We start from the raw sequence: 144,179 nt of genomic DNA, 5'->3' as shown, positions 1-144,179 counted from the left end.
TAACATCTAACATGAAGAGATCCAAAGAGTCAAGACATTCGTGAAAATCATCCAAGCACCCAATCATGGAAAAATAGTTAATCAGCTCAAGAATGAAAAGTGATAAAGCCTCATAAGATATACACTTTATCTCTCAAGTGTCTAGGCTACTGTTTACTCTCGAAGCACCCATGAAAACAAGCACCACATAGACTTGGCAAAATTCTAAAATTGACAACTTGACAAACACATGCACATGAGGATCAAAAGGTCTTTAAAGGTTGTAATGGGGCCAAGGACAAGGTAGGGAAGAAAAATATGGAACAAGTAGCTAAATCCCAAAGGAATAGAGGAGCAATGGGGAATAAGTGGAAATTAAGCACAAGTAGTAAACCCAAACCCTTTAATATTAACAAAATCAACCAAGGCTCTCAAATCAAGTCCTCATAACAAGACCTCATTTATTCAACTTCACTTCTTTTCTTCTTCTCTTTTTTTTTTGAACAATACAAATTTGCAGAATCTGCAGCAATTGATTTTTTTTTTTCATTTTTTTTGCAGCAATTGAAGACTAAAGCAAGAACTAGGCAATATATATACATAAAGCATGGCCAAAATAAAACATTAAGCATGGCCAAAAATCATATCTTCCAATGAAACATACCCCCCCACACTTATTCCCAACTTATTACCAAAACAATTCCAAAGCTCCAAAATTCCTTAAGGGTAATGGGATATCATGGTTTTTCACTTAAGGCTTGTAATGAGCTTCAAAACAAAGAAAGGGGAACATAGGCTCAAAGGGGCTATCAAAGGAATTAATTCAAGGTAAGTTCATTTGGCTAGAAGTTTATAAGAATAAAATTGCCTAAATCATTTCCAAATATGCATGTGAATTAGGAAGCATCAACAAGAATCAAGCCAAGGCTATTGTGCAAGCAATCAATGGGGCGAAACACACCAAAAGATTATGATGATGGATGGCTCAAATTCTCATAGAGGTAAACTTATCAATTTCAAATTGAGCTTTCAAAATTATCATGATATGTAGAGGAAAAACAAGGATATTAAATCACAAAATGTCAAGAGACTTTTATTTTCAGAACAATTACCCATTTCTTGAACATATCCTATAATTCAAAGAAAAATATGCAAAGTTGTACATGCAAACAGAATTGACCTAAAATATTAAACTAGAAACCCAACAAAACTAACAAATTTAACACAAACTAACTAAAAAAATTACTAAACCAAAACCAAAGAACACTCCCCCCCACACTTAAACAACACATTGTCCTCAATGTAGCACAAGTAAAAGATTAAAAGCAATTAAACCATCAAATAGAATCGGACAAATGTAATAAAAGTAAAGGAGGAGATAGGAAAAGAAAAACTCCCTAAGTCATGGTGGAAAAGAAGTAAGCTGAAGTAAGGAGATCTTTTGAGCAAGGACAACCCCCAATGTGTAATTGGATGCATCGCATATTAGCTCAAATGGGGTTGTCCAATCAGGTGCCTGAATGATAAGGGTGGTAGTTAGTGCTCTTTTGAGGCAATGAAAGGCCTCTTTGCATTTATCATTAAATTCAAACTCCACCTCCTTTTGCAACAAGTTGGATAGTGGAAGGGCTACCTTGCTTAAATCTCTTATAAAGCGCCTGTAGAATCCTGCATGACCAAGAAAATATCGCACCTCTCGCACGCAAGAGGGGTAAGAAAATCATGAAATAACATAAATTTTTGCAGGATCTACTTCAATGCCATCAAGGAAACAGTAGTGAGATTTACCTGCCAGGCGTTCAAGCACCTGGACGGGACTCACCCATTGGTTGTCGGAGATAGAATAAATGATTCTAGCTTGCAAAAGCTTGGTTACCTCCTTCTTCACTACATCAAGAATCACCGGGTTGAGTCTTCTCTATGACTGTCTTACTGGTTTAGCTACATCTTCTAAATTTATTCGATGCATACATGTGGATGGGCTAATACCAGGAATGTCTGCCAGGGTCCAGCCTATAGCCTTCTTATGCTTCTTGAGAACTGATAACAACTTCTCCTCTTGCTCATCAGCAAGGAAGGCAAATATAATTACTGGAAAACTTTTGCTATCATCCAAGTAAGCATATTTTAAATTTGATGGCAGAGGCTTCAATTCTGGTGTGGGCGGCTGGATAATGGTAGAAAGAGATGGTTTCTCAGCCTGTACCTCATAAAGAAAGTCAGATGTATATGTACTTCTTGAAACATGGTTAGTTCTATCTAACTCTATAAAATCAATCTCAAGAGGTAAAACATCACCAGACATGTAATCAATATCAAATTCAGATTCACTCTCAGCATCAAATTTAGATATATGATCAAGTACAAATTCAGATGCAATGCATGAAGAGTGACAGACATGCAGATTAGAATGAAGATCAGTCATGTATTCATCAACAATATGGTCAATTATTTCAGCATGAAATACAGAAAGATCTTCAGATGGGTGTTTCATAGCATCAAAAATATTAAAATGAACAGTTATATCACCAAACTCCATAGATAGTGTGCCTGCATATACATCTATCTTAGTTCTAGCAGTTTTTATAAAAGGTCTGCCTAGAATGATGGGAACTGATCATTTAGAAAATCCCTCCTCCATATTCAAAATATAAAAATCAACAGGAAAAATCAGTTCACCAACTCTAACCAAGACATCCTCTATGAAACCAGCAGGATAGGCAATACTTCTATTAGCTAAATGAATTACCACATCAGTTGACTGCAAGGGACCAAGAGATAGAGAATTAAAAATAGATAGAGGCATAACACTAACAGAAGCTCCTAAATCTAGCATGGCATTGTCAAACTTACTGTTCCCTATAGTACAAGGTATGCTGAATGTACCTGGATCTTTACATTTTTTAGGGATTTGGGGAACAGATTTACCAATCAATGTAGAGACATTTCTGCCCATACTAATTCTTTCACTTCCTTTAAGCTTCCGCTTATTAGTCCACAACTGCTTCAAGAATTTAGCATATCTTGGAATTTGCTTTATTGCATCCAGCAGAGGTATGTTTACCTTTACTTTTCTAAATGTTTCCAATATCTCCTTCTCTGTCTCTTCCATTTTTTTGTTGGAAATTGCTCTTGGAGGGAATGGAAGAGAGATATGCTGCTTCTCTTTAGATTCACTTGCATAGAAATTGTTAGGTAACTTACTCTTTAAATTTTTGTCATCATCTTTTTCTGGAGTAGAGTGAAGTTGGGCAGGTTCATTTGCGGATGAGGAAGATGTTGCTGGTTGAGGTTCTTGACACTGCTTTCCTGACCTCAATGAAATGGCACTCACATTTTTGGGATTCTGGACAGATTGAGAAGGCAATCTGTCAGAATTCTAGGACTGTTGTTGATTTAACTGTGTAGTCAATTGTCCCATCTGATTAGTTAAGCTTTGAATGGAGGCTCTGGTCTCTTGTTGAAACTGCACGTTTTGCATAGTCATTTGCCTCACAAGTTCTTCAAGGGAAGGTTGCGGATGAGCCTCAACTGTTTGCTATTTCTGGGGCTATTTCTGTTGTTGCTGCTGGATTGGTGGAGGAACGTATGGTTTGCTTGGGCCAACAACATTTTGAAAATAAGGTTGTTGTTGCTGCTGTTGTGAAGAATTCGACCATCTAAGGTTGAGATGATTCCTCCACCCGGGATTGTACCTGTTGCTGGAGAGGTCATAATTGTTCTGTTGTGGCTAATTTTGTTCCTGAGGTTGAGGAGGTTTGTTGTAGATGTTTGCAGCATAAGCTTCAGGCTGTTCAATTGCTTCAGATTGTTGCACAGAAGGGCAAAGGTCTGTGTGGTGGTCGGCAGAGAAGCATAAACCACAGAGTCTGGCGACAGGTGCAGATTTTTTATTCATGGCCAGTTGGGTTACCAGGTTAACCAAGGTATCTAGTTTACCTTCAAGCTTCTTAGTCTCACCTGATGAATATGAATTCGTGGTTACTTCATGCACTCCTCTAATGACAATAGCATCACTTCTGGCACTAAATTGTTGGGAGTTTGAAGTCATCTTCTTAATTAAATTTCTGGCTTCAGCAGGGGTCATGTCTCCAAGGGCTCCACCACTGGCAGCATCTATCATACTTCTCTCCATGTTACCGAGTCCTTCATAAAAATATTGGAGAAGAAGCTGCTCAGAAATCTGGTGGTGAGGACAACTGGCACATAGTTTCTTAAATCTCTCTCAATATTCATATAAGCTCTCTCCATTGAGTTGCCTAATTCTTGAAATATCTTTTCTGATGGTCGTGGTCCTGGAAGCAGGGAAATTTTTTTCTAAGAATACTGTCTTGAGGTCATCCCAGCTCGTGATAGACCTTGGAGCAAGGTAATGAAACCAGTCCTTTGCCACTCCTTCTAAAGAATGAGGAAAGACCTTCAAAAATATGTGATCCTCCTAGACATCTGGGGGTTTCATGGTGGAGCAGACAATATGAAATTCTTTCAGATGTTTGTGCGGGTCTTCACCTGCAAGGCCATGAAACTTTGGAAGCAAATGGATCAGTCTAGTTTTAAGAACATATGGGACATCCTCATCAGGGTATTGGATGCACAAGCTTTCGCAGGTGAAATCAGGTGCAGCCATTTCCCTTAGAGTCCTCTCACGGGGTGGAGGTTGTGCCATGTTCTCAAAATGTTCAAAATCATAATGTTCAAAACAATAATGCTCAAAATCACCAATAACAAAATGCTCAGGATCAAAGGGTTGTAAGTCAGATGGATTGCCTCTAGTCATACACTATATTCAGCATGCACAATTAGTTGCCTTCTTATGCAAGTAACTGTGTAGGTTTGAACTACAACTACCTTCAAATGATATCCAAATGACTTGAAATTTTTGAGCAACCTTATAAAATGATGAGAAGGTAGCACAAAAAATTTCAAAAAAAAAATTCAAAGTCTAACTATAGAAGCTAAAAATGACAAGTTAAGAAAAATAAGAGAATAATACTTGGAAAATAAAAAACTTTTGACAGAATTGCGATTTTGGAAGAAGGAGACCTCAGCCGGCCTATGGCCCGCTGCCATGGCAAGGGAATTTTTTTTCTACCCCAAATACATATATAATAATTGTGATTCTGATAATCGGAGCAAAAGTTATGGCCGTTTGAAGTTTTGACAAAAATCAAATTTCCTACTTTTTTGGAACTTTCAAATCTGACCAAACTAAGGGCTCCAGCTATTTTTCCCACATAATATGGATCAAAAGAAGTGATCACAAAAAAATTCAGCCAAAAATAACAACTATAGCTACCAAAACAAAAAATCCAAATTAATTCAGCAAGGGTGGTCTCTAAAATCTGTCGCTAAGGGATTTCCACTACTACCCTGTTTTCCAGTAAGTGTTCTATTCAGCAAAAGTGGTCGTTAAATCCGTCGCAAAACACTATTCACAGCAAAACACCAAAACTAAAATAGGGGAAGCACTGAATGGAAAAAAAAACTAAAACAGAACGCACAATAAACAAAATAACAAGGTACTAAACAATACTAACACAACACGAAAGAATTAAACACTAACACAACACTAGCTATTATGAACCTTTGGACACTGCTCCCCGGCAATGGTGCCAAATTTGATTGAGGTCGTACCCGAATCAAATAAAAATTAAAATTAAAATGTAGTAACTAGGAAGTGATCCTAGGTCGTTCCCAACGAGCAATGATAAACCAAATGTTCATAACATATAGTAGGAAATAGTAACAAATTGGGGGGGGGGGGGTTGTTTGCTTTTGTAAATTAAACAGCGAGTAAAATTGAATTAGAAAATATCAGAATTAAAATACGTTGCTTCCCCTTGATTCACAAACAAGTCTCTTATCCTAGGTTGCGAGAATTTATCCTTTATCAATTTAACCACTTAATCCAACCCTAAATTAAATTACTAAACGGAATTTAACATAAGGCATTCATTATGTGATTAAGCAACACATACACCAATTACTCATAAACAATCATTAAGCATGAACGTAAATTAAGCGCAGAGACAATTAATCAAGCACTAAGCATGCATGAATTAATAGCAACAAATTCAGAGTAATTAGTGAAGAGGAAAAACTGAACAAAATTTAACAGTAATAATAGAACCTCAAAGAGAACTATACTTGATCCTCAAGAGAAAACAACGCTGGGGACTTAGCCTTCCATTAATCAATAGAGAACGAAATTATAGATTGAAGAACAAAATTTTATTGATAAAACTAAAAGTCAGAACTAAAATTGCCAAAAACGAACAAAAAGGAGAAAGAGAAGAGAGAGAGGACTAAACTAGAACCTTGGTGCTGTTATATAGTTTTCCAACCCTAAGGCTTACAAATCTGTTTTAAATCCAAGCCCATAAATAAAATCAAATCAAATCTAGATAAGATAAGATCTAGATGAAATAATATCTAGATGAGATCAAATCTAAATAATATCTAGATAAGATAAGATAAGATCTAATTTTGTAGAATAAAATAGTCCGCCCTCTTCAAGTCCAAGCCCAATTCTGGATTCAAGCCCAATGCTTCATTAATTCCTGAAATTAGATTAAAAACATCAAATTAGCTGAATGGGCCCAAATAATAAAGCTGCCTAATTAATTTGAGAATTAAGACTAATCAATACTAAAAATGGTGCAAAAAAGGGTTAAGAAATAAGAGAAAATAATGGCACATCACCCTCCCTCTTCACCCCAATTTAAATCACATTAACTTTCTTATTATTAAAGCGCATAAATGTGACACCAAAGTCAGCGATTGATGAACTTAAAATCAATTGAAGACAATGGGAGGAAAGATGATTTTTGTGATGTGGAAGAGAACATTGTATATATTTGCAAACTATATACTTACCAAAATATGGAGGGAATTGACGTAGTCGGGATCGGTTCTACAATCTCCCACAAATTTACAGATGTCCTCCACCCCTGGGGAACACGAGGGGGACCTGCAAAGGGCTTCGACGCTCAAGTAAGTAACTGAATTAATTGAGAATGAATCCAAAGGGGGAGATATACCCTAGTATTTATAGTGTTGGATGAAAGCGTCATGTTCTTGATTGTAGGGACTGTTATAGTAGCATAATTAACAACTCTTAGATAATTCATTACTTATTGACTTATAGATAATTCATTGCTAGTATATAAGTATGTACCTACAACTTGATAAGAGAATAACAACATTATCATTAGAATTCAAATATATAGATATATATTAACAATTTATCGGTCCAATAGCCTGGGTGCTAAGGACGTTCTGTGCGTGCTCCTGTACAAAGATTGATGAGGAGCGTTGACATGCATATTTTAACGCCAATTTTGTAGACCCCAATACACGAAGAAATTAAGATTGGTGCAAGGAGAGTACTGCAGAGTACACAGAACATGTAAGTCAAGGTTCTTTTGTTTTGATATGAACTTTGCCTTCCATCTTATTTAACTAAAGTAGACAAAATTGAAATTAAATAAATGAAAAGTAATAAAAGTAAAAGAAACTAAAATGAAATAAAAGTAAATTCAAAAGATTAGAAAAAGAAATTAAATGATGCAAAAAAAAAACTATAGTAACTAAAAGTGAAGAATAAATAACAAGTTTTTATCCAAGCAATATTACCTTGTGAAGAGAATATGCATGGTTTTTTTTTAAAAAAAAATTAAAACTAAAGTAACATGAAAGATTTCTTGAAAATATCCAAATTTTTAAACAACTTTTGTTTTCATCACAAAGAATAAGACTAGCTAACACACGAAGCTAACACAAAGAACTAGCATAAAGTTTTAAAACAAAATTGCATCTGAATGCAACACTGAAAACCCAATCCTAAATCATAACTTAGTCATCTAATAATTACTTAACTTTCTACCCCACTTTGAGGCATGGGTTTTATTTGTCAAGATGTAGGTATAGTATAACAAAGAATTAAATGTTAAATGACGAATAGAAGTCGCATAAGCTGTAGTTCTCATGGTTATCAAACATAGATTTCCCCCAAATCAAAACAAACCCCAAAATGCTAAAGCAAAGTGACAAAGGAGAGAAGAGGACATGGAAGCATACGATTATGGAGTGGGGGGCTTTTCTCACACTAAGATTATGACGAATTCAGGCATAGAAGAAACAAAATACAGAGAGTAGAGAGAGGGTTTCAAAGACAAATGAAAAGGTGTAGCTGAAACGTCGAGAGCAGAGAGTCGAGGGTTTTGAAGTTATGCTTGACGACGGAGACGCAAATGTCATCGCGATGAGGGTCTTGCGTCGGAGTTTAGAGTGGGGGTGTGCAACGTATGGTGTGCAATGTGGGGAGGGTTTTCTGAAGAGGCGTGCGCTATTGTTTTAGGTTTTGTTTGAGAGCATAGTTTTTAGATAAGATCGGTTTTGAGCTAATCTAAATACAACTTTCTAAATCAAGTTAAACTAAATATGACTTAAAAATCATACCAATGTATAAATTGGTTTAAAAAGTATTTTTTACATTAGATACACTACATCTGATCTAAAAAAGACATTTTATTTTCAAAAATGTTACCATATTTTTATTACAATAGTTATTTTTGAACTAATGTAAAAGGCTACACAAAATTCTATTTTTTGTAGTTGTGTAATAACAATAGTCCATAAATATAATTTCTTTTGTTGGTTGCAGGATTTCCTGGAAGAGCAGTCTGCACAGGGTAGCTTTGTTTCTCATGGACGTCAGAATGTATTGATTACTGTCATTGGGTGACCAGAGCAACATGGTTGTGTCCATGCTGCTGGAGTCGATGTCACCATCAGACAATGCTTTGGACCACCATCACATTGCTCCTACACATGTACATTGAGAGACCCAAAAGAGTTGGATCGACTGAAACAAAATCTTAAAGAGGAGTTGACATAGAATATTAGAGATGAGTTGGAACAATCGATCACCGAAAAGTGATGAAACAACTAATGTTATCATTTAGTCAGATGCAATCCTAGCAACCACATCTAGTTGAGTCAGATGTAGCTCTTTCTGATGCCCATGTGAGTTCAAAGGAAAGTTGTGTTGATATTAATGTTGATCCCTCAAGGCAGGACCCTGACACTAATATCTCAGATAGGTATGGGTTGTATGTTGATGGCATTCCTCTCCGCTTGCTTGCCCTTGGGAGAGTTTATGAGGGGTCATCAATCATACACCACGTTCGTTTGGCCAATGATATGGTGAATGTGGGTGTTGAAGAAGTTCGAGATGCTGATGTTCATGTCCCTATACCTATTGAAGAGGTTAATTCGGTGGGGAAGGCCTTGAATACCTTTATTGCATGGCCAAAAAAACTTGTAAACCCTTTTAAAAAAATATATTTCCTTTTTGTTGTGTTTATTGTTATTAAAAAAGGGTTTGACCAAAATAAAGTTTTGACTATCATTAACTTATGTTTATTAACTGTGTAGGATAAGCAAGTATCAAAGAAATCGAAAAAGCCTGTTGATAGGCTGGAACCTGATGATGATCCCATATAGTAAATGACTTTGATGATCCCAAAACTTTTTCTCAAGCCTATGCAAGTGTCATGGAATGCAATTATGTTTGGGGTGTACAATGATAATATTCCCTTGTACATAAAGCAGGAAGATATTGGAGAAATAACACATGATGGTCAATGTCAAACATCGCTCTTATGCAATTATGGATTATGTGAGTACATTTTAATTATAGTCCATTACCTAATTGATTGTATTAAATTGTTAATAATTTGCATTATTTCAACAAAAATAGGCATATGAATGAGCTAAGTATGCAATCGGGGAATGGTTCTGTGTATGGATTCCTTGAGCCATAGTTCATATAGAAATCAAGGCAATCATAGTTTGAATGTGAGAATTATATTAAAAGATGGATGTAGAAATCATAGAGAGAGAGTCTTTTTGAATAAGTAAGTAAAACTTAACAAATACATTTAAATAATGTAGGCATTATAATAACTCAATATTCTCCGATGCATTGGACATTGGCAGCTGGTGATTATATGTCCTAAGGAAAATGTTGTCGCTTGGTTTTGTTCCTTGCACAATAAGCCTGACAACTACTTTAAAGGAATAGTTAACAGACTAGTTTTAATTTGTAACACATTTACTTTATTCTTAGTATTATACATACATATTTTAATTGTACAATATACATGCATGTTTCTCTTAACAAGTGCTTTGAAGGGGTTTGATGGTAAACATGGAAGCAAATCCAAGGCAAATACTAAATGCATTTTAGTTAAAGTAAGTAATTTAAAAAATGCTTGATCTCTTCAAAATGACATTTTATTAGTTTGTACAGCAATTTGGGGATAAAATTGAATTTCTTATTGAATATAGTGTAATAAGCAAAAAGGAAACACTGAGTGTGACTATGACATTATGCATTGGATGTCAACCATAGTCCAAGGAAGTTTCAAGGATAACTGAAAAATGATAATTGTTTACTTTATAGTAGATTTTATCTATTATAGTTGTAATTATTTTGACTGATTAAGTTATGCTTTATTATATGATGCAAAATTTTACTAATCCAAGAGCATTGGAATCACAGAGAATAAAGACAATTTGCATTGAGTGGACAAAATATTTATTAAGAGTTAGAATTAATGAAGCATTAAGTGTTTAAGAAATTTTAGAATTGTTAAACTTATGTTTAGCATAACTTATAGATGACATTTATGCATTGAGGTCATTGTTTCTTTGAGTTTGGTATACTTGTTTTATGTACTTTTTAAACTTATGTTTAGTATATTTTATGTTTGCATTTTAAGTGTTTCTTTATTTAGTAGTTTTTATTCAATAATGATTTGAATATATACATATACATATATATATATATATATATATATATATACATATACACACACACACATATATATATATATACCATTAATATTGCTTGGACTAGTTCTGATTTTAATTTACAAGTTTGGTTTCATTTAACAAACAAACAAAATATAAAAAAAAAATTGCAAAACAACAATGGTTTTAACCAAAACGATGTGGTATAGTACATTTCAACTTCGATTTTGACAACCGATGTTGTATAGCACATTCAACATATGTTTTCCTAAAACCGATGTTGTATACGACTTTCAACATCAATTTTGTCATAATCGATGTAGAAAACACTTTAGATATTACACAATTTTGACCACATATCTACATCAATTTTGGGAAGAATCGATGTAAATAATGATTTCTAATATCAGTTAAATTACCGATGCCAAAAATGACATACTTTTAACGACTACATTGGTTCAAAATCGATGTTGAATGTCCTCTAGAATCAATGTTAATAACCTATTATATAGTAGTGTTATTTATAACTATTCAACTTCTAGTTAACTTTTTAGCTTTTAAATAGTTTTTTTTGGATCAAAGATAAAAATATATTTCCAAAAAACAAATAAAGTACAAACCGATCATAACGATCCAGGTCTCACAACGACAACAGCGGACTACAAGACAAAGAAAAGGAAACAACGACTGCTATATATTACAGAATCAATTTAAATTCCTGTTGCTAGTAGCTCTCAATAGGATAATATCAATCACATCCCTGCTACGAATTGTCCCACCCGGATTTGGTTGGAAAATAATCTTGTTACGACAAGTCCAAATTGCATATACAACCTCAGCTAAAGCAATTTTCTAGAGACTAATTTTTCTACCTTTACCATTCGTCAATTGACAAATCCACTACAATTCTGAATGCCAGCCCCCAGGAATACGCATAATGCTAATCCACCTAAGGATATCCGCCCAAACTTTTTTAGTGGTAGCACACTCAAAGAAGAGGTGATCACATGTCTCAATTAACCCGCAAAAAACACATTTACTGTCAGTGACCACACCAAAGCGATGGAGGCGATCTTTGGTGGGAAGCTTATCCAAACAAGTCATCCATAAAATAAACTTAGCTCTCAGCCTAACCAAATTCCCATAGAAGATTTTTCTCCATGTCACTTTAGGCTTATCCCCTCTCAACATATGGTAAATTTTTCTCGTAACATACTTTCCTGTATTTTGGAACCCCTTCCAAACATCAGATTGCAAGAGATCATCCCGATGTTTGAACATAGCTTTTAGGATCCAAGAGCATTGGATATCAGGACAGCTTTTAAATAGTTGCTAAACTATTTTTGTCAAATAATAATAACAATAATAATAAATCGTGTGCATTTTTGTAAGTTTTATTTGATTCATACAATGTACGACAAAAAGTATTTAATAATATATTTTAATAAATGAAATGAAAATTAGATGTGGACATATTCAAATTCAATAACTTTTCATGAAGGCCGAAAGTTTTTTTAGAAAAATAAAATGAAATACTGCATCACAGACAAAAGGTTCAATTGTTATGATGAAAAATAAATAAAATATAAATAATAAAACGGGTTTGAGACAGTGAGGGGTTAAATCAAAGGTTATATAATGATTTAATGGCCCAAACAATGATTCAATAAACCAATCCAGGAGAATTCTATTAGTTACTAGTTAGTACAAAGTTTTGGTGAAAGTCCTAACTTTAAAAATGGTCTCTTGGATATATATCCCTCTCTTATCTCAATTGTGAACCAATTCTATATCAGAGAGAAATTAATAGCAGTAATCTCAAATTCTTATTTACACAAATTACACACAATGACCACAAACACAATTGTTACTCAGCAACCTCAACATTCAAGACTCGAGAAATACAAAAGATGGTTGCGAGTGTCCCTTTATACAATCCTTCTTCTTGCAGGCCAATGTTCAGGCACTCTCTTGGTAAGGTTTTACTTTGTCAAAGGTGGTAAAAGCATATGGATTCAAACATCTGTTCAGTCAGCTGGATTCCCTATACTAATTCCACTCCTATTTCACTCTAAAAAACATGACAAAACAAATGTGCCCAATAATGATACCTCCAAAACCAAACCAAAACTTCCCATCACATTTTTCTTGTACCTAGTTTTCGGCTTAATGATAGCAGCTATGGACCTTACGTATGCATGTGCACTTTTATATCTTCCTCTTTCCACTTTTGCACTAGTATGTGCATCCCAATTAATCTTCAATGCAGTGCTCACTTTCTTCATCAATTCCCAAAAGTTCACTGCATTGATCTTAAACTCTATAATCGTCCTTACCATATCAGTTACCCTGATTGCACTCAATACTGAATCTGAGGAAACAAAGAACCTTTCCAAACAGAAGCAAATAATTGGGTTCTTCTGTGCCCTAGGTGCATCTGCCATATTTGCATTGCATCACTCTCTTATGCAATTTTATTTTGAGAAAATTATAAAGACTGAAACTTTTTCTACTGTATTAAGCATGATTTTTTACCCAATGATCGTGGGTACAATTGGTGGCCTTGTGGGATTGCTTGTAAGTGGAGATTGGAGAACTATGGGAATGGAGATGAAGGAATTCGAAAACGGTAGTGTGTCATATGTAATGACTCTGGTTTGTACTTCTGTGACATGGCAGATAGGTTGTGTTGGTATGTTGGGGTTGATTTTTGAGGTATCTTCATTATTCTCAGTTGTAATAAGTAATCTGGAATTGACCATAGCTCCTATCCTTGCTGTTATGGTCTTTCATGACAAGATTTATGGGGTTAAGGTTATAGCCTTCTTGTTAGCTATGTGGGGATTTCTGTCTTATATTTATCAACATTATCTAGATGATCAAAAGGCCAAGGAAGATAAAAGTGATTGCCTTGAGATTTTAAAAGGAAATGGAGAAATTTGAAGATGGAATTTATAATAATGGACCTCTAATTTAGATATTGAGCTTATAGTAGAGTTTAGGGTCTTTGGTCATGTTGCTGTTGAAGCGTATGCAATGTATATTAGTTGCTAGAATTGGTATCCCAAGCATAACTTGGTTTTTGTTTATGTTGCAGAGGTGAAGTTTATATTTACAGAATAAAGGCCTCTGTAATTCTATTTTTTATTTATCTTAACTATAATATACTAACATAAAAGCTTTTTTATACGTACTGATATTTAATCCCACACAATATATATATATATATATATATATATATATATATATATATATATATATATAATACTTTGTTTACATTTATAATTGATAGATAAATATAAAAATATTTAGAATGAAAGTATATAAAAGATAACTAGTATTTCTTGGTTTCATATATAATTATAAAAAATTATATCGCTACTATTTTATTATTATGTGCATTACACAAAATAAATATTTATATTTTGATATACTGTTGTTTTAATTATAGATAATTTCTTTTTTAAAATATTTAAAATTTCAAGTTAAAATTAAAACTGTTAAATATGACATATTAAAAGAGATATATTGTTCGGCCAACTCGAAACCTTACTTAAAAAGAATGAGTTTAATATCGCTCAAACTAATAACTTATTTATTGATAATTGTTCAATTGATATTAAAAATATAAAATAATATATCAGATACATATTAAAAACATATTTGAATTTCAAACATTTTATATATATGTTTTTCATGGGGCTTTCTGTCCTATATGTATCAACATTATCTAGAGGACAAAAAGGCCAAGCAAGATAAAAGTGATGACGGCCTTGAGGTTTCAAAGGGAGAGCTATAAATTCGATGATCGAATTAATGGACCACAAGTAAAGTTACACAGGAATATCTATATTAGGAATTGAGTTTAGACTAGAGGTTGGATAGTTAAAGGACTCTAACTCTATTGGGTAAGTATGAATGTGAGTTTTGAATAGATAATTATTATAAATTCCTGATATCAATTTTTTATTACTTTAGATAAAAAAAATTAGAGGTTGAACAAGGGTGTGTTGCTCTTGGAATTCATGCAACGAATATTTCTTAGTATTCAACCACCATAATATAGTTTTTGTTCTTTGTTGTAAAGCGTAAAGTTTAAATTGAAAGAATAAAGCCTTCTGTAATTTGAAAAAATATATTTTTTATTTTGAATTTAATTAGAATATATTGACATGAAAGCTTTTATATTGTTATTTAATTACATAAAATTATATATGATAAGTTTGTTAATTTTTATAATAGTTATTTTAAAAGTTTAGACTTTTAATTGATCAATAATGTAAAAAAAATAATAATACTGAATTTGAATGATAATTAAACTCTAACTTGTTTTTGGTTTATATAATTTTAAATATATTATCTTATTTTATTTTGTTTTGATTTCAAAACTTAAATAAAAAAACTATAGAAAAAATATGTTTTTAGTGATTCCTGTGCAAGTTTTGAAATAAGAAACTAAATAAAAATCAGGTTTAATTGTAGATTTTACCATTCAATTATCATTATTTCTCAAAATTTACCGTCCAAGCTTTTTTCCCCACATTTTACAATCATATTTTTTAATTTTTACATATTTTCCCATCATGTTACTAACAAAATACTGATGATGTTCTTTAGAGTCATATCAACACTTCATTACACATTTGACATATAGGTAAAATGCACTAATAAAATTTAAATGATAAATGTGTAATTAAGTCTAAAAAATTAAGTCACATGTTTTGTAATTATCCTTGTCTAGTTTTAAATTTGATAATAAATATTTAGTTACCAACATTTTATTGTTCATCGGTTAAATCAAATATGTAGCTAAAAAATTGCAGTAATAAAAAATTATGAAGACATATATTTTGAAAATTTTATTTTATCTACACAATGGACGCTAAAGAAACTAAAAAAGTATACGTATATGAATATTTAATAAAAAAAAATTAAAAATATATATCTACAGATTCAAATTCAACAACTTTTCAAGAAGGCCAAGCGTGTTTTGTTCTTTGATAAAAAGATGTGAAATACTGCATCGGAACGAAGAGTCGATGGCTATGGTGAAAAATAATATAAAAAACCGGGTGAAAGAGTAAAAGGTTAAATCAAAGATTATGTAACGATTTAATGGCTCAAACAATGATTGAATAAACCAATTCAGGCAAATTCTATTGGTTAGTACAGAGGATTGGTGAAAATCTAAAGTTAAAGATTGTCTCCTCCACCCCGCAACTCTTCTCAGTTGTACACCAATATTTTTATAAGAAAATATTTGATAAACACTAAATGTGTTATTTAATATCTAGACAAGTTAAAAAAGAAAAAGAATATAAAATTCGTATTATTATTTATGATAGAAAGAGATTTATGATGTAATTGAGAAAGATTCATAAAGAAAAACAATAGATATTGATGAGATCTTTAAAATAAAGATTGATTTATGCATTATTATTTTTTTATTTCAGAAAGAAATTAATAAAAATTCTTATTTGTAATCCTCAGGAGATTACAAAGTGCACAACTTGCACACAATGTCCACAAACATAACTCTTACTCAGCAGCCTCAACATTCAAGGCCCGAGAAATACAAAAGGTGGTTGTGTGTCCCTTTATACTATCCTTCTTTTTGCAGGCCAATGTTTAGCCACTCCTCTGGGAAGCTTTTTCTTTGACAAAGATGGTAAAAGCAAATGGATTGCAGCATCTGTTCACCCAGCTGGATTTCCTACACGAATTCCACTGCTATTTAATTTGACTCTCCAAAACATGCAAAATCAACAAATAAGTTCACAAATGATATTCCTCCAAAACCAAACCAAAACATTTCATCATAGTTTCCTTGTACCTAGCTTTTGGCTTAACGATTATAGTGATGGATTTAGTGTATGTCTATGGACTTTCATGTCTTCCTCTTTCCACTTTTGCTCTAGTATGTGCATCCCAATTAGGCTTCAATGCAGAATTCACTTTCTTCCTCAATTCCCAAAAGTTCACTGCATCGATATTAAACTCCATATATAGTTGTGCTTACCAGGTCAGTTACCCTTATTGCACTCAATACTGAATCTGAGGACACAACACACCTTCCCAAAGAAAATTATTCATTTATTCTATATGTATGTACTTGTTAATTATCCATTTTTATATTGAATTTTACATATCGTATCTACAAGTATGCTTTTTTTTTTTTACATCCCTAATAAGAATTAATTTCTTCCATCTGAAGACCAGATAATTAATATAGATCATTTAAATGTATTGTTAGAAATATTACAAATTTAATTTTTATAGGAAGATTTAATATTTTAGAAAAGTATTTCATATATACTTTACAAAATTATATGCTAAATTATTTGTCTAAACTTAAGAATTTAAAATTAAATCTTACAAGCAAATTTTAAATTATTAAGTTTGGACAACCTAATCCAAACAAAATCACCAGAAAAAAGAATAATATTATATCTTCCTAAAAAATTTCTTACTATTGTAAAATAAAAGCAAAAGCTTGATAACTTAAAAGCAAGAAAGATAGAGAAATAATAAAATAGAGAGAGCAAGAGAATATGAATCATAAAATAATAATATATATGATTTAGTGTACGCACTAATACAAAAGTTATCTTCCACGAGAAGACCGTTGTTATTATAATCACGGTGGCATTTTCTTAATTAATTGAAAATGTTCAAGGACGGTTTTCGTAAGACCACTCTCTCTTTGCAGCTCTCTCCTCAGAAGACTATAAAATGCACACAATGTCCACAAACATATCTGTTACTCAACAACCTCAATGCCAGACACTAAAAAACTACAAACGGTGGTTGCGTGTCTCTTTATACCATCTTTCTTCTGGCAGGCCAATATACGGCCACTGTTTTGGGTAGATTTTACTTTGACAAAGGTTGTAGAAGCAAATGGGTTGCAGCATTTGTTCAATCAGCTGGATTCTCTATACTACTCCCTCTCCTATTTTACTTCCCAACACATGTCAAATTAACAAATGATCCCAACAATGATTCCTCCAAAACCAAATCAAAACCTTCTACCTTATTTCCCTTGTATCTAGCTTTTGGCTTATGTTGACAGCGTTGGACTTTATGTATGCCTATGGACTTTTATATCTTCCTCTTTCCACTTTTGCTATGTGCATCCCAATTAGCCTTCAATGTAGTATTCACTTTCTTCCTCAATTCTCAAAAGTTCACTGCATTGATATGTAGTCCTTCTTACTATATCAGTTTTCGTGCTTTCAATCAATGCTAAATCTGAGGACTCAGAGGATCTTCAACTTCCCAAAGAAAAGCAAATAATTGGGTTCTTCTCCGCCCTTGCTGCATCTGCCACATTTTCTTTACACCATTCTCTTGTGCAGCTTTGTTCTGACAAAGATATAAAGAGAGAAACCTTTTCTACTTTGTTGGGCATGCTAGTGTACCCAATGATCATTGTCTCCTGTGGTGGCATTGTGGGATTGTTTGCAAGTGGAGACGGGAGAACTTTAGGAATGGAGATGAAGGAATTTGAAAATGGTAGGGTGTCATATGTAATCACCCTGCTTTGGAATGTTGTGAGATGGCAATTAGCCGACATTGGTATGTTGGGGTTGATTTTTTAGGTATCTTTTTTATTCTCGGTGTTAGGAATTTTATAATTTTCAATTAATTAATTAATGTGGACTACATTTTATATTATAATATTTATATTAGTTATTTATATTTTTTATGCGCTTAATATAAGCGATCTAATTTGGTGAACCTATTAGACTATCAACAGAAAATTGATATGAGCTTAATGAACGGAAATCAGTTTAATCCATTAGGAGATAATGAGAACCTTAATAGGTTTAAAACCTGAGGTATGATTATAGTCCCTAATATACCAAATCAAAAAACCGTTTCTCCTCTCCTCATTTGAAGAGAAAACGACAATCTTATAAGGAATAAGGTGATTTGGTTGAAGAATGTCATTAAATCAATTGTTCATGATTGTTCTCCAGATTTCATTGCGCTTATTTGATCAATCACTATGGATCCAGATATTCTTAAAATTCTTTTTGATAATCTAACATAATGTATTCTTGATGATTATTGATATTTTATAAGAATCCCCTAAGATTCTAGCACTAAGTTGTAATAGGTAACATGGAATTGACCATAGCTCCTATCCTTGGCATCATAGTCTTTCATGACAAGTTCAATTGGGTGAAGGCTATAGCCTTCTTCTTAGCTCTATGAGGCTTTTTGTCCTATATGTATCAACATTATCTAGATGACCAAAAAGCCAAGGAACTTGAGTTTTCAAAGGGAGAGGTAGAAATTTGATTACGCAATTAATGAACCACAAATAAAGTTATGTGGAAAATCTATATTTAGGAATTGATTGAGTTTGGATCAGAGCTTGGACAAGGGCATGATGCTGTTGAAATTTATACCATGTATATTTTTCATGCTATTCCATAATAACCTACTTTTCCTTTTTATTTTTCTTTGTTGAAAATGGTGAAGTTTAGATTGAATTATCGAAAGAATAAGGGCCTTTAAAATTTTTAGGTAAAAGGCCCGTATAATTTGAAAAAACAATTATTGTTTTGAATTTAATTTAAATGGATAAATAAATTTTTATTTTTTATACTTTTAATCAAATGTGGTAAGGGTTCTTATACTTCCATATCAAAGAATTTGGTTCTCAAACCTTAAAATATAAGCTTTATTGCACTTTTGGTCTTTTAGATATCACAATTGTGTAATTTTTAGTCTTCTAAGCTTCAATTGTGCCAATTAGATCCTTGAGGTATCACAAGTTTGCAATTTTAGTCCCTTTGTCAATTGGAATATGTTGACATGACATTGATTGATGGCAAGCCTAAGAGACTAAAATCGTAATATTTGTGATGCCAGGGAGATACAATTGGCCTAATTGGAGCTCAGAGACTAAAATCGAATATTTACAATAAGTGGATGACTCAATTGACAAAATTGAAATCTGAGAGACTAAAATTGCACAATGGAAATACCTAAAAGACCAAAATTGCAATTAAAACCTAAAAGCTATGTGGACTAGTCTAACCTCTCTAAGAATTCATTATGATTTTTAAAGTTAAGATGGACTAAATGTTTATGTTTTTTTTTATATAGTTTGAAGACCAAATTCATCAATGTCAAAATAATGGGGCCATAACCATGTCTAACAAAAAATATAGAGACTAAAAATACATTTATTCCAAACTTAAGTATATTGGTAATACTTATAAACACTACTACATATATTGTAATTTACGACACAATAATTACGACGGTTATTGAGAAAACGTCGTTGAAGGATACGCAATGACAGTATTGTAATTTTAATGACTACATACAACGACGATTATTGAATAACCGTCTTAGAAAGTGAGTTTAAATTTTATAAATGTTTACAACGATAGGTTGAGAAAGATCATCATAGTTGTATGAATTTACAAAGACGGGCTTAACCTTTTAACCATCTTTGAATAATCTACTTTTTAATTATTATTTCCTGCAAATATTTGTTGCAGCAGACAAGCATCCAGCGCAACATCCACCACGTCCGCAAAAATCACACACCGCAATCCTAGGGTTGCAGTGACGATGCTCCCCTACGCTTCCATCCCAGAGGCCGCGGCGGCGCTAGGCCGCAACCTCACCTTCGCGGAGACCCTCTGGTTCAACTACTCCGCCGCCAAGTCCAATTACTTCCTCTACTGCCACAACATTTTGTTCCTCTTCCTCTTCCTCGTCTTTTCCCTTGTCCCCCTCCCCCTCGTCTTCCTCGAATTCAAGCGCTTCTCCTTCGTCTCTTCCCACAAGATCCAACCAAAAGTCCACTTGTCCCTCACCGAAACCTTCAAGTGCTACAAAGACATCATGCACATGTTCTTCCTCGTCGTCGGCCCCTTCCAACTCATCTCTTACCCTTCCATCCAAGTACGTTCCCCTCACCGTCACCATCACCGTGCTCATCGAGGGAAGAGATTTATTTATTGATTTATTAATCACTATCTTTTTTCTCGTAGAGGATTACACCAATTACTGGATCCATAGGTTTCTGCACAACGATTGGGGGTACGAGAAGATTCACCGCGTCCACCATGAGTACCATGCACCCATTGGATTCGTCGCGCCCTATGCTCACTGGGTTGAGATCTTGATCCTCGGGATTCCCTCCTTTCTTGGACCTGCCATGGTTCCTGGCCACATGATCACCTTTTGGCTCTGGAAAGCCTTGCGCCAGATTGAAGCCATTAACACACACAGCGGGTAACTAAAATATACTTTCGATCTCTAATAGTGCCTTCCTTGTTTTATTTTTCTTTGATTGTGAACCCCCCATGGGTCCTAGCATTAAATTATGTCCCTAAAACACGCATTTAAAATTGCACTTCCAACAGTTATACAGTAACTATCTAGATGTGTGCTAATTTGACTGCCCTGAATACTGTTTCCATCTTCCTGCTTTGCACATGGACACTCTGTTCTGTTTTGTTCTCCTTTGTTTCTTCCGTTTAGACGAGAAAGCGGGGTGTGATTTTTGCTACCCTTCCTCATGAAATACTGGACATGACAAACAAATTCATGACAGATCCAGTAAGGATCCTTGTAAAACGTGATGAATTGACATTGGAGGTAAGCAAATGTTTTCATATTCTTATTGATGTTTGATTTTTAAATGGATATGCAATTTTAATATTCTTATTGATGTTTGATATTTAAATTGATATTGATGCAATTGTCTCACCCCACAATGACATGGCATCAAACAATTTTTTGTTGCCGTTGAAAGGGAGGAATGGAAGTTTGATACCCTCTTTGATCTTTATGATACCCTCACTATCACTCAAGCTGTTATATTCTGTAACACTAAGCGAAAGGTAAACGAAAACTATCAAATATTCCTAGGATAGATTTTATACTATCTGTCTATGTTTGCTCATTATGATCATTTCTGTCACGTTAATATTTATATCCTCTTGGTACAGGTGGACTGGTTAACTGAAAAAATGCGTAACAATAATTTCACTGTCTCATCAATGCATGGTGACATGCCTCAGAAAGAAAGAGATGCTATTATGGGAGAATTTCATGCTGGAACAACCCGTGTACTAATAACAACTGATGTTTGGGCCCGTGCTCTTGATGTACAGCAGGCAAGTTTGTGGTTCCTGTCTTTCTTTGGGTCTTTTACTTTCCTATTTTTTTTTTTTTTTTTTACAGTAAGATGAATTCATATCATTAATGTCGCATACAATTTTTAGAGTATGTGATAATAAGTCATGACTCAAAACTCTATTCTTTGTTGCTTATAATGGCAATTTGTTTATTGGTCTGAAGAAACACAATCGAATGGAATTTTTTGATAACTGAGTATCTATTAAAATTTATTGAGAAATTCTTTTCTTAATTCCTATTGAATTGTACATGGAGGAATTAATTGCTGATATTGATCATTCATATGCTTTTGTTATCAGGTTTCTCTAGTTATCAATTATGACCTTCCAAATAATCGTGAGCTTTACTACATTCATCGAATTGGCCATTCTGGACGTTTTGGAAGAAAGGTATTATGATTGTCTGAACAAGTTCAATTTATGTTTATTAAATTGAGTAGTCACTTAGTCTAATTTTCATATGGGAAACTGTCTTGCACTTTAGGACAATTCTTAGAGAACCTCAGCTTTAATTCATCACCATCATTATCTAGTACGCATATCAATAGGACTTCAACCAAAAATGAAAACGTATACAATTAATAAATGAAGTGCAAAGTGATTTCTAAATCCATAATTAATGTTCAAGAAAAATATGAAACTATTAATTCAACCTATTTTATAAAGTCAAACCCCCTAGTAATAGATACCTAATCCTAAGAAAATCTAATAGTGTTCCTATTTATAAGATTTAAATTTAAAATAATATTTATGTCTTTTTTATAAAACACAATATATAATGCTCCTTACATTAATTATTTTTATACTAAAAATATATCTTATTAAAAAAGAAAAAAAATGTATTAATAAATCATTAGAAGAAAAAGTGCTAATAACAAAGATATTTTAAGTAAAAATTTATAAATTAAGATTAATTTATAATTTTCAACTAAATAATCACTTAATATTCATAAATTAAATAATTGAGTCTAGTAAATTTAAAACAGAAACCATTTGTTATGTATGAACACAATTGTTGCTTATGAATGGAAATATTTTTGGTTTTTAAAAAATTAAGCAAATTCCATTCAAAATTGTTGCTTATGATTTTTTACTGAGCTTAATTTGTTTTTAATTGGATTACATATATGAACGATATTTTGTTAAATTTCGTTACTAAATCGCAACAAAATATAATGACAAAAAGTTTACGGCTTACAAATTTCACCGCTAGTTATTTTATAGCATGAATTTCAAAATATTAGAGACAGAGGAATTATTTTTAATTGGATCACTTACGTATATATGCACGATATTTTGTTGAAATTTATAAAATGTTTTTTTTAGAATATACACGCCCCGGGCCCAGCGAGAGAAAGTATATATCAGTCTTAATAAATGTCATGATATATCCGGAACAAAGTCGATTTCACATGCGGCATAGCATATTTTTCAATTGAAATTGATAACATGTGTTTGTATGTTGCTATCTGTTATGGCCGAATTTCTAAACTACAATTCCTAGAGTTCGAGAGCTAGGACTCTCCGAAAGCAATAGAGGAGAAGATAAGTTTTATTTATTCTGCCCTTTTCATTACATAGTGATAGTTTTATAGAGTTTTGTGAATTGATACTAACAGAATTATCAATTCTGATAATAGGGCCTAACAGAAAAGTTTAAAAAAGATTCAAGAAGATTCTATCATAACGGAATTGCAAAGCTAGCAGACAAGATAATTCTATAATGGGCTAGTCCTTGCACCACATCAGCTTTCTTTTTTAGCCAACAAAGTCTTTAAGGTATTGTGGTTTGGTCATTCTTCTCTTCTGCCTTTGGTTCATCTCTGCTGATAACTGCTCTGTTTGTGTTTCTGTCGATAACAATTGTGTAGTTTCTTTGCCTTTCATAACACTATCTCTTTTCCTTGTCTCTTTTAAGACGGTCTCAGTTAAAAATCGTCTTAAAATATGTCATTTCTAAAACGGTAATTGTTAGCAAATAATTGTTTTAGAAAGTTTGACTTTTCTATTATGATTGTTTTATAATCGTCGTTAAAGATATTAACTTTCGACGACACTAGATATAAAAACGGTTTATAACTGTCGTTGAATGTTTTTATTAACTGTCGTTAAATGCCTCTTTTGCAGTAGTGAAATATTATCGCCCAATTACACATTATGGTAATGTCTGATAAGATATTGTAACTAACTTCAAACCTTTTTTGCTAATTAAAATGTTTGTTTCATTGTAAGGTAAACAAGTTTTTTTTAGTAACTTCTAGTATTTTTTTGAAAAGTTAAAATAGCATTTTTTTAAGATATTAGTTTCTAGCTTCTTATTTTTTATTTCCTTGTTGTCCTTGAATGTTTATTCGATTTCTTTTTTATCTTTTTCTATTTAAGGTAAGATTTTTTTTCTCTTCTATCACTCATATAGTGTAGGATTTGATTATTTTTTAATCTTTTTTTATATAAAATGAGTTTTTTCATATTACCTTTTTATTATATAAGATATATTCATAATGATATATAATAAGTTTTTTAATATTTTCATATTACATTATTTATTGTAAATATTCATTATACTATTCACAATATTTATTTTATTATTCCAACTTATACATCAAGATATTAAATTAATTGTAATATTAAATTATTTATTTTAACCATTACTCTATTCACAATATTTTTTGGCAAAATTACATTTTTGGTCCCTATAGTTGTTTTCAATTTTGATTTTGGTCTCCCTTTAAAATCATTGACGAATTTTGTCCTCCTATTTTATCCAATCACGCAATCTTGGTCTCCCAATTCAGAATTGGACATTGACTGTGACAAAGAAATGTTAACGGTCACGTGTCACGTTTTTACTGGATGATGACTACCACGTGTCATGTTCTAATTGAATGTCAATTCCATGGAAATGTATTATTGTTGTCATTGGTCAATTAGAACATGACACAAATTATTATCCAATAAGAACGTGACACGCGGCAGTCAACATTCCTTTGTCACAATTAACATCTAATTCTAGACTGGGGGACCAAGATTGCGTGATTGAATAAAATAGGAGAACAAAATTCGTTAATAATTTTAAGGGAGACCAAAATCGAAATGGGAGACAAATTTACAATTTTGCCATATTTTTTTATTATTTTTAATAATATATGTTAAGATACTCTCATGATATGTCAACTGTTAGACTCATGAACCCATAAGATTAATGTAATAATGTAAGATTTCATTGAGTTTAGATGTGAGAAAATAATCCAATTTGTGATAGAATGTATGTTCTATTTTTTTCATAAGTAAAATTTTCTTAAACACAAGCCAAGTATTGTAGACAGGATCTAATCTAACAAATAGAAGAGCACTCCTTACTATTAAAAAATATGTTTTCTACATCAATCTTTAATCGATGTTGAAAGTGTCAATGTTGAATGTATTATCGTTAACATCGATTTTAAAAAAACCGATGTTAACTACAACATCGGTTATTTAAATAACCGATGTTGATAATAAGAATTACACCCAAAAAAATGTATTAATGTTGATAGTTAACATCGATTTTTTAAAAAAATCGATGTTAACGTAACTTAACATTGGTTTTTTTTTTTTTTATAAAAAACTGATGTTAACGTATGTGTTAATGTTGATAATTAATATCAGTTTTTTGAAAGAAAAAAAAGCCTCATTTGGATAGATCGTGTGCCGCATAAGATCCTTAAACCAACGAATGTTAATACTCTAAAAATATATTTTTAATGACAGTAGAAATTTTCTAAGAGCTGAGAGAGAGCTATATATGTACGTCTATGCTTGTATCCTTTTTTGTGTGTTTTGTGAGCACGAAGCTAAATATTTGTAGGCAACGTGCATAAACAAATCAGCTACGTGCAGCAACTAGTAACGTTAAAAAAAAAAAAAAAATAGTACGTATAACTCAACGTGTGGAACAACTTTGAACTGATAATTAAAAAGCCAAAACTTTCCCATCGTGCAAGAGCTAATAATGTTTCCAATAATTAACTTAATGAAAAAGTGATGTCTACTTCAAATTAAGCATGTTATTTAATTTTATTTTAAATTTGATTAAAAATACTTTAGGACATAGTATAAAATGAGTAGTAAAAAACACAACATGTAAAAAGTGTAACAGTTGAAAGTAAAAACTATCATTAAAATAATTGAATTATAAATAAAAAAACTACAACCGTTTAAAATTAATAAAAACTAAAATTATAAATATTCCAAAATATACATTTATAAAAGCATTACATAAACATGTACATTTATGTTATTTTATATTTTTCAATTATTTTAATAGATAATTATGATTCACTAAAATAAATAAAAAATGATATTAAAAAAAACTTTAAATGAATAAAATAAAACTCCTTATTATTTTATAGGGATCGAAAGTTATTTAGGCCAAATAAAATAAAATAGATTTAAATTTTTTGCCTTGTATGTAAAGATGCAAAAAATATTTTGAAATCTCTTTGAAAATACAATTGTATATCTTCTTTTCGTAGCAATTCTATTTGAAGCACTATCAAACACTAAATTAATACTAAATATGTGAGGATTTTTTTTAACAAAAATTAGAACTTTCATTGGCCACGTTAATTCATTTGTGTATTTTTAATTTTATTGAATAAATCAATAAATTATAAAAATTATACAGTTGAATACTATTGAAAAAATTATTTGATTTGACCAATACAGTTTACATTTAGCTTTTCATGTGGCCAAAATTAAAACAGATAAAAAGGGTGAAACAATGTACAGCCGTACCTAGAAGAGCCAATGGGTGTGATGAAAAATAATATAAAATGGGTGAAGGTAAATAAAATATTTAAAAATTACACAATCCAAGCTGACTGTTAAGTTCTAATTCAAAAGATTAAATAAAATATTTGTCAAATAAAAAGTATGTTGAAGAAACATTTAACGGTCGAGATTTAAAAAGAAAATAACCTGAAATAGTGCACGAGGAGTCGAAGAGTTCATGCGGGTGATGAAAATAATATAAAATGGGTGAAGGTTTAAACAATTAAAATATTTTATTATTTAAAAATTACACAATCTAGCTGTCTCGTAAGTAGGGGTGGGTAAGCGGCTGGCCCGTCCCGTGTAAGGTCTACCTGTCCCGCGTAAGGCCCGCCCGCATAAGTTCGTATTGGTAGCGGACCGGTCCAATCCGCCCCGCTTCTTACACGGACCAAATAAATTGGTTCGCCCCCGCCCGCGGAACCCGCAGGTTAAACGGGCTGATCTGCCGGCCTAGTTTTAAGAGAATTTTAATTTTAATAAAAATATAATATAATCAAATTAAGTTCAATACAAATGTAAATAAAATTTCAATAATTAGTCAATTACATCAATAAAATAAATAATGTCTTAACAAAATAAAATCCAAACAATAAATATAAAATATGAAATTTAAACATCTCCAACAACAAATGATTTCATATTTGAAGTAGCTTGAGCATTTTCCATCTCCATATCTTCATCTTCTTTTCCTAAATCTCGAAATAATAATAAATATTAGAATAAAATCAAGTTAAGTGATTAAAAGACAATAATTATTACATATTATTTACCCGACATATCAAATACTAGTAACCAATTTTTAGTACATATTGTCAACAAGAAGCCTAATTCGATATTTCTTAAGCACACGTGAGGAGAAAAAAATGTTCTTAGCCTGTTACAACTACTAAATATGATATGAGCTATTTTTTATAATAAAAATATATTGAAATATCTTTAAAAATATTTATTTAACAATTATTTTTGGCTTAAATGATAAGAATTGATATTTTTATTATTTATGACTTTCAGATATGAAAATGATAGATTAAAAGAGAAAAAAATCGAGAAAATATCAAAAAAGAAGATTTTTAGCATGTCATCACTTATCTTTTTATCTTAATCTTTTATTTTTGTTATCTTTTATTTTTCTTATCTTATCCTTTTTTATCTTTATCATCTTTTAATTTAAATCTTTTATTTTTATCTTTATATCTTTATATTATCTAATATATTTCTTTATGTGTTATTTTAAAAAACAAGTTTAAAGTGAAAAAGAGAAAATCAAACCTAATATAATTGGGTCAGGATCACACAAATTAAACCTAATGTAAGCTGCAGGCAACCCGCGGACCTGTGGGCCAAACCCGCATAATCCGCGGGTTAAGCAGGGCGGGTCCAAAAATATGACATAACCATGGACCGTTTAAAAAAATTGGTTCGTAACCTGTGCGGACCGTAGGCCCCACGGGTCAGTCCAAGGACCTGAGCACGTTTACCTACCCCTACTCGTAAGTTCTATTTGAAACATTAAATAAAAGATTTCACAAATAAAATATTTTAGAAAAGTATGTTGAAGAAACTTTAGGAAAAAAAAAACTTTAAGAAGAAACTTTAATTTTGATTCATGAAGACAATGCTTAAGTATTTCTTTTAGAAAAATATTTTCAATTATATATTAGCAATTACTTTATGTGTTGTATATTTTTAATCCAAAATTAAAAATATAAAGTAATAGACACAATTCATTTCAATGGAAAATATCAATAAGTGAGACTTAAGTTTCACCTTTGTTTAAAAAAAATAAAAATAAAGCGTCAATATGAGTAGGGATTTAGAGTGACTTTTTTATGTAGTGATATCTCAACCCATAATTAAAAATAAGATAAAAAATTTAAATAATAAAAAATAAGGACTCTAAGTTTGGAGTTTTGATAGTGGAGATTTCCATGAAAAAACATCCAAATCAAAATCTCACTTGAGATGGTTCATTGCCCTCTAACTTACCGTCTAACTTACATAAAAGATAATTAAATTATTTATATGTATATTATATCGATTTTAATTTATATGAACATAATTTTATATTACTATGAATTTTGCATATATAATCTATGTGAAATGAATTTTTAATCCAAAACTAAGTTTTTTAAAATATATTATTAAGTTAAAAGTTATAAAATAATATAATAATTATCAACAAAATTTACATGAACAATTACACAAGGAAACACTACTAGAAAAATGTTTTCCACATCGGTTTTTTAGCACATTCCACAACGGTTTTAAAATCATCTTTGGAGCCGTAGTCGTGGAAAATGTCAATTCTAAGACAATTTTTTAGAAAAACATCTTAGAAACTTCATATTCTAAGATGGTTTTCCAAAAAAATCATCTTAGAATACAAGATTCTAAGACGGTTTTCATTGAAAATCAATGTTGTTTTTTTTGCATTTTTTTTAATTTTTTTTCTTTTTACATCAAACCAAACCTACAATTTTAGTAATCTAGACCCATTGTAATAAAATATTACTAATTTTTTTGTTATAATAATTATCAATAAATTATTAACTAATTATAATGTTTACAATAAACTTGTCATCTTCAATTAATCTAATTGTACCACTTTTGTTCCTCTACAATTGACTCAAGGAAATAATGAATTCATGAGGTAATAATATTCCTTACTAGTTACTACAAGAAAATATAATAGCAAATTATGCTAAACAAGTTCTAGCTAGTAAATATGTTGAAATGAAGCCGAATGGGACAATAATTAACTAAAAAAGGAAAAGAAAATAAAAAAATATATACTACATCAGTCAGATTGTATATAGAATGGTCACATTCACTGGCCAAGAGAACGGGAAGTTATTCAAAGGTTGAAACCTTTCCATGTCATATTTTCTCACACCACAATCGTTATTGAAAGCAATAATATGAGTTGCACTACTGCAAAAGTTTCCATGTCAACCAATGTTCATGTTCCAAATTGAGACAAATTAAATATACCATGCTCCATTCATTCTTCAAACCTCCACTGACTATGTTGTACATCCAATGCATGACATAATAGTCACACTCATAGCCTCCGCTTTGAACATGACTGTAAATTCAATATGAAATATATTTAAATCCCATAATTACAAAGTTACAAAATATCACTAGTTGGATTAAAAGCATTGATTAAATAACTAATCTTTACTTCAATCCAGTGAGGTGCAACTTGATCAGATTTAGCATCCATACTAGTCTTTAATCCCTTCATTGCACTGGTTGAAAAAAACATCAATGTATATATGAGGATAATTTTTTTTTACCTATTGATGCTAAGAATAGAGTAAATGAGTTATAATTTTAAACTTAATTTGTTAATTGTGGCTTTGATGTGAATATCAGGCTTCTTACTTAAGGAACAAAGCTAGACAACAAAATAATTCCTAAGACACACAATGACAAGCTGCCAATGACCCCTAAATTTGAGAATAATTAGCTACTTATACTGTAAACATTCTTTTAATGCATTTGTTAAATTTTACTTATTTTTTCAAGTAAGGTCTTAGGTAGACCTCTATTTTATGTTCCTTCACCCATGTTTCAATGTAATATTGACATTCATCGTGTCTATCCTTTGCATTATGTATGGACTGAAACTCAAGGAATCCATACACGAAACCATGACCCAACCTTATACTCGACTCATTCATAAACCTATTTATAATATTAGAAATGAAAATTGTTAATCATATATATCATAAGGAATATTAATTATTAGTTAATGAAAATAAACCTCGAAATAGAATTTACTTATATCATCCATAACTGTAGTATAAATATGTTCAAACATTTGTCACTTGATATTATTTCATTTACATTAAAATATGTTATGAAGAAGGATGTTTCTACATTCGGAATCCCAAATTTAGTCTCATCCCACAACAACTCAAGAGGCTCCTCGTAAAGATCATACAAATTTTGAATCAAATAAACTAAGGGATCAATTCCACCAATGGGAGTTGACCTATGAAGAGGTTCAACCTATTTCTTTGGATGAGTTTGTGAATCCTATTTAGTTAATAAACATAATAATTATCCTAATGTCAGTAAAGAGTTTTTAACAATATAAGAATGTCTTAATACTATTAAACATAAATAAATATCTCATGTGAAATAGGCTTTATAAGATGTGCCGGCCATACAATGAATGTGTCAAAGTTCTGTCTCACATACTGAATCTCTAATGTGGGAAAAAGGACTTGGGTGTTACCTTTGTAAACTTTTCCAACACTCACCTTAATCACATCATCTACATAAGGCAAGTTGTGTATGGTGGACACTCCCTCATATACTTTTCCCAAGGCCACCAAGCAGGTAGAATGATCATCTTGAACATACAACCCCATAGTAGGCATCACATCAGCGACATGTTCTTCCCTTGATGGATTGATGGCAGTATCAACACAACTTCCCTTTGTGATGACACATGAACCAAATACTTGTATATCTGCCTCAATGGGGGGTGAGTGTTGGGATGCCATTTGGCTAAACTCCTTCTTTATGGCCTCCTTTAACTCTACTTTCATTTTCTCTATACTACATTTGTTAACGGTTTGGCAAGTGTACCAAATGTCCAAGTAGTAAAGACTCGGAAGTCTGAGTGTCAATTTCCACTCTGACTTTGTTTTGTTCTTGCGTTGGAAAATTTTCAATTTATAGGAGGAAAAAATAAGATGAGGTAAAAGATGAGTAAAAAGAATAGTAACTAAGTAATAGATATCAATAGACAAAGGAAATAATAGAAGACAAAAGAATTAATAGGGAATTCAATGAGATGAGAATGTTAGGACCTAACATGCATTATTTGTCTAAGATATATTATTTTTTATTTCTCTTTATCAATAAGGTGAATTTATTCTATCCACATCTATTAGATTATTTGCCCCTGATATCTCACGATGACAAGCCTATTTTACCTATCTATCTCCCAAATGTCTTTGCAAAGATTTAATAGATAAAATGCATGAAGTTCTAATTCTAGATGGTTGCTTTGATGCATGTGCATAATGCAATCACTCTATGTCTAGCAATGATTTTATTAAGATACCCATTCCTTTTAGTTCTATTAAAAATTACCCTCTATCGAGAGACTAATTCCTAAGACTGATGCATGCAAAACCTTCCTTGTATTCCTATTAAGGATTATCCTTTGTCGAGCACCTAACCCCCGAAGATGATGCATGGATGAATGATGCATGAAATTAAAAGTAAGAAAGGATAATAGGAAAGAAAATACCTGTTTGCATTAATAAATATGAAGTGTACAATATATCTTTTGGCTTTTTAGGCCTGTCAGACCCTAACTAAGGGTTTAGCCTCTAATAGCCATAAGGGACCTTACACTAGAAAAATGGTATAGGAACTGATGAAAGAGAATGGATGGAAAAAGGGAATAGAAAATTATGAGAGAGAAAAAAGAATTCCCTAAGGAAGAGTTCTCAGGCTTTAGGTGTGTATTAGAGTGCTTTGAGACTTGGTGTGTCTTTTCTCCTTGGCTTGACTCCCTTTTTATAGTTGCAGGAGTGGACTTGGGCCTCATGCCAAAACTCTTACTTATTCATATTTTTGATATTTTCTGCATGTTTTTGGCTTTTAATCCTTCCTCTTTATATCTGCAAGCCATAAATAAGAAAAATATAAATTCCTAACATTTAAGACAAAAATAATTGCTAAATACATATTTTTAAAGATATTTCCATTATATTTTCATTATAAAAAATAACTCATATTTAATCGTTATCAAAATCCCCCAAATTAAAAACTTTGCTTGTCCTCAAGCAAAAACAAAAATGAGAGCAGGCTCTGAATGCTCCAACACTTTCAATAGCTGCAAATTTTCAAATTCCCTTAGTTGGACCTTCTTGCATTTGACATGTTCTTGCAATGGAAGCACAAATAACCATTGAGATAGAATTAGTTAGTAGTAGAAATCAATCAGGTCGACTTGCCTCACTTTTCCTCACAAGGCTTTAGTGTTTCTCTCTGCGCACAAGTGTCTTGGATGAGTGTTTAAAATCTCTACAACCTATAATTAATGTTCCTAATTTTGCATTTCATCTTAGTTAAAGTTATCCAACTTACATTTGGTGGATCACTAAGGACTTTTATTGGCTTGTAATGTGGCCTAGCTAATAAAAAAATTATGGTTTTTTCGGGATTTAAAAAATTAGGGTTATAAGAGAACTCTTATCCTAGAAAAACTTCCACTTATTCAGCGTAGACTTATTTGTTTTACAGCCTTAATTCATTGTTTTTTTTAATAGGACTTATGACACCTATTTATTTTCTGTCTTTTTTTTAATTTTTTTATAGAAACTTTGGGCTTACAAGCTTTTTTAGGGTGCCTTATTGTGTGCTGTTTTACCTTCCTGAGACAATTTTTTACCTTACCGCTCCCCCAAATTAGGGGCATATCATGACTAAAACCCTTATGCTCTCTTAAACCCTAAAACAAGGTAAGAGATAATTAAAGTAGGCTTAGGGGTTTTACAAAAAACATGATTATAATTTTTGACTCAAATAAGGTGCAAGTGATAAATTTTTGTCAAAGGTTGGCTTTTAGGCTAAGTGGTTGAAAATAAGAAGAAATAGAAACATGGCCTTCATCACTTCCACCTCATGTAATTAATCTAATAGTCTAAGAATGATGCAAAATCAGGAAATTAAAAACAGACGTTCTCTTATAAGTAGGTTTCGCATAACTCACTGGGATAAGACAAAGTTATTGGCTTACCGTACCATAATTTCTTCCAGACAGACTAACCTTTTCTCTATTTGTTGTGATTCATACTCCACTACTTAAACTAATGCTTGCCTTCATGGAATCAACATTTTCACAAAAATGGTATGCAACATTCCAAGTGTTTGAGTCCTTCAGAAAAAGATTTAGCAATGACTTCATAAATATCATGTAATTATTTGAGAGAAATAAAAAATAAAAACTAAATAAAATCTTGCTTTCTTCAACCTAAGTCTGGCCATGGATCCCAATCAACTGCCAAATCTGCAATGATGTCATCCCTAGCTCCGGCTTCAGTGGTATCTTTGACCTCAGAGGGCCCATCCCCCCCATCAGTAGAGGGTTGGACCCCTGGCCAAGCAACCTGCTAGATGAAGGCCTCTAGGGTGATCAATGGTGGATCCATCCACAGGTGGATTGAGGGTTTGTGAAGACTCTAAACAAAATCCTGCTTTTTTTATATAATTGAAGAACAAAAATTAACAAAAATATTGTGTTGCCTCCCAGTAAGCGCTTAATTTATCGTCTTTAGCTAGACGTTGTTCTTCATTTTATGGATATTCAAGTAGACAACACTTGTTAATCTTTCAAACTGGCCTCTATTGTAAATTTTTAAGTGTTGTTCATTGATGATCCATCTTTTCTCAGGAGTGCCTGCTGTAGGGTCCCCCAATTCCATAGCTCCATGGGGTCTTACTTCTTTGATCACAAACGGCCCTGACAACTTTGACTTCAGCTTTCCTGGAAATAAACCGGAGTCTGGAGTTGAAGAGCAAGACTTGTTGTCCTGGCTGGAAGTTTTGTCTTTGTAACTTCTTGTCATGATACGCCTTCATCTTTTGCTTATAAATCTTGGATGATTCATATGCGTTCATCCTTATTTCTTCTAACTCTAGCAACTGTAACTTCATCTTCTCTCTAGATGTAGCTTAATCAAAGTTAAGCAGTTTGAGGGCCCATTAGGCTTTATGCTCCAACTCCACCATATCTGCAAAAATGGCCAACATGCACATCTGAAATATGGCAGGTGCATTACATAATCCAAACAACATCTGTCTGTAGGCAAAGACACCAAAAGGGCATGTGAAGGTCGTCTTCTCCTGATCCTTGGGGTCCACTGTAATCTAATTGTATCCAGAGTATCCATCCAAGAAGCAGTAATAAGCTTGTCCCACAAACCTCTCTAACATCTGGTCCATGAAGGGCAAAGGAAAATGGTCTTTTCTTGTGGCTTTGTTGGCCTTGCGGTAGTCGATGTACATTCTTCAGCCAATGAAAATCCTTGTTGGGATTAGGTCATTCTTTTCAATCCGAATGACTGCCATGCCCCCTTTCTTTGGTACCACCTGGACTAGGCTTACCCAAACACTGTTGGAAATGGGGTAGATAAGCCCAGCCTCTAGAAGCTTGAGCACCTCTTTCCGCACCTCTTCCTTCATTGATGGGTTGATCCTTCTCTGGGGTTGTCTTACTGGTCTATAGTCTTCTTCCATGATTATCTTGTGCATACAGTAAGCAGGGTTGATTCCTTTTAGATTTGATATGTGCCACCCTATTGCCTCCTTGTGTCTCTTGAGGACCTCCACCAACCTATTCTCTTCCTCTTTTGTTAGCTCATTGTTGATCACCACAAGCTTGCTCATGTTCTCCTCCAAGAACACATATTTCAATTGGTTGGGTAGGATCTTCAGCTCTACCTTGGTCTTCTCGGATGGACCACCATTTTTCAATTCTTCAAAGCTGGTCCCCCTTGCAGGAATATTTTCTTCACGATCTAAGTCTTCAAAGTAAGCCCTCAGATCCTTCTCCTCTTCACTGGTTAGACAATCCATAACATTGATCAAAGCTTTCTCCAGTGAACTCTATGTGGTTTGAAGAGCACCGATGTCTTCTTTATCGATTTTCTCCACCTTGAAGCACCTTCTATCTTCCTCTGGGTATTTAATTGCTTCGAAAAGGTTGAAGGTTACCTTTTGGTCGTCGACGCACATTTCCAGATTGCCATTCCCCATATCCACCACGTAGTTGGCAATCGGCATGAAGGGTCTGCCTAAGATAAGAGGAATATTTGTATCTTCTTCTATATCCATGATGACAAAATCTACCGGAAAAGTAAAATGGCGGACTTTGACCAGGGCATCTTCCACTACCCTGTACGGTCTTGTGATTGATTGGTTTGCGAGCTGGAGCGTCATCTTGGTAGAGTCTATCTTCAAATTTCCAATTTTTCTACACATTGACAGGGGCATCAATTTGATGTTTGCCCCTAAGTCAATGAGAGCCTTCCCTACTGACTCATTCCCTATGGTGCAAGGGATTGTCATGCTCCCGTGGTCATTAAATTTCTTGGGTAGCTTCCTCTTTATCACTGCACTGCAATTGCCTCCCACCACAATGCTCTCTTTGCCAATGTACTTCCCCTTCTTGGTGAGGATGTCCTTCATGAATTTGGTGTAGAGCAACATCTACTACAAGGCTTCCCCAAATGGCATGGTTATCTCCAGCCCCTTGAATATCTCCAAGAAACGCTTAAAGTAGTGCTCCTTATTCTTCTTTGACAGTACTAAAGGATATGGGGGCTCCTTTAGAGGGGTTAGTGGCTCTTCTTTCCTAACCTCTTGGGCTAGCTGGCTTTTGGTCTTAGAGGTTAAGAACTTCTTCTCTTCTTTTCTCTCTTCTTCATTCTTCTTTTCTTCCTCTTTCTCTCCTTCTTTGTCTGCCATTCCTTCCTCAGACTGGTCTCCTTTAGCTTCCTCTCCTTCTCCTTGTGCTCTCCTCTGCCTTCTAGTCAACACTACCTTGCATTCCTCCTTCGAGTTCTTCTTTGTGTTGGCTCTAAAGCTGCTAGTGGGTCTTTCAACCATTTGTTTGGCTAATTGTCCCACTTGTATCTCTAGGTTCTTGATGGATGACTCTGTGCTCCTATAGTTGGACATGGATATCTGTATGAATTGATTCAGTGTATCCTCAAGCTTGCTGGTTTTCTCATAAAGATCAACCCCTTGGTTGGAATTTTGGACAAGTTGACTTCTTTGCTGCTTGTTGAATTGGTTCCCTAAATGATTCCTCCAGTTTGAGCCCTGTGTGAAATTCCTCCCTTGGTTGAATCCCAGTGGTCTTCCTTGGTTCCCCGAATGATTCCGTCAGGGCCTCTATCTGTTGGGTCAATAGCTTGTTTTGGGCTAGTGTTGCATCTTGGGTTATGAGTTCCAAAAGGTTTCTCTTTGTTGGCGTGTATGCTCGATCACGAAGGATGGCATGATCACTGGCCGCCATGTTCTCTGTCAGCTCCATTGCCTCCTCCAGTGTCATCAACTTGATTTTTCCCCCTACGGATGCATCAAGGAGTTGCTTTGACTGTGGTCGCAGACCATTTATGAAGATGTTTAATTGCACTGGCTCACTGTACCTATGTGTAGGCGTCTTTCTAAGTAGTCCTTCAAAGGAAATGGTCGAGCGCTTCAACTTGATGGAATGAAGATATTTCCATCTTTGACTCTAGGAAGTATTTCTTTAAGAATTTTTTGACAACTTCTTCCTAGGTCCTCAAGATATTGCCTTTGAAGGAGTGTAACCACCTTTTTGCTTCCCCTGCCAAAAGAAAAAGAGAAAGATTAAGGCCTATGTCATTCTCGGGAACATCAACTATCTTTACCATGTTACAAATTTCTATATAGGTGGTGAGATGAGCATAAGGATCCTCATTTGGTAGACCGTGGAAGAGGTTTCCTTGTATCAACTGTATGAAAGAGTGAAGATAAGATATGTTGGTCGCTTGAACCTCCGGCTTTGCAATACTGGTAAAGAATTATGGGGTAGTTGTACTAGAGTAGCCCTCTAGTGTCACTCGTCATGCATGCTCCTCTTCCATTTGATAGTAGCTTTGTGGAGAGGGTGGAGGTGAGGGTTGACTGCTCCCTTGTATTTCTTGCTCTCCTCTTTGTCTCGCAGCATTGTTACACTTGCAAGTGGCTTCAATTTCTGGATTTAGGGGAGATAAATCTTCAGTTGCAATTCTACCTCGCATACACAAAAACAAGCACTACCGTACAAATTATAGAAGAAAAATAATGGAGAAGAAAAATAATGGATAGAATAAAAATTGTAAAATAAAAAAAGAATAAAAGAATTAATACTTAAAAATTGAAAATGTATGGCAACCAAGTACTAAGAACAAAGTCCCCAGCAACGACGCCAAAAACTTATTAACGGTTTGACAATTGTACCAAATGTCCAAGTAGTAAAGACTCGGAAGTCCAAGTGTTGATTTCCACAGGGACTTTGTTTTGTACTTGCATTGGATAATTTCAAATTTATAAGAGGAAAAGATAAGATGAGGTAAAAGATGAGTAAAAAGAATAGTAACTAAATAATAGATATCAATAGACAAAGGAAATAATAGAAAACAAAAGAATTAATAGGGAATTCAATGAGATGAGAATGTTAGAACCTAACATGCCTTATTTGCTTAAGATGTATTATTTTTTATTTTTCTTTATCAATCAGGTGAATTTATCCTACCTACATCTATTAGATTACTTGCCACTGATGTCTCACGATGATAAGCCTATTTTACTTATCTATCTCCCAAATGTCTTTGCAAAAATTCAATAGATAAAATGCACGAAGTTCTAATTCTAGATGTTTGCTTTGATGCATGGGCATAATGCAATCATTCTATGTCTAGCAATGATTTATTAAGATACCCCTTCCTTTTAGTTCTATTAGAAATTACCCTCTATTGAGCGACTAATTCCTAAAATTGATGTATGCAAAACCTTCCTTGTATTGCTATTAAGGATTACCCTCTGTCGAACATCTAACCCTCGAAGATGATGCACGGATGAATGATGCATGAAATTAAAAGTAACAAAGGATAACAGGAAACAAAACACAAGTTTGCATTCATAAATATGAAGTGTACAATACATCTTTTGGCTTTTTAGCCTTGTTAGGCCCTAACTAAGGGTTTAGCCTCTCATAGCCATAAGGGACTTTACACTAGAAAAGGAGTATAAGAACTTATGGAAGAGAAAGGATGGAAAAAGGGAATAGAAAATGATGAGAGAGGAGAAAGAATTCCCCAAGGGAGAGTTCTTAGGCTTTATGTGTGTATTAGAGTGCTCTGAGACTCGGTGTGTTTTTTCTCCTTGGCTTGACTCCCTTTTTATAGTTGCTGGAATGGATTTGGGCCTCATGCCAAAAAAATTTCCTTATTCATATTTTTGATATTTTCTGCATCTTTTTGGCTTTTGATCCCTCATTTTCATATTTGCAAGCCATAAATAAGAAAAATATTAATTCCTACCATTTACGTAAAAAATAATTACTAAATAAATATTTTTAAAGATATATCCATTATATTTTTATTATAAAAAACAACTCACATTTAGCAGTTATCAGCATTTGTTATCCTCTTCTAGTTCTCTCTTCACTCTTCTTTAAGGTTTCCTATTATCTCAACCAATTGTTGTGGGTTGATCAATGTAGAGGAACTGTTGGAGGCAGGTCATGCCTATCCAAAGTATTGGTTGATTGTCACACCACCTCCCGCAGCATAAACACGACCTGGGTGCTCTAATCGTCCAATGCCAATATTAAGTATATCCTCACGACCATGGGGAACAAAGTGGTCTTGTGTCATCTGCTCTTGTAATGAGTCCTCTAACAACCACGACATGTACATAGATCAAATGCGGTTATTATTATACAAAAAGAACACATGAGACTGATATGAACTCATAATTTTATCAAAAAATTCTTGTGTCACCTTAGATGTCATCTGCCGATATAGCTTTCTGCGGGTCAACTTCAACTTCACATGTCTTTCAATGGGAGATGAAGGGTCAACAATCATTGTTGAATCCTCAATCAAAATTACTTCCTCTTTTCTTTTCTTCCTTTTCTCCTCCATGAGGTTCTTGTCAAGCAAATCATAACCCCTGTGAGACATTTAGTATGGACAGTCATTGTATTTTTGAATTTCCTAAGTCTTCTTTCTGATTCCTGTGGTAAATTACATAGAATTTTAGCAAGTTATTAAAATCAAATTATAAATTTCAATTCAAATTTAAAGAAAAACACATTCACATCTAACTTGCCAATTAGGGGTTTTGCGGCTTGTAGCAAATTCCTCCCAAGTTTATGGATCCAGACCATACTTAAAACAAGGAGCTTGATCATTTTGACCCTCATTGTCTGCATATACATATTTAGTGGCTACTAATGGCATCACCTTTTCTTGGCATTGGATGCTTCTGAGATATCAATTTTTCCCTGCATAAGAAATTGTTATGTAATAGTTAATGAATCACAACCCTTTCAACTTAAATGAAAGAAATTCAAAAACATAGATAAGTAAGTGCACATACCAAAATGTCATCCTACACTCAATTCTTTAGAGATTTCAATACAACTTTCCATTTGGAATGGACAATAGGAATCTTTTCTCTACCTACCACCCCCAAATAGCTATGGAATTTCTCTTTATGTGGGCTTAAACCTCTCCCAGTGGTAGGATTGACGTTAACGATTGGCCTGGGCTGAACCAAGTCTCTTACAGTCAAGCTTCCCAGTCATGTGAATTGTCTACTACTCATAAACATACACTTTGAAGGATCTGATGAATGGGGAGGGGACCTTGGGGGTGTTGCCATGACTCTATGCAAATAAAACAAATTTAAAATTAACATCAATTGAAAAGATACAAAAGTAATAAATTTTAAATATGAAAATTAAATAAATTGATTACATATCATGTAATATCATAAAATTTATTATCCACACACCAATTTAATATTTTCATTTTCTGAATATAGACTTAGATTGTCTAGATGGGCGACCACCTTTAAGGCATGGCTCTGCATCATTACCTTTTCTTCATATGGCCATGGCACAGAAAGTCCTTGGTAGGTTGAAATTGAATACTATAATTTATGTCTATTGTCTAATTCTTGTTTCATGATAACATCATCATTCATAATGAAGGACATGTTTGATTTACAAAATTTAGAGTATACTAGTTTTGGAAATACTTCACAAATGTCTCATAATCATTAAATAACATGAATGTATTAATCATTGTAATTAAAAACATAATCCTTTGCTCATTATGCAAAACAAGTATTTTAAGATTGGCCGTGCAAATGTGCATTTACCCAACGACTTTGAACCAAAAGCTACAATTCACAGTTACAAAAAAAGCTTTAATGGAAAACGACACTATTAAAACTTTGGTATTGTAACAGAAATGGATAGTGTTGTCTATATTTTCCCAAATAGGAAGAGTTATTTCTAGACGACTAGACCATGGGACTTCATAGGAATTTTGCAGCAAATCCAAAGAACTGGTTTAGAGAGTGACATAATTGTTGGAGTAATAGACTCAAGAGTTTGGCCAGAGTCTAAGAGCTTCAGTGTCATTATTTTCTCCTATTTCTTAATCTTTTTTGTCACCATTTTAATTACTGATTAGCCTTATTTGTCAAATTAATTATGCAGTTTATCATTTAGGCCTACTTGACTAATTTTGTATTTTTAATTTAATTTCAGGAGAATTATAAGCAATTGGGCTTGGATCCGGAATTGGGCTGAACCGGCTTGGACTTGAAGAGAGCAGACAATTTTATTTTATTTTGTTTTTGGGCTTGGACTTAAAACAGATTTGTAAGCTTTAGGGATGAGGACCTATATAACAGCACCAGGGTTTTAGTAGAAGGAGACTGTTGACATAGGAGAAAAATTTTAGGGTTTTGCATTTTCAGTTTCGTGTTACGTTCACGCGCACTGTTCACGTAGCAATCAAATTTCATTTTCTACTTCAAATTGCAATTTTGTTTTCTGCTTCTGCCTTTGAATTCGTTTTCGTTTCTGCTGATTAATGGAAGGCTGAGTCTCCAGTGTTGTTTTCTCTTGAGGATCAAGCACAAATCTCTGAGGTTTTGTTATTACTATTGAATTATGATCAGTTTTTCCCTTCACCTATTGCTCTGTATTTGTTGCTATATTAATTGTCTCTATGCTTAATTTGCGTTCATGCTTAATGGACATATGAGAGGGATTAATTGGTGTATGTGTTGCTTAATCACATAATGACAGCCTTATGTTAATTTTCGCTTAGTAAATTAATTTCGGGTTGGATTAAGTGGTTGAACTGATTAGGGATAAATTCTCGTAACCTAGGATAAGAGACTTGCTTTTGAATCAAGGGGAACAACATGTTTTAGTTTTGTTATTTTCTTATTCAAGTTTGCTTGCTGTTTAATTTGCAAAAACAAACAACCCCCCCCCAATTCGTTACTGTTTTATTGTTATATGTTATGAATGTTTGGTTGATCATTGCTCACTGGGAGATGACCTAGGATCACTTCCTAGATACTGCATTTTTAATGTTTATTTAATTCGGGTACGACCTCAATCAAATTTGGCGCCGTTGCCAGAGAGTAGTGGTCCAAAGGTTCATAATAGCATTTAGTTGTTTTGTGTGTAGCTCTGCTGTTTAGTGTTGTGAGTGTGTGTTGTTTTGTTTTGTGTAGTGTTCTGTTTTGCATTTCATTCGTGTCCCCTGTTTAGCGCTCCCCTGTTTCAGTTTTGTGTAATGCTGTGAATAGTGATTAGCGATTGATTTTGCAATTTAATTGGTGATTTTTGTTTTGATAGCTAGAGTTGTTATTTTTAGCTGATTTTTTGTGTGGTAGTTTCTTTTGATCCATATTTTGTGTGAAAAATACCAGAAGCACTTGGTGTGGCTGTATTTGAGAGAGACAAAAAATTTGGGAACTTGTTTTTAGCAAAACTTAAAACAGCCATAACTTTTACTCTGGTTATCAGAATGACTATTATTATATATGCATTTGGGGTAGAAAAAATTTGCCATACTATGATAAACAGCTTTAGTGGGTTGGGGTTTCCCAAACTTTAAAAATTAGTTGTTTACTAAGTTTTTTTTTATTTTTCAAGTATTATTGTCCTATTTTTCTAAACTTTCCTTAGGCAGTTTTCGTAGTTAGACTTTTAATTTTTGTCTGAAAATTTCTGTGCTATCTTTTCATGATTTTAGGGTGTTGCTCACAAAATTTTAGCTCATTTGGATATCGTTTGACTATAGTTGTAGTTTTAACCCTCCCCTAGTGCTTGTTTGAGAAACACATGATTTGCTGCATATAGTGCATGACTAGGGGAAATCTAGGTGATTTACAACCCTTTGATCCAAAAATAGATAGAACCTTTCATAGATTAGTTAGGCATAGTGTGCATTTTGAGCATTCAGAGTATTCTGTTGCTGGTGATTCTGAACATTTTGATTTTGAGCATTCGACTACTAATTTTCATACTGAGAACATGGCTCAACCTCCACCTCGTGAGAGGACTCTTAGGGAGATGGTTGCACCTGATTTCACTTATGAAAGCTTGTGCATTCAATATCCTGATGAGGATGTTCCATATGTTCTCAAGATTGGACTAATACATTTGCTGCCCAAGTTTCATGGTCTTGCAGGTGAAGATCCTCATAAGCATCTTAAGGAGTTCCATATTGTCTATTCCACCATGAAACCCCCTGATGTCTAGGAAGATCATATCTTTCTAAAAGCTTTTCCTCATTCTCTGGAGGGAGTGGCGAAAGATTGGCTGTACTACCTTGCTCCCAGGTCCATTACCAGCTGGGATGACCTTAAGAGGGTGTTCTTGGAGAAATTATTCCCTGCATCTAGGACCACTGCCATCAGAAAAGACATTTCAGGCATTAGGCAACTTAGTGGAGAGAGCTTGTATGAGTACTGGGAAAGATTCAAGAAATTGTGTGCAAGCTGCCCTCACCACCAGATTTCTGAGCAACTCCTTCTGCAATATTTCTATGAGGGACTTAGCAACATGGAGAGGAGTATAATTGATGTTGCCAGTGGTGGAGCTCTTGGTGATATGACTCCAGTTGAGGCTAGGAATTTGATTGAGAAGATGACTTCCAACTCCCAACAATTCAGTGCAAGAAATGATGCTATTGTCCTTAGAGGAGTCCATGAGGTGGCCACGGATTCATCTTCATCTGCTGAAAATAAAAAGCTTGAGGGAAAACTTGATGCCTTGGTCAACCTAGTAACTCAGCTTGCCATGAATCAGAAATCTACATCTGCATCTGTTGCAGGAGTTTGTGGTCTATGTTTTTCTGTAGATCACCATACAGATCTCTGTCATTCTTTGCAGCAATCTGGAGTCAATGAGCAACCTGAAGCTTATGCTGCAAATATTTATAATAGACCCCCTCAGCAGCAAAACCAACAACAACAGAATAATTATGATCTTTCAAGCAACAAATACAATCCAGGTTGGAGGAATCATCCAAATCTGAGATGGGCAAGTCCTCCATAATAACAACAGCCTGTCCCTCATTTCCAGAATGCTGCTAGTCCAAGCAGGCCATATGTTCCTCCTCCAATGCAGTAGCAGCAGCAACAACAACAACAAAGACAACAAGCAACTGAGGCTCCTTTTCAACCTTCCTTAGAGGAGTTAGTGAGGCAAATGACCATCCAGAATATGCAATTTCAACAATAGACAAGAGCCTCCATTCAGAGTCTGACAAATCAGATGGGGCAGATGGCTACTCAGTTGAACCAAGCTCAGTCCCAAAATTTTGAAAAATTGCCTTCACAAACTGTGCAGAATCCGAAAAATGTGAGTGTCATCGCCTTGAGGTCTGGCAAGCAAATTGAAGTGCCGCCACTAGTAGCAGCACCTGCACCTGAACCTGTCAAGCTTCATTCTACACCTGAAAAAGAGGATGAGATAGTTGCATAAAAGAGAAAGCTTTCTGATCATGAGGGAGCTAACAAAAATTTTCATGCAGGTGGACCTTCTTCTAGTAGTTCTGACTTGCAGTAGCCTCCTATCCCTCTTCCATTTCCACCTAGAGCAATTCCAAACAAAAAGATGGAAGAAATGGATAAGGAGATCTTGGAGACCTTCAGGAAAGTAGAGGTGAACATACCTTTGCTAGATGCCCTCAAGAAAATTCCAAGATATGCCAAGTTTCTAAAGGAGTTGTGCAGCCACAAAAGGAAGCTCAAAGGCAATGGAAGGATTAGCATGGGCAGAAATGTGTCAGCATTAAAAGGTAAATTTGTTCCTCACATTCCTGAGAAATGTAAGGACCCAGGTACTTTTTGTATACCTTGCATAATTGGGAACAACAAATTTGAGAATGCCATGCTAGATCTAGGAGCATCAGTTAGTGTCATGCCTCTGTCCATTTTCAATTCTTTATCTCTTGGACCTTTGCAATCTACAGACGTGGTGATTCATTTGGCAAATAGAAGTGTTGCTTACCTCGCAGGTTTCATAGAGGATGTGTTGGTTCGGGTTGGTGAACTTATTTTTCCTGCTGATTTTTATGTTCTTGATATGGAAGAGGGATTTTTCCGTGGTTCAGTTCCAATTATTTTAGGCAGGCCATTTATGAAAACAACCCGAACCAAGATAGATGTTTATGCTGGCACATTGTCTATGGAATTTGGTGATATTGTTGTCCATTTTAACATTCTTGATGCCATGAAACATCCATCTGAGGATCGTTCTATTTTTTGTGCTGAGATACTTGATCAGATTGTTGATGATTATATGTTTGATTTTGATTCTCTTCATGGTAGGAAACACCCATTTTTGTTTGATCTGCATACTTGTCATTCCTCATGCAATGAATCTGAATCTGAGTTTCAATTTGATCTTGTATCTGATTTTTATGCTGAGAGTAAATTTGAATTTGAGTTTAGTTCTGATTTTCTGGGTGTTGTACCTCTTGATGTTGATTTTTTAGAGTAAGAATGCACTAACCATGTTGCAGGAAGTACATATACTTTTGACTTGCTTTATGAGGTATAGGCTAAGGAACCTTCCTCTTCTCCTACCCTGGTTCCTCCCATTGTTCAGCCACCACCCACACCAGAGTTGAAGCCCTTACCAGCAAACCTCAAGTATGCTTACTTGGAGGACAAGGAAAAATTTCCAATGATCATCTCTGCTTCCCTTGCTGCTGAGCAAGAGGAGAAGTTGTTGCTAGTGCTCAAGAAGCACAAGAAAGCCATTGGATGGACTTTAGCAGACATTCCTAGTATTAGCCCATCTACCTGCATGCATAGGGTACTTTTAGAGGATGGAGCTAAGCCAATGAGGTAGCCACAGCGGCGACTCAACCCCGTCATTTTAGACGTGGTGAAAAAGGAGGTGACCAAGCTCTTACAAGCTAGAATCATCTACCCCATTTTTGATAGCCTGTGGGTGAGTCCAGTCCAAGTGGTTCCTAAGAAGACAGACCTCACAGTGATCAAGAATGAGAGGGATGAGCTTATTCCCACAAGAGTGCAGAACACCTGGCGAGTTTGCATTGATTATAGGAGGTTGAACCAGGCAACCAAAAAAGATCATTTTCCCCTGCCATTCATTGATCAAATGCTTGAGCGCTTGGCAGGTAAGTCTCATTACTGTTTTCTTGATGGTTTTTCTGGTTATTTACAAATTCATATTGCTCCTGAGGATCAAAAAAAGATGATATTCACCTGTCCCTTTGGTACTTTTTCCTATAGGAGGATGCCCTTTGGCCTATGCAACGCCCCTGGTACCTTCCAGTGGTATATGCTTAGCATTTTCAGTGACTTTTTAGAGAGTTTCATAGAGGTGTTTATGGATGATTTTATTTTTTATGGATCCTCTTTTGATGCATGTTTGGATAGTCTGGATAGAGTTCTTAATAGATGCATTGAAACTAACCTTGTGCTGAATTTTGAAAAATGTCACTTCATGGTAGAACATGGTATAGTTTTAGGGCATATCATTTCCAGTAGGGGCATAGAGGTAGACCCTGCAAAAATAACTGTTATTTCATAATTTCCTTACCCCTCTTGCGTGCGAGAGGTTCGTTCTTTTCTTGGCCATGTAGGGTTTTATAGGCGCTTTATTAAGGACTTTAGCAAAATGGCCCTTCAACTATCCAATCTGCTGCAAAAGGAGGTGGAGTTTGATTTTGATGACCGATGCAAATAGACTTTTGATTGCCTCAAGCTTGCGTTGACTACCACCCCTATCATTTAGGCACCTGATTGGACAACCCCATTTGAGCTGATGTGCTATGCTTCCAGAACTTTGGATGCTGCTCAAGCAAATTACACTACCACAGAGAAGGAGCTATTAGCGATAGTTTTTGCTCTTGAGAAATTTCGTTCATATTTGCTTGGTACTCGTGTTATTATTTATACTGACCATGCAGCTCTGAAGTACATGTTGAAGAAGGCTGAATCAAAGCCTAGATTGATCAGGTGGATGCTTTGGCTCCAAGAGTTTGATTTGGAGATCCGTGATCGGAGCGGTGCACAGAACCTCATGGCTGACCACCTGAGTTGGATTGAGTATGCGTCTGAGGACTCACCCATTCGAGATGATTTTCCGGATGACCATTTGTACATTCTGTATAATATTTCTGATTCCTTCCCCACTCCTTGGTTTGCTAATATTGTGAATTATTTGGTTGCTTCTATTTTTCCTCCCTTAGCATCTAAAGCTCAAACTGATAAAATTAAAAGCGATGCTAAGCATTATATTTGGGATGACCCCTATTTGTGGAAGTTGTGCAGTGACCAGGTTATTAGGAGATGCATTCCAAACTATGAGATTGACTCGGTCTTGCAATTCTGGCATTCTTCCGCACCAGGTGGCCATCTTGGCATACAGAGGACAGCTCGCAAGGTGCTTGACTGCAGTTTCTATTGGCCCACCATCTTCAAGGATGCATGGAGAATCTGTAGCACTTGTGAGCCTTGTCAGAGAGCAGGCGGCTCACTTTCATGGAGACAGTAAATGCCTCAACAACCTATGTTGTTCTATGAGGTGTTTGATGTCTGGGGTATAGACTTTATGGGGCCTTTCCCTGCCTCTTTTTGTTTTGTTTATATTCTCCTTGCTGTTGATTATGTTTCAAAATGGGTGGAAGCCAAAGCCACTAGAACTAACGATGCTAAGGTTGTTGTGGATTTTGTTAGATCTAATATGTTTTGCAGGTTTGGAGTCCCTAGAGTCATCGTTAGTGATCTAGACACACATTTTTGTAATAGATCCATGTATGCCTTGCTCAAAAAGTATGGGGCGTGCACAAAATTTCCACACCTTACCACCCCCAAACTAATGGGCAGACTGAGATTTCAAACAGGGAAATAAAAAGGATCTTGGAGAAGATTGGGCAGCCGAACAGAAAGGATTGGAGCACCAGGCTGGATGATGCTCTTTGGGCGCATAGGACTGCTTACAAAGCACCCATAGGAATGTCTCCTTATCAGGTTGTCTTTGGCAAGGCATGTCATCTTCCTGTAGAGATAGAGCACAGAGCCTACTGGGCTGTAAAGACTTGCAACTTCTCTATTGATCAGGCTGGAGAGGAAAAGAAGTTGCAACTAAGTGAGCTAGATGAGATCCGTTTAGAAGCCTATGAGAATTCCAAATTCTACAAGGAAAAGACCAAGAAGTTCCATGACAGCTTGATATCTAAGAAGGACGTCGTGGTTGGATAGAAAGTTTTATTGTATAACTCTAGGCTCGGACTCATGAGTGGTAAGTTGAGGTCAAAGTGGATTGGTCCTTTTGTGGTGACTAATGTTTTTCCTTATGGTACAATTGAGATCAAAAGCGAATCCACAGATAAAAGCTTCAAGGTCAATGGACACCGACTAAAACCATTCCTCACAAATCCTTCCTTGGTGGATGTAGTGGTGGAGGAGACCTCCTTACTTCACCCTACTTCTCTTCCGCCATGACTTAGGGAGTCTTCTTTTTCTGTCTCCTTTTTTACTTTTATTGCACTTGTCCAAATTTATTGATTGTGCTGATTGCTCTTGATCTTATGATTGTGCTACATTGAGGACAATGTGTTGTCTAAGTGTGGGGGGGAGATTGTTCTTCATTTGGGGTTTTCTAGGTTAATTTTGTTATTTTGGTTTTATGTTTTGTGTACAACATTGTATGTTTCTCTTTGAATTTTGGGTTATGTACAGGTAATGGGTAATTGTTTTTGAAATAGGAGTTTCTTGGCATTTTGTGAATTGAAATCCTTGTTTTTCTCTACATGTCAAGTTAGTTTTGAAAGGTTGAATTGAAAGTGATAGATTTACCCTTGGTGAGATTTTGAGCCATCATCATCTATTTTATTCGGTGTGTTTTGCCCCATTGATTGCTTGCACAATAGCCTTGGCTTGACTCTTGTTGATACTTCTTGGTTCACATGCATGTTGGGAGATGATTTAGGCATTTTTGTTCTTATAAGCCTCTAGCCAAATGAGCCTACCTTGAATTAATTCCTTTGATAGCCCCTTTGAGCCTATGTTCCCCTTTCTTTGTTTTGAAGCTCATTACAAGCCTTAAGTGAAAAACCATGATCTCACCCTACCCTTAAGGAATTTTGGAGCTTTAGAATTGTTTTGGGAATAAGTGTGTGTGTGTTTGGGGGGGGGGGGGGGGGGTATGTTTCATTTGATGATATGTTTTTGTTGGCCAAGCTTGATGATGTATTTTGGCCATGCTTGATGTATATACATATATTGCCTAATTGTTGCTTTATTTTTCAAATATTCAAAATGCTTTTAAATTTTCGTTTTCTGTTCTAAAAAAATTCAAAAAAAAAGAAAGACAAAAATAGAAAAAAGAGTGAAGTTGAATAAATGAGGTCTTGTTTTGAGGACTTGGACTGGTTTGAAGACTTGGTTGATTTTGTTGATACTGGAGGTTTTGGGTTTAGTACTTTTGCTTAATTTCCACTTATTCCCCATTGCTCCTCTATTCCTTTGGGTTTTAGCTACTTATCCCATACTTTCCTCCACCTTGTCTCTGGCCCCATTACAACCTTAAAAGACCTTTTGATCCTCATGTGTATGTGTTTATCGAGTTTGGTTGTCAATTTTAGTGTTTTGCCAAGTCTATGTGGTGTTTGCTTTCATGGGTGCTCTGAGAGTAAACAGTAGCCTAGACACTTGAGAGATAGAGTGCATATCTTATGAGGCTTTATCACTTTTCATTCAATTCTTGAGCTGATTGACTATCTTGTCATTTTTGAGGTGCTTGGATGATTTTCATGACTGTCTTGATTCTTTAACTCTTTACGTGTTGGATGTTGCCCATTCCTTTTATTCCTTGAGATTCATTGAGAAATATGTAAATGTTTTTGTGTTTGTTTGTCTCTCTTTAATGTCTCTGGATTTGTTCCTTGCTCTGCTTTTTGATTTTGCCCAGGAGTGCAAAAGGCTAAGTGTGGGGGAATTTGATGTGTCATTATTTTCTCCTATTTCTTAACCCTTTTTGTCACCATTTTAATTACTGCTTAGCCTTAACTGTCAAATTAATTATGCAGTTTTATCATTTGGGCCTACTTGACTAATTTTGTGTTTTTAATTTAATTTCAGGAGAATTATAAGCAATTGGGCTTGGATCCAGAATTGGGCTGAACCGGCTTGGACTTGAAGAGAGCAGACAATTTTATTTTATTTCGTTTTTGGGCTTGGACTTAAAACAAATTTGTAAGCTTTGGGGATGAGGACCTATATAACAACACCAGGATTTTAGTAGGAGGAGATTGTTGACAGAGAAGAAAAATTTTAGGGTTTTGCGTTTTCAGTTTTGTGTTACTGTTCACGCGCACTGTTCACGTAGCAATCAAATTTCATTTTCTGCTTCAAATTGCAATTTCGTTTTCTGCTTCTGCCTTTGAATTCGTTTTCGTTTCTGCTGATTAATGAAAGACTGAGTCTCCAGTGTTGTTTTCTCTTGAGGATCAGTCCCTAAAGTTTTGAATTAGTCCCTAAAGTTTACATTTTAATTCTCAAAAGGTACCTGACGCTAAATTTTTTTAATTCCGTTAGTTAAAGAATTTTAATGATAGGGACCTTTTGGGAATTAAAATGTAAACTCCAGGGACTAAAAAATCCACTTATTAACTATAGGAACTAAAATGGATAAGTTTGGAATTATATGGACTAAATAGGTAGTTAAACCAAAAAATATATTAAAACAAATGGTCGATTATAAGCGAACAAATATATATGTTCCAATCAACCACGCACAGACAAACTAATTATGAGCAACTTAACAAACATAGGAAGACAACAAAAGGGAAAGAAGGAAAATGAACCACAAATGGTGAGGCAGAGTGAAGCGATCGTGAGTGCTAGGGCAAGCGGTCACGACGATGAAAGCATAAACAACCTTTGACAGTGGCGTTGGACTACTTCAACGATGACTAACACAGAGAGAAAGAGGGCGCAAAGACACTGAGAGGCATGAGAACGAGTGAGGGACTCTGAAAGCTAAGGGTGCGAGACTGTACGAGAAACACTTCACTTTCGAAGACAATTTTCCAAAATCATATTTGAATTATCGATTTCAATGAAGGTTTCATTAAAAATCATCGTCGATTTGCGATTTCAACAATGTTTTTTGAAAAAATCGTTGAAATAGTACTATTATTTACAACAATGCTATCACCTCGAAAACTGTCGTTGAATCCCCATCATAAAAGCTATGTTTTCTAACAGTGAAAACAAATTTCTTGATCATCATCAAACAATAAGTCCTTCCGGAAAGAAGGACAAGGCTAAAAAATACCACCCCCCCAAACAAGCATAATCAGCCAACTTGTCAGCAGGTTTATTCCCTTCTCTATACGAAATTTCCTGAAAGAATCCAACAACTTATGAATAGATTGAACCAAAGTTCTCCTTGACATGTTCCCAAACTTAGTACGTTTTAAAGCACTAACCACTACTTTTGAATCACTCTGCAGCAAAATATTCTGGATACCCTTTTGATGCGCAAGCTATAGACCTTGCTAGACTCCCCAAAGCTTAACTACATAGACATAAGCTCGACCAATGCATTTAGCTAAACCACCCTACCATTGACCATGACAATTTGATAGGGTGCTTAGAAAAAAAGGAACTTCCTGCAATATGAGGTCAGGAAGGGAAACCTCCAGAAGCAAAGAGGTGAAATAGAATTTAAGGGTGAATTTTCCTGTCCTTATTCTATGATCATTCATGCTTATATAAGCAGCATAGTCCACTGCCTTAGACACAAAACGACACCGTGCTCCTAACAACACCACTCACTAATGGACACATGTACTACAGAATAATTCCCCCATAACAAAATTAGTGATTCTCTCCTAACAAAATACACGATCTCATCATTACAAGGGATTATGATTCCTAACATCCTAACAGCCTAATGGACATAGTCCTCCCAGCCTTGAGGCTTCTTACCCATATGCTTGGGCCTATGGCCACAATCACTCTAGTGCAAATTGCTATCATTATCTCTAATTAATCCCCCACAACCAGCTATACCACCATTACCTTTCACAGCCCCATCAGTGTTAAGGCACGCCCAACCTTTATTAGGATTAACCCACTTGATGTGAACCTCCTGTCTACCAATATCCCCCTCCATAGTATTGACTTTGTGAATGGATATATACTCCTGCCATCTATCTCTAATAAAACACCAAGGACGAATGAAAAAGGTATTATGAATCTGCTTATTTCTTCATAACCACGGGAAGTAACAAATGGAAGTCCAATTCTTAGCCCAAGGATGAAGATGATTATGACCTGCCAAATATGAAAGATTGGAACTTATCCACTCAGCCAAAGTTACTCCAAAGAAATTGCTTTTGTTCTCATAAGGAATAAAATGAATCCATATCTCTACCACAGTAGGGCAATCCTAGAGAACATGGAAAATATATATGTGTGTGTGCAGATAAATAGAGAGATAGACATACAAACAAACAGACAAACTAAAGAGACAAAAAGATAGATAGACAAATAATATACTAGTTTCTCAACTAGTTAATAACTTAAAGTTATTAAATGAGTTTTTCAATCATAAGTGATTGATAAAATTATTTGTTGAATATAAAATGAGAGAAATTGATATATTTATATGATATTTTTTATATAAATTCCAATTTTATTTTATTGATGACAAATATATTTTGGAATATATTTACAATTTTAGTTTTTAGTTAGTTTTAAACACCTGTAATTTTTATTTATGGATAAATTATTTTAATTATATTTTTTACTTTAAATTATTATATTTTTACATATAGTGTTTTTTTACTATTCATATTATACTATATCCGAAAGTATTTTCAATCAAATTTAAAATTAAAGTAAGAAATATACTTTTAAGTAAACTTGGCACTTTCAATCTTATAAAAAATCATCGCACTTTGTTAAGTTAATTAGTGTAATGATTAAAATATCTTATAGTGTAATTTTAAAATTAATAGAAAAATAACGTGAATAAAGTAATGCTTAAAATAAATAATTTAATATTAAAATATTATAAAAAACCAAACAAACCTACCATTTTATAATATCAATATCTTGAAGAATAAGCTGAAATAATAAAATAAATATGGCAAATAGTATGATGGTTAAAATAATTAATGTAATTTGAAAATATCCAAAAAAAATATTAATAAAAATAAAATAAAAAATGAACTTACTGTATATCATATGTAAAAAAAAAATCTTATTTTATAAGTGGAATATTGTAGAACAAAAAGAGGATAAATAAAAAAGATTAGAAATTCAAAACTAAATTTTAGGAAAATACTACGTGAAGTAGCATATCAAAAAATTATACAAGGTACTTATATATATATAAAAAAAATTATTTACTATTAATTCTAAATAAGATACACAACAAATAATAAATAGGACCAAGGTTATCAAGAGTGCATATAAATTTGCAAAATTATATGTTTTTATCATGGTTCAAATATAATTTTGTTTATGTAAGATATATATGCAATACAAATTCCGAATTAGTTCGGACCCACTGCCTTGTCTTCTTGTCGTGGGATGTAGTTCAGAATTCAGATAGAACAAACATACTATGAGGAGTGAGATATGAAGCTACGTGGGGTATAGGCATTGGGTGAGTTTGTTTAAAGTTATACAAAATAACTTTAAAATGAGTATTTTTAAATAAAAAGTATTTAGAGAAACACATTAAAAAAAATAAAAATCTGCTTATTTTATTAAAAAATATTTTTTTATAAATAAATTTAAGCAAATTGATTCTGGGATATATAACAAAAGTGTATGTACATGAGTTAACCAAGGAGTTATTCAAAAGAATGCTTTTAAAAAGGAACTAAGTTGCTTTTTAAATTAGGTTATTTAAAAAGAATTATATATTTTTTTAAAAATGCTTTTTAAAATTAAGTTGCTTCTAAACATGAGTTAACCAAGGAGGTCTAGCTTGGTTGAGTTGAGTAAAGTGTGTGATTCCTAAGAATAAATTAAAAAACAACATGAGTTAAATGTTAAAAATATTATGATTCCTAGCTTTGTTATAAATATTATTAATTATATTTAATAGATATTTCTCGACATATTTAATATAACTTTTATGAATCTTAAAAGTAATAAATACTTGTAAGGAAACCTCAGTAGTCAGTTTATTTGAAATTATTTATTTAAAATAAATAATTGTTTTGGCAATGTCTTTTGAAAAACCTCTAAAAATAACAATTATTTTAAGGGAAAAAAATACTCATAATAAACCAAAACACACTACATTATGTTATTGTGTATCTCAATAATTAATAGTGAAATCATTAAATGATAGGATACTCGTGTGTCTATCTTCTTGATAATTTTTATATGATATATAATTAAAATTTTCAATTTACTTAAAAAAGCTAATAAGATAAAGCCACTAAACACGTGAATTAGCCGGCATGGATGGTTTCAACTTCACAAGAAATCTCTTATTCAAGTCCTCAGTATGCAACAATCTTAAATACTGAGAGGGAAAGCTTTGTTACTCATGATGGTTGTACTCAATCCTAATACAATTGCCTCAAACGAAAAATATTAATACATATCGTATAGAAAAAAAAAACTATATAAAGATTAATTTGGTCCATCGGTCTTAGAAATGTAATGATTTTTCTCCTTATATGATATGTGATCATATAGGGTTAGTTTGTTTAAACATAAAGTAAGTATTTTTATATGTGTTTTTTTTAAGAAGTAAATATGATTTGTTTCTTAAAATAAATAAGTAAAAGTAATTTAGACCAACACCCTAAAAAATAAAAAAAATTACTTATTTTATTAAAATAAACACTTATTTTAACAACTAAGTTTAAACCAAGTTACTCATGATCCCAACTAATTTAAGCTTCATGTAAAATCATAATTCATGTGGAACAGAGATTGCAGGACCATATATAATAATTTATTCTCTCATATAAAGGCCGTGATGTGAACTTCACAAACGCAAAAAGGTCATGTGCAATCTTCAAGAGGCATTATAGGGTAATTAACTTGCTCGTACTATTAATAGAGTAATTATGTGTAATGTTAAGGTGGACTCGTATAATTACCTACCTTATAATCATTCTCATTCTCTTTTGTATTTTTCAGATGACAGAAGAGTGCACCGAAACAGAACTCACTCATCAGCAACCTCATCAACGTCCAAGGTTCAGAAATTACAAACGTTGGTGGCGTGTATCCCTATACATATTTCTTGCTCTTGGAGGCCAATCTGCAGCCACTCTTTTGGGAAGGTTATACTATGACAGTGGTGGCAATAGCAAATGGATGGCAACATTTGTTCAAACCGCAGGATTCCCTGTACTTCTTCCACTATTTTTATACTTCCCAACAACACATGACAATTCTAGTAACATGTCCAATGATAATTTCTCCGAAACCAAGCCAAAACTCTACACTCTTGTTTTCCTCTACATAGTTTTCGGCTTAATTGTTACAGCGAATGACTTGATGTATTCCTATGGACTTCTATATCTCCCTCTCACCACCTATTCTCTAATAGGTGCAACCCAATTAGTCTTCAATGCAGTGTTCTCTTACTTCCTCAATGCCCAAAAGTTCACAGCATTCATAGTAAATTCCATAGTCCTCCTCAGCATATCAGTTTCGCTTCTCGCGATCAACGGCGAATCTAACGACCCAATGGGCCACTCTAGCAAAGAAAAGCATATGTATATGTTTGGGTTCATTTCCACCCTTGTTGCATCAGCTACGTTTGCTCTACACCACTGTCTTGTGCAGGTTTTTTTTTGTTTTTTTTATCACTAAATATTAGTTTACGAGAATGTTAATCTTTTTAGGGATGTGAAAGTAAGTACGAACCCAATGAGTCAACCCGGCTCATTCAAGGGTTTAGGCTCAGCCAAATACAAAAAATAAAGCTAAATACAAAAAATAAGAATTTGAGCTGAGTTGGTTCACTTAAAAATATAATAATATTATTTACTAAAATATAATAAAGTAACTAATGAAAATAAGACTTTAATGTTATTGAACTATGACTAATATTTGAATGATTAAATTTCATTTTAAGATCATAGTATTTTAAGACTTTTAAATGATATTTATGTATTTGAAATATTTAAATAATTATTTAAATAATAATATTAGATTTTGAATGGTTACTTGAGACATTCACCTATTAATAATTATATTTGTATTTCAATTATTTGAGTGTTTTTATAAAAAAAATGATATTTTTTTTATAAAAAAATGAAAAAAATGTTTTATTTTTTATTTTAATTTTTTTTTACAATTTGAGAAGTGTCTAATCCATCAATCCATGGTGGATCAATTCAAATTAATATTTTCATAACCTAGGTGAGTTGGACTAGTTCCACCCATTTAACTCTCAACTCAAGGTATGGTGGGCCAAACTAGTTTATTTTGACCGGCTTAATTTTATTAAGAGAGGGGATGACAACCTTTTCTCTCAACCATCAAACTCATCATCTTATATCTCCTGGTGTATTGGCAGGTTGCTTTCGAGAAAGTTATTAAGAGACAAACCTTTTCAGTTATCTTGGACATGCAACTTTACCCGTCCCTGGTTGCTTCGTGTTGTTGCGTCGTGGGGATGTTCGCAAGTGGAGAATGGAAGAGTTTGGATAGGGAGATAAGGGAATACGAAGATGGAAAAGTGTCTTATGTGATGGTTCTGTTTTGGACCGCCGTGACATGGCAAATATCATGTATTGGTCTTTTTGGATTGATTTTTGAGGTGTCTTCGTTGTTCTCGATTGTAATAGATACTATGGAGTTGCCCATCGTTCCCTTCCTTGCTGCTATTTTCTTTCATGACAAAATCAACGCGATGAAGGTTATGGCTTTCGTATTAGCTTTGTGGGGCTTTCTCTCTTATGTTTATCAACAATATCAGGACGACAAAAAAGCCAAGGCAGATACAAATACAAGTGATGATGATGATAATTTTGTTGGGGGCTTGAGGTTACAAGGGGTTGAAGAAATGAAGGAATTACAGACCAACTGTTTGTGAAGTTAATTATAGCAATCTCTTTTGCTATTGAGCTGAGACACGGGCCTCGACAATGGTGGATGTTGTAATGTTGTCGTTTTGTCTGTGTTGTTTTGTCTAATGTTGTAATGTTGTCCTTTTGTGTTGATCAGTAGATGTAAAATGTGAAAGAAAATAAATTTAATAAACATTAATTTAAAACAATTTATTTTGATTGATATAAATGATTCCTTAATAATTAAAAAAATCAGAATGTAAAAAACTATGCTTTTAAAACTTTTAATTTTAAAATACTTTAAAATTTATTTAATTAATAGAATATCATTTTAATATGCTTTATAAAATCTAAACGTGCTTAGTTTTTATTCAATAAAATTAAGTATTGGTTAAATGAAGAATCCAAAGATATCCTATAATTGAATAACTATATATGGCAAAAAAATATTAATTTGGTTTTATATATATATATATATGAGCTCAATATATTTTTTATATGGGGCTAAACGCCCTAGCTAAAAGAAAAACAGAAATTGAAGCATATAAGTGCAGTTAAAATTCTTATATATTTGTGTATTGATAAGAATATTTTTTTTCTCAATTCAAAGGACTACAAAGTTCATGGCCAAAAACCAAGGTTTTTAAGATTAGACCGATAATTGAATTAGTAAAGATACTCGTTCAAAGTTCAAATGATCCGATCGTAGTTAAATCTTGACTCACTACTACAAAAAGTAGTTTTAACATCGGTTTATTAACATCGGTTTTGTACAGAACCGATGTAAAGTTAAACGCGATGACATATTTGTAAATAAAGTATCATTCTTAACATCGGTTTTCTAAAAAACCGATGTTAATGCATACACGTTAACATCGGTTTTTCAAAAACCGACGTTAACTAATGATGTTAATATCGGTTTTTCAAAAACCGATGTTAACGTATAATATGTTAACATCGGTTTTTCAAAAAACCGATGTTAATACATACACGTTAACATCGGTTTTTTAATAACCGATGTTAATAGCATTAGTTAACATCGATTTTTTAAAAAACCGATGTTAACGTATTATATGTTAACATCGGTTTTCCAAAGAACCGATGTTAATGCATACACGTTAACATCGGTTTTTTAAAAAATCGATGTTAATATAAACTTTTTTTTAAGTATTTATATATTTTAAAAAAAATCATATATTGCGTTATTAATTATATTTTAATTAAAAAAATATAATAATTAAGAAACAATTATAAATTCAAAAGGTAAACATTTAAAAATTAAACTAAATTTTTAAAATGAATTTCGTAATTTTAATTTTATTATTATATAATCAAAAAAATTTGACCAGACTTCGCCATATTTTTTGTCATTTGACTAAGCAAAGTTTTTTCTTCACTGCTTAAATGACCAATATACAAATGGAAGTGAAATTTAATATTTTAGTTATTACCAAATGCATTGTGTTAAGAGTAAATAGTGGATGCTACTAAAAAAAAGAGTAAATAGTGTATGTTAATAATTTAATTTTTTACACTAATATTTAATAATAAATTATCATGTACAATTTTTTCTCATGTTAGTTATCCTAAAAATTGTAGTAATAATAAATTTTAACTAATGAATGATATAAAAAAATTATATGGTTTCTTTATAGAAATTAAAATCTTGCGTAACTTTTTTTTGTCAAAGATCGGTCTACCGCAAATGTCCAAATGTAGTGTGTGACTACTATTCAAGTAAGTGTAGGGTCGGATTGATTAATTTTTTTTATTTGTAAAAATTAAACATAAAAATATATAATAACTGTTCAACCAAGAAAAGACAAAAAAAAATAATTCTTTAGTCAGATCTCTTTGACTATCAAGTCAAGGGTAAGTCGTAGATACCATTTACGACTTTAGAGTTTTTTTATTTTTGGTTTTTTTAAAAGTCGTGAAAATTTCTTTGACTTTATTATGAAATCTGATTTTTTTAGAAGTTGTTGGGCCTGTGACTTTTTAGTTTTTTTTTTTTTTAATATGTTTGAAACAGAGGTCGTAGAATATGTAGGGAGTTCTTTCTTTTTTGAAATAAGTATTATTAAAATAAAAATTTATTTAATTTATTTAATATGATTATTTTAATATTAAGGATAAAATATTTATTTACTAATAAAAGGTAAGAAAAATGCGAAAAAGAAATAAATAAATCATGGATAAACTCATGACTTCAAATTGGAATTAAACAAAAAAAATGAGGTTGCAAGGGGTTTCATGACTTTGGTGAGGACAATTTTTTTTAAGAAAAGAAAATTAAGAACATTTTAATATAATTTTTAGAACATAGATTTTACTGTGTAAATGTGGTTTACCAATTGTTTAGATTAATAAAGAGAAAAAAATTAAAAGGAATGAAAGAAAACAAATAAAAATTAAGGATAAATATAGTCGAAAAAGTGTTGTTTAGGCAAATATAAAAAAAGAAAAATAAGTGCAAATATTAATATTACTTGTTTGAATGAACGTAAAAGAAAACAAAAATAAATAAATAATTATATTAAAGCCTAATGTTTTTTGCATGTACTATAAAAAATGAGTGAGATAATGTTTTATCAGTGCCTCAAAAACACCAATTAAGGATGTAATAATAAAAATATTTTTATTAAAATCCGTAAAAATATACTCCTCATATAATTCATTAACTAATACCTTTAGAACTAGCAAAATCCAAAAGTTAATTACATTGAGGGGACATCGCTATCAGGACATTTTCATGCGATTTTCTAAAGCAGTCATGAACTAAACAAAGGTTTAAATGTCTTGAAAAATTAATTAATTTAAATTTATATAAATAATTAATATAATTTTATTTGAAAATATAAAATTAGGAAGAGAAAAGTATGAGATAAAATGAGTAATTAATATGATAGACAAAAATAAAAATAAAATTTGTAACTAAAAAATTATTTGATCCATAATTTCACTAGAATACATATTTTTAGTTGTTGAAATTAATTTATTCTACTAATCAATTATGTCATATAATCAATTTATATTAGCTTTGAATGATTTCTTTATCACGTTATTAGTTTATGTGATTTATCTTAGTATAAGAACCAAAAATATGTATTTTAATAAATTAGACGTTAAATAAAAATTATAAGAAATAAAACTAAAATTATCTAATTTTTAGGTGATAAACCACTTCTGGCATAAAATCTATTACTATTTTGAAACTGAAAGTGAATTTTAAAAGATTTAAATAAAATTAAAAAAAATGGGAATGATACATAGTTATTATAATTGGATATTATCAGAGTTAATATAATTATTATAAAAAATTAATAAACTTAAAGTTATTATATATAACACTTTCTGATTTAACACGTAAAAATCCTTTATACACCAAATGGTGATGGTTGTAATATTTTTGGTGGGATAGAGCATGGGCTGGAGGCCCAAATGTAGATAAAAATGAAATATCAGTTCGAAACAGATAAAAATGTAGAAAACTGCTACTTCTCGACCCACTTTTGAAGTTCAAAACTTAAACCCTAGTTCTCTCTCTCTCTTTCTTCTGCATCTTCAACCTTGGCAAGGGAAGCCACAGCTGTTGAGCAACATCAATGCCTGCACTGCCGTCGTTGACATCGTTCGCACCACCCTCGACCCTCGCGGCATGGACAAGCTCATCCACGATGACAAGGGAGCCGTCACCATCTCCAACGACGACGCCACCATCATGAAGCTCCTCGACATCGTCCACCCCGCTGCAAAAATCCTCGCCGACATCGCCAAGTCTCAGGACTCTGAGGTAACTTTAACTTCCCTTCGATCTCATGCAATGCCACTGCTTTCAAGATCTGTTCATTTTCGCTTCATTCAGATGCTTTACACTGTGGAATTGGAATTTTAATTTTGTTAGTAAATGAACTCTTGTATTGTTGTGAATGTGAAAAAGGTTGGCAATGGAACCACCACTGTGGTGTTGCTTGCAGTTGAGTTTTTAAGGGAGGCCAAGCCATTCATTGAAGATGGTGTTCACTCTCAAAACTTTATAAAATTAATATTTTATATAATAAATTAAATTTCATATACGGTAAAAAATATTACAAATTAGTTTTATTAATTATTTTTTTTACATTTTAAATTAAAAAGTTTAAATATATCTATTTAAATAATTTTATATATTTTTTGTAATCACTAAAATAAGTTCATGTTAATTAAATTTATTTAATATACTACAGTATTTTTTATCAACATATCCTTTCATTGATTGAGACAGTTATTTTATATATATATATATATATATATATATATATATATATATATATATATTTAAGAAAGAATGTATTTTTTTTATAATTTAAGAAAGAAAATATTGTATCTATAAAAATAGAAGTCCAGAAGCAAAATTTGTTCACGTAACATGATTTACTATATGATTTGAGTGTTTGAACTGATTAGTGGCAAGATATGGATAAGATTTATGCATATCCTAACTCAAATTATCAACGTTAATTAAATCCGCACTAGTGAAGTGAGTTGAAGCTAAATAAAAAAGAAATAGTAGCATAATATAGGTCTATTTTTTAGATGCTCCATGTGGGTCCCACTATAGGTCTAATTTTTAGATGGCATAATATACTTGGACCCCTTCATTCATTTCTTTTATTTATTTTTTAATATATATGTTGATTATATTAAAATAATTGCATATATTGTATTTTGTTTGTATGAGTGTAACATCTTGCACAGGAATTTGTATATTTTTTCTTTTTTTTTTCTTTTTGCTTTTTTTTGGGATTTTATTGTTTTCTTATTTATCAAAGACAATAGTATTTAGTTTTGGGGGCACACGGATAATATTTATTTAAAAAAAATGTGTTACAATTATGAGGAAAATTGGGGTATGAATCAAGATATGGTGCATGGTGGTAGAGAGGCAGGGTAAGATGATGGATGACAATTTGACGCTTTTTAATTTTTATCATTGGAGAACGTTAAGGACCATGTGGTCCTACGAGTGCCACGGTCAATTCCTCTTGTTTGCAGGATTGCAATTACCATTAACAATATCTTCTGCAATGATACCATGAATATACTGTGTATAATTGGACGCATCCAATTCTTGGATGAAATTAATGTTGGTTTTTGGCTTAGCCAATATCTCTTAATCTATTCTCTAGTTTGGACGCATCCAATTCTGTCTGTTGTCCGATAAATGTATAAAATATTAAATTAGCATTAATATAAATTATGAGGTATTTTATTATATTTTGTTTGTATTTACATACGAATACGAATTTTTTGCATATAGTTTAATTTTGTCCCTTGTGATCTCAAATTTTCCAATTAAGGAGACAGCAGTAACTTTTCTCTTATTTTCTAATTTCTAATTAGGTTAATGTATATAGGTGTGGATTTGGATGAAAGTGGTGTGTGACTGAAAATGTGGGGGATCCCGTGACTGGGCCTGTCCACAGTGCAGTTCTATGATCTTGTGAGAAGTAATAGAAGTTATTGGTGTCTGGTTATGTTATGTTGTTAAGGTACGTAATTGAAATAAAAGTTCTACTTATATATATTTTATGTGTGTGTACACTAATTGTAGTTAACGTTTAATTAATATTCAAATTTCAATATGTATTTAGTGTAATAGACAAAAAGGAATCACTGAATGTGGCTACTACGTGATGCATTGGATGTCCACGATAATCTTAGGATCTTTCAGGAATAATTAGGAGACGGTAATTGTTTATTTCAAACAAAGTTGGTTTTTTTATAATTGTTATTACATTATTAATTTATTTTTTTATTTGATCATGCAGTATTTTAATGAAGTTAGACCATTGGAAGCAGAGAGATTCAAGGCACTTCGCATACAGTGGGCACAGTATTATCTAAAAGTTAGAGATCAAACATAGGATGTTAGGCAACTATGTAACTTTAGGTTACTTAATTAGTTTACATACTTTGCATTACATTTTTTACAATTGTTGTTTCATCTTAACATTCAATAACCTTTGTTGATAGCTAGTTTTTTGCTAAAACTTATTTGAAAACAAAATGCAAATGATATATGTTGTGTGCTGTGAGGTCTGATTTTAAATTTACGGGTTAAATTTTGGTTTTTTTGTAAAAACAGAGACATTATTTAAAAAAAATTCCTAAAAACAACATCGGTTTTTTTTTATAAAAACCGATGTTAACTGTCAATAATAACACATTCGTTAACATCGGTTTTCTGTAAAAAACCGATGTTAACTATTAACATCGGTTTTTTACATAAAGCCGATGTCAATAGTAACAAATTCGTTAATATCGGTTGTTTACAGAAAACCGATGTTAACTAACGTTAACATTGGTTTTTTAAAAAACCGATGTTAACTGTCAATAGGAACACATTCTTTAACATCGGTTTTTTACAAACAACCGATGTTAACTGTCAATATTAACAAATTCGTTAACATCGGTTTTTACAGAAAACCGATGTTAACTAACGTTAACATCGGTTTTTTAAAAAACCGATGTTAACTGTCAATAGTAACACATTCGTTAACATCGGTTTTTTACAAAAAAACTGATGTTAACTAACGTTGACATCGGTTTTTTCAAAAAACCGATGTTAACTGTCAACATTAACACATTCGTTAACATCGGTTTTTTGTAAAAACCGATGTTAACTTTCAACATTAATATACATTTTCTGGATGTAATTCATATTACCAACATCGGCTATTTATATAACCTAAATAACCGATGTTGAAAGTCATAAATAACCGATGTAGAAAGCATATTTTCTAATAGTTAACCATTTTTATATTTTTTAATATTATTATATAATATTTTGATTAATAAAAAATTTAGACATAAAAATTAAGATTTAAAAAATTATAAATCAATATAAATGACTAAATTATATGTTTTATTGATACAAAATTAATAATAAGACAAAATAATTGATATATATATATATATATATATATATGAAATATTTTATATATATATTTTTTTTATCTTAAAAAATAATTTAGATTAAATAAAAACTTTAAAAAAACTAAAAATTAAAAAAATTTAAGAAGAGATACTAGTTTTTTTGTCGATTCAACTCCGATTTTCACTAATTTTGGGCTGATTCACTGAATTCTTTACTGATTCTAAAATATTCTGATTTATAAGAGTGTTCAGACTAGACTGATTCTCAATTAAACCAATTGAATCCTAATATCCAATTTTCACAACATTGTCTAAAACACACAAAAACTAAGAAGAAACCGTAGAAGGGGACAAATACCCTTTCGCCACGTTCACAACAAGAAGAGGAGCATGAATATAAAACACAATTCCTTACTTCCATTGAAGACCATTCTTGGCGAAAGCATCAGCAGCGATGTTCCCCTCCCTGGGAATATACTGAAAAGTGAAAAGTGACATTCATATAATCTGAAATACTCCCACGTATAGCGTCCACAATATGGCTATAAGAATGGTCCTTGCGCACCCTTCATTGATCAATTTGACAGCATCTAAAGAATCAGAATGCATCTCTATGAAGTTGAATCCTCTTTCTCTGGCTAACCGAATCCCATGCAAGAAGGTTGACAACTCTGCTAACGACCCAAGTTACAAGTGAATCCTCAATAAATTCCAGCGCTATCTCTGAGTAGATCTCCATAAGACAAAATTGAAGTTTGATTTGATCTTACACATCAACATTAAGATGAATTGTATTTGCTCTAGGAAGGCACCATTTGACACTAAGTGCAATCCCTGCAGCTATGTTGCAAGTCTTGACAGACTCTTGAAAATTATTTGTATAAATAATCTCCTTCTGCAACTTGTTAATTTTCCCTACCATTTCTTGATGAGACCACTTTGTACCATGAAATACAAAGTAGTTTCTTCGTTGCCAAATAACATCCAGCACAATACCAAGAGTCCTTGGCCAATTTGGAGGAAAATATGTACCTCCTTTTAAATTTCTCATTAATTAACCACTTGGATTTGTCACCTGCAAAAAAAAAAAAAACGTTAGTAAAATTAGGAAGGATTCCCTTCCAAGCTTATCCACAAGGCTGCAGTCCCAAAGATAGTGGATCTCTGTCTCCTCATCCATCATGCACATAGGGCACATGGAAGATTCAACAATATATCTCTTCCACCTTGCAGTGTTTGTAGCAAGAGCACCCTTTGCTACTTTCCAATGAAAAGCTCACCCTCTTTCAAGACCCTTTTAACTCCAGACTAGGCGAAATAAAGGAATATCAATCTAATGGTGATTATTCGATATAACTCTATAACCACTCTTAACCTTATACCTTGTGTCATCAGAATCTTGCCAAATAAAAGAATCTTCTCCTTCATCGATACCACTAGGAGCATGATCCTTTACTACTAAGGGCCCGTTTGGATGTGGCCCAAAAGATCTTTTATTATCTTATCTACTGAAAAAAGATCTTTTTATTTTTTAAGAGTGTTTGGTTATTTTTTTTTTTTAGCTTTTACAAAAGCAAAAGCTCTCAGCAGATCTTCCTCTCAAGTTTAGATTCACAGCTTCTCAAATCTCCTTTTCGGGAATCTGATCCCAAAATAAGGCTTGGACAATAATGTCCTCAAGAAAATTTCAAAATGACAAGCATACCCTCCTCGTTTTTCTCTGAACCCTAAAATTTTCTCTCGTTCCTGAGAACTTGCGGTGCTGTGCCTTCCTCGGAATTTTTCTCCCATGCTTCCAATCTCCTTCGTCATCTCTTCCGATCATCCTTGGTCATCTCTTCCGATCATCCTTCGCCATTTTTTCTTCTTCCTTTGTTAGCATCACAGGTTCTTCATTAATTTCTTTTTCTTCTCAATATTGTTATGGATTAGGGTTATGCTTTTGTTTGTTTCATTAAGCTTGTGAAATGTCTCTCAATCAAGTTCCTGTGAAAAGAAAGAAAGCAGAATGGTGTGATAAGAATACTGAGATTATGTTGAAAGTGTACATAGAAGAGGTGAATGCTGGAAATAAACCTCAGAACCATTTCACTAAGCTTGGTTGGGCAAATATTGCAGAAAAGTTCAATAAGGCAACAAATTTGAGATATGAATATAAACAATTCAGAAATAGGTGGGATTCTTTGAAAAAGGAATGCCAATTATGGGCTAAGCTTATTGGGAATGACACAGGTCTTGGCTGGGATGGGGAGAAGAAAACCATTGCAGCTAGTGATGAATGGTGGGAAGCCAAAATTCAGGTATTTGTTATTCAACAAAAATAGAGTTTTTGTGCATTTTTGTTTTTATTTTGCTTCATCTCTGTATATCATCACAACTTCAGAGGCTTGGTTCTAGGATTCAACTTCCAAAGGCTTACTTACTCTAATATATCTCTGATTCAAATTGTTCTGTGAGTTTTCCTGTTTTAGTCTGAGGCTTTGAGCTTTGTTTGATAGATATGCCAAAGGCAAATTGCAGTTTCTAATTTGTTGAAACTACAAAGATTGAGTTTAGAACTGATAGAAGAGTTACTGTGTGTATCAAACTAGCATTAGAATTGGTTATGAGTGTTTGTTTTTCACGTTCTTAGTTCTTATACACTACTAGAAACTAGAAAGAAGTGATTGGAATTTCAATTACCATTGTTGGTTTAGAGGGCAGAGGCTCCATTGAGTTAAAAGAATTATATTGTTGTATGTGATTCATATTTAGGTGCAGAATTGGTTATGGCTGCAGAATTTTTAAATGCTTAATATTAAGGTGCAGATTCTCAATTTCACTTCTGCTTCTCTTCTTTATATTGTTGTATGTGATTCATTACATTGCACGGTTGCCAGATTGGCCACGCTTTGTTCAGTGTATTCAGCAAATTATTAAAGAGTAGAACTCTGAATTCTCTGCTCTGAGAGATGTTAAAGTTGGTTGTTTCTGCGTCTCCTCTTCGTTTGCAGTTATCCTCTCACCATTCCATGTCGTTAAATCTACCACATTCTGCCAATTCATTAGAGTGAGTGGCAGGTTTCCATGTAGAACTAAAAAACAAAGCACACTTCAAATCTTAGATAATTAATTGTGGCATCCTCCAAAAATCTTTTAAAAACATAAAATAAAATAAACCAAATCATCTTTGGACTTTTCTGAACCTTTTCCTTTTCCTTTTATGGCACCATAAGTTGGTTCCATATATAATTTTATTCAATATTTTGGTACTGTCACTGTCACATGTATCTTTCACCACATGTGGGGTTAATAACAATTCCAATTTTTATCATATATTCAAAGTCTATTTCCCTATTCATTCTATTTAATTTATTCTTTAGCTTTCCTTTGATTTATCCTTTCTTTTCTTTCTTTGCTGTTACTGGTTGATTTGGATCATGCTCATGTCCTCCAAGGTAATTGATTGCTTGCTTCTTATTTTGTTTTTCATCTCTCCTCTTCCCTCCCTCTCTTAACACCGGTTAGATTCATGGGGAAATATATTTTAAAAAAATAAAGTATATAAATAAGTTACTTCGTTAACAGCTTGTGCATATTCAGAATCTAGAACAAAATTTGTATCTTAAGCATAGATGCGGTATTTTGATCTTTTATGAGCATACTCATCAGTGATGGTAAATTTGAAGAGTGGTTCTAGTTAAGGAGTTTTAGTCCCCAAAAATCCCTTTCTTAACTGAATTTCAGGTGGTCTTCAGGATTTTTCTTAAAAATTTCATGACAAGAGGCTTTATTTTGCCATGTTCTTATGTTGCTTAATTTCAAGCACATACCTTCCAACAGATATGGAAACCGGGAAAGAATCTTCTAACATGGTGTGAAAATTTGGTTTTTTTGTACTCTAATTTGCTGCTGCATATAAAGCAAAATCATGTGATTCAGCACCGAAATTCTGATACTTAAGTGTTTTACTAGGATGTTGTAGGATAATTAACAAGTAGGCTACCACACGATCCTAGAGTTGCATTTCAAATTTGGAAATATTGGAAAGTCTGGTTGGTTCTCTTTGATGTTGTATATTTAACTCATACTCATAAATCTTTGTACTTTGTATTCTACGTAAGTATGTAATAGAGTTTAGACTTGACAGATTTGCCCTTAGCATGGCTGTCTAGGAAATTGGGATCCGAGTTTTATGTGTGTTTAGGAATTAGCATTTTGATTGTTTTACCACTGACATATGATCCTCTGGGAATAGATTCAGCAATTTCTAACTGATTTCAACTAATAGTAAGGAGTGCATTTAAAAGAGTGGGTAGTGTGTTTACTAATTCACTTATGGCAATAATTTATTCTGTGCTGTAAAAATTATCCTGTTACATTTGTGGGCTGAGAATGTGTTAGCTTGTAGGTAACATACACGTAACATGGAAAAAGAGTGAGCAGGTGTTAGATTTAAAACCTTCATGCTTTATTATGGTTTAACTCTTAAAGATTCATCTTGTCATACATAATGGTTATTTTGTCAACTTGTCATATTTAATATATAATAAGGGTGATTAATGCTAGAGAAACTACTAGTACTATGCTGAAAATCATAAGATTTTCCCCTTGAGTTGGTATTATTTAATTTTCACTCATAGTTAATGCCTATAATTAAGCAACATAATTAATGCCTATAATTAAACTTAAAACTAGTCTAGACTCAACTACACAAGTTTTGGCTTATGAATGAATTGCCTTTCAACTAAATGATTTAACAGAAAATAGTGCAGAGCTACAAATTGTTCAAGATGAGGGAGACATAACATTATTATTAACCCCAAACACTCTCAAATCATTATGTTTACTGTTTAAGCAACACATTACAGCTAAAAAATTGCTCACTTTTTCTTAAATCCTCACTATAAAATGAGTTGTAGTGAAGCATAAGAGTATCCAATTTTTACAGGTACATGTATAAGAATATTTTTGCTACTGCATATGCTAGTGAAGCATGTACTGCTAAATATTAATAAATGGCATCAACGTGGACTAGAATGTGTACAGTACAGAGCATAAATAAATAGGTTGACTCAACACTCTACACCAAGAAGTAATACTTAGAAGCCATAATAAAAACACAATTCTCTTGAAATATTAATTTAGGAATTGAAGGACGCCTTTGAGGCAAAGCAATCTAGAAAGTGCAAACAATTACTATGAATCTTATTATGTTCAAACAATTGATATTTTATTCTCAACTCACCAATGCACCTCTTACATCTTAGACTCAAATTAACCACACGCACGACTTCCCAACTCACTGATATATGTTTTTTTTCCTAATTCAAACACTTATGGTTGATATCTTACTATCAAAGTCACCACTCTGCTCTTCTGACTCCCGAAATGAATGATCCTACTTAATTCTCACAAGATTCTGATGCATGGTTTGATGAGGTATATATATATATATATATATATATATATAAGACTACCCTACTTTTACTTTGCTGCTTTTTTGGTCCAAAATTCAAACCTTGCAAGTTATGCTTGTTATATATATATGCTACACTTTGATTTTTAACTTCTGTGACTTAAAAATGCTTGTTTTCCCTTCTAGTTTCTCTCATTAGCCACTTCCTACTCATGAATGGGATCAAAGGAAGATCTTTTTTTTTTTGTTTGACATGTCAACTGATTGCCTCAGCTTCCCACACCACTCATGCTGCTGCTTCTTCTTTCTTGTTAGCTTTTAGTGATGTTAGTATTGCCAGCCTAGCCTACTACTCAATATGCTCTATGTAGTTCATGATGTGTCTTAGTACTAGCTATATCTAATATGCTTTTTTTCCATCACTATTGATACCTTTACAAACTCTGTGGCTTTGTGCATCATTGCGAATATGCTTGAAGCTGTGCACAGATTATCAAACTGTAATGTTGAGATCATAGTATAATTGCATTGCACCTCCGCTTTGTGTATGCCATGAGCTTTGTTACTGGTCTATTTTTCTCTGACATTAGAACATTTTCTTCACTATACAAACAGTAACATTTGCATGGAAGTAAAGATTCTTGTTGAAGATGCAAGAGGAAAAATTGATGATCATATATACGAATGGAACTTATTTTGACTGAATTGAACATCTGGTCTAAACTGCGGTTGCAGGATTTGATCAAAGTTTTTCTCTGGTTACAGGATTGGTTTTGCATGTTGAGTCAGCAATTGAGTAGTGGTTCTTTGTGTGATTAGAGCTCTTGTTCTGGTTTTCTCAGTATTTTAGATAGCTTAATGTTTAATGGATGATTGATGTGGATTATTTTTAATGGAACGAAATAATTTGTTTTGCTTCATTGCTTTCCTTGTGAGCATATGGTAGGACCTGTTCTATAAATATTCTTGGTTTGTGACAGCTTTAATGTGTTGGGTAGTTGGTAGGCACGTAGCTTTTATGGTATGACTTTTTGTAAATATGGGATTTTGAGTTATAATATTTGAAAGCAATACATGCGCCTTATTGTTAGACAATGGCATTATATTGAGAATTGTCAGGTTGTTGTTAGGAGGACTTATATTATTCCACAGGTTAACATATGCAAAAATTCATATTAGATTAGCTTTTGCTTAATTTAAATTATATAGGAATGTCAACCTTACCAAATATATTATAATGAGATTGATTTTTATCTCTTAATTCTCATGCCAAATATATATTATAATTCTTATTTTTTATTTTATAGGAGGATCCTGAAGTAGCAAAGTTTAGAGAGCAAGGCCTCAAATTCTTACCTGAGATGGAATTCCTTTTTAAGGGTACTATTGCTACTGGTTTTGCAGCATATGCACCATCTGAGGATTCAAGACAATATGAAGGATTCAACACAAGAACAGAAGAGACAAATGATAACATTGATGATAACACTGACATGGAAGTGAATGAGCCTGAGATAGACACGACAACTCAGAACACGTCTTCGGCAAAGGAAAATGGACAGAGGAAGAGAGGGTGATAAAAGAATTGGGGTTGCTGCCAAGCTTTCCTCACAATTAGATCGTATTATTCAAACATTTGAATCTAGTGTATCTGCTCAAGACCCAACTAGTATTACTGCATGTGTAGCAAAGTTGAAAGATCTACCAGGACTTGAGTGTGGGAGTGAACTATTTTACAAAGCCACTAAACTTATGAAAAAAAGGGCAAACATGATCACCTTTGTTGCTTTAGAAGAGCCTGAGCTACAACTTGGATGGATCAAATCTGAAACTTAAGCACAAATTCCTTAATTTCTCCTCTATTTGATATCATTGACACTTGCTAGTTTTGCTTGGTTATGAACCTTGGTTGTGTTATGGATCTTAGTTTTTAATTTTAGTTATGTCATGGATCTTTGATTTTAATTTTGGTTATGTTATGGATATTAGTTATGGTTTGGCTCTTGATTTTTTTATTTTCAGTTGTGTTATGATTTTTTTTCCTTCTACAGGATGTCTTCATCATTATCATCAAATGACTCATCACTATCATCAAATGACTCTTCATCTAACGATGACGATCACATTACGAAGAACAAAGTGTTGATGTTTGCTGTAGCTAATGTTACCAATTACTTCATGAAATATGTTGTGAAAAATCCATGTAGAGATTCAAGCATGACAGGCCATCATTGGGTATCTGAAATTCTAAATGGTCATCCAATATGTTGTTATCAGATGTTTAGAATGAAGAAACTTGTCTTTCTTGAATTATGTGATATCTTGGAAACCAAGTACAACTTAAAGAAAACTCGAAATGTCAGCATTTATGAGCAAGTTGGCTTGTTTTTATACATGTTGAGTCAACCAGGTTCTGTTCGTAATTGTGAGGAAAGATTTCAACATTCAGGTGAAACAATATCTAGACATTTCCATAATGTCTTAGAAGTTGTGTGTATGTTTGCAAAGGATATAATTAAGCCTGTTGATCCATCATTTAGGGATACTCCTGATGAGATTCTAAAAGATGCTAGATATCGCCCTTACTTTAGGGATTGTATTGGTGCAATAGATGGTACTCATATACGAGTTTGTGTTCCCTTTCATCTACAAGGAGTCTATATTGGTCGGAAAGGCTACACTACCACTAATGTCATGGCTGTTTGTGACTTTAGCATGTGTTTCACTTTTGTTTGGGCAGGTTGGGAAGGTTCTGCACATGATACTAAGATATTTATGGAGGCTTTACATAAGCCTGCATTGCATTTTCCACATCCTCCTTAAGGTACTTAAAATTTATATATTATAAATATATGTATCATTATAATTTTGTGTTCTAACATGCTCTATTGTTTTATTCTTTAGGTAAATATTATCTTGTTGATTCTGGTTACCCTACTTTTATGGGTTTTCTAGGACCGTACAAGAAAACTAGGTATCATCTCCCGCAATTTAGAATTGGGCCTAGAATCAGGGGAAGAGTTGAAGTTTTTAATTATTATCATTCTAGTCTTCGAAGTACAATTGAACGTGCATTTGGTTTATGTAAAGCAAGATGGAAGATATTGGGTAATATGCCACCTTTTGCTTTGAAGACACAAAACCAAATCATTGTTGCTTGCATGGCTATACATAACTTCATTCAAAGAAATGACAAGAGTGATGGAGAATTTGATTCGCTAGATGAAGATAATGAAAATATAGATAGTGATGAAGATGAAAGTGAAGTTGGTCCTAGTATTACAACATGGGAAGAACCGGATGCTCAAAGTACTCTACAAATGGAACGATTTAGAGAATCTTTGAAGAATATGTTTCCAACACGTATTTAATTTCTTTATTTTTTAATACTACAAGGTTGCATGTTTATGGTATGGGTACATTTGAACAATTTTATATTGAAAGACATTATTGATCGTATTATCACCAAGTTAATGATATTTTATATTTTGTTATAAATTATAATTACATAGATAATAATTAAATTATAAACTAGAATGTATGTGACCACATTACTAAAACAATAAATTAATTAGATTTTAAATATGAAAAGTAATTATGTAGAAAGGTGTATAACTATATTTTTATGAGATACATTTATTTTATTTTTATAAAAATAATTATTTTTTAATCAAAATTTCTAGAAAATATATAACAATATTTTAAATATAATGATAAAGTTAAAATATTTTTATAAATGAAATAGAAGAAGAAAATAATTTTTATTATTTTTAATAATATTTAATTATTTAAGGCATTTAATAATTATATAATAATGTTTAAGTATTTAATTATTAGTTTTAATAATGTCAAAGCATATAATATCCTTTTTGGTAATTTTAATTATGCAAAAGATCTTCTACAATTTCATCCAAACACCATATTAATTTAAATAAGCACTTAAGAGTTTATCATCCAAACATCAAATTAACTTATGTAAAAGTAACTTTTCAGATAAGAGCTTCTTGGATAAGTTCTTTCTCTATAAGGTCTTTTACAATAGTGCATCCAAACAGGCCCTATGTCCTTCACAATCCCGGGGAAACTATTGCATAAATACTCATCTTGCCAATCATTTTCTTCGGGGAAAAACGCCTCCACAGAAATTGAGTAGTCATCAATATCCAGTAATCGTACAACCACCTTTTTTAACTGGCCAATCTCCTTTATCCACCAATGCCCTCAGAATTTAATATTCCTTCCATTAGTGACACTCCATAGACAATTTGGTTCAAACACGTCCCAAATGACCTTAACACTACTACAAAAATTACTTTTTACTGAAAAATCGACTTAGAAAGAAACACAGTAATATTTTTGTAAATAAATGCAACAACTATATAACGGTTTTGCAAAAACCATCTTAAAAGGTTGTCATTCTAAGATGATTTTTATAAAATCGTCTTAGAATAATTTTTACTGTTTTTAATATTTTATTTCTCCTTCCACTCTTTCGCACTCTCACTCTTCAACTTTCCCTCTCACTCTTTGACTCCCCCAAGCCATCACAAGAGGGACCAAGGCCACCTCTCTGTCAACGCTTCCAAGAGCAAATCCAACACCTCAATTTCACCAAAAGCTGGTTATTCCTTCAACGCCAGCAAAGATGAAAGTGAAACCACAATGTTCGCTTTTCACTCTCTTTCCGCATAGCATAAATAAAAACCATTCTTCCTCTTCTCCACCATCCAATTTCCCCCTTCGTTCTTCAGCTGATGACGACATCATTTGGACCAACCACCACCTTAGCGTCGCTCAAGGACCACAAAGTTCAGATCCCAAGCTTCCATGGCTTGAGGTCTGGCTCCGCCTCTGCTCTCGCCCGCAATGCCCTCTCCCTTCCTTCATTGTTGAATACTAGCGAGAATAAGGACGTGAGGAAAGAAATTGATAGCACGTATAGTAAAAGGTGAGAAAGAGAGACAACAGTGTGAATAAGATTTCTTGTCAGCGACTGTGCAACTTCATTTGAGTTCCAACGAATGAGATTTCTTGGTTATCATTCAACTGGGCTATTATCTACATGTTTAATCATAAAATATTTATATTTTTTGTTTGTTTTCAATTAACTTGGTGGATGTACCGTTTATTAATTTTGTTGACTTTTTCTTCTAATGAAATGATGCCTTATTTTCCTTTTTCTTCCTTTTGGACCCATGTATTGCCTTCTTTGAGAGAGAAGCACGATGAATTTATGTTGAAAGAACCTATGAAGAGATGGGCGAACCATAAAATTGTGGTTCGGTGGCTTTCTCGATTCTTTCCTATTTGTATCGAGACTTTATTGCTCAGTTCTTTGAGAGAGAAGCACGATGATTTGCTTCCGTGATTTGGTAACATTACAATGAACCTTTTGTTATGCCGCGATAATTCTTTCAATTAGTCTTGTACATGTTATAAATAAAGACAAACTCTGTAGTGCTAGTGAAAATTGGATGGCTTTCCTATTATTTTCATTTCATTTAATGCAACTTCATTAGAAAAATAAATTCATGGGTTTTATTATTTGTAGGTTTACAAGGAACTAAATGTGAAAGTTAGAGATGCAATTATTTCACTTGTATGTTTTTCTTCCTTAGTATGCTAGATTTCCCATGTTTATAAATTTAGATCAATTAACAAATCCATTTTTGTTTATAAAGATTGATTAAGAATGGGAGGGAAAGCAGATTGATCGAGATCTATTAAAGAATGTATTAGGCATATTTGTTGAAATTGGAATGGGGCAAATGGATCACTATGAGAATGATTTTGAAGCTGCCATACTCAAAGACACTTCTTCTTATTATTCTTAAAAGGCTTCAAATTAGATCCTAGAAGATTCTTGTTCTAATTATATGCTCAAGGTGCGGCTTCTCATTTACGCTTACTGTAACTTGGTTTCTTCATTTGCATGACTTTTTTGTCCCTATTTGATCTTTATGTCTTTTATTACATGTTGAAGAGTGCTTAAAACGAGAGAAAGATAGGGTTGCTCATTACTTGCACTCTAGTAGTGAGCCAAAGTTATTAGAGGTTTGTTATTGACTTTATGATATTATTTCAGCTATTTGGTTTTCTGTTGTGCACGATGGTGTATTGTTATACAACTTCTAAAATTTTTCAATGGTTATAATGGTTTCTTTTGTTTGACTCATTTATAGTTTCTAAACTTTTTCTCGTCTTTTCTTTTGTTCTTCTAGAAATTTCTCGTTTAGAAAGTTCAAGATGAGTTGCTATCTATGTATGCAAACCAACTCCTTGAGAAAGAACACTCTGGATGTCATGCTTTACTTAGAAATGATAAGGTACTCATGAAACTCTATTTACTTGTTATGCGTACAATATTTTTAACCAAGAGTATGTTGTTCTCACCACATGTGTTCCTTTAAATGCTTAGGTTGAAGACTTGTCAAGAATGTTTAGGCTATTCTCTAAAATACCTTGAGGCTTAGATCCTATTTCCAGTATAGTTAAACAGGTTGGTCATGTTGAACCTATCTTTATGGTTTTTCCCCCTTTTATATATGTCAATGTCAATATTGGGCTCTCATGTTCTGCTTGCTTTCTTGCTCACTACTTATCTTTCTCTCTTCCCTTTCCCCCAACATGTTACCACTGAAGGTATGGCTTTGGTGAAGCAGGTTAAAGATGCAGCCAGCAACAAAAAGGTGAATGGTTTACAAGATTTTGAAGTTGTTTTCTTGACAAGGTGATGTATTAATTTCCTCTTTTACTTGTGATTTTCTTAATGCTGAAGTTATGAATGATGTCATATTTTGGGAGCAATTTGCTTTGTTACTGCCCTTTTTATTTTGTCCTTTTAAATGAAAATGTCTACAAGCAAAAAAAAAAGGATATTATAGGTCTGCAGAAGCAGGCAATAAAAATTTTTTTTTATTAATTTAACTGAATTTTTTATTCATTTGTGGAAATTAAAATTAGTCTCTTGCTTCAGGTTTTTGTTCAGAAGGTGATTGATCTACGTGATAAGTAGCTGGCATATGTGAATGATTGTTTCCAGAATCACACTCATTTCCACAAGGTCTTGTTTTGAATAGAAAGTAGCTTTACAATTATGGATTGATATGTGTGCATGCAAATCTAATGTTTTAATCATATAGGCTCTTAAAGAGGCTTTTAAGGTCTTTTGCAACAAAGGTGTTGTTGGAAGTTCAAGTGTAGAATTGCTTGTCTCCTTCTATGATAACATTCTTAAGAAAGTAGGAAGGGAAAAATTAAGTGATGAAGCAATTGAAGAAACTCTTGAAAAGGTCTGCATTATTCTTGATGTTCCACATATAGTTCTATAAACATGATTTAAGTTGCTTGCCTATATTAGTAACAAAGACTTGTTTGTTGAATTCTATAGGTAAGATAAAAGGGGAGGAAAATTTGTGTGATGATTACCAAGTTGGATATGCTTGGCGAAAAAGGAATTTATATTGCTTGGTTGGTGTTTCAATCTTTATCTTCCACTGTGTTGTAAAAATTACTTCCACTAATCCTTGGTTGTTTCTGACAATTAAATGTGCTTTGTAGCATGTGTTTCCTTGGTTTTGGTGATACAATACCAATAATGGGCCTTCATTATTTTGGGAGTTGGTCCTTAACATAATATCAGAGGCATGTATGATCATTTGGTTAGGAGTCAATCCTTGGCATCCGTATTGCTCTAGTTGAATCTTGGCATTGCCCATGTTTCAAACCCAAAATGATCTTACTTATGTTGGCATGTTAAAAGATATAAAACTAATATTTGGTCTTTACCTAACACTTTAAGCTATAAGGAGAATTGGTCCTTAATTTAATTCATGTTTACTTGAAAGTGTGATGAATATTTTTGGAAAAGATTAAAAATCGAGATGAATGGGTAGCTAAAATGAAATTGATAATGGTGGGGTAAAATATGGAAATAAAGAGATAAAATGGAGTGCAATTATTTCAAAAAGAAAAATTATCTTAGTTTTATTCTACTTTTATGCCTCTAGACCTTTTATCATTTTTTCTAAATGACATTATAACATGTTTACTTCTTGCTTGGTTGGTTTTAGGAAGAAGCTTGCTCGAAGGCCTCTCTTTGACAAAAGTGCCAATGATGATCATGAGCGAAGTATTTTGAAAAAATTGAAGCAACAATGTGGTGGATAGTTTACCTCAAAGATGGAAGGAATGGTCAGCTATTTCTAATCTCCGTAAACAGAAGCTGATATGCTATAATGAGCGTTTTGGTGAGTTGATAAAAGAAAATTTAAATGCTTTTGCTTTGCTATCAGGTTACAGAATTTACACTGGCAAAGAAGAGTCAAACTAGCTTTGAGGATTATCTAATCAATAATCCCAATGCAGACCCTGGCGCATAGACTTGACAGTTACTGCCCTATAATGCTAAAACAATGCAACCCATCTTGGAGACGAGATTGGTAGTTTATTATTTCTTCTCTTGATCTAAAATTCATTAGTATGTGCCTAGAGCTGGCATTCTCCTTCTTATTGTCTTGCATTATTTCTTCCATTCTTTCTCATTAAATTGGGGAGAAGATGATTAAAAAAATTGTATAGTGTGGTTTGGCCATGCAAGAAGGCTATAAAGGCTTGAATGTTGTTGCTTTATTAATATTGTTTGTTAATTCTAATTGTTTTGACTAGAAATAACCCATGATAGTTATCTAAGTTGTAAGAAGTGGATTTTCTACAAAATTTTGCAAATTAATGTAAGGAAATTGCCTCCCTAGAAACTATGAATGATTATTTATCTGCTTTGTACAGTCTGTCTAACTTATAATATTTTTAATTTTTTAATTTTTTTAAAAAAGACATTTTAAAATGATTTTCTAAAAAACCGTCTTAGAATCCTCATTTTTTTTTATAAAAAAAAGACATTCCAAAATGATTATCTGAAAAAGTGTCTTAGAAAGTCAACTTTCTAAGATTGTTTTTTTTTGGAAAACCGTCTTAGAATCCTCAATTTTTTATTTTTTTTTATAAAAAAAGGACATTCTAAAATGGTTTTCAAGTCAACAATGTCTTAGAAAAATTGTTATTCTAAGATGATTTTAACTTGAAAATTGTCTTAAAACGATACCTTTCTAAGACAGTTATTTACCAGAAAACTGTCTTAAAATGATATATTTTATAAGATAGTTTTTTAGGAACCGTCATGGACAACCTTAACTTTCCACAACATTGGCTTCAAAGATGATTTTGAACCATCTTTGAATGTATAAAATAACCATCATTGATTAACATTTTTCCAATAGTGTAATAGCATTCCACAAATTCAATCCTGGTTTTTTCTTATCAATATGGGGGAAAATATTATCACCACAACCATATTTCCATTTGAGAACTTCTATCCATAAATCATCATTTTTTGTGCTCAATTAAAAGGCTATTTTTTTTTCATAAAAGAGTGACTAACAAACTTGGTTTGCCTTAGTCCAAGGCCCCTTGCATTTTTGGCTTACAAAGGGATTTCCAAGACACCCAATGGATCCTCCTATTACCTTCAAAATCTCCCATAAGAAATTCCTATAAATTTGATCCAACTTTTCACACGCATTCCTAAGCACAAAATCGGACTGCATGGTATACATAGGCATAATACTTAAAACTGACTTAATAAGATTAAGCCTACTGACAAATAGCAAGGTTCTAGCTTTCTAGACACTCAATCTTTGCTAGACTTTATCAATGACTAGATTGTAAGTTTGTTTAGTAACTCCCTGATGAAGTTAAATACTAAGATACTTACCCTGGTCATCTATACTTTTAAATCCCAACCCCTAAAAAATGTCTTGTCCCATTCTCCCATTAACATTCTTAGAGAAAAACACTCTAGTTTTCTCCTTACTCACTTTTTCTCCCAAGTTCTCTCAAAAGAAGTCCAAGCAAGCAGTAATCACCTCCACTTGATCCATTGAAGCTTATGCAAACAAGAAGATATCATATGCAAAAGCTAGATGAGACAACAATGAACGTTTTCTGCCTAACTGAATAGGCTTCCACATCTTATTCTCCACCGCCACATAGATAATATGACTTAACCTCTCCATACAAATGGCACAAAGGTAAAGGGATATGGGATCCCCTTGTCTGATACTCCTAGTAGAATTTTCAAGCATTTCCCTATTCCACAACATCTAAAAAAAAGGCTGCAGAGATACAAGAACAAATAGAATGGATAAAAGAATCAGGCAAACCCATCTCCTTAAGCGAATAAACAATGAAATTCTAGTTAAGTCTATCATCTATTTTTCCAAGTCAATCTTAATGGTCATCCACCCTTTCTTTCCTCTTCTATTTTTCATTGTGCGAACCACCTCCTGCGTAATACTAATATTATCTATATTATGCCTTCTAGGAACAAAGCTACACTGATTCAGACTTACAATTTTCTCCATAACCCCTCTCAATCTACAAGTCAACACCTTTGTTAATGTTTTATAAGAAAAATTACACAAACTTATAGGCCCAATATTGATAAGAATATTTACTACTTCTTGAAGCTTAATCTCTTTCACGGATACTGAAAAAAAAGCACTCTCACAACCATTTATGTAACTATGATTATGCAACACTTATGAGGAATAAATATGTATATCCAAGACTCAATCCATCGACCATCATGTAACTAATTCTAGTTCTAATAATAAAGTATTATTATAGTTTCATTATGATATTCAACTATAATAAAGTTGATTTGACAAGGTCTTTGATTTTAAATGATGGACTTGTTATCATAATAGAAATTATGATAATGCGAAATAAGTCTTTTATAATTTTAATCTAAATTGTTCTTTATCATGAGATTATTGTTAATTGGATAAAAATTAATATATCTCATTTATCAATTTACACATATAGATTATGGACATGTGAATGTCATCATTGAACTGACTCAATTGAGAATTTCTAATGGTTAACATTACCTTAATCTATCAATAGGAAGTTCACAAGAAGAAATATAATAATAGTTTTCTTTGACAAATTATCATAGTAATTGACAAGTTATTTATAATATTTTAATTTCGAACATCTAATGTCTTAAGGCACTAGTTGAATGGACCTTGAATATGATTAAATACTTGTAGGGTTAATGATGAATCAAGAAGGAATCCATCAACTCTTGACAATGAGTTTGATCTCTATGATATAATTAAGACCTTGGCCAAAAAAATTAAATGAAGAAAAAATGAGTTGCTTAATTCATTTACTGATTAAATATAATGCGTTAACTTATTAGAGTTTGATAGTAATATCATACTCTAGAGTTAACTTAGAGCTGCAAATGATGGAAGAAAATATTATATTATTCTTTTATTGGTTTTTGAAGCTAAAAGATGTTATTTCATGTTGTCTGGAGGTTAAGGAGTGTTGCTAGTTGCTTACCTTGATTAGTAACTTAATTATAATTAATTTACTGTTGATTTAATATTGAACCTACAAGGTCACACACAAACAAGTGTTCAAATTTTGCATAAGAAAATAATTTATTTGATAATTAAATTAGAGAATTTCATTTAAGAAAATAAATATTTTAGTGGAATATTATTATATTTTTTGCTAACACCAAGAATATAACTAAGATTTTTTCTTAAATGTGAAAGTTGTCCATAAAAAATAGCACCAAATTCTATTGTTACACATAAGGATTAAATCATGTGATTAGTTACTATAATTAATCACGCAATTATTTAGAAAGTATCTTTGCCTTAAATCAGGAAGGTTCTTATAATAAAGAGATATGTGATTTTAAATCTAATATCTCCTTTTGAAAACACCCAAATTCATATCTCTTTAACACTAAATAAATTCCTCTAAAAAACACTATAAATAAATAAAAGTTTTTGCCTAAGAGAAAAATACACCAAACACAAATTAGAGAAGAGCTCAACAAGATTTTAGTGTCTAAGCTTGAAAAGTAGAAGGGGCTTCTTAGAGTTCCACTAATTAAAACAAAGATTGATGTCAGTGTGGATACAAGTAAAGTAATTGAAGAAAAATGTGTTGCTTCAAGAACGCACATCCGATTACACAATTCTAAATTGCTCTAGCTATTATTATCATAGTATATTTTGAATGCAAAATGCAAAATTTATCCTATTATTGTGTTGCAAGTGTTAAGAACATTCATTTATAACTATCAACAACAATACTTTGTACTTTGCTATTAAAATTGGTCACCGTATGAACCAATTTTGATTATTAATAAAAGTGTTCTTACCAAATTTACTAGCCGAGTAATCTAATCTTCTCTTTCATCTAGTGTTAGTATGATCTTTGATCCTCTTCTTACTGTGCGATAGGGGTACCTATAAAAGAGACTCTGACGATCAAGTTAGTTAAGTATGAGGTGTTTGTGCTTGAGAATGAGTAAAGCATACCTTTTTTCTTGGGTGGTCAAGTATATGTATAATGTAAATGGGAGGTTACTTTCTAGTAACAACTCTATACTGGTCCATAGTGTGCTTACCACATGCAGGTCATGTTGGGTCATGCTCAAGTATAGGACATTTGCCCAAGTAGGAACTGAGCTTATGACCTGTATTTTATGTCCAAGTACAAGTCGAGTTTGTGACTTGTATGGCACACAAACCCCCCAAGTTCTAAGTTCAGTATAAACAAAAAAGATTAAGATATTCACCGAGTATAAGCTGAGTTTATGACTTATACGGTACATAATTCAATATGAACGAAAGAGGTTTATGTTCATTTGACCAAATTCTCACACAAAATTAGATGAGTTATGATGTTAGTATTTGTCATAAGTTGTATTGTTTAGAGACATTGTATTATTTTATTGTATGGAGATATTTTAAATAGTTGTGACACGTGTTGCAAACCATAAGTGTGGCTTCTTACTTTTGAAATGACGTTTATGGGTGTTGCCTCGTGTAGTGCTCCCCATATTAATGATGACTATTAAAGTAGCTCTTGGAGAATGAAAAAGAACCACTAATGAGTTGTTTCTGGAATTGAAATGTTCTTAGATGTGAAGAGTTTTAACGATGGGATGTTACTATCGGTTAAGGAAAACAAAGAGTTTTTATGGTGAGTGACCAATGATTAAAGGGTTTTACTTTTGCTTATAAAGGAGTTGTCTACAACATTTGGAAGATATCGTTTCCTCCAAGCATAAACACCTTCAGCTTCTTTTCTTTGCCCTTTATTTCTCACATACAGAGTTTTGGGTTGTTCTTTTGTCCTTTGATGTTTTTCCCCTTGAACTAGTATAGTACGCCCTCTGTGTTTCTTCTCTTTTACTTCTAAAAAATTTTCATCTTTAAGTATGCCTTCCCATTCTGATTTTAGGGATGAGTCTCCTAATGTTCACCAAAATTTTCTTTTAGGAAAAATGGTTAGGAGTATTGGGGAATCTGGTAGTGAGGGTGAAGTTTCTACTTCTCCACCCTCTGATTTTGAAAAAATGAATGAGTTATTGAGAGATGATGAGGTTACAACTGTTAAGAGGAATAGGAATTGCAATTCTCAGGATAATCAACCTAATGTTGAAAATAATGAAGATAATGATGATGTCAAAGTTACTAAGCAAGTAAATAAGAAAAAAAAGAAGGTTTATAGGAAATCTCATGAAAAATGAAAAAGCAAAAATACGATAAAGAGTTTAAAGGAATTAAAAAGGATAGGAGAAGAAGGAAAGATAAGTTTTCTCCTATTATTGTTCCTGTGTATGAGTAAGCATTTGGGAGGTCAATTCTTATTCTACTCATTTTCAAACTCGTGAATCAATAGTCGTCCTTAAGAAAAAAGTCAATTTGACGATTTTTGATGATTCTGAGTTGTTAATCGTAGAGCCTTTAGCCCACATGAGTGTGTGTTTCTGAATGCTTATGAAGATGAATTTGACTTCATATATTTATATGAAGATGTGTTTAAATAGTTGCATGTTCAACTTCCCTTTACGAATTTTGAATGTGAAATGTTGATCAACACGAATATTGCTTGTATTCAACTCCACCATAATAGTTGGGTCTTTTTGTGATCTTTCCAAATTCTTTGCAAAAGTTTGAAAATCGTCCCTCTATCAATAAATTCATGTATTTCTATCAATTGAAAATAAGGGTTAAAATCAGTTGGACTTCCTTGAATGCTTATAAATTTGGGAAATTGTTCTTCATTTATAATTAATCATGGAAGAATTTTAAATCTAATTTCTTTCAAGTTTATCCTAATTCTGAGTGTAGAGACTTGAAAGAGTTACTTTTCAAGGAGGATGGAAAAACTCCCAAATTTCCTTTTTATTGGCAACATTTTCTATTTAAATTCAAATCTCTCTCTCTCTCTCTCTTCAAGTGTTGTCACCGTAGGAAATTAAGGATATTAAGATTATAGCAGAATGGCCTCACAAAATGTCTTGTAAATTCATTTTGGCAATTCCTAATTCAAATCATCCTGATCGGATTTTGAGCCATGATTATCTGTTTTATTTTTGCAGTGTTGATTTATTCAAATGTTTGTTGAGTTCTAATCGATTTGTTTTATCCATTTGTAGAAGTCATGAAGGTTTGTGATTACAATAGTTTAAGGAAATTGGTTGTTGATGACCAAATGTATCCTCTATTGGATACTAGTAAATAGAAGAAAAGGAAAAAAAGTAAAGGAATCCTCTAAGGCAAATCTAAATAAAGATTTTTTTAATGCCGATTTGGGAGTAGTCTCAAAACCATATGGTGGTAGCGATTTTGTTGGTGATGATGTGGTTGTTGGTGTTGCCAGACTTGTTCAAAATGAAAAGATTATCGGTTTGACCATGCCAAATGTTCAAGTTGAGGAAGAGAAAGGGAAATAAAAAGAAAAGCAACAAACATCTGATGACAGTGCAGATCTCAGAAAATAAAATTTAAAAGATTGAGTTACAAATGGTGAGAAGATAATGTCGTCCTCTACTACTCCTAATCTTCCTCCTCCTTCATCTCAAGACAAACAAGGTAGTAAAATAGGTGCTCCACCTTTGACTACGGTGCACCGAGAACGCGCCAATAAAGCCATTTTTCTGGAAGCAAAGCTTCATGATGAATCAAAAATGATTCAAAGGTGTTTTGATGATAACAATGATGACAACAAAAGATCATGACAAAGGTGTTGAACAAAAAGCTCAAAGATCAAAGAACAACTCAAGTGAATCAAGAAGAGTTCAAGAATCAAGAAGGATTCAAGATCTCAAGAATCAAGATCAAGATTCAAGACTCAAGATTCAAGAATGAAGAAAAGACTCAATTAAGATAAGTATTAAAAAACTTTGAATAGCACATGAGTTTTTGACAAAACCTTTACCAAAGAGTTTTTACTCTCTGGTAATCAATTACCATATTGTTGTAATCGATTACCAGTAGCAAAATAAGTTTGAAATAGTTTTCAAACTGAATTTACAACGTTCCAAATATTTTCAAAAGGCTGTAATCGATTACAAGGTTTTGGTAATCGATTACCAGTGTCCTTGAACGTTGAAATTCAAATTTAAATGTGAAGAGTCACATTGTTTCACTCAAAAGCTTTGTGTAATCGATTACACTTATTTGGTAATCGATTACCAGTGTTTGTTTCTGAAAAATCTAAAGATGTAACTCTTCAAAAAGGTTTTGACTCTTTCAAATGGGTTTTAAGTTTTTCTAAAAGTTATAACTCTTCTAAATGGCCTTCTTGACCAGACATGAAGAGTCTATAAAAGCAAGGCTTTGTTTTGCATTTTTAATCAATCTCTTACAATCCTTTACAAGCCTTGAATCTCTTTAAACTTCTTCTTCTTCTTTTGTATCAAAAGCTTTCTGAAGTTTTATGGTTTTCTAAACCTTGAAAACTTGTGTTATTCATATTTTCATTCTCTTCTCCCTTTGCCAAAAAGAATTCGTCAAGGACTAACCGCCTGAATTCTTTTTGTATCTCTCTTCTCTCTTTTCCAAAAGAACAAGGGACTAACCGCTTGAATTCTTTTGTATCTCCCTTCTCCTTTGTCAAAGAATTCAAAACGACACAGTCTGAGAATTCTTTTGATTCTTCCCATTCCCTAATACAAAAGCGTTCAAAGGTTTAACCGCTTGAGAATTCTTTTGTATCCCCATTCACAAAGTATCAAAGGTGTAACAGCCTGAGATCTTTGTCTTAACACATTAGAGGGTACATCCTTTGTGGTACAAGTAGAGGGTACATCTACTTGGGTTTGACTGAGAACAAGAGAGGGTGCATCTCTTGTGGATCAGTTCTAGTGGAGGGTACATCCACTAGGGTTTCAAAGAGAACAAGGGAGGGTACATCCCTTGTGGATCTTTGCTTGTAAAATGATTTTTATAAGGTTGAAAGAAATCTCAAGGACCGCAGGTCGCTTGGGGACTGGAGGTAGGCACAGGTTGTTGCCAAACCAGTATAACAACTCTTGTGTATTTGTTTCCTTCTTCCCTACTCTTTTACTTTCCGCTGTGCATTTAATTTTCGCTTTTACTTTCTGTTAAGTTTCTCTTCTACTCCATATTCTCTTAACAACAAAAGTAAAAGCCTTAAAAGAGTAATTTTTAATTGGTAAAGTTTTAGGAATAATTAATTCAACCCCCCCTTCTTAATTATTCTGAGGCCACTCGATCCAACAATTTTGTGTTATCATAAAGGTGAGTTGCTCCTTATACTATTACACTTTGGAATGATGATCTCATTGGTCCCTAATTTGTTCAATTTTCCATTTTTCTAAGTCAAAATGATCAAGATATGATGAAATATGTTGCCCTAGTGGAGAGTTTGGGTGCAACAGAAATTTTCCTTGGGCAAGCTCTTATTGTAGTTTGTCATTGGAAATAGACAATTGTTAATGCTAATGAAAAAATCAAAGCTGTGAAGATTCAACTAAAGAATATGAAAATCGAAGTTGAGAAAACTAAAACACTTGAGATGGCTCTTTCCAGTAGTAACAAATTGGTGACCAAATTGCAAAGAGATTTGGACAAGCATGTTTCATCATTATCTGCTAAGTCTAAAAAGAATGATACTTAGTGTATCTGAGTTGTTGCCTTGGAAAAATTTGTTGCAGATGCTAAAATCAAATTTGATGACGTGTCTTCACAATTTGTTGTTGAGCAAACAAAGAACAAAAATGTCGTGGAAAAAAAATAAGAGTGTTGAAGACAAATTGACATTTGCTAATGAAAAGGTTGCCAACTTAAAAAAGATTGTTGCAAGATTGGAAGGTGAATTATGTGACAAAGATAAAGCTCAATTTGACTTGATTTCTAATTTAGATGAAGTGAAGAAATTGATTATTACTAATCACCGAGAAGGCTTCCAAAAGGCTCAACTTCAAGTTGTTGTGTTTCTGCCATATTTTGATTACAAGAGACATGATATGAGTTACGATGTGGTTGATAGTGAGATTATTAGATAAACTCAACCCTGCTCTGATAAGGAGGAAGAAGAAGAAGAAGAAGAAAAGAATGAAGTAGACTTAAATGTGACTAATTAGTTTGTTGTTCGTGTTTTCTATTGTGTTTTGTATTTTTTTTTAACTGTAGGTTGGGTTTAATGTTGACGTAACCAACACTATTGATTAGATTGACATGTAAGTTTATATATGAATGAAATGATAAGTTATTATGTACGATCTTTTAAATTTATTGAGTTATAACATGGCTACATTAAATTGTAGTAAAAGCACAATGTAAGTTTAAATGAATTAGAAATAAATCAAGTTAGAGAAAAATAAACAAGGCTAAAGTGAGTTACTTAAAAATAAATCTAAGTTTTGAGTCGATCTTAGGTACAATTTGGATATGAATTTGTAGAGTTGCTTGAAAAAAGCTTAAGCAAGGTTCGGATATGACCTTTGGAGAGTTTCTTGAAAAAGCTTAAGTAAGGTTCATGCACAACCTTATGAAAGTTGCTTGAAAAAGATTACGGAAGGTTCGAATGCTACCTTTAAAGAGTTGCTTGGAAAAGCTCATGCACGGTTTGGATATGACCTTTAGTTTTAAGTATAGAATGATATTAAGTTTGGTGTCATATAAATATGGAAATCATACAATAGTATAATAAGATAACAAAATGAAACTTATCAAAAATAATTGTAACTCGAAAGTAATTTAAAATGCAAAAGGATTTCATTGATAACTTAGATCTTAAACAACATGAAAATGTAAGACCATCCTTTTACATTCATAGTTAGGTGTGCCTTGTTATAACCTCTTCAGCCAAAACCCTTATCTTTTTACATTTGGAAAAAAAAAGATTGAAGTAGGAAAAAATACACCACCTAGATTTAACTGTAATAAGGCTTTAAATGAGTTTCATTTTGAGTCCTAAGAATGACCTTTCCTGCTAGATCTTCGAATTTGCATGCTCTATTCTGCAGTGGTTCAACTACTTGAAATGGACCCTCCCAATTTGGTGAAAGCATTCCCTCTAAATGGTCTTTTCGAGCATCACTTCTCATTCTCCAAAATAGATCACCTGTTATGAAATTCCTTCTTCTCAACTTGGAGTTGTATTTCCTAGTTACTCTTCTTTTGCATGTTTCCTCTTGGATTCTTGCTTCATTTCTTACTTCTTCGACCAAGTCCAAATCTACTAGTAGAGCTTCGACATTGGCTACTACATTATATATCATTCTTCTAAGTAAGGGTTTCCCGATCTCTACTAGAACATGGTGTTAATGCCATAGGTCAACCTAAAAGGTGTTTCTTTCATGGTTGATTGTGGAGTACAGTAGTCCCAAACTATGCTTGGAAGTTCTTTAGAGTCCTTTTGGTGCTTTTGATAATCATTTTCTTAACTCAGTAAGAATAAATTTGTTATCCACTTTAGCCTACGCATTTGTTTAATTGTGTCCAACCTGTGATGCAAGATGTTTCACTTCGAGTTATTTAAGGAACTCTTCATATCCTTTTTCGATGAATTGTCTTCCATTGTCAGTTACAATAGTTTGAGGTAAGCCATGTATGCATATTATGCTCTTCCATGTGAAATTTTGTACTTTATGGGTTGTAATTGTCATCAAAGGTTATACTTCTATCCATTTAGTGAAGTAGTCTATAGCAACACGTAGGGATTTGAATTGACCTTTAACCACTCGAAATGGACCAAGTATATCCATTCCCCATATGGCAAAAGGCCAAGGAGATGTGATGCTATGAAGTTCCTCAGAGGGAGCAAGCTAATTATTGTTGAACTCTTGACATTCTTTACATTTCTTGATGTACTCAACATAGTCTGCTCAAATTGTTGGCCAATAGTATCCAACACGTATAACTCGTGTTGCCATGCTCTTGCCTCCTATGTGCATTCCACAAATTCTCCTATGCACTTCATCCATAACATATTGTGTCTGATGTTCATTGGTACACTTCATCAAGGGCCTTGATATTCCCCTTCTAAATGTTTCATCGTTCATGACAACATAATGAGAGACTTTGAGTTTTACCTTCTTGGCTTTCATCTCTTCTAAAGGTAACATATTGCTGATGAGGTAGGTTCATATTGGAAATACCCAACCACTTCGAACAACTTGATCAAATAAGATTTCAGCAATGTTCGTGCTTGGTGCTTTTAAAGTTTCCTAAAGGAAGGTTCTATGCTGACCTAATTTTTTGGTGTTGGCAAAACAAGCTAAGGCATCAGCACGATCATTCTTCTCTCTATCAACTTCTATGTTTTGAGTGGTTTTGTACATGATTTTTGGCCTTCTTTAATGCATTATATTTGATTTTATTGGCATAACTCAGGATTCTGTTAAAGTGTGATACAGACAGGATGAGAGTGATAGTATGCAAAAATCCAACATAAAAAGAGTTGAAAAAATGGTCTAAAGAGCACACCCATGCTAAATCCAGAGCACACCTATGTTGAGTCCAGAACACCCATGCCTAAAAGAGTACTCTAATGAAGACAACAATTCTTCTCTTTTCAGCATGGTCGTTCTCATACCCTTGTCTTTCTTTCTCATGTATTTAAGGCTATTGTTTTGCTTTATCTGTACCTATGGATGTTTAAACCCCTGTTTCTAGGGTTGCAGGAACAATGTTGCCACAGGGAGGAGAAGATGGCCGAAGCAAACGCTGGAAACAGTAGACAACATGAGCTACTTTGCGGGATTACCTCGCCTTTAGTGTGGGAATCACTACGGGTATACAACTCACCAGGACCAAACTTGTAAGTTGAGGCATGGATTAATCAACATGATTCAAAGGATGCAATTCCATGGCCTACCATCAGAACATGTAGTCCATCTTAATAAGTTTTTTAAACTTACAGACACAGTGAAGAGTTCGGCCAATGCTCCTGACTACATTAAATTGGTTGGTTTCACATTCTCATTAGCAGGAAAGACTGAAGATTGGTTTAGTGACTTGTTGAGTTAGAGCATCACTACTTGGGATTAGTGCTCACTAGCATTCTTGAACAAATTCTTCCCTATAGTGAAGTCTGAATAGTTGATCAGAGTAATTGGAAATTTGGCCTAGTTGAAACAAGAATTTCTATATGAAGCCCATGAGCAATTCAAAGTATTATAGAGAAGCTGCCGCACCACGACTATCCACCATAGAGGTTAGTCCACATCTTCTATGGAGGGCTACCATAGCAAAATCGATCATGCCTGGATGCTACAACAAGGGGAAACCTCATGCACAAACTAACTGATGCAACAATAGAGATCATTGAGGTCATGGCTTCTAATGCTTACAATGGTGTAGGAAACAGAAGGATTCTCAAGAGGCCCACTGGAGTTCATCAAGTGGTGACTGATCCATCTAGTTCTTCTGTTGAACAAAAGATGGATATGTTGACCAAGAGAATGGAGACTCATGTTGGGTCATGCTTGAGTATAGGACATTTGTTCAAGTAGAAATTGAGCTTATGACTAGTATATTACATCCAAGTACAAGTCGAGTTTATAACATACGGTACAAAAATTATTATCTTTGCCTATAACAAGAAAAAAGGGGAAAATATGAATCAAAATAAAAGAGCACATTAACAAAAGTATTAGCTTAACATAAGTGTGCTTTTGTATTATGTATAGTTGCAAATGATACATGTTGTTTGAATCTTTTTGTAAATCCTAATTTGGCACACCAGGTGCTTCTTTAGGTCTTTTAATTTGGCTTATATAAAGGGGAAAAAAGCATGTCCCACTCAACAAGAAACTGACCTTGATTTATATGTAAAAATCAAAGACAAGTATAAAAAATAATTAAACATCTTTATTCAACTAACTGAACTAGGCTTTTTTTAATATTCATACTGCTATTAAATCTTGACTAAAGAAATTAATAAAATTACAAAGATACCCTTTAATTGAATAATTAAATAAGAATATGAATTTGGTTTAATGTATGAGCTCTCAACATATGTGTTATGATATATGAAGAAGACAACTATAAAAGAAGAAAATTATGCTTAAATGTTATCTCATTTTTAAGAATGAGTAAAGTAAGATCATGCCTTTTTTTTCTAATTTTTACTACAAGAAACAAAATTTATACTTTCTTCATTTATAAGACTCAAATTAAAAGTGGTATTTATTCATTTTCATAAGATTCAATCCAATCCAACTCATAAAAAAAGTCTAATCCATATTATTTCTTTCTTAATTATTTTTAATTTTCATTATTTGGATACAAAACTCTACACTTAGCTAAGTTACTCTTGTATATTACGTATTAATTATTTTAGTTCAACCTATTACTATTTTACATGATACAAACGAAGTGGTTGATTTTTATGGGATATATATCAGAAGAAATATCCCAAAATCAAACTAAATCTATAGTGGCACATGATTAATTATGACTATGGGACTTTTTCGTTTGACCATTTATTCTTTATCACAATATGCTAAATTTAAATATAAACTCATAACACAGATTAACTAGCAAAGATCATACTAATCACTCAATTTCTTCAATTCATGCTAATTAGAAGAAAAAAAAATCCAATTTCTAGGATTCACACTCAGCATAAGAACACGACAATTTCACATCGAAACATCAATTGGCTCGTCCAACATATATAATTCACAATTATAATTGTAAAGATAGAATCAAAATTGAAACACCCTGATCGAGGCCGTACCCGAATCAAATAAACATTAAAAATACAGTATCTAGGAAGTGATCCTAGGTCGTCTCCCAACGAGCAATAGTCAACCAACGTTCATAATAGATAATGATAAAACAGTAACGAATTGGGGGGAGGTTGTTTGTTTTTGTAATTTAAACAGCGAGCAAATTTTAATTAGAAACTAACAGAATTAAAACATGTTGTTTCCCCTTGATTCACAAGCAAGTATCTTATCCTAAGTTACGAGGATTTATCCTTAATCAGTTCAACCATTTAATCCAACCCTAAATTAAATTACTAAGCGAAAATTAATATAAGGTTGTCATTATGTGATTAAGCAACACATACACCAATTAATCATAAACGAAACTAATCATTAACCATGAACGTAAATTAAGTGCAGAGACAATTAATCAAGCACTAAGCATGCATGGATTAATAGCAACAAATACAGAGTAATTGGTGAAGAGGAAAAATTGATCAGAATTCAATAGTAATAACAAAACATCAAATAGAGTTGTGCTTGATCCTCAAGAGAAAACAACGCTGGAGACTTAGCCTTCCATTAATCAGCAGAAAACAAAATTGTAGATAGAAGCCGAAACGAAATTGCAGAAAAGGAATTTTATTCTACGTGAACAGTGTGTATGAACAGTAAAACTGAAATTCTAAAATCCTAGAATCATTCTCCTCTCCAAAAACTCTCTAAACTAAAACCCAGGTGCTGTTATATAGGTTCTTAGCCCCAAAGCTTACAAATCTATTTTAACTCCAAGCCCATAAATGAAATAAAATAAAATCTGGACAAGATAAGATAAGATTGGATGAAATAAAATCTAGATGGAATAAAATTTGGATAAAATAAAATATAGATGGAATAAAATCTGTATGAGATAAGATTTGAGAAAATAAAATTGTCTACTCTCTTCAAGTCCAAGCCTAATTCCGGATTCAAGGCCAATTGCTTATAATTCTCCTGAAATTAAATTAAAAACACAAAATTAGTCAAGTAGGCCCAAATGATAAAACTGCATAATTAATTTGACAATTAAGGCTAATCAATAATTAAAATGGTGAAAAAAGGGTTAAGAAATAGGAGAAAATAATGACACATCAAATCCCCCCACACATAGCCTTTTGCACTCTTGGGCAAAATCAAAAAGCAAAGCAAGGAACAAATCCAGAGACATTAAAGAGAAACAAACAAACACAAAAACAATTATATATTTCTCAATGAATCTCAAGGAATGAAAGGAATGGGTAACATCTAACACGTAGAGAGTTAAAGAATCAAGACAGTCATGAAAATCATCCAAGCATCTCAAACATGGTAGGATAGTCAATCAGGTCAAGAATGAAAAGTGATAAAGCCTCATAAGATATGCACTCTATCTCTCAAGTGTCTAGGCTATTGTTTACTCTCAGAGCACCCATGAAAACAAACACCACATAGACTTGACAAGACTAAAATTGACAACCACACCACAAACACATGCACATGAGGATCAAAAGGTCTTTTAAGGTTGTAATGGGGCCAAGGATAAGGTAGAGGAAAGTATGGGATAAGTAGCTAAAACCCAAAGGAATAGAGGAGCAATGAGGAATAAGTGGGAACTAAGAAAAAGTAGTAAACCCCAAAACCAAAATTAGAAATTAAGCATAAAAAGTAAACCCAAAACAAAATCAACCAAGTCCTCAAACCAATCCAAGTCTTCAAACCAAGACCTCATTTATTCAACTTCATTTTTTTTTTGTCTTTCTGGTTTTTTTTGTTTTTTTTTTCATTTTTCTGGTTTTTTTTAACGTGAACAGTAGTAATTGAAAGCAATTGAAAAATAAAGCAACAATTAGGCAATATATGTATATACATCAAGCATGGCCAACAAAAACATATCATCCAATGAAACATACCCCCCCTACACACACACACACACTTATTCCCAAAACAATTCCAAAGCTCCAAAATTCCTTAAGGGTATGGTGAGATCATGGTTTTTCACTTAAGGCTTGTAATGAGCTTCAAGACAAAAAAAGGGGAACATAGGCTCAAAGGGGCTATCAAAGGAATTAATTCAAGGTAGGCTCATTTAGCTAGAGGCATATAAGAACAAAATGCCTAAATCATCTCCCAACATGCATGTGAAGCAAGAAGTATCAACAAGAGTCAAGCCAAGGCTATTGTGCAAGCAATCAATGGGGCAAAACACACCGAATAAAATAGATGATGATGGCTCAAATTCTCACCAAGGGTAAATCTATCACTTCCAATTCGAACTTTCAAAACTAACTTGACATGTAGAGAAAAACAAGGATTTCAATTCACAAAATGCCAAGAAACTCCTATTTCAAAAACAATTACCCATTACCTGTACATAACCCAAAATTCAAAGAGAAACATGCAATGTTGTATACAAAATATAAAACCAAAATAACAAAATTAACCTAGAAAACCTAACAAAATTAAACTAGAAAACCCCAAATAAAGAACAAAAAAAAAAGAACAGTCTCCCCCCCCCCCCCCACACTTAAACAACACATTGTCCTCAATGTAGCACAATCATAAGATCAAGAGCAATCAAAACAATCAATAAATTTGGACAAGTGCAATGAAATTGAAGAAGGAGATAGAAAAAGAAAACTCCCTAAGTCATGACGGAAGAGAAGTAGGGTGAAGTAAAGAGGTCTCCTCCACCACTACATCCACGAAGGAGAGAATTGTGAGGAATGGTTTCAATCAGTGTCCATTGACCTTGAAGCTCTTATCTATGGATTCACTTTTGATCTCAACTGTACCATAAGGAAAAACATTAGTCACCACAAAAGGACCAATCCACTTTGACCTCAACTTACCACTCATGAGTCCGAGCCTAGAGTTATACAATAAAACTTTTTGTCCAACCACGAAGTCCTTCTTAGCTATTAAGCTGTCATGGAACTTCTTGGTCTTCTCCTTGTAGAATTTGGAATTCTCATAGGCTTCTAAACGAATCTCATCTAGCTCACTTAGTTGCAACTTCCTTTCCTCTCCAGCCTGATCAATAGAGAAGTTGCAGGTCTTTACAGCCTAGTAGGCTTTGTGCTCTATCTCTATAGGAAGATGACATGCCTTGCCAAAGACAACCCAATAAAGAGACATTCCTATGGGTGCTTTGAAGGTAGTCCTATGCGCCCAAAGAGCATCATCCAGCCTGGTGCTCCAATCCTTTCTGTTCGGCTGCACAATCTTCTCCAAGATCCTTTTTATCTCCCTGTTTGAAATCTCAGCCTGCCCATTAGTTTGGGGGTGGTAAGATGTGGAAATTCTGTGCACGACCCCATACTTTTTGAGCAAGGCATACATGGATCTGTTACAAAAATGGGTGCCTTGATCACTAACGATGGCTTTAGGGACTCCAAACCTGCAAAACAGATTAGATCTAACAAAATCTACAACAACCTTAGCATCGTTAGTTCTGCTGGGTTTGGCTTCCACCCATTTTGAAACATAATCAACAACAAGGAGAATATAAACAAAACCAAAAGAGACAGGGAAAGGTCCCATAAAATCTATACCCCTGACATCAAACACCTCATAAAACAACATGGGTTGTTGAGGCATTTGTTGTCTCCATGAAAGTGACTCGCCTGCTCTCTGACAAGGCTCACAAGTGCTACAGATTCTCCACGCATCCTTGAAGATGGTGGGCCAATAGAAACCACAGTCAGGCACCTTACGAGCTGTCCTCTGTATGCCAAGATGGCCACCTGGTGCGGAAGAATGATAGAATTGCAGGACCGAGTCGATCTCATGGTCTGGAATGCATCTCCTAATAACTTGGTCACTGCACAACTTCCACAAATAGGGGTCATCCTAAATATAATGCTTAGCATCACTCTTAATTTTATCATTTTGAGATTTAGATGCTAAGGGAGGAAAAACAGAAGCAACCAAATAATTCACAATATTAGCAAACCAAGGAGTGGGGAAGGAATCATAAATACTATACAGAATGTACAAATGGTCATCTGGAAAATCATCCCGAATGGGTGAGTCCTCAGACGCATGCTCAATCCAACTCAGGTGGTCAGCCACAAGGTTCTGTGCACCGCTCCGATCACGGATCTCCAAATCAAACTCTTGGAGCCAAAGCATCCACCTGATCAATCTAGGCTTTGATTCAGCCTTCTTCAACAGGTACTTCAGAGCTGCATGGTCAGTATAAACAATAACACGAGTACCAAGTAAATATGAATGAAATTTCTCAAGAGCAAAAACTATCGCTAATAGCTCATTCTCTATGGTAGTGTAATTTGCTTGAGCAGCATCCAAAGTTCTGGAAGTGTAGTAGATCACCAGAGGCAGCTTATCAATCTTTTGAGCAAGGACAGCCCCCAATGCATAATTGGATGCATCGCACATTAGCTCAAATGGGGCTGTCCAATTAGGTGCCTGAATGATAGGGGTGGTAGTCACCGCACGCTTGAGGCAATCAAAAGCCTCTTTACATCTGTCATCAAAATCAAACTCCACCTTCTTTTGCAGCAGATTGGATAGTGGAAGGGTCACTTTGCTAAAATCCTTGATAAAGCGCCTATAAAACCATGCATGAACAAGAAAAGAACGAACCTCTCGCACGCAAGAGGGGTAAGGCAATTGTGAAATAACATCTATTTTTGCAGGGTCTACCTCTATGCCCCTACTTGAAATGATATGCCCTAAAACTATACCTTGTTCTACCATGAAGTGACATTTTTCAAAATTCAGCACAAGGTTAGTTTCAATGCATCTACTAAGAACTCTATCCAGACTATCCAAACATGTATCAAAAGAGGATCCATAAACAGTAAAACCATCCATAAACAGTAAAATCATCCATAAACACCTCTATGCAACTCTCTAAAAAGTCACTGAAAATGCTAAGCATACACCGCTGGAAGGTGCCAGGGGCGTTGCATAGGCCAAAGGGCATCCTCCTATAGGCAAAAGTGCCAAAGGAACAAGTGAATGTGGTATTTTCTTGATCCTTAGGAGCAATATGAATTTGTAAATAACCAGAAAAACCATCAAGAAAACAGTAATGAGACTTACCTGCCAAGCGCTCAAGCATTTGATCAATGAATGACAGGGGAAAATGATCTTTTTTGGTTACCTGGTTCAGCCTCCTATAATCAATGCAGACTCGCCAGCTGGTCTTCACTCTTGTGGGGGTAAGCTCATCCCTTTCATTCTTAATTACTGTGAGGCCTGTCTTCTTAGGAACCACTTGGACTGGACTCACCCATTGGCTATCAGAAATGGGGTAGATGATTCCAGCTTGTAAGAGCTTGGTCACCTCCTTTTTCACCACATCTAGAATGGCAGGGTTGAGTCGCTGCTGTGGCTGCCTCACTGGCTTAGCTCCATCCTCTAAAAGTATCCTATGCATGCAGGTAGATGGGCTAATACCAGGAATGTCTGCTAAAGTCCATCCAATGGCTTTCTTGTGCTTCTTGAGAACTAGCAACATTTTCTCCTCTTGCTCAGCAGCAAGGGAGGCAAAGATGATCACTGGAAATTTTTCCTTGTCCTCCAAGTAAGCATATTTGAGGGTTGCTGGTAAGGGCTTCAACTCTAGTGTGGGTGGTGGCTGAACAGTGGGAGGAACCAGGGTAGGAGAAGAAAAAGGTTCCTCAGCCTATACCTCATAAAGCAAGTCAAAAGTATACGTACTTCCTGCTACATGGTTAGTGCATTCTGACTCTAAAAAATCAACATCAAGAGGTACAACACCCAGAAAATCAGAACTAGACTCAAATTCAGATTCATTCTCAGCATAAAAATCAGATACAGGATCAAATTCAAACTCAGATTCAGATTCAATGCATAAGGAATGACAAGTATGCAGATCAGATAAAAATGGATGTTTCCTACCATGAAGAACAAAATCAAAATCAAACATATAATCATCAACAATCCGATCAATTATCTCAGCACGAAAAATAGAATGATCCTCAGATGGATGTTTCATGGCATCAAGAATGTTAAAATGAACAACAATATCACCAAATTCCATAGACAATGTGCCAACATAAACATCTATCTTGGTTCGGGCTGTTTTCATAAATGGCCTGCCTAAAATAATTGGAACTGAACCATGGGAAAATCCCTCTTCCATATTAAGAACATAAAAATCAATAGGAAAAATAAGTTCACCAACCCAAACCAGCACATCCTCTATGAAACCTGCGGGGTAAGCAACACTTCTATTTGCCAAATGAATCACCACATCTGTAGATTGCAAAGGTCCAAGAGATAAAGAATTGAAAATGGAAAGAGGCATGACACTAACTGATGCTCCTAGATCTAGCATGCCATTCACAAATTTAATGTTCCCAATAATGCAAGGTATACAAAAAGTACCTGGGTCCTTACATTTCTCTGGAATGTGAGGAACATATTTACCTATCAATGCTGACACATTTCTACCCATGCTAATCCTTTCATTGCCTTTGAGCTTCCTTTTGTGGGTGCACATCTCCTTTAGAAACTTGACATATTTTGGAATCTGCTTGATGGCATCTAGCAGAGGTATGTTCACTTCTACTTTCCTGAAGGTCTCCAAGATCTCCTTTTCCACTTCTTCCATTTTTTTGTTTGGAATTGCTCTAGGTGGGAATGGAAGAGAGATAGGAGGCTGCTGTAAGTCAGAATTACTAGAAGGTCCACCTGCATGAAAATTCTTGTTAGGAAGCTTTCTCTTTTGTGCAACTATCTCATCCTTTTTTTCAGGTGTAGAATGAAGCTTGATAGGTTCAGGTGTAGGTACTGCTACTATTAGTGACACTTGAATATGGTTGCCAGACCTCAAGGTGATGGCACTCACATTTTTCGGATTCTACATAGTCTGTGAAGGTAATTTGTCAGAATTTTGGGACTGATCTTGGTTCAACTGAGTAGCCATCTGCCCCATCTAATTTGTCAGACTCTGAATGGAAGCTCTTATCTCTTGCTAATCTACCCCATCTGGATGGTCATTTGCCTTACTAACTCTTCTAAGAAAGGTTGAGAAGGGGCCTCAGCTGCTTGTTGTCTTTGTTGTTGCTGCATTGGACGAGGAACATATGGCTTGCTTGGACCAGAATCATTCTGGAAAAGAGGGACATGCTATTGTTGTTGTAGAGGACTTGCCCATCTCAGATTTGGATTATTCCTCCAACCTGGATTGTATCTGTTGCTTGAAAGGTCATAATTATTCTGTTGTTGTTGGTTTTGTTGCTGAGGGGGTCTATTATAAAAGTTTGCAGCATAAGCTTCTGGTTGCTCATTAACTCTAGATTTTTGCAAAGAAGGACAGATTTGTATGGTGATCTGCAGAAGAACATAGACCACAGACTCTTGCAACAGGTGTAGATTTCTGATTCATGGCAAGCTAAATTACTAGGTTGACCAAGGCATCAAGTTTTCCCTCAAGCTTTTTATTTTCAGCAGATGAAGATGAATCCGTGGCCACCTCATGGACTCCTCTAAGGACAATAGCATCATTTCTTGCACTGAATTGTTGGGAGTTGGAAGCCATCTTCTCAATCAAATTCCTAGCCTCAACAGGAGTCATATCACCAAGGACTCCACCAGTGGCAGCATCAATCATACTCTTCTCCATGTTGCTAAGTCCCTCATAGAAATATTGAAGGAGTTGCTCAGAAATTTGGTGGTGAGGGTAGCTTGCACACAATTTCTTGAATCTTTCCCAATACTCATACAAGCTCTCTCCACTAAGTTGCCTGATGCCTGAAATGTCTTTTCTGATGGCAATGGTCCTAGATGCAGGGAAGAATTTCTCCAAGAACACCCTCTTAAGGTCATCCCAGCTGAAAATGGACCTGGGAGCAAGGTAGTATAGCCAATCTTTTGCCACTCCCTCCAAAGAATGAGGAAAAGCCTTTAGAAAGATATGATCTTCTTGGACATCAGGGGGCTTCATGGTGGAACAAACAATATGGAACTCCTTAAGATGCTTATGAGGATCTTCACCTGCAAGACCATGAAACTTGGGCAGCAAATGTATTAGTCCAGTCTTGAGAACATATGGGACACCCTCATCAGGATATTGAATGCACAAGCTTTCATAAGTGAAATCAGGTGCAGCCATCTCCCTAAGAGTCCTCTCATGAGGTAGAGGTTGAGTCATGTTCTCAGTATGAAAATTAGTAGTCGAATGCTCAAACGATATCCAAATGAGCTGAAATTTTGTGAGCAACACCCTAAAATCATGAAAAGATAGCACAAAAATTTCCAGACAAAAATTCAAAGTCTAACTATGAAAATTGCCTAAGGAAAGTTTAGAAAAATAAGACAATAATACTACAAAAATAAAAACTTAGTAAGCGGCTGATTTTTAAAGTTTAAAACAGCAAAAGACTGCAGGTCAACTGCCACGGCATGGGAAATTTTCTTCTACCCCAAATGCATATATAATAATAGTCATTCTGATACCCGGAGCAAAAGTTATGGCCATTTTAAGTTTAGCTAAAAACAAGTTCCCAAAATTTTTGTCTCTCTCAAATACTGTCACACCAAGTGTTCCTAGTATTTTTCACACAAAATATGGATCAAAAGAAACTACCACACAAAAAAACAGCCAAAAATAACAACTCTAACTATCAAAACAAAAATCGCTAATTAAATTGCAAAATCAGTCGTTAACCACTGTTCACAGCAAAACACAAAACTGAAACAATCGCTAAAACAGGGAACGCGACTGAAATGTAAAACAGAACGCTACTCAAAACAAAACAACACACACTCACAACCTAAACGACAGAGCTACACACAAAACAACTAAACACTATTATGAACCTTTGGACCACTGCTCCCCGGCAACGGCGCCAAATTTGATCGAGGTCGTACCCGAATCAAATAAACATTAAAAATGCAGTATCTAGGAAGCGATCCTAAGTCGTCTCCCAACGAGCAATGCTCAACCAACGTTCATAATAGATAGTGATAAAATAGTAACAAATTGGGGGGTTGTTTGTTTTTGTAATTTAAACAACGAACAAATTTTAATTAGAAAATAACATAATTAAAACATGTTGTTTCCCCTTGATTCATAAGTCTCTTATCCTAGGTTACGAGAATTTATCCTTAATCAATTCAACCACTTAATCCAACCCTAAATTAAATTACTAAGCAAAAATTAACATAAGGTTGTCATTATGTGATTAAGCAATACATACACCAATTAATCATAAACTAAACTGATCATTAAGCATGAACATAAATTAAGCGCAGATACAATTAATCAAGCACTAATCATGCATGGATTAATAGCAACAAATAAAGAGTAATTGGTGAAGAGGAAAATCTGATCAGAATTCAATAGTAATAACAAAACCTCAAAGAGAGTTGTGCTTGATCCTCAAGAGAAAACAACGCTGAAGACTTAGCCTTCCATTAATCAGCAGAAAACAAAATTGTAGATTGAAACCGAAACAAAATTGCAGAAAATGAATTTTATTCTACGTGAACAGTGTGTATGAACAGTAAAAACTGGAATTCTAAAATCCTAGAATTATTCTCCTCTCCAAAAACTCTCTAAACTAAAACTCTGGTGCTGTTATATAGGTTCTCAGCCCCAAAGCTTACAAATTTATTTTAACTCCAAGCCCATAAACGAAATAAAATAAAATCTGGAAAATATAAGATAAGATTGGATGAAATAAAATCTAGATGAAATAAAATCTAGATAAAAAAAAATCTAGATGAAATAAAATTTGGATAAAATAAGATTTGATAAAATAAAATTGTCTACTCTCTTCAAGTCCAAGCCCAATTCCGGATTCAAGCTAAATTGTTTATAATTCTCCTGAAATTAAATTAAAAACGCAAAATTAGTCAAGTGGGCCCAAATGATAAAACTGCATAATTAATTTGACAATTAAGGCTAATCAGCAATTAAAATGGTGACAAAAAGGGTTAAGAAATAGGAGAAAATAATGACACATCACACCCCAAAACTCATCTCAATTGATCCTCTAAGGATTCCTACACATGTTTTCACTACTCACCAATCGTGAATAAATCATCCCTTACCTTTAAGCGGGATCACGTGTGTAGTTCGGCTAGGATAGCGATGTCTCTAGCGGTTCCCTAAGATTTCTTAAACTTTTTCTCTGGTAACTCTATTAAGATTTCCAAGCGTTAGAGAGAAAGAGAAGGAATTGAAGCTTCAATTTCACTGTCTCCATGCAAGAGGTATTTCTCTCTCTACAGACATTATTTCGTCTATCCCAACGGTGGGAATGTTCGTAAATGAGTTCCCATGGTGGTGTACAAATTTCAGAACGACCAAACGGTTAACAAATCTGAGATCATAGTTTTATTGAGACAGATTTAAGTGTATACAGGAAAAAGAAATAGTTTTGGGAGAAAAAAAAGAGAGAACGAATTTGGGAGAAAAGAAAGAGAACACAGAAGTATCGTAATTATAAAAAATGACATAATATATCTCTATTTATAACTAGTGTACTTTTATGCTATTATTGACTCTATTTTTCTTTATTTTATTATTTTATAAAAAAGACTTTATTTTACTCTTTTATTAAATAAATAACCAATTAAAATATTCCTTTATTTTTCTAAAATATCATTTTACTCTATTTATTTCCTAATACTATGAAACTCTTATTTTAATTAACAAAAATTATTTTCTCTCATTTATTTAATTTCTAAAAATTCTATTAATTTTTAAATAAAATTCTATTTATTTAATTCCTCATTTTACAGCATTTGATATGATATTTTGATGGATTTACTATTCACTTAGTTAATGGCACTTTTGAGAATCTATCCATTACTTATATATATATTTTTCTGTATTGCAGCCCATCTGCTTAATTGTGGCCATTACTCCAGCAAATCAAGATATAGCACATCAGATGCCATCAAGGTTTCCAGAAAAGTTGACCCTGCAGGTATGCTTGCTGCATTTTGTTTACCATTATGCTTCAACTATAGAAATTGTATGCATTTATTATTTTTATGATTTTCTCTTGAGTCCTGACACCGCGTTCCAAATGTTTTTCTTTTAGGGGAAAGAACGTTCGGTGTGTTGACAAAGCTTGATTTGATGGACAAAGGAACAAATACTCTCGATGTAAGATCTTGGCATTTCTAGCACACTCGGTGTAAAGTCATGAGATTATAATTTTTGGCCTGTTATGAAACCTAGTCCTGATTTTACATGAATCTTATCGATACTGATACAGAATAATTTTCACATACCAGCCTTAATGTTTTCATTTTGATTATCCTGTAGGTCCTTGAGGGAGGATCTTATCGGCTTAAAAACCCTAGGGTTGGAATTGTAAACCGTTCTCAGGCAGATATTAATAGGAATGTGGATATGATTGCTGCTCGGCAGCAGGAGCATGCATTTTTCACTACCAGTCCTGATTAGTCACACTTGGCCAGCCAAATGGGCTCGGAATATCTAGCAAGGATTCTCTCAAAGGTTTATATTAATCCTACTCTTATCCAGTTTAGAGTGTTGGGAGTGCATGTTTTTATTTTTCCTCTTGCAACTTTCCAGAGTTACTCGGTTGGTTACTTATAGAACTGAATTGATTTCAGCATTTAGAGTCTGTGATAAGAGCTCGGCTTCCAGGAATTGCATCTTTAATTAATAGAAACATTGATGAGCTTGAAGTAGAGTTGGCACGCCTTGGTAGACCAGTTGCTGACTTGCTGTTGATGCTGGGTTGAGGAGTAATTTTTTGCTGTCTGCTGCTGATATAAGTTCAAATAATTCCTACTGTGATATTTATCTAGCTTCCTATGATTTTATCAGGCCCAGCTGTACACTATTCTAGAATTATGCCAAGATTTTGAACGAGTAATTAAGGAGCATTTAGATGGAGGGTAAGATTTTCATTTTACTTTTTTGGTTCAAACTGGCAACAGTATATCAATTTATTTTTTTCATGAATTAGACCTCATTATATCAATGTTATTAATTCTTATTTGCTGCCAAAAATAAGAAGTTATTTTAACACAACAGGAAACTGAAACAATATACTACAAACTGAACAAGGTTTTGGAAGGTAAAAAAAATGGAAGACTTCAAGAAGTTACAGTAACTATAGTGTAATAATGGGGATAAAACATAATGAAGTTGTAATTTAGATCATAATTAGCCTTGCAAATACTTCATGGCCATAATTACAATGCAGGGATTATAGATGATACTCAACCTACTTTGACATTTGAGTGTGTAAGCATCTAGTTTTAAAAACTGGACACAATATTTCTGCGTAGGAAAAGCCTTGACCCAGCTAGTTTCTTGAATTCTCCCTCCTAGGTGGCCAGGTGGCGATCGAATTTACGTGGTTTTCGATTACCAGCTTCCTGCTGAATTGAGAAAGCTTCCACTGGACCGTCATTGTAGTTGCAAAATGTGAAAAAAAGTGATTTCAGAGGCAGATGGGTATCAACCTAGGAGAGCTCGCTTCATTATGTCAAAGGTCCTGCACAAGCTTCTGTGGATGCTTTAAGTGCTTTTGCTTTAAATAGTTTGATCCAGTCCAATTCCTAGATTGAAAATAAGCTTTTCCAAAAAAAAAATCTACATAATTGATCTTGTTTTATGCTGCTGTCTGTGAGACTAACATTAATCCTGACTATATTTAGCTAGCTACCAATATTTGCTATTTGTGGAAGGTTCACTTCGTACTGAAGGAACTCGTGAGAAAGTCAATTGCAGAAACGCAGGTTTGAGTTTAATTATTGTCATTTTTTTGGCTCCTGAGGGGGTGGTTGAGTTTTGGCTTTCCTCAAGTAAGTACTAATGGTTTATTCTACATGAAATATGCTTTCATTTAAATTTGACAATGGTTACAGGAATTGAAGCGCTTTCCAACTCTTCAAGCTGAAATAGCAGAAGCAGCTAATGAGGGGTTAGAGAGATTCCATGATGACGGTAAGAAGACAACGTTGCGGCTGGTGGAAATGGAATCTTCCTATATCACCGTTGATTTCTTCGGGAAACTCCCTCAGGAAGTTGACAAGGGAAAGAATTCAGCTTCCTCCTTGTTAGATGATCAGTATGCCAAGGGACACTTCCAGAGGATCGGTTCAAATGTTTCATCTTATGTTGGGATGGTGTCACAAACGTTGAGGAACACCATTCCAAAGGCTGTGGTTCATTGCCAAGTGATGGAGGCTAAGCGATCTTTATTAGACCGTTTTTATGCACAACTGGGCAAAAAGGAGGTATAAGACTTAAAAATTATGAATCACCTTCTAACATATCAAACTGCATTCACATATCACTAAAGGAGTCTAGCTCAGTTAGTTAAATGCATGTGAGTTGTTTTAAACCTCTTAGTAATGTGTTGGATTATTGCGGACTAAAAAAACTGCATTCAGATATCACTTCCATGGTTCATCATCCTATTTTAGAGGGAAACATCTAATGGAGACATATAATGGGGCATTGGATGATTGAACTACTACAAAGTACTTCACACACTCAGATAAATGTATTTCTCAGCCATCTTGAAACAATGCGAAAACTTAGTCTCTATTGACAATCAAAATACAAAAACCCAAAAAAGAGAGTGGGGGAATGTCAGACGAAAATTTGCTCATATTTTTGGTGGTTTATGTTTTCAGGAAAGGCAACTCGCATGGATGCTGGGAGAAGATTCTGTGTTGAGGGAAAGGAGATTGAAGCAGTTTTTTGGTCGGGATAAAATGAATCTTGAGTTAATATACGAAGGACCTCTCTTAATGGGAAAAGAATGAGATGATGGAGTTAATTGATATTGTTACAATTAGCAGCAAGCCAGCAACGGCTCCATTTGTTGATTTTTTTCTGCTTAAGCTGATGTCTGATTCAGAGCTCGAGTGATATATACGTGGGTAATATAACAAATTAATTCTTAGTATCGATTAATTTAATTTTTAAAATTGTAAAAGAAAAAAAAGGCATTACTCTATGAAAATAAATTCGTTAATTTATTTGTCTCCTACGTTGACAGCTATGAATGTGATTCATAACTTTAATAATTACATTCAACTTTTTTTTTTAAAACTGTGCAGAGTTTTACCTAAGGATTATCCCTCCCAAACATTAGAACCTGATTGATAATCTTTAATGATTTTTTTCTTTTCAATTACATTTTTTCATTCACAATATTTGAACCTAAGAAAAATTTGATTGTTAAGCTTTAGTGGGGTCTTTTCCCAATCTCATTTTTTTCATTAAGACAAGATCTTGTTTAAGGGAACTCAATCTAGTATCACTCAAATCAACCATTAGTTGATATTGCATTCAAATTTAGTTAATATTTGGACATATATTAGTCAATTAGGTCTTTAATGTTAGTGATTAAATTAATTAATATGTGTCAAATTTAAAAATTAAATTATTTAAAAATGTAATATTAAATTGATGGACCATGCAATTTTACATATCAAATTAATTGATAGTAGTTAATTTTGTGGACTAAAATTTCTTTTTCACGATTTTAGGGCTAAATTGGCTAGTACTTATAATTTTAAGGATTAGTTTAACAAGTAGTCAATAAATTTATTGCATAACCATTCAATTTGGAGATAATAATCATTTTTATATATTTGCAACACTTGAGATTCGGCTGAATTTGGATAGATATTTTTTGAATTTATTGATTTACTTTTTTATTTATGATTTGTTCTTTTTTTTAACAAAGTTCAGCCAAGTTAAAATATGCGTGTTACAAATAAAAATAAAAAAGGTACACGTTTTTTTTAATTCACCAAAAAAAATTGTTTTTTTTGTCGACTCCAAAAACTTGTTCTAATTAATCAAGACTCAAAAGAAAATCTGCTTTAACTGATTCATTCAAAGGCCCAAAATTAAAAGGGAAATTATTATTCTTATCTCCTTTTAATTAAAAGGGGTTGCTATTGACCCCTACAGATTTGTTTTGGTCCTTACCATCATTCAAAAATTCCAAAAACATGTTTTCCCAAAATGCACAATGAAAATCGTAATTTTATTATACTAGGGGGTGCAAAAAAAAAATGTGTAACAGAATAACGATTATGTGGTACAAAACATGCACAATCGAATTATGATTTTATTGTACAAATGAGGGTCAATAAAATATGCACAACAGATGCATGACTCTATTGCACAAAATAATTCCATTGTGCAAGTGAGGGTTAATAAAGTATGCACAACAGAAGTATGACTCTATTACACAGTGTACAACGGAATCATACTTTCGTTGTGTATTTGCATTTTTTTTTTTGTTTTTTAATGGTTTGACAAATAGGTATGAGAAATGAAAATAACTTGTGTATTAAATCAAATTTAATAGAAATGTCTACTATATATAGAGATACACATTCGTATATTTAATTGGATACATATTCAACGTTTAACATTATTTCAATCCATGAAAATGTCTACTATATATTGAGATCCTCTAGTTGAATGAAATTGTATTGAGTTGAAAGCTTGCATGCATTTCATGTAAGACTTTTGTCATGAACAGGGTTTCAGGTTTGTAGTATCTTCTTCATTATGGTACAACAAGAGGCAAAAATCAATTATCCTTTAAAAGAAGTTATATTATCATACAAAAGATGGAGTTAACAAATAAATGAATATTAACTTACAAAAGTAAATGGTAACTTTAGTGAATAATACATACCTACACAAAGTAATTTCCATTGCAAATCCAATTGCAATGAGACAGGACGTAGATGGTGCGAGTCTCTTAAGTGGAAAGAAGGTCTAACTTTGCAGCAGAGATAAGTGGACCAATACAACATTATATCGACTTACAATAACATAACCCTTATCGGGAATGGTCATCCACTTCACTACGGGTATTAGGCCATGTTCAACATAAAAAGAGGTTATTAATACCAACAGTCTTTCTTCTAAGCCAAATAATTCAACATAGAGATTGTCATGTTTGAAGTTCCCAAATCGAATCTTGGCGAATGAGAGACCAAGACTTCTAACCCTGGCCTAGTAAAGATGTAATTTCCTTGTAACCACAATTTCCATTTGGTGTGACATCGACAATGTTCAGAATGTATTGTTGCAACTTATTAGGAAATTCATCCATATAATGATTCATTTCTTTCTTCTTTTTGTTATGGCCAACCTTGCAAGCCACACTTAGAGTTCCTGAACTACTGACCATCGTGTTCATTTCATCGACGCGCTCCCACATTTAAGGTTCACACTTGATAGATTTCATAGACTTCGGTGGACCCTTTGTTTTTACTTTCTTTAGAGGAAGACACATTGAAGTGGTATCCGAAAATGCAAGCTCAAAGACTTTAGTCTTTAAAATGATTTTACAACACACATCTAGTTGTGAACATCTCTTAAACAATGCATCAACCTCATGTGTTAGGGTTAAGTCCCCCCCAAGAGTCATATGTGTCTTCTGAACTACAAATGGATAACATTGGAACTTTGAACTACGAATGGATAACATCTTCCAATGTACATGAATTGACTTCAATGGAATGGAGCCATACATATTGATAAATTCAGCAAGTTGACAAGCAGGTGGTAGACCACGAGTAACTTTAAGTGTAGCCACAAGAAAAACAGTCAATACCTACAGTGTTAACCTATTGCAGCTCATAGAAAATGATGTTTTGTGCTTCTTTTGATACAAAGTTGTGTAACTTCTTATATACCAGGGTATTAAACCTGTGCTCAACCACATTTATATTTTTGTGAAATAAAGCCTTAATTGTCGTATGTTACAAGATAAACATGTTATTCATTGTATCCCAACAACTACACAAATGTCTCATGCTATCGAAAAGCAACTTCTTCAATCTCACATATGTGCCTTCAATCCTATTTTGCAACTAACAAAATGAAATGTTAAAAAATGATTAATTTCAACAAATTTATGTAACTATTTGTTTTTTTGTTTCCAAGATGCATGACTCAATCAGTCCATGCTTGTGCAAACTTCTCCTTAAAAGGCATTAACCATGTATTTTGGACATAGTCAACAAATACTTTATAACGTGCATACCAGTTTGCAAAGCTTTTCAAGTGTTTAGTATACGATTCTTCATTCAAAGATTAAAACAATATTTCCCAAGCATCCATTACATTTTGTCACTCTTCAGCCTTATCCACGTGGATTTTGCATTTTGCACTCATGAAAACACGATTCTTATAACTGACAATAATCTTAGACAACAAATCATCTTTCACAAACAATCCTTTCACCTTACTTAAAGCCCATTCAAAATTATCCATTTTCTCATAACTTAAATAAGAAAAGGCAACAACAGAAGTCATGTTTGTTGAAGTGATACTGACAATTTGCAATAGCAGAAGTCAATATGTGTTTGTCTTGTAAGTTGATTCACAAATCAACATTGTTAGAATTGAATACAGGAGTTTGATGGAATCTAGATGTACCCATAATATATCTCTAACGACGATCTTTATTGTCCAGCCGTCTAAACCAGTAAACATATTCATCACATTCTATCAACTTCATGAGATGTTGTATTTTCGTTCTTTGACCCTTTGTTCACGACGATATTTCTGATGTTCATTGTATATGACTTTGATGGTGTTGACATTTGTCTGATCTTGATCTTTAATTGTCAATAAAATTTGACCAGACTTTACCATGTTTTAGGACAATTGGTTAACCATGATTTTTTCTTCACTGCTTAAACAACTAGTATATGAATCACCAAGCAGTGTTGCCATCACTTTATGATTATGGAAACCACATTCTACAGTAACTCTCCACCCTATGATTCTCACAAAACACTCTTTTAATTTAAAAGGACACCCACATTTGCTGGTTCCAGTGGACTTGCACATTAACTTGTCTTTGTACTATTTGTACTTCTTTCCCCCCCTTTTCGAACTCAATATTACATTTTTTTGCTTACTTCTGACTCTTGAATCACAACCACAAACTCATGCTCATTTCCCATACTTCAAGCCCAATTTAACAAATCATCGTGCTCTTGAAAAACCTAAAAGAATCGAAAAAATGATTCAATAACAAAACACAAGGATTCACAAAACATAGACATATAAATGTTATGTAATATACCTCATCGGGCATGAAATAACTAGAAAAGTCAAGATAACTAGGTTGTGGCTGCTTATTAGTGTCATCACCACCCACATCGTCAGCATTATCATTCCTCAACCCTGTATCGTTAGGCTCGGTTCCATATAAGAGGTCGAATTGGTAAAAGAAACATTTGCTTCCATCATCCATATTTCCCCATCTAGGTGACATTGTAACCTCAAAAGATATGAAAGTATTCCAATCCATTGACCAACAAAATCAATACAAAAAAAACTAGTTATGTCATTCAAAAATTTGTCTGTTGCATAATTTGTAGTCCAACGGAATCAAGATTCTGTTGTGTCACAAGTTTTGTAACACAATGGAATCACATTTCCATTGTTTTACACAAATTGTTACACAATTGAAATGTAATTATGTTGTATTACATGAGGGGAAAATTTGTTGCACAATGAAATCGTGATTCCTTGTGTTACCAAAAACCCAAAAAAATGAAATAATAATTCCGTTGTATGTAAATTATATAATGAAATCATGATTCCGTTTACAAACACGAAGAAAAAAATATTTACACAAGAGAGAGCTAGTGAGGCAAGGAGTGAAGAAAGGAAATGAAAAAAAATGAATGAATGAATCAAAAAAGAAAAAGAGAAAAGGATAAAAAAAATGAAGAAAGAGATAAAAACAAGAGTGGTTGGGTGAAGAAGAATGATGTTAATTATTGCAGATGAAGTATTTTGATCTTTACTCGGTTTTTGTTAAATTTAAATTTTATTGCTTTCATTATATATATATATATATATATGATTCAACTCTTAAATATTATTTCTTAAAATATTTCTTATGAAATCTAAGTATTGATTTTGATAGTTGATAAATAATATTATATTTAAGTATGTAATTAGGAATTTAATTCTTAATTTATAGGTAAAGAAAAACATTTATTAAAAAACGTGAATTCTTAAATGAATCTTAATACTTGAAGTTAATCATCGGACTCCCGACTGAAAATATCTCAACTTTATAATATGAAGAACTTGGTGTAGAAAAAACTGTTTATCTCAAACGATAAGAACAAAAAATTTGCGTGTCTCGGAGAAGTTTCCTTGGATGTACCACAAGTATAGATTATTATTATTACTTCCTCTATCCCTTTGTTTCACATCACAATTCACAAATTGATGATTACAAATGGCACGCTGCTGGGTCCAGTGCCTCTATCTGATGTGGTTCAAGGGACTACCTTCGTATTCGTGGCAGTCTTTGTCAGCAGCACATCCCCTGATCACAGGTTTTTCAAAGAATCAATTCTTTCAACCAAAGTACATATATGTTTGAATATAAAATTTATAATTAGAACTAATTTGGATAACTCAACATTAATTATATTAAAATCAATTTAATCTAGCATTTATCCAACTTTTAAAACAAGTGCGCCTACCATTGATATAAGAACTACCAAGTGGTCAGGTGTTCGACCCTTATTATAATCTCATTTTCTTAATAAAATATATAGAACTCTACATTTTTTTTTGAAGCACTATAGAAGTCTACATATAAACAAGTTAAATGCTTTCACCTAATATATATCATAAGTGTCTTAGCCTTTTTGAATGGTTAATTTATGCCATATATAAGAACTACCTGATGGTCAGGTGTTCGACCCTTATTATAATCTCATTTTCTTAATAAAATGTTTTTATTGGCCAAACTTCTAGCTCAAGGTATAGCTTTAACATAAATAAGTTAAATTTGGATAATTAAGGATGTGTTTGGTTTGTATTTTCATTTTCTGAAAACTGTTTTTATTTTCTGAAAATTGTTTTAATTTTTAAAAGATTAGAATTCTAAAAACATGTTTGATTTGACTTCTTGCTTTCTGCTTTTAAGAAATAAAAACATTGAAAATGCATTTTCAAAAGGAAATATATTTTTAGATTTACTTAAAATTACATTCCTTATCACCACGTTTTCATTTTACCTAAAATGAGGTTCCTGGTTTCAACTAAAACATTGAAAACGAAATTTTATTGTTTTCAGTTTTTGGTTCGTTTGAGAAAATATTTTCACTGAAAATGAAAACAGAAATTTAACCCAACACATTTTCATCACCATTTTTTATTTTCAGTAAAAATGAACACAAAAAATAACCAAATCAAACATCCCCTAAAAAATTTCATTAATATTTATGGGAGAACAAATTAAAAAGGTAAAATAAGTTAAATTTCTCTTATAAATTAAAATCAACTTGTACACCTTATTTTTTGGAAAAATTAAATAAGAAAACTTATATAAAAGTTAAATTGATTTTATATATGTGAGAAATTTAATTCATTTTTTCTTATTTTCTTAACTTACAAGTATACGTATTTTATACATATAGAGTTTTAGTTTATGATAGGTTATGCTATATTGCTCTGCATAAAACTCATGAAAACTTGGCAGAGCGACTAAGCCAACAAGAGCTCCCGGAATTGATAGAAATTTTAAGAAATTTTGGCTTTTGAAAATCACTATATGGTGACATATGCCCACAACGTTATGACATGACATTCAAACGACCTAGCAAAAACAAAAGGTGATATAGATGTGGAGGACTCCACCAAGGTCATTTTCTAATCATGACGAGAGTCTGCTCCATTTGCATTGTGTCCTCGTGAAATGTGATGGATATTTCGTACGCACCTTCCACATTGAGATCAAGGTACTTACTATGTGATCTTTGGCAAAGCGGGAATTAACTCAAAAATATGCGTGACATATATAGGGTCATACCCATATCAAAGTGTAGAAGGGCCTAACTCTTCGCCCTTGTATTCCATTCAAATTCAGGCTACTTCATATTTTCAATTCAGTACAATTCAATCTTTGGTTTTAGCCTACCATTTAGGTGAGCAAATTTCAATTGCCTCTCATAAGTCATAATCAAACGTCTATACTTGTGAATGAAAATAATGCAGGACAATTAATGAGATATAAGAAACTGAGTTTATTATTTAACCACCCTGCTGTCATTAAGAAAGTGGATAAGAGAGAACTTTATTGCTAACTTAAAATAATAGGAAAAGGTGTGAAAATATCATTTGCATCTAGATAAACTAAAACATACATATTTAACTCATGATGTATAAAATGAGAAAACATAGATACGTACATACATTTCTTGATCTAAACTAGTTTAAACTTAAAAAGATATTTTAATTTAAGCCATGTTGGAAGATGTGTACGATATATACAAAGAAAATACAAGATTCATCAAGTGAAACCCACTTGTTAGGTCAGTCTCAATTGAATCCTCTGTAGAAAGAGACTAAACAGTACCCATATATTACACTATCACAAAGAGCATAAAGAGCATATGCAGGAATCCAATTTAGATTCTTAACTCTTTCTTGATGGCTCTCTGTAGTGACATAAAATTCAAGAGTATTTACTATTTTTCTTTCTAATAATGGAACCCAAGTTGAGTTCTTAATATAAGTAGGCTTCATAATAAACTTCACATCTTTATATTTTTATTTGAAATCATTTTTATTATAAATTAAAATATTAACTCATATATTTTTAAATGTTTAAAAATAATAAAATTATAAATTTATTTAATTTATCACAAAAAATTAAATAATGTTGCTCTATTTTAACAACCCAATTAATTGCATTGGAGATGTTATAAGGGTTACTTGGAAAACATTGACTCCCAAAGAAACTCTTCGAGCAATTGGTTTCCATTGGAGAGCAAGCCGCATGGACTATTTATATAAGAATAGTTGTTTGAGAAAAGAATTATGCCTTTTCTACCTTTTGCGCATCTGGCATATTTTTCAACTGTGTCTTATGTGAGGCTTTTCAGAAACTTTCTAAGTTGTAGGATCCATTATAAAACATTCTTATAATTATTTTAGAGTTGTTAAGTTGAAGGAGACAGATATGATGGAACTGCTTAAAATGGTGAAAATGGCAAAGCATTATGATCAGAAATTGTAAAAATATATAAAAATCAATTTTAACAACAGCTCAAGATAATCGCTTAGATAAAGTTCTTAATTACTTCAAATTAATTAATTGTAAATGCATCTTTATTTTTTTTTACTTTATATATTTTCTTATTCATTTCACAGTAGTCAAATAAAAAAAAATACAAAACTTTAAAGTGGCGTTCTCGTCAATTTAAGTCGACAAATAGCATGTAGTCTAGGCAAATAACTCATGGTATCAAAATTCCCCTTATTCAAATTTGTGAATAATTAATTTAATTCTATACGTTTTGGAATGTCAAAGTTTATAACATTGACCAATAATATTTCTCTATAAATAGGAGAAATCCGGTTCCCTCCATGCATATTACTAAGTTTTTCTTCCTATCTTAATTGCTTTAATAATTCTTTCTCACACATGGCTCTCTCTCTTTTGTGTCCTCTTCTTGCCACCTTTCTTTTCATGCAAACTATGGCAGATACTTCATTTGTTCAATCTCGTGCAGCATTTTACCCAAACTCTCAAGAAAATGGCACAGACGGTAAGAAAATTACTGATAAAAAGATAACAAAATGTAAACATGAAATGAGATTTTGTTAACATGATTTTAATTAATTTAATGTAGTTGGTGCATGTGAATTTGGTTCCTTTGGTGCCACTGTTAATGGTGGGGACGTATCAGCTGCATCTAATCTTTATCGAAATGGTGTTGGCTGTGGTGCCTGTTACCAGGTGAGTTCTCATCAAGTTCATATAGGTTTTGTATGAATAAACTAAGCACTTGAAAAGATAAGTAAAATAAATTTAACTTTTTTTATAAACTAAAATTTATGCTTAAATTAATTTTAACTTGTATAGATTTATTTATATTTTACTTAGTTTTTTTCTCTTATGAGTGTTCATTGAAAAGCTTATCCAAATACTATAGGATGATCGTAGTTACGTGGCCGTGCATGTTTTCTAAAGATAGTAACAAAAGTTAATTATCAAAGCATAAACTACATATAGATTTCCCTTTTAATACACAGGCTCACACACACATACACAAACAATTTTTTTCTTTATTGTTATATTTGTCATTTAGTCCGTGTAATTCTCGCGTTTGCATGAGTTCACCATATATTTTTATACGCGCGACCGATCAATAGTTCAAGATATATTAAAATAACAATATAGTGCATAACAAAATTCAAACTAAGTTATTTTAATATTATCTTAATTTTTTGAGTTGTACTTAATTAATAGGCATTCTACAACAGCACTTTGCAATATGACGGTGTATACATTATAGTTCTTTCTTTGAAAGTAATATTTCTCATTTTGTTTTACCAGGTGAGATGTGGCAATAGTGCTTTATGCTCAGGCAATGGTGTGACTGTGGTTATAACTGACCAAGGCTCAGGTCATAACACTGACTTCATTCTTAGCCAACGAGCCTTTGGGAGAATGGCTCTGAACACTGACGCAGCTGCTTCTCTATTAGCTCTTGGTGTTGTTGATATTCAGTATAGACGGTGAAATATTCTTCCACACAGAACAATCTTTTTAATTCATGCATGCATTAATTTTTTATTTTTTTTTAATGTAAAATTATATGTTGAATGTTGTCAATAAATCAAAGACTTAACTAGGCCTCTCTTGTTATCTGCAGTGTTTCATGCAGCTACCCAAACAAAAACATTACAGTTAAGATACATGAGAGCAGCAACAACCCTCACTATTTGGCTTTTGTCATATGGTTTCAACAAGGAAATAGAGACATAACTGCTGTCCAGATTTGTGAGGTATGCTTTCTCCTTCCTGTGGTAATTAACTAGATTGTCAAATCTATGAATATATAATTTAGTCAAGAGCCTGGTGAAATTTGAGTATTTAAGATCATTTATTGATTTTCTATAATGGCCCTTATAATGTTTTGACAAATGTTAATCAATGTCTCTACTCCACTACACACAAGTTAAGGAAGTAAAAAGACAATTTTTTTATTGACTGCATAAAAATGTGCTTGCTGTAATTTTTAATTGTGTTTCCATATGATTGTCAATAAAAAAAAAAATCTTTCTCTTTTAATTCCTTAACCAAAAATCTGATTAGCTAGACCATAATATTTTACCAAATAATTAACTTTGATATAGAAATCATATGACATGGCATCCTTAATTCAATGTTAAACTCTTCCTTCAATTGAAATGGATGTATCAGTAGGGTCCAGAGTTAGTTAGATTTAAAGTATTGTAATGAGTGTAATCTCTTTTTGCTGAGTGCAGACTCAGAACTTTGTGTGCAAGTTACTGGACCGGAGTCATGGGGCAGTTTGGACCACTACAGCTCCACCTAGTGGACCTTTGTCTTTAAGGATGTTGTTTAGTCCTGAAGAAGAGGGAGAAGAAACATGGGTGGTTCCTGTTAACAAGATACCACAAGACTGGAAGGCTGGACAAACGTACGACTTAGGGGTACAAGTGGACCAATAGGAAAAGCAGCAAAAAATTATTATTAATCTGCTATTGTCTGTAATGAAATAGTAGTAAAAAAATAAGTTCAGTCGATTTACACTATTTTATTCCCCTTTTAACAATTTTGTTTTCTCATAAGTAGTGAGGACTGAGGAAATTCTATGATCTTACTAGACATGCTATGCATGTCACCCAAATCCCCAGTTATTCATAATTTAAAATATCTCAATTTTATTCACATAATGAGCCACTGAAGTTGTCATATCATTATTCATTCACAAGGTAAACATGAATATCAATAGATAGAAAATGCTCAGAACCAAATGCTCAAAGTTGTCACTAAGCATTAGACAAAGATTCGGTCATTATACTCCGCAAGCAAAAAGAAGCTATGAAATATTAATAGGAATGGAAATAAATTTCATTGTAATGGGTTGAAAATCACATGACATATGTCCTAAGAAAATCTAGATGTTGGAAGGTCAAGTAATGCTTTCATTTCTTCCAAACAAGCAAACAATTATGGAGAAATGACTATATAACAGGAGAATAAATAAACTTTCCCAAAATAATAATTAATAAACTCAAAGAAAACAATTCCTCCAATTTTTATTTGCTAGCTCTTCACACAACAACACAGGCACCTGCACCCACGCTTGTGTGGGCAGAGATTGGAAGGTTTCAAAAAAATTTCATTGTCATGATATTTTACATGTGCACATCAAATAAGCTATTATACAGCTATGAATATGATAAAGAAAAATTCAAAATTACAAACATTTGAGTGCCAAGATGAAGATATAGATATGAATCTTGAGGAATTAGTCAAGTGAAAGAAGGCAGTCTTGAATCCGCACTTGCCTCCTTGAGACAAGATAAGTGTAAATATTTTGTAAGTGTTCTTTGTATATAGGTGTTATTCTTGTTTTGGACTGAGATAAAATTCTCTCATCCTATCATTTTTACTCTAAAAAGGATACAGATATATGGCTGTCTGCTTCTTTGATATCCTTTTATCAAGGAAGGTGAAGAGGGTCTAGAATCAGATGGCATAACTGCATTTCTTGATCTTTACTACCAGCCACTCTTTTTCCTTTAAACTCCATTTCGAATATATGCACCGGCAAGAATTTTCACTTGAAAAACAAAGTTGATGAAACCTTGTATACGCATTCAATCTTCAATCCATTGTATAAATATCTCTTCTCTACTGTGGATTTTATGGATTGATTATCTGAGTGGCTTAATTATGCAAGACACTGAGCAAGTTATTCTTCATCAAATAAATGATCTCTTGCCAGAAAATTCAGGGACCCAAAATCTTTGGTGAAACCAAGCTGGACCTGCAGCATCTACCAGATCCTTACATGATCATAGCATCCCCATCCTGCAACACATAGTTTTTAGTGGCAGCCTCTTTTATGAGTTATGACATCTTTTTGCCTGATATCAATCATGACCTCAACATCTTGTTCCTTAACTTGCAATTTGCTTCTCTCCCAACAGCCTCCGAAATAGAGACTCTTATCTTTATCTTGGTATGAAATTGTCTTCCTTAATTGAGTGTCCAACAGATAATTTCATCTGTGTTCCTAATTCACTCAACATCGAGTACATTATCTTTTTCCTATAGCCTGAATTATTCTTAACATATTTAGATTCAAAATCTTCAAGATGAACCAAGCTGGATGCTGCTTCTTTCTGCAACCCCTTTTCTTTTATCATCAATCTCACATGTTCAACATCATCCCATCTACCTTTAGCAGCATACATATTTGACAGCAAAATATAAGGGCCAATATCTTGTGGCTCCAACTCAATAAATCTCTTGGCTACAATCTCTCCAAGCTCCGAGTCCAAGTGGTTACTACAACCAGAAAGTAATGCTCCCCATATTGCAGATCCAGCCTTTACAGGGACCATCCTTATAAGCTCTTCTGAGTTTTCCACCAAACCAGCTCGAGCCAGGAGATCAACCATGCAACCATAGTGTTCAACCTTGGGCTCAATTTTGTAAACTCTTTGCATAAGATCAAAGTACCACCAACCCTCCATGACCATTCCGGCATGCGTACATGCAGATAACACACTGATAAAAGTGGCATCATTTGGTTGCTGGCCTGCCTTCTCCATCTCCAAGAACAGTTCAAGCGCTTTGTCCCCAATCCCATGTAATCCATACCCCATGATCATAGAGTTCCACGACACAACACTTCTCACCGGCATCTCATCAAAAACACCCTTGGCCAAATCCATAGCCCCACATTTTGCATACATCGTGAGCAGACAAGTCAAAAGCAAGACATCAGGCTTAATGTTGTTACTTCTGATAAAAGAATGAACCCACATGCCCATACTGAGCTTCCCTAAATTTGCACACGCGGTGAGCACACTCACTAAGGTAGCCTCATTCGGCACTGCCTCTCTTCCTTCCACCATTTTACCAAACAGCATCAAACACTCACCATAATTCTTCACCCGCGCATGCAGCGCCAACACAGAATTCCATGAAACCACATTCCTCACAGCCGCGGGCATCCGATCAAAAAACTTAACAGCCAGAGAAACATTCCCAACCCTCGCACACCCATCAATCATGCAATTCCAAGACACAGCATCCCGCTCAGGTATTGTCTCAAACAACTCATTCGCAGCATCCAAATCCCCAACCCCAACATACCCCGCAATCAAGCAGTTCCAACTTAAAACATCCCTATCAGGCATTTCATTGAACACTTTGCGGGCAGCACCAATTTCCCCATTCTTGACATACCCATCAATCATGGAGTTATAACTAACCAAATCCAACCAACAACTTTCATCAAACACCATCCGGGCATTTCCAATTCTGCCGAAAACAGAGTACATTCTAATCAGCGAGTTCCGGGCAAACAAATCTGACCCGAACCCGAATTTGACAATCCGGGCATGACCCTTTAGCCCTTCTCGGAAAGACCCAATGTCGGTACATACTTTGATCAATAGGGGGAACGTGTAGTGGTTTGGGGGGACGGAACGGGCGAGCATTTTGCAGTAGTAGAAGCGGAGAGCAGCGGGGAAGTCGGGTTTGCGAGCGTAGGCGCGGATGATGGTGTTGCAGTGAAAAGCGTCGGGGTGGTGGAGATGATCGAAAAGGAAAGTGGCGCGTGGGAAAGTGACGGAATGGGAGCAGAGTTTTTTGATGGCTGAGGTGGCGAAGAGAGGGTGCTGGGAGAGGCCAGAAACGATGAGTTGGGACAGAACCTGGTTCAATTCGTGGAGGTTCTTCCATGACTCAAGTGCCGCAAACAGCACTTCGTGTTTCCCCCTAACTGCCATTTACTTTTGACGCAAACACTGCATTTTGTTCTTTCTTTCACTTTTGTTTGCCAGCGTTTCAACTTAGTGAGATATAACTCTCCCCTGTGCGTCTCACGCATTCATTGTGTTTTTTATTTTCCTACTGGAATTTATTAGTGACTAGAAAGAATCCAAATCCCTTAATATGGGTCTCTAGAATGAAAGAGTAAAAATCCTTATTTCATTTTAGTTTTTAATTGTTATCAAACTCGTATTAGGCTCGGATTGCAAGGTCTCATTTTAATGTTGTGGTGAGGATGAATTAAATTCGTTGGAAAGAAAAATTCTATTAAAAATGACTAATTAAATTTTTCTCATAATTTTAGTCGAGGCAAATTTACGAAAGAGGATTCCTTTTAAAAACAATTTATGAAAGAGGGTCCGTTTCAAAACAAATTCCGGTGGGGGTCTGATATTTACGTGCAATCCGCCATTACTACTGGCGGCAAGCTTGTATCGCTATCGACAGCAGCGGGACGCAGGCGGTATCGCCATTGGCATCAGCGATACACTTGTATCGCCATTGGTAGCTGCGGAACAAAAGCTGAGTCACTCTGCGTGCCGCTATTCAAGCTGGCGATACATGCTGACTAAGCATGTCGCCATTAGGACTGGCGGGACATGCCAACGTGGGCAGTCCCGCCATTGGTGCCTGCGAGACCAAGTCAGCATTGTTTTGCATTGATTAGCGGAATGAAGGTCACATGCATTTGTAGGTTATTCAGACTGATGGGCTGTGACTCAACAAGCTAGGGCACGTTCTTGCTTTTTGCAAGAAAACTAGACCATTGCTTTGTAGATAGGGCACTGTTATTGCATTGGTCTTTGTAGATAGGGCACTGTTATTGCATTGGTTAGGACAATGAAGGTCACATGCATTGCAGTTGAGGGTATTCAGACTAGTACTAGTACGTAGGAGGTAGGAGGTGACATGCATACAGGTTCCTTTGTTTGATATTACAGATAGCTTTGGTGTAAATTTTGTTTAAATACAGCAGTTGGAATGATACTCCATACTTGCAAAATTTGATATTGAAGAGAGTAAGAAAGACTTTGAAGTTTGCTGAGGAGAGAGGAAGAAAGACTTTGAAGTTTGCTCAGGAAGAAAGACTTTGAAGTTTTGAAGTTTGCTGATTCTATAGTAAGATTATATTTATTTAAAGAAAGTCTTATTTAGTTTTGTTTATTTATCATGTACAAATTTTTTATTTTGAAGTAATAAATTTTATGGTTAGAATACAATTTTAAGGTAAAATTGTATTAATTTTGTAAATTAGATTTTTAATATAGAAATTATTAGCAATAATTAATTGTAAGCCTTTTTTTAATGGTTTTTGTGAATGAAATTAATTTCTGTATTTGACATATACAATTGTTTTGGTATTATTTGACATATAATTTAATTTAAGACAAAAACTAATTATATGTTATTTCTTAACTATTTTGTGGTTTGTTTTGAGTTAAAAACGAAGTTTCATTTTACTTGTGATAAAATTTAGTATAAGTTAACAAAAAGAAATTGTAATTTTAATTATAAAAAACAATAACGAAACTACAAGGAAATTAAAATTAATGATATGCAAAATAATGTATATATAAATTTAATTTAAAAGTCCCGTGATTTAATTTACTAACATAAAAACTAGCATGGGAATAACAATTTTTCATTACTATATTTATTAGTAATTTATTGATTTTTAATAATCTTAAAAGAACTTTATCTAATTTGGACTTTTAGATTATTTGATACTTTATGGTAAATAAGAAAAATATTGAGATAACAAATTAGCACTAGATCAGGTCTAATTATTTCTTCACTTTTCGAAAAATCATAGGTGAATATTCTATATCTCCATTTTGTGTTTGAAATTTTTGTGAAGTTGAGGAATTTTTCATAAATTATTTAATTAGAGTAATTTTTTTTAGAATAAAGTATGAATGTGTAGTTTAAGTTTAATAGAGCAAGCAAATAAATATTTTATATTTGTATCATTGACAAAATATTTAATTTAAGTAATAATTTTATTTGTTAGACTAAAATTTGAAGGTCAAGTTTAAGTGAATTTTTTTTAATTAGAATTTTTATTTTAAAATTAGTTTGAGTAATTATTTGTAATCCTCTTTGTTCATGGTTTTTGTGGCTTAGAAGAAATTTGACATGTGACCCTTCTGGTTATAAATATTATAGGTGAGTCTTTAAGTTTTTGAAGGATTATTTTTTTGAATTATTTAATTTGACGCATGAGTAATTTTTTTTTTGTTAGAATGATATCTCAATGTTTACTTTAAGTTTAATAGAGGAAGCAAATAAATTTTTTTATTTTTATGATTCACAAAATATTTATTTGAAGTAATAATTATTTTATTTAGAAACAAATTTTAACACGTGAAGTTTAAGCCTATTAATTTTTGTAATTAAGTTTTTTACTTTGAAGTTATTTTTTAATAATGTTTACTTATTTTAATTTGTAGTTTAAGTTTAAGTTTAATTTTAAGTTTAAGTTTAAGTTTAAGTTTAAGTTAGTAGATCAACCAAGCAAATACACTTATTTATTTTAAAACTACTATTGTTATGATTAATTATTTTTAATTTTGATCATGTAGGTATATCATGAATTCAATTATTACAGTGTTGTATTTCAATGGAAGAGTATATGAAGACAATGATGGTGTAATATTTGAAGGCAGTAAAAAGGTCATTCAGATTAAACGCGGAATTAGTTTCAATGCTTTGAAAAAAAATTGGAGATAAGGTAAAGTTAGAAAATAATGAAATTATTTCTACTATAAGTTATAGATTTTTAGTTTCAGGAAAATATGTTGCGTTGCAAATTTGTGATGACGAAGATGTTGAAACTATGATCGAAAGTTTTCAACAACAACAATAAATGTCAGTTCTAGAATTATACGTAGAAAAGGATGTTGCTGGTGGTTCTATGTTTCATGTTGCAAATTCTGTTACGTCATGTGGACGTAATGTATCTCATGATGACTCGGAACTGCCAAGAAATATAAGCAATTTACATGTTGATGAAGATGATGATGATGATGATGATTATTATCTTGCATCTAACTCATACGTTGAAGAGTCTTTCGATGAAGATGATAGTGATGATGGAATATCTGATACAGACGATGAAGTCACTGACATCGTTGAACCAGTTTCAATTGTTCACCCAAGCCAAGGTAAATGTTTGTGAAATACAAAATTAGTTGAATACATCTATCTTTTTATGAGAATTGTATTTAATGGTAACTAAATAGGATTAGTTTGTTGACGTGATTTTTTTATAAAAAATTATTAGGTGTACCAGAAATTCAAAATCCATTTTGGAATGATGCTATGCATTATAATAATATCAATTGGAGTCATCCGGATGAGGAGGACATTTGTGGTCTGGACATGCCAACGACTTTTAATGTTGGACAAGAATTATATGTTGGCATGGATTTTGACAGTAAAGATGCGGTCAAAAATGCACTCAAACAATATGTGATGAAGGTGCATCAAAGTTTTAAGGTTGTTGAAACGAAATCACACAAATATATCGTTTGTTGCCCGAACAACACCGAAGAGTCTCCTTGCCCTTTTTATATGAGGGCAATTTTATCCAAAAAAACTGATGCATGGAAAGTGACACAATGAGGTGGACCGCACACATGTCTAAATATGACTATGACACAAGACCATGAGAAGCTTGATTCAAATTTAATTGCGACTTGCGTAGTAGGTACGTTTTTTATGTTCATATTATCCTACTTTTGTGTTATTTGTTATTTTAATTTGTAATTTTATTTAATTATTTGAATTACAGGCATGATCAGAGAAGATCCATCAATAAAAATTTCTTTGATTCAAGAAAGGATAAATAGTGAATTTTCCTATAAGGTTTCATACATAAAAGCATGGATGGCCAAACAAAAGGCGATTGCAATTGAATATGGCGATTGGGAAGAGTCGTATGCGAAACTCTCGTCATGGCTAACACACATGCAAAGTCATTCTCCTGGCTCTTACTTTCAAATACTACATGACGTTTTTATTGTTGGTAATAGGGTGAGTCGCGAACATCGTCAGTTTCATAGAGTATTTTGGACATTTGGTCAATGCAAGGAGGCTTTTAAGTACTGTAAGCCAATCATACAAGTTGATGGCACACATTTATACGGCAAATACCGTGGGACCCTATTAATGGCCACATCGCAAGATGGAAATGGTGGTGTTCTTCCTCTAGCATTCGCCGTGGTCGAAGGCGAGACGCTAATATCATGGTCATGGTTTTTGGCCTACTTGCGTGAACACGTCATAGATAAGAATGGAATTTGTCTAATATCTGATCGTCACGCAAGTATAAAGTCTGCTGTCGCTAACGAAACACTTGGTTGGCAACCTCCCCACAGTTATCATGTGTACTGCGTCTGACACATAGCCAGCAATTTCAATCGTAAATTCAACAACGCAAAACAAAAAGAGATGTTCAAGAAATTGGGTAAGGTTTATTTTATACATTAATTTAATTTGAGTTTCATTTCTACGTACAACTTTTGATGATAACAAATTTGATGCGGCGTACACTCCTTGCAAGCATGTGTTTGATCAAAACTTAGAAAAATTTCGTCAATTGAGTCCAGCCATAGCAAGATGGATTGATCGCATTTCAAAGGAAAAATGGAACATGGCTTACGATACATCTGGACGACGATATGGTCACATGACAACCAACCTATCAGAATGTGTGAATAAGGTGTTGAAAGATTGTCGCAGCATTCCAATAACAGCGTTGGTCAAGTCAACATATAGTAGGTGTCGAAAGTACTTTGTTGATCGTGGTCGCCAAGCCCAAAGACAATTAAGAAAAGGCCAAGTTTATTGTTCTAAGCTTGTTACAAAACTTAGGAAAAATCAAGAACAAACTTGTTCGCACATCGTTCGCGTGTATGATATCCACTCGACAAGGTTTGAAGTAGAGGAGACCTTCAATCCTATAACGCAACGTGGCGGACAAAAATGGACAGTTAACTTGAATGGCCATTATTGTCAATGCGGAAGGTATTCTGCGCTTCACTATCCATGTTCACACATTATTGCAGCTTGTGGTTACGTGAGCATGAACTACTACCAATATATAGATGTTGTTTACACCAATGAGCACATCTTAAAAGCATACTCCGCATAGTGGTGGCCTCTTGGGAATGAGGCGGCAATTCCTCCTTCTGATGAGGCATGGACACTAATCCCTGACCCAACTACAATTCGTGCGAAAGGTCGGCCAAAATCAACAAGGATAAGGAATGAGATGGATTGGGTCGAACCATTTGACCGCCGACAAAAATGTAGTAGATGTGGAGCTGAAGGGCACAATAGGTGTCGATGTCCAATGCAATCTGACCGTGGGAGTAATTCATTTAATTGATTTATGTATGTTACATGCATGACTTGTATTGTTTTAGGTTTTGTTCAATGTATTTACTTGTTGGTCTTCAATGAAATCGTCAGTTACTTTTTGTTGAATGTGTGCTTCTAATGAAATAAAATTACATTTAGAAGTTGAAATAAATGGAGTGGATCGTTGAGTGACATTGGTGTTGATCGTTAGTTAGAAACGTTAGTGTCTAAGTATTTTGTCTACCTTAGTTTTTTTTTTAACTATCTACAATGACAAACTATGGACTTAGTCATTATGGTTTAGTGTCTAAGTATTTTGGTTTAGTGTTTAGGGTCTAAGCCTTTGGTTTAGTGTTTAGAACTATGTGATTAGGGTTTACGCTTTATGTTTTAAGTGTTAGGTTTTAGTTTTTTCATTTTAAGGGTTAGGGTTTAATTTTTTATTTTAAGGGTTAGGGCTAAGTTCTTTTTATTTTATGGTTAGGGCTAAGTTTTTTTATTTTAGGGTTAGGGTTAATTTTTTAATTGTATGGGTTAGGGTTAGTTCTTATTTTTTATTTGTTAGGGGTTACTTCTAATTTTTTAGGGGTTAGGGGTTAGTTCGTATTTGTTAGGGGTTAGGGCTAAGTTTTTTTTATTTTAGGGTTGGGGTTAATTTTTTTATTTGAAGGGTTAGGGTTAGTCCTTATTGTTTTAGGGGTTAGGGGTTAAGTTCTTATTTTTTTAGGGGTTAGGGTTTAGTTCTTATTTTTTATTCTAGGGTTTATTGTTTATTTTTTAGGGGTTAGTGTTAAGTTCTTTTTATTTTATGGTTTAGGGTAAACAAATTTTATTTTAGGGGCTAGGGCTAACTTTTTTATAAGGGTTAGGGTTTAGTTCTTAACTTGAGGGGTTAGGGTTGAGCGTTTATTTTTTAGGGCTTAGGGCTAGGTTCTTTTTATTTTAGGGGTTAGGGTTAATTTTTTTTATTTAAGGGGGAAGGGCTAAGTTTTTTAGTTGAAGTGTTATGGTTTAGTTCTTAATGATGAAGGCTTAGGGTTTAGTTCTTAATTATGAGGGGTTAGGGTTCAGTGCTTATTTTGTTGGGGTTAGGGCTAAGGTTTTTTATTTTAGGGTTTAGGGGGAATTTTTTTTATTTTAGTGGTTAGGGTTAATTTTTTTATTTGAAGGGTTAGGGTGTAGTTCTTATTTTTGAGGGGTTAGGGCTAAGTTTTTATGATTTAGGGGTTACGGTTAAGTGTTTATATTTTAGGGTGTAGTGTTATTTTTTTAATTTTAGGGGTTAGGGTTAAGTTTTATATTTGAAGGGTTAGGGTTTAGTTCTTATTTTTGAGGTGTTAGGGTTTAGTTCTTATTTTTTAGGGGTTAGGGCTAAGTTCTTTTTATTTTATGGTGTAGGGTTAATTTTTTAATTTGAAGGGTTAGGGTTTAGTTCTTATTTTTTAGGGGTTAGGGCTAAGTTCTTTTTATTTTATGGTGTAGGGTTAATTTTTTTATTTTAGGGGTTAGGGTTGAGTGCTTATTTTCGTGGGGTTAGGCTTAGTTTTTTTATTTAGTGTTAGGGTGTATTTCTGAACATTTTAGGGTTAGGGCTAAGTTTTCTTATTTTAGGGTTTAGGGTTAATTTTTTTAATTTTAGGGGTTAAGGTTAAGTTTTTTATTTGAATGGTTAGGGTTTGGTTAGGGTTTAGTTCTTATTTTTTAGGGAAATAAAATTACATTTAGAAGTTGAAATAAAATTTCTTTTTTTTAATGTGTATTTCTAATGAAATAAAATTACATTTAGCAGTTGAAATAAAATTTCTTTTTTTAATGTGTACTTCTAATGAAATAAAATTACATTTTTTAATGTGAGGGTTAGTTTTTTATTTTAGGGTTAGGGTTTAGTTCTGAACATTTTAGGGGTGAGGGTTAGTTTTTTATTTTAGGGGTTATGGTTAGTTCTTAATTTTTAGGGTTAGGGTTAGTTTTTTTATTTTAGGGTTAGGGTTTAGTTCTGAACATTTTAGGGGTGAGGGTTAGTTTTTTATTTTAGGGGTTAGGGTTAGTTCTTAATTTTTAGGGTTAGGGTTAGCTTTTTTATTGTATGGTTAGGGTTTAGTTCTGAACATTTTAGGGGTGAGGGTTAGTTTTTTATTTTAAGGGTTAGTGTTGGTTCTTATTTTTTAGGGTTAGGGTTAGTTTTTTATTTTAGGGTTAGGGTTTAGTTCTGAACATTTTAGGGGTTAGGGTTAGTTTTTTACTTTAAGGGTTAGTGTTGAGTTCTTATTTTTTAGGGTTAGGGTTAGTTTTTTTATTTTAGGGTTAGGGTTTAGTTCTGAACATTTTAGGGGTTAGGGTTAGTTTTTTATTTTAAGGATCAGTGTTGAGTTCTTATTTTTTAGGGTTAGGGTTAGTTTTTTATTTTAGGGTTAGGGTTTAGTTCTGGGTTGTGAAGGAGACTCTGGAATTGGTTGTTGCATCCCAAATTGTTTCAATACTCTGTCCGGTTGGTGCCACTCAATAACTTGGAAACAAATTAGTGGCACCACCGCGTACCGCGCGAGACTTCCGACTAAACAAACGGGAGGCAACAGTGATATTACGGTTGATGGGTACGGCTCCCACACAAACTACATATAACAACATAGTTATGAATATTTTAGTAAAATAACACATATAATTTTTTATTTTACAAATAGAATAACATGTTCTTACCTCATGACGTTTCATAATATCTAACTTGCGACGAAAAACTCTCACATCATCATTGCCGATATGTTGGTTTCCACGTCGCAGCCACCTACAAAGATTAAAATTTAATATATGCTAAAACCATTTATTCTATTGAAATGAAAGACGCTGCTGAAAATGACTAACCTATGCCCCAGTGGTGTATTTTCTACTTGGGAAGGAGTCCTCTTTGGAGCCAAGGTTGGACATCGTTCCCATGCCCACATTTGTAGTAAGATGCACATACTTCCGATTGATTTAGTTTTATAATCGATGGCATTGCACATCTCTCTGTATAGAAAACCAAGTACGGCAGCTCCCCATGCATATCTGCCACATTCTTCAAAGTCACGTAAAAATTGAAGGTATCTTAGCGAAACTTTGTTACTGCTTTTATCAACGAACAAGACACCTCCAATGAATCTCAATATCCATGCACGGGCAAACCTTCGTACTTGTTCTTCGTCGTCGTCATTATTTATTTGGGAAAAATGGTGAGCCAGCCAACTTAATTTAACCACACTACCTCTAATTTCATCTTCTTGTGGTCTGACTCCCAATAATTCCTCACATAAATCAGCCCAATCAAGATTTGTTGGACCGATTAATGGTAAACCATTCACACTTATACCTAACAATACAGAGACGTCTTGGAGAATAATAGTACATTCTCCGCATCTCATGTGAAAGGTATGTGTTTCTGGCCTCCATCTTTCTATCAGAGCACTAATTAATGAGGCATTTATTTTTAAGTACCCCATCTTGATAATCCAGGCGAAACCAGATTGTAGAAGAAAAGGAAAAATTTGCTCAGGAATTTGTTTTTCCCCTTGATACGTGGGGACAGCTCGTCTGATATGTAGTTTCCTATCTTCTTTCTCATTCCAAACATGTTCTGAAACATGTTTAGGTTGCATCCATATTACATCAGCATCAATGAGGTCAGACTTAATGTTAACATGTGATGAAGATGATGATGAAGATGCCATTGCTACTACAAAAAAAAAAAAATATAATACATTATTTGTAGATAATATAAATTAAATTAAACTACACACATTTATAAAAACATTATTAAATATATAACAATAAATTTGAAAAAAATCAAACTGGCCAATTTTTAATATATTCTATACATAAATTAAAATACATGTGAACAAAACTTTAAATAAATAATTTTTTTCTACAATTAACAAAAAAATAATTGAATAAAATATGGACTAACAAATTATTTATAATACAAACAAATATTGAAATGCAAAAAATTATTTAAAAATATATATACAAAAATTATAATAATGTACAATCTATCATATATTTAATAACATAAATTTCCTAAAACAATTAATATTAACCTACAAACTAAAACTAACACTGATCATATATATATATAACTAAAAACTAAAAACTAAAAATTATTAACTCAAACAATATTAACTTATTTATTTAAAACTATACTATCTATATATAACATACAAAAATATATAACACACAAAAATATAACACTAATAAAGCAAATTTACGCATCTCTAATATTACAATTATTTATTTACGTGTAACATGCTTAATATTATAAAAAAAAAACTTCGTACCTCATTGCCCAAAGGCTCTTCGCTATGCGAAGGTATGGGGGAGGGATGTTGTATGCAACCTTACCCTTGCATATGCAAAGAGGCTGTTTCCGGATTCGAACCCATGACCAACAAGTCACCAAGGCACAACTTTACCGCTGCGCCAGGACTCGCCCTCAACATGCTTAATATTATAAAAACTAAAAATTTATGTCTACCTAAAATTTACAAATATGTACGCTAATATTAATTTATACCTAATATTTCTACCTTATCTAATATTACGTGTGTGTCTAATATTTCTAAGGCTAATATTAAGTGTGTCGGAACGTTTGGCTGTGGCTTACTAAAATATCATATATATACTACAAACTAACCTTCAAATATATACTACAAACTAATAACATCATACTTATTTTTATACAAACTAACCTTCAAATATATACTACAAATCTCAAAATATATACTACAAACTAAATAATATTTTTATACTAACTAACCTAACCTAACCTACTCTTCAAATATCCGTTACTACATAAAAATTAATAACAACATACTTATTAATTTATTAATAATAATAACTAACCTAACCTTACTATACCTATTAATCTTAATTAACCTAAACTTACAATACCTATCTAGCTAACCTATTATTTTAAAAATATTAACAAACAGAATATATAAATCATAATATATAAATATATAAATGTAATTTAAGAAAATCACTTACCAGGGCAATTAGGAATTATGAACTATGGAAGAAAAAAACTCAGCAAAAGCAAAGCACCAACAGCACGCAGAACACTCAAGAAATTCAAGAATGGAGAAAAGCAAAGGTAAGGTAGAAGAAAAGAAGTGTGAATCCAAAGTTTACGTTCAAGTTATTTTATAGAAGAAAAGCGTATACAATGGTCAAAAGCTACTCAAATCCTACTCTGCATCCCTAAACAATGCTATGCTGCATCCCTAAACAATGGAGAGCAGAACCTTGAAGCCTGCAAGCCTGAAAAGTTGAAGCCCTGCAAGCTTCACGTGAAGCATGGCTGTCTCACCAGCACCGTGGGCGAGTCCCACGTGGCCTATCCCGCCAGAAAGGCTAGCAGCTCCAGCTGGGGTGTGTCGCCATTCCCATTGGCGACACTCTCCTCTGTCCTCCTACGTGGCCTATATCGCCACTACCAGTGACGATACTCTCCTCTCTCCAGCTTTGCCGCCACTGGCAATGGCGGGTTCAGCCTTGCCGCCAGTGGCAATGGCGGTTTCCCCCGAGAAACAGACCCCCTCCGTTATTTCTTTTGAACAGACCCCATCCCGCAAAAAGTTTTTAAAATAAGACCCCTTAGGTAGATTTGCCTTTTAGTCGACAGCAAAGTACATGTTTGTATAATTTGTTAGTTGTCTTTAACCTCTACAAATATATTTAAAAAGTCGATAAATACTTTATACTGTATTATAAAAAAAAATCCTTATTAGTTATTGACTTTTATGGCTTTATAATCTCAAGAACTGATATCTTATTATTCCAAGCAGTAACGGAAGGAAACTTAATCAACCGATGACAATCATATCAGTACCAACTATAAAATGAATAATTCCTCATTGGTCATGAAAATTGTAATTATGGGTGTAAATGAGACATTATTTGTGAATTGTTCAAACTCAGCTTGTTAAATGTTAGATCAAGTTTGTTTGTTTAATTAAATAAATAAACTTAATCTTGAAATTGAGCTCAATTATTTAAATGAGTCAAATTTAAGGTTCATAAGTTTTGATATTAATAATTCGTAAATAACTCATTTATATATTATCAAAGAAAATTAAAATTATATAAGTGTCACAATATCATATCACTTAGTAAGTTATTATCTAGTATTATCATATTTTATTAAATATTAAATTGATTATGCTAAAAAATAATTTCAGAAATGTTTTTGCAAATTAAAAAAAATTAAGTTATAAATGAATTAAACAAAGTCAACTCCAAGCTTTTACTTGTGTTCATTTAAATAAATGAACCAAGCTTGAGTCATTAATTTTTTTTTTAGAGTCAAGCTTAAATTTTCAATGTTCGGCTCCCGCTCAGTTACAACCCTATTTGTAACTGATTATTTTAATCTTGACTCTGCAATTTTATTTTATTTTTATCTTAGTCTGTGATTCTATAAAACATCATCCACATTTTTTATGCTAAGCGCATATTTGGACCAGCTTTCAAATGTGAATATACATGCATCGATCATACTTTATTATGTGTAGCTTTTGCTTAACGTGGGGCGGGAACGCAGTTTTAAACATATCTAAGTGAATAAAATTTTGTAAAATCGAAGACTCACTAGAGCTTTTAATTTCATGGACTAATTAAAATTGAGGTTTAGTTATTCCTTTAAAAAAAAGTACAGTTGTAACACTAGATCTAGAAGGACTGGAAACTGAGATTTTCTTCATTTGAATGCATTCCTAGGCTACCTTTTCATAATTAGGATGAAGAAGGGAAATGAAGACATTTATCTTTCAATCAAAGTAAACAATAATGAATAACCAACTAACCAAAGAGCTGTATTACATTAGTTCTTCAATTGTTACCTCTCCACTTGTTTCCTATAATTTCTCTCACATAAAGTTGTTTAAGTCTAAAGGACTAATTAATCTTTACAGATCTGAGGCAAACACATTCCAAAATAAATAGCAAGAGACACAATAATACAAAACTTCAGGGCAAGGCACATTCATTCAGCAAGAACATCCCCCTGACTGAGGTTGGGAATCATGGCTACCAGAAGACCTCAGGTTCACGTCGACCATATCTTCCTGTTTTGTTGTAGATAGTGTTTCCATTCCGGGTAATGCAGCAGCAATTTTTCGAAAGAGGGCCTAAATATAAAAAGTTTGGTAAAGCAGTACAAATGAAAAGTCAGGACTAGGTATATATAACAAGTAGATATATCATAATGCCAGCAAGTATATCCAACATATAATTGAGGCAAACTTAAGGAAAATTTTAGGTTGACTTGTAGAAACAACCAACTGTTGTATTCATTCTGCAAGACACATCTCATCGGGAAATGACGCATGACACCATAGTCCAGATGGATTTTATCGACTATCCATATTTGAACCATTTGTAACATCTCATCCGAGACAATGCAATACGCTTATTATAAAAGAAAATCATATTAACTTCCAAGACAAATTATCACTAAAAAGAATACATGCTCCTTAGGACCTGGTGAGATACTGATATTTATTGAATATCTATGGCATAGAAGGGAGAGGCTTACCTTTATATTAAAGCCGGCTTTTGCACTAGCCTCAATAAACATAACGTTTAGCTCTCGGGACTTTGCTTCCCCTTCCTCTGTAGAGACTTGCCTGAAGTGTTAAATGTATAGAACATTATTCATAATGAAAAGTCAATGCAAAAACAACCTTGTTCCTGTAACCATTTTGTCCTGGATTAGGAACCCAAGGTGAATTCTTAAACATTTCACTGGCTACTACTTGTATATAGTAGATTTTTAAATATTATAAAATCATTAGTCATTGTACCATAGAAATCCCCATGCTGGAAATAAGCTACCGAAAGGGAAATGGAAAGCATGCCATTGTTTGTATAAGGCATCGAAACAAATATGCAGAGTGCAAAAGAAGCATTTCAAGGGCCAAACCATTCAAGCTACTAAAGCCTATGAGAAAATGTAAGTCTCACTTCCTTAGGGACTTAGTGTTAGAAAATCAACTTAATTATGGTCATCCCTAACTCGCCTTAGTAGCGGTCTCTTTGAGGGCTGCCTTAATTGCAACCTCAAGGATGGTGTTTAGTCTCACATTGATTAGAGATATAGTTTAAATAGAGCTTATAAAGCTTGGGTAGTCTCCACCTTACAAGCTAGTTTTGTAGGATTAAGTTAGGTCCAAAGCCCAAATGACTTGGACTATCATAGATATAGGGTTCTGCTAATTCCTTTCATATCATCTTGCATGGATAACAGTGACCCCCTTCTGGCATGTTTCTTAAAAACTAAGCAACATTTTGGATTAGCGTATTTTTGGGGAAAATAACTTTTTTTTTTCTTGTGCAGCTTCATGGACAACTTCTCAATAGAAAGCGATTATTTCACCCGAAATAAGCTTTCCTGTGCATGGTTAGGAAAATGAAGCATGTTCCAAACTCACCTAGTCAGGAAACAATATCCAGTCTTTAGCAAGAAAAAAACATATTTTAACAGTTTTTCCTGAAAATGTTGCAAACATAGTGGAAGGACAGAAAGCCAAATTGGACAACATCTTTCACTGTCCCTCCTCCCACTTTCCCAAGATATCTCTCACTTAGATGTACACATACCTGATAATAAATATATTGAAGAAAAGAAGAAACTGAATGAAGACCTTAAACTATGCCATGTTGAAGACAATGGAGGAGGTACTCTTCGGCAAACTAGATTATTTCATAGTTTTCTCTAGGTCTTTCGTACATTGCAAATGAAGTTTGTGATGTATATGTCTAATATATAGCTTAAGATGTTTTACATTTTATCTTAATGGACTACTTGTCATGAGTCATTCATTCTCAAGGAATTCTTGAGGCTATTCAAGGCTTGAATCAGTGACACGGCAACTATTCCAGTTGTTTGAAGATCTGAACCAATTTATAACTCATTCACCATATAAAACACTAATCCCCCTTCATATGATTGATGAATTTTTCTATTAGCTTTAATCTACTGCACACAGTATTGTTTTCTCAGTCTCGTCCCTCATCCCACAGTCTAGCCTGTGAAGAATGAAATGATTATTTGTGTAGTTGTACTTCCCTTGATCACAACAATTTCTTCTTCACTAACCCATAAACTTTCTCTAAGTGTTGAATTAGTAATTAGTCAAAAATCAAAATCAAATAGTTCATTAGATAATACAGAACATAGGAGTCATGTCATGAAACCGGCCAGTATAAACTATCTGATGAAGTTAGTCACTACCATTGATTAGCCATTACCTTTTATCCACAAGATCAGTTTTGTTCCCAACAAGAACCACAATAACATCGCTGCCTCTTTCACTGCGCACCTCTTCAATCCACTTTGATGTGTTTAGGAAAGTCTGACGGCCTATATCGTAAGAAGGCTGAATAATCAGAAAGTGTCCATCAAAGTGTTTAGGAACAGTGAACAAAAAACTATGCACATGTGATATGAATCATCTAGAGAGATTCGAGCTGTCTAGGAATAACAGGCAGCACCTGTTAGAGAAAGCTACTTCTTGAGAAGTTCTGGTTCCTGATAATTGGCACAGGTACCTTTAGAATCTGGGGAAGGCCACATGTTCATCCCATATTCACTTTCTTTTTTGGTTAAAAGAATTCACCCACTTTATGTGAAAAATGAATATTTCACTCAAATCATATCCCAAAGAAAGGAAAAGGAATAACTTAAATAAGGCTATTTTTTTTAAATGGAGCATACATATTCCTCAAAGATATAAATCTTCTTCCTTAATAAGTTTTTGAGGAAATTGATGATGAATAGCAAACTCAGCTCTTCAAATTCAACACTTTTAATTAACCAGCATCCAAAAAAAAACTTAAATTAACTATTAATATATTATTATAATGAAATGAAAAACCTGCAAGAAAATATAATTTGTCATGAGGGAATAGTTGAAAAGAAAGTAGGTCAAAATGGCATACTTGCAACATCATAAACAATGACAGCAACAGATGAGTCCCTAATGTAGCTTGGAATAAGACTTCTAAATCTTTCCTGTCCAGCTGTATCCCTGTCACAAATGAAAAAAAAATTAAAAGTGAAGGTGTTGAGATGAAGAAAACTAAGAGAATTCAATAAAAAAAAAAAAAAGCTATAGTGTACTGCTTATGTATGGAAACTCAACTAAATATTGCCAATCAAACATTTAAACTCCACTGAACTCAGTCCGGTTTTCCAATATGCATCAACTTTTGAAATAAAGCCAAGCATACAAAGCAGTAAGCAGGAAATGCTGCAGATTACAAAATGCATTATAGCATCATGTTCAGCTTAAATCAATCCACGTCAAAACCTAATTTTTTATGCTATAAAGTAAAATACAAATGAAAACATAATAGTTAATATTTAAAATCCATTAAACAGACATTATAGTGAGATTAAAAGGTATGACATAAAGGCAAAATACTTTAAAACTAAATGAATAATTTTTTTAAAGAAAGATTTAAAATTTTATTAATCATAAAATATCACATGTTCTCTAATGCAGATTCCGATATACCAAATAAATCTTTGAAATATAACTTAACTAAAGAAACCAGATAAACATCAAATTGTGATGTATGTGCAGTTCAATAATTTGCATATTTTAGGAGTGGATGAAAACTGAGGAGAAAAAAAGGGAAGGGGGGGAGACATTGTTCGTCCCTTATTTGCAGGGAAGTTATCTTTACTCTACAGGATTCCAAAATTTAGTATTCCAGTATCTCTTTACACTTGATGAGAAACAGCAAAAACAGATAGTTAAAATAATAGCATTGTCATTCTCTCTTCATTATAGACCAAGCAATCCTTCGTTTGCTTCCCCTTCCATCACTTTCTTCACAAATATTCCATACCCTTTCTAGTGGAATTTTAAAATGATCAAGCAACATCTTACCACAACTGCAGTCGAACAGTTCGATCTTCAAGATACATAGTTTTTGACAGAAAATCGATACCGATTGTAGCCTGTTTAGCAAAAGGAAAAGAAAACAAAGTTTTGAGTACGGTAAAATTGTAAACAACTCAATTTAGGAAAATGGAAATGCATGTAATTCAAGAATATGCATAAGACGTAATACAAGAAAAATGTAAACAACTTAATGCATGTGTAGAATTATATCTGTACATAATGTGTAGTGTACAGATACGCATGTGTACAGATTAAGAGGAAAATAAAGGGTATAGTTAACTGTAGACTCTAGTTTCACTTGCAGGTGGAAAAGGAAGTAAAGACAGGAAAATACATGTATTGTATGTCCTAAAATCATTTCGCATGACTCAGCATTACTGGTGCTACAAAGTTCTTATATACCTATATTTTTTCTATTTTAAATATAATTTACTACTAAACTATTTGACCTCTATATAGATCAAGTATTTGAGACACGTGCAACACTGCAATCTGTTTTCTGTTTCTCTCCTCCCTATGCCATTTCCTCCCCTGAAGTTGCATCATACAGCATAAACATATCAATCATATTAGCAACCCAATTTTCGGATTTAAATTATTAAATGTCTCCAAGCCAAACACAATTGGAATGAGGGGGGAAAAATGTTAAAATTTAAAAAAGAATTTTAAATTTCATATGTCAGAACACATTGGCGTGATTTAAATAGCAATTTCTTAAAAACAAATAATGAACCTTAATTCAAGAACATATCACCAATCATGTCAAAACTGGAACGAAAGCAATGATCCCATCCCACGATAAAACCGTGATCTCTTGAATGTTTTGAAAATAATAATGGAAATGCAATGAAATAGTGAAAGTGAGATTGGATCTGAAAGAAGAAGACCTGATAAGTGTTGTCGAATTTGTCGTACATGAAGCGAGTGATGATGCTGGTTTTCCCAACGGACTGATCACCCAAGAACACCAGCTTGTACTTTGCGAGAGCCGACACTGGCGCCATTCTTACAAATCAACCACAATGCAATGCGCACCTCAGATTTGCGCAACACTTCACTCTGACTCTGTCAATGAAATTCAATTCACTTCTTTCTATGATAATTCGATTTTGCTTTTCTCTCTTCAGCTAGCAATCTCAGAAGGAAAGAAAGAAAAGCACTGTGAAAAAATAATGTTAATTAAGTTTTGATTACGATGGATGCGAGGGTGGGTGGGTGAGTGCAATTTTAAATTTATTTTTAGTGCAAGTCTACCTGGATTTAATAATTATTCTCTTTTATTCTCCAAAAGCAGATCGCTAATCGCTACTATTATGTTGTTTTATAATCCCAACATCTATAATAAATGATTGGTTAAATGGATGTCTTATTTTAAATTTAAAAATTTTACAAAAAAAATTAATTTTAATATTAAAATTATTAAAAAATAATATTTGACTTGAATCATATTAAATTTTATAATTAAAAAATTATTCTTTAATTGATAAAAATAAATTAAGTAATTATTACTTATATAAATAACTCACTTAAATAACATACTGTCAAATTATTTATTCTAATAATAAAAAAATTATATAATATTACTTAATTTGTTATATAATAGAAAAGGGAAATGATAAAATTGATTAAGCTGAGTTGGGAGTGCTGGACGCCTGAACCGGTGGAAGGAATGCATGTCGGCAATGATTTAAACAATGAATAAAACCCATTACAAATGGAAATATTATTAATATTTAAATGTGTGACCACAGTAAAACCAAAATAAAGTGTATGACTAATTTATAGCTGAAAATACTGCTTGTCACGAGATAATATGAGTCCTCATTATGTTTTTTCTTAAACTTAGTCCAAATTATGTTAATTATTTAAGTAAAAGAATATATTTTTAAAATATTTTAATTTCAACATGAATCATTTATATTTAAAAAAATTGAAAATGATAAAAATAAGTCAAAATATGTTTACTTGGAAAAAAATAATTAAAAAACTATCCTAAAATAAAAAAATTAATTGATAATTTAAATTATAAGTATTTGATAAAATTAACAGTTAAAACAATTAGTAAATATAAAATGATATATATATATATATATATATATATATATATAATATTTTGCATAAATTTTATTGCTGGCAACAAAAAAAAGAACACTTCTAAAATTTTAATTTCATTAATTCTAACACTGCACCGGGAGGGGAGGAATTGATGTAGCATTTTAGTACACTTTTTTAACGTAACTTCAAAAATTTAAATATCGCCACTCGTTATTAATTTTACATTACAATTCAACTAATGAGATAACTTTTTAGTATCATTTCTTTTCTTTCTTTCTTTTTAATTAAAGTTTAGGTGAGTTAGGCATTTAGAAGATGCCTAAAAACTTCCCGAATATTTATAGAGATACTTACAAATCAATCATCAAAAAGTTTGATCTTTATCATGTAGATCAATCTTTGTTGGCTTTATTACCATTTCATTGCATAAGACATGAGCCTTCATTATCATAATAAATCACCTTTTATAGATTTTTTATTTTGATTATATTTTTTTGTTCAAATTATTCTTTTTTTTCTCTTTTTGTTTGTAAACTCTTTATTTTAGATTGTTAAAAGACTTTCAATTTATTCGGTCTAATTAGTGGTGTCGAATTCAAGTCTTATATAAATGTGTTAAACACTAGAGGGAAAATTTGATTCATTCACATGTCTTTATTGGATTAATTAATCATATAACATATTATTATACAAAAAACAGTTTATCATATTTGTCTTTTTGGTGTTGCTTGTAATATGTTAAATTTAAACTTCATCAATGACTACTCCTTTTTTGCATGGTATCATATTTTTTAATATACAAATTTGCATCGTATTTGTTTTTATCAAAATGTTTTCATCTTATTGTTATATTTTTGTTACCACAAAAAAATATAGTTTAGACTTTTGTAAGCATATACTCACCATATACACATTGATTAATTCTTTTAATAACAATGACCATAATAAATTGAATATGTATTTGAATTATTTAGTTGTCTATAAAAAGTACGAAAACATCCAAATCACCCGTGTGGAGACACAGGTATCGAGCTAGTTCCAACACTACATTAGGGAGGGGGAAAATTGATGCATAATTTTAGTACACAATGTTTTAATGTAACTTCAAATATTTAAATATTGCCACTCATTATTAGATTTTTGAATTTTACATTGCAATTCAACCTATATATTAAAAGTAGAATGCATATATTATGAGACAACATTTTAGTACCATTTCTTGTCTTTTTTTTCTGAATTAAAGTTTAGGAGAGTTAGGCTTTGGGGGTTCATTAAGACCTAGACATGCCTAAAAGCTCATTGAGGGCTTATAGAAGTACTTACAGATCGTTCATCGACAAGGATCTCACGTTAACGATGGGATTCGAACCCACATCCTTGTAAGATATGAATATGATCCTTACCAAGTGGACCAACCTTTGTTGGCTTTAGTACCATTTCATTGCATAATGCATCTTTTTGTCATAGGTCAGAGACTACAAGTGTGCTCCAACCGATTGGATTAGAAACTAATTTTGTTCACGGTACATAATTGTCGTTGGCGAGGAAATTTTGCACATGGTGAGAATCGAATGCAAACTCTCCTTATAAATAGATCATTCTTACTCATGTGAATGCAGTGGGGCCTTACATCACTGCATCCACCCTTTAGGTTTTGCATAAGGCATGTGACTCATAATAAATCACCTTTTATAGGTTTTTTTATTTTGAAATAAATACTTATACTTTTTGTGTTCAAATTATTCTTTTTTCTTTTGTTTGGAAACTCTTTGTTTTAGATTATCAAAGACTTTTAATTTATCCAGCATAATTAATCATCTTGAATTCAAGTTTTAAGTATATAAATGTGTTAAATATTAAGAGGAAAAATTTGACAATCATAATATTCCTACAAGACTACTCCAATAATATTCTCTCTGGTGAAAAATATCTATTGTTTGAACCAAAAAATTTAATCAGCTAATTTTTAAGTTTTTAACTCCCAACTTTAGCTGTGATATAAGCTTTAACTAGCTTGGATAATAGTTCTATTAGCCGCACCCTTATTGTTAAATCTTATTTTTCTTAAATTAGTTAAATTTATATGTTAGATTAAAGTATTAAGAAGAAAAACCCGATAACTTCAACAAAAGGACATTGATAAAGTATATCTTGTTGAGAGGGACTTAAACTAGTTTTTTTTTTACTTACATTGTTTTTCTTTTTATAAAATAACGTTATCACCTTAATTAGTTAATAACATAAGGTCCAAATGCATCCTTGTGTCCATTAAAAAAAATCCATTTTGGTGTTATATCAAAATGGAAGAAGTTAATTATTAAAAAATTTAACTTCGATGGACTAAGTTAAAAAGAAAAATAATCAGATCAGGAAATCTATAATAATACACCTTTCTTTCTTTTTCACTACTACAAAAGATTTCGCTCTACTAAAAACTAAAATAAAGAAAACATAGATCATTCTAATTTCTATATCTATTAATGTCTAGCACTAGCATCTCTACTCTGTCTTCCTCCCTTAATTTCCATCTCTATTAAGATACAACGTTTCCACCACTCACTAATATTGTCCATTTTGAGATACTAATACAATGTCTCTCACTTTATTGATGAGAAAGACAGCATATACTGGCAAATTTATCTGTGGATTAATTGAGAAGGTACTCCAGGTGTGGCCAAATGAATAATGCAAAGTGCAATACCACACAACTGAAAGAGATTATAGTTCTCCTGTGTCAAAGGAGAAGCTTCACCTCTCCCAGTAAAACCTTGTTGGCACGTTGATGCTGCTTCCATAACCGAACTCATCCAAATCCTAGTTACATCATAGTTCCCAGAGAGGAAAACCCCTACAGAATTCACTATTGTCCATGCTGCATCAGAGTACAGCTCCAAGCAATCTGCCAAGCACCCCAGCGCAAAGTTATCAAGGCTTGTGCTGTCTAATAGCTTCTCTATGGTGGCCAAAGTGCTAGTCACATTCTCTAGTGCTAGCTCCATTGCAACCAACGCCAACCCTTCGAGATTCGCGGAGTGACTCACCGGAACCGCCGGAAGAGAAGTGGAGCATAGGTTGTAGCTCAAGATGATGGATTGGTTGGCACATTTTTGGCATGTTTGATTGATTATGTCCTTGGGTACATTCAAGGTGGTAGAGCTTTTTCCAAGAGGGAGTGTGATGAGAAACATGAAAGAGAAGCACAAGAAAGAAGGCTGTAACATCATTTGTTTGGTATAAACTGAAAAGGGTGTGAGTGTTAATTGGTGCTAAGTTATAGAAAGAATGTATGGTTAATATAAGTGAAAGATTTCAATTTTCAAGGAGGTAGTGGGAATTGTACTATCATAAAGGAAGTTTCCTTAACGGCTTTGTATTTGTTGCTTAATTAACCCTTGTATCCGTAACAAGAGAGTACTGTTTTAGCATTGACATTTGTTATTTAAGGCAATGTTGTGTTGCGTAAAATAGTGGGCTTCATTGGTTATTTCGTGGAAACGATTTTAACTGCGGAAGCTTCCTAAGATCATACAAAAGACAGATTCACTAAGGTCCAAGGGATACCGACAAGGATGTTTACGTTGTTATTGTAGTTTCTGAAGATGGAATTCTCAAAACCAGAGCATCTCCTATAAAATTAGTCATTTAGCTCAAATTACAAAAAAGTGAGGTACGAGCAACGATAGAAGAAAGAGGAAAGCGATGGATCTCCCATGTACCCTGATAAAACGAGCTAAAACTTCTTGTAGTGAACATTACCAAAAAAAATTGCTTTAACCTATGAAGTATAGATACTCCAAAAATGAAAAAGTATCGGTGTTGCTCGTCTCCTCCTCCGTCAACTCCTCAGTCTTTATGGCGATGGGGGTTCCTGGGAAACGCTCAAGTAAGTATACTCCCAATATAGTAAATAAGAATAATAAATGCTAGAATGAATATTTTTTTTACCTGAGCAACTCATCTTTTATATACAAATATAAATGGACACTTGATCCATGGGCCTTGCATCCCATGACTAATGATCCTTCTAACTTGGAAATAGTTGCTTAATGATGTTCACGAGGTAATCTGTTTTCTTTAATTGACTTCAATAACTTTTTCTACCTTTTTCAGTTTGCTATATTTGAGCACATGGAAATCAGCTGAGTTTGAAAAGTTTGTTTTGTCTTTTGTATATGTGTATTGCTAGTTTGAAATGTTTTTGGAGATTTCTTAAACATAGAAGTATAAAAAAATGATGGAAACTCACCTTATTTATACTTTATTCATGTTATTATTATTTGAAAAATAATAACAATAATGCCTAAAATAATTAATGATAATTGGTGTTTTGAAATTTAGCTCTTAATAGTATATTTGTTTTCATATGTTTAAATTTAAAATGTCCTAATTAAGTTGTTATTATTGTTGTTGAAAAGACTATTTTAGTCGTTACATGTTATATTGACTTAATTGTTGACTCATACAAAGGATTCTAATATTTATATTTTTGTGATTGCATTGTATGAATTGGTAGATGTAATTCAACTTTATGAGCATTAAAAACACAATTGTAACTCTTTAATGTTATATCTTACTTTGTTTATCACCTTGTGATCTAAATGTATTGTATTAGAATAAAAAGATGTTGACAAAGCTTCTTTCTACTCTATATGCCTTAAAAATGAATGACATGATTTGGAGGAAGTGAATATATATTTTTTTAGAGACAAAACATGTGTAGTTAGTGAGAATATGTACCTAATTAGAAATTTATATGAAATATAAATTGAAGGATTGTGCTTACCATAATGTGTTACATATGCACATATTTGTTTGTTCTACCTTGTTTATATTTTTAATTATTACATAGAATCTTCTATTAATTGTTAGAATTGAATTGTTTGCATGCAATAGTTCTTCTCTTTGAGTTTTGTGTGAAATCATATTTCTAGATATTGAATTGTGCAATGTGCAAATATGTTTAAATCTATAGTTGTTATTTGTATGTTGCTTTAATGATCATTGAATTACATAAATTCAAATATGGTTGTGCATCCGGTCATCAAATGAGTATGTCATACTTTTTATTTACTTGAAGATTTGTTAGTTATAGAGTGAATTTCGATGACGAAATTATTTAAGGAGAAAAAAAACGTAACATCTTAAAATTTTAATATAATAATTGTTATTAGTTTTAGTTTAAAAATTATTAGAATAAGAATTTATTTAAACTAAAATGATTATGATAATATATATATATATATATTTGGAATGATTGTATTATGATTTATTAAATATCGTTAAAATAATTGAATAAAAAAATTATGTATGTTTATTTATTTTATTTAAAATTGATCGAGTTAAACAATTATTTTATCAATAAAAAGATTAGGTAGTTAAGATTGTTGAAATTATTTTATAATTATAAAAGAAAGTGTGACAATTTTATCCTAATTAAAAAGATTAAAAGATTATTACTATTGTAAATATAATTATTATAGTAATAATATAACATTGTATATCTAGTTTGGATAAGATATTTGTTATATTTGAATTTGTGCTCATTGAGAATGATTTAAATCTTATCATGTTTTATCTTAATATATCTTGAAAGAAAATAAATAATTAGATGATGTTAATAATTAGATAAATCTTGATAATAGAGTAGTAAGAGATAAAGAAAGATTTGATTAGCCAAATCTATTGAAAATATATTTCATGTAACTCAATCTTAAATCATATATTCTTTTATTATATAAGGATAGATGTTGACTCCTTGGCAAGCGTCCAAGTTGTACAAGTAGGATTAAAACGATAAGATCGAGTATCGATTTCACAAGGACTTTGTTTATACTTAGAGTTATATTTGTGTGTGTAACTACAAAGCAAAAAACATGGAAGGTTAAGAAAACAAATGCTCGAAGTTGTGAGATGGTGTTGATGATGAGTTAAGGAATTTGTTGGGGGCTCCACGTACCAGGACTACTCTTAATGTAACCTTAATAGATTTTTCTCTTTTTAACATGAATATGATTATTACCTGCATCTTTTAACATACTCTAATCATGATCTTGTAGAAGCAAGCTTCATGATGAATCAAGATTGATTCAAAGAAGTTTTGATGATGACAAAGGTGATGACAAAAAGCTCAAAGATCAAGAACAATTCATGATAACAAAGATGATGATCTCTAGAATCAAAGAATGAGTTCAAAATTGAATCAAGAACACTTCAAGGTTCAAGAGGAAATTTGATTTCAAGAATCAAGTTTCAAGATTCAAGCTTCCAAGAATCAAGATCAAGATTCATTCAAGAATCAAGAGAATACTTAATCAAGATAAGTATTAAAAAGTTTTTTCAAAAACTGAGTAGCACATGAATTTTTCTCAAAACCTTTTACCAAAGAGTTTTTACTCTCTGGTAATCGATTACCAAATTATTGTAATCGATTACCAGTAGCAAAAATGGTTTTCAAAAAGCTTTCAACTGAATTTACAATGTTCCAATTGATTTCAAAATGTTGTAATTGATTACAATGTTTTTGTAATCGATTACCAGTGTGTTTGAACGTTGAAATTCAAATTCAAATATGAAGAGTCACATCCTTTCACAAAAAAGCTTTGTGTAATCGATTACACTGATTTGGTAATCGATTACCAGTGATAGTTTCTGAACAAATCAAAATATGTAACTCTTC

The 144,179-nt window shown here is 33.1% G+C and overlaps 10 protein-coding genes, 2 non-coding genes and 3 pseudogenes across 16 annotated transcripts; 9 read left to right on the top strand and 6 right to left on the bottom strand.

The window, feature by feature from the left end:
- Window positions 1-4,160: 4,160 nt before the first annotated feature.
- LOC113001795 (small nucleolar RNA R71) lies at window positions 4,161-4,267 on the top strand. The gene has a single exon (XR_003267281.1). It is a non-coding gene; the product is annotated as a small nucleolar RNA R71 (small nucleolar RNA).
- An 8,180-nt stretch (window positions 4,268-12,447) lies between these two features.
- On the top strand, window positions 12,448-13,942 carry LOC100803486 (probable purine permease 10). The gene has a single exon (XM_003525551.4). The coding sequence runs from the start codon at window positions 12,646-12,648 to the stop codon at window positions 13,738-13,740; it is 1,095 nt and encodes a 364-aa protein (XP_003525599.1). The 5' UTR covers window positions 12,448-12,645; the 3' UTR covers window positions 13,741-13,942.
- Window positions 13,943-16,681: 2,739 nt separating this feature from the next.
- On the top strand, window positions 16,682-21,862 carry LOC106798714 (methylsterol monooxygenase 1-1-like; annotated as a pseudogene).
- Window positions 21,863-35,420: 13,558 nt separating this feature from the next.
- LOC102670148 (uncharacterized) lies at window positions 35,421-36,023 on the bottom strand. Its single transcript, XM_006580606.1, has one exon. It carries the CDS (start codon window positions 36,021-36,023, stop codon window positions 35,421-35,423), a length of 603 nt encoding a protein of 200 aa, XP_006580669.1.
- Window positions 36,024-43,275: 7,252 nt separating this feature from the next.
- LOC113001709 (small nucleolar RNA R71) lies at window positions 43,276-43,382 on the bottom strand. Its single transcript, XR_003267197.1, has one exon. It is a non-coding gene; the product is annotated as a small nucleolar RNA R71 (small nucleolar RNA).
- An 11,603-nt stretch (window positions 43,383-54,985) lies between these two features.
- Window positions 54,986-55,817, top strand: LOC100801368 (probable purine permease 11). The gene has a single exon (XM_006579605.4). It carries the CDS (start codon window positions 55,029-55,031, stop codon window positions 55,707-55,709), a length of 681 nt encoding a protein of 226 aa, XP_006579668.3. The 5' UTR covers window positions 54,986-55,028; the 3' UTR covers window positions 55,710-55,817.
- A 415-nt stretch (window positions 55,818-56,232) lies between these two features.
- LOC121174877 (probable purine permease 10) lies at window positions 56,233-57,095 on the top strand. Its single transcript, XM_041015341.1, has one exon. It carries the CDS (start codon window positions 56,470-56,472, stop codon window positions 56,935-56,937), a length of 468 nt encoding a protein of 155 aa, XP_040871275.1. The 5' UTR covers window positions 56,233-56,469; the 3' UTR covers window positions 56,938-57,095.
- Window positions 57,096-60,380: 3,285 nt separating this feature from the next.
- LOC102667252 (T-complex protein 1 subunit eta-like) lies at window positions 60,381-62,874 on the top strand. Of its 5 annotated transcripts, none has more exons than XR_001388288.3 (4): window positions 60,383-60,704; window positions 62,294-62,442; window positions 62,545-62,640; window positions 62,722-62,874. XR_001388288.3 is itself a non-coding variant. In XM_006579604.4 (2 exons), the coding sequence occupies exons 1-2, from the start codon at window positions 60,570-60,572 to the stop codon at window positions 62,815-62,817; spliced, it is 231 nt and encodes a 76-aa protein (XP_006579667.1). In that variant the 5' UTR covers window positions 60,381-60,569; the 3' UTR covers window positions 62,818-62,874. The 5 variants fall into 5 exon arrangements, 1 of the variants encoding a protein (XP_006579667.1); XR_414238.4 differs by having other exon boundaries at window positions 60,386-60,704; window positions 62,308-62,442; XR_005891319.1 differs by lacking the exon at window positions 62,545-62,640 and having other exon boundaries at window positions 60,382-60,704.
- A 3,282-nt stretch (window positions 62,875-66,156) lies between these two features.
- Window positions 66,157-81,301, top strand: LOC100800294 (cullin-1-like; annotated as a pseudogene).
- Window positions 81,302-82,602: 1,301 nt separating this feature from the next.
- Window positions 82,603-105,278, top strand: LOC100799761 (dynamin-related protein 1E-like; annotated as a pseudogene).
- An 8,419-nt stretch (window positions 105,279-113,697) lies between these two features.
- Window positions 113,698-116,048, top strand: LOC100812555 (expansin-like B1). Its single transcript, XM_003524313.5, has 5 exons — window positions 113,698-113,871; window positions 113,956-114,062; window positions 114,663-114,844; window positions 114,982-115,114; window positions 115,598-116,048. Exons 1-5 carry the CDS (start codon window positions 113,748-113,750, stop codon window positions 115,802-115,804), a joined length of 753 nt encoding a protein of 250 aa, XP_003524361.1. The 5' UTR covers window positions 113,698-113,747; the 3' UTR covers window positions 115,805-116,048.
- Window positions 116,049-116,376: 328 nt separating this feature from the next.
- Window positions 116,377-119,260, bottom strand: LOC100799232 (pentatricopeptide repeat-containing protein At1g08070, chloroplastic). Its single transcript, XM_003525547.5, has one exon. The coding sequence runs from the start codon at window positions 119,102-119,104 to the stop codon at window positions 117,317-117,319; it is 1,788 nt and encodes a 595-aa protein (XP_003525595.1). The 5' UTR covers window positions 119,105-119,260; the 3' UTR covers window positions 116,377-117,316.
- A 7,562-nt stretch (window positions 119,261-126,822) lies between these two features.
- On the bottom strand, window positions 126,823-128,212 carry LOC106798769 (serine/threonine-protein phosphatase 7 long form homolog). Its single transcript, XM_014775940.3, has 3 exons — window positions 127,371-128,212; window positions 127,209-127,293; window positions 126,823-127,123 (listed from the first exon to the last, which is right to left on the bottom strand). The coding sequence occupies exons 1-3, from the start codon at window positions 128,210-128,212 to the stop codon at window positions 126,923-126,925; spliced, it is 1,128 nt and encodes a 375-aa protein (XP_014631426.2). The 3' UTR covers window positions 126,823-126,922.
- A 3,064-nt stretch (window positions 128,213-131,276) lies between these two features.
- Window positions 131,277-136,654, bottom strand: LOC100527651 (P-loop NTPase domain-containing protein). The gene is made up of 6 exons (NM_001248547.2): window positions 136,336-136,654; window positions 135,434-135,504; window positions 134,478-134,566; window positions 133,788-133,899; window positions 132,073-132,163; window positions 131,277-131,665 (listed from the first exon to the last, which is right to left on the bottom strand). The coding sequence occupies exons 1-6, from the start codon at window positions 136,450-136,452 to the stop codon at window positions 131,525-131,527; spliced, it is 621 nt and encodes a 206-aa protein (NP_001235476.2). The 5' UTR covers window positions 136,453-136,654; the 3' UTR covers window positions 131,277-131,524.
- A 3,195-nt stretch (window positions 136,655-139,849) lies between these two features.
- On the bottom strand, window positions 139,850-140,768 carry LOC100305474 (putative invertase inhibitor). Its single transcript, NM_001248976.2, has one exon. The coding sequence runs from the start codon at window positions 140,725-140,727 to the stop codon at window positions 140,140-140,142; it is 588 nt and encodes a 195-aa protein (NP_001235905.2). The 5' UTR covers window positions 140,728-140,768; the 3' UTR covers window positions 139,850-140,139.
- Window positions 140,769-144,179: the final 3,411 nt, after the last annotated feature.

Source organism: Glycine max, chromosome 5 (genome assembly GCF_000004515.6).
Source record: "Glycine max cultivar Williams 82 chromosome 5, Glycine_max_v4.0, whole genome shotgun sequence".
Classification (NCBI taxonomy): domain Eukaryota; kingdom Viridiplantae; phylum Streptophyta; class Magnoliopsida; order Fabales; family Fabaceae; genus Glycine; species Glycine max.
The sequence above is the reverse complement of the archived record's forward strand: the minus strand, read 5'-3'. Positions and strand labels throughout refer to the sequence as shown.

Excerpts from the sequence above, each read along its gene's own strand:
- LOC100803486 (XM_003525551.4), top strand. The coding sequence starts at position 12,646 with ATGACCACAAACACAATTGTTACTCAGCAACCTCAACATTCAAGACTC.
- LOC102670148 (XM_006580606.1), bottom strand. The coding sequence starts at position 36,023 with ATGTTGCTCTACACCAAATTCATGAAGGACATCCTCACCAAGAAGGGG.
- LOC100801368 (XM_006579605.4), top strand. The coding sequence starts at position 55,029 with ATGACAGAAGAGTGCACCGAAACAGAACTCACTCATCAGCAACCTCAT.
- LOC121174877 (XM_041015341.1), top strand. The coding sequence starts at position 56,470 with ATGCAACTTTACCCGTCCCTGGTTGCTTCGTGTTGTTGCGTCGTGGGG.
- LOC102667252 (XM_006579604.4), top strand. The coding sequence starts at position 60,570 with ATGGACAAGCTCATCCACGATGACAAGGGAGCCGTCACCATCTCCAAC. Across the intron at positions 60,705-62,721 it reads CCAAGTCTCAGGACTCTGAG|TATTTTAATGAAGTTAGACC; the intron begins GTAACTTTAACT and ends TTGATCATGCAG.
- LOC100812555 (XM_003524313.5), top strand. The coding sequence starts at position 113,748 with ATGGCTCTCTCTCTTTTGTGTCCTCTTCTTGCCACCTTTCTTTTCATG. Across the intron at positions 114,063-114,662 it reads GCTGTGGTGCCTGTTACCAG|GTGAGATGTGGCAATAGTGC; the intron begins GTGAGTTCTCAT and ends TTGTTTTACCAG. Across the intron at positions 115,115-115,597 it reads CTGCTGTCCAGATTTGTGAG|ACTCAGAACTTTGTGTGCAA; the intron begins GTATGCTTTCTC and ends TGCTGAGTGCAG.
- LOC100799232 (XM_003525547.5), bottom strand. The coding sequence starts at position 119,104 with ATGGCAGTTAGGGGGAAACACGAAGTGCTGTTTGCGGCACTTGAGTCA.
- LOC106798769 (XM_014775940.3), bottom strand. The coding sequence starts at position 128,212 with ATGGCATCTTCATCATCATCTTCATCACATGTTAACATTAAGTCTGAC. Across the intron at positions 127,294-127,370 it reads AATACACCACTGGGGCATAG|GTGGCTGCGACGTGGAAACC; the intron begins GTTAGTCATTTT and ends TAATCTTTGTAG. Across the intron at positions 127,124-127,208 it reads ATATTATGAAACGTCATGAG|TTTGTGTGGGAGCCGTACCC; the intron begins GTAAGAACATGT and ends TGTTATATGTAG.
- LOC100527651 (NM_001248547.2), bottom strand. The coding sequence starts at position 136,452 with ATGGCGCCAGTGTCGGCTCTCGCAAAGTACAAGCTGGTGTTCTTGGGT. Across the intron at positions 135,505-136,335 it reads AATTCGACAACACTTATCAG|GCTACAATCGGTATCGATTT; the intron begins GTCTTCTTCTTT and ends TTTGCTAAACAG. Across the intron at positions 134,567-135,433 it reads ACTGTTCGACTGCAGTTGTG|GGATACAGCTGGACAGGAAA; the intron begins GTAAGATGTTGC and ends CATTTGTGACAG.
- LOC100305474 (NM_001248976.2), bottom strand. The coding sequence starts at position 140,727 with ATGATGTTACAGCCTTCTTTCTTGTGCTTCTCTTTCATGTTTCTCATC.